Source organism: Helicoverpa armigera, chromosome 3 (genome assembly GCF_030705265.1).
Source record: "Helicoverpa armigera isolate CAAS_96S chromosome 3, ASM3070526v1, whole genome shotgun sequence".
Classification (NCBI taxonomy): Eukaryota; Metazoa; Arthropoda; class Insecta; order Lepidoptera; family Noctuidae; genus Helicoverpa; species Helicoverpa armigera.
The window spans coordinates 4,222,166-4,359,655 of record NC_087122.1 but is presented as its reverse complement, the minus strand read 5'-3'; the positions used below and the strand labels follow the sequence as shown (position 1 = coordinate 4,359,655).

The 137,490-nt window shown below is 36.1% G+C and overlaps 1 protein-coding gene and 6 non-coding genes across 8 annotated transcripts; 3 read left to right on the top strand and 4 right to left on the bottom strand.

Annotated features, from left to right (window-relative positions):
• Positions 1-33,695: 33,695 nt before the first annotated feature.
• Positions 33,696-102,961, bottom strand: LOC110383794 (homeobox protein dve-1). 2 transcript variants are annotated; one of them, XM_064043529.1, is made up of 6 exons: positions 102,714-102,961; positions 69,633-69,804; positions 40,662-40,850; positions 40,227-40,456; positions 35,823-36,644; positions 33,696-35,685 (listed from the first exon to the last, which is right to left on the bottom strand). In XM_064043529.1, exons 1-6 carry the CDS (start codon positions 102,801-102,803, stop codon positions 35,017-35,019), a joined length of 2,172 nt encoding a protein of 723 aa, XP_063899599.1. In that variant the 5' UTR covers positions 102,804-102,961; the 3' UTR covers positions 33,696-35,016. The 2 variants fall into 2 exon arrangements, with proteins under 2 accessions (XP_063899599.1, XP_021200374.3); XM_021344699.3 differs by having other exon boundaries at positions 69,624-69,804; positions 102,714-102,959.
• An 11,012-nt stretch (positions 102,962-113,973) lies between these two features.
• On the bottom strand, positions 113,974-114,045 carry Trnap-ugg (transfer RNA proline (anticodon UGG)). The gene has a single exon. It is a non-coding gene; the product is annotated as a tRNA-Pro (tRNA).
• Positions 114,046-114,177: 132 nt separating this feature from the next.
• Positions 114,178-114,249, top strand: Trnap-ugg (transfer RNA proline (anticodon UGG)). The gene has a single exon. It is a non-coding gene; the product is annotated as a tRNA-Pro (tRNA).
• A 2,428-nt stretch (positions 114,250-116,677) lies between these two features.
• Positions 116,678-116,749, top strand: Trnap-ugg (transfer RNA proline (anticodon UGG)). The gene has a single exon. It is a non-coding gene; the product is annotated as a tRNA-Pro (tRNA).
• A 1,598-nt stretch (positions 116,750-118,347) lies between these two features.
• Trnap-ugg (transfer RNA proline (anticodon UGG)) lies at positions 118,348-118,419 on the bottom strand. Its single transcript has one exon. It is a non-coding gene; the product is annotated as a tRNA-Pro (tRNA).
• Positions 118,420-118,539: 120 nt separating this feature from the next.
• On the top strand, positions 118,540-118,611 carry Trnap-ugg (transfer RNA proline (anticodon UGG)). Its single transcript has one exon. It is a non-coding gene; the product is annotated as a tRNA-Pro (tRNA).
• Positions 118,612-121,182: 2,571 nt separating this feature from the next.
• Trnap-ugg (transfer RNA proline (anticodon UGG)) lies at positions 121,183-121,254 on the bottom strand. Its single transcript has one exon. It is a non-coding gene; the product is annotated as a tRNA-Pro (tRNA).
• Positions 121,255-137,490: the final 16,236 nt, after the last annotated feature.

Below are 137,490 nucleotides of genomic sequence, written 5' to 3'. Positions count from 1 at the left end.
GCTAATTATTCTATTTTATTACAATTTTTAATTATACAGCTGATTTTTGAACACAGACTGTATCATCAACACCTCCATTGAACTTTTCCATTGAAAAGTAAACAGCATGTATCCGAATACCCTTATCGACGTTGTCTTATCACTGATTACTTATCGACTTATCGTCAACGCAAAGAAATATTCACCTCGAAATATATGTGAATCACTAAACGTACTTACTTTGCCTTTCCTTACAAGTGCAATTGTTCAAAATATTTAAAAAGAAAATGTATAAAATATTTTGAACACATTGTTGGTGGAGATATTTTTTAGATAATCTGTAGGTACTTTAGAACGTAGGCCCCGTGTAATTAAAGATAAGATAAAGTTAAAAGTAAGTCAGGTGTGATGTTTGCAGCGCATTGTCACTGTTCATGACGGCTGAATTAGTTCTGATAGAGATCTGTCAAAATTGAGAATATATTTTGTAACTAGAGGTTTTCCGCGGTTTTATATTCTGAGATAATTTACCACATATAATGTTTCCTTCCTACTTCTGGTAATATTAGGTAAGCTATGCATGCATATAGCTGGAATAGGTTGCTTGTGCATGTAGATAAAATTAGTGGAATTTTAATCAAACTCGATACTTTTTTATTTCTATGAAAATAAATTATATTATTTTAAGGTTAACCTACATTTGAGCGCAGCCAGTAGAATCAGCCAGTAACAAATTGTTGATTACTCTTATCTAAATAAGACAAACAATTCCTTTTAGGCTTGCCTACTGTTATGTACCTATTTGTTGCTATGCGGCTTTTTAATCTATATTACTGTAACTGTTACAGCCTTTTTATCGTCCCACTGCTGGGCACAGGCCTCCTCATACAAGGAGAAGGATGAGCGCTAATCACCACGCTCAAAGCGGGTTGGTGATTTCAGACTTTACAGTCCAGGTTTCCTCAAAATGTTTTCCTTCACATTTTTATCAATCATTGGCGTCCAATATATACTTAGAAAGTACATACAAACTTAAAAAAAATGCATTGGTACTTGCCTGACCTGGAATCGAACCCACACCCTCATACTCGAGAGGTTGGTTCTTTACCCACTAAGCCACCACGACTTTTTTTACCTACTAACAATGGAAATAAAAACTTACTTACTTTTAAAATATGACTGCAAACAATCTTAGCTCTGTATTACGGCAAAAGGAACTGACCTAGATTTTATAGCAGAAGAATAAGTTTCTTGGCGCATCACCTGAAGTAAAAATGTCAAAGGTTTCGTTAGGTTTTGGTATGAAAATCTCCTTGGCAATTAATTAATCGAATTAATCATAAATAATATTGAGTGAAATATTTTTCATGTACCTTTGTACCTTTACCGTAAGAATGTAGGTCATCTCACTGCATGCATATTAACGGCAATAGTTCGAACAATCCCGTAGCTTCCGAACCTAATCAAACAAAATCAAACCATAAATAAAATCAATCTTTACTTTATTTATTTACCTTTCCAATATTTTCATAAAACACCTTAAAATCCTAAGTGCTACGGATTAATAAATACAGGTGTCGGGTTCGAAAAACGCGACACGTACAACTCATCACGGTTGTCTGAGCTCGTTTGTTCCACGGATGTTTACCTCCCCCCCTCTCCGTGAAGTTAGCTCTCAATGGGGGAGGTCGAGATGCTCTGATAAGCCCCATCGATTAGAATGAATGTTCAAGCTGCATCGCTTGAGTTGAGATGAAGTTCTAAAGATCTTGAAGGTTTTAGAGTTCGATGTTTTAGACGATGATGGTGATGGAAATTAGAATTTTTATTGCCCAATATTTTTTTTATTTTGAAATCCTAGCTGTTTGTTTGTAATAAAAGTGGAATGGTTTTGCACTGACGTGATGCTGCATAGCTCATGTATTTTTTTATCCAACTTCTTTATAATCACTGTAAGTATTATTTATAATTTTAAACCTGATCTAGCATCTTCCTAGCTCATGCAAAAAGTCCATGTAAAATGTGTAATCAAAACTTTAAAGATATTTCGTAACGTTTCCGTTTCGGCGGCAAGTTCAATAAATAAGGATAAAGCCCATTAGAGACGGTCCAGCAAATCTTCGACCGCCGAACGCCACTTACTTAGACTTAAAGTGTTCCGGGGAGCTATTTTGTTAAAGATTTGGGATTGCTACGTCCATTTTGAGATATATTTCGCTACAACTAACCGACGTAATTTTGTCTGCCACCGGATTTGCCCAGGGAGAGATTGGTGGCCTTTTTGCCTCACTTTCCGGGTCAAGATATTTACAAAAATACGTCTAAGTTGTTCCTTTAATACTTTTTAGAGAGAAACGATTTCTTAAAAAAGCATTTTGGCTAGAAATATTGATTGGTTGATGTTTATGAGTAATTTGGGTGGGCAGAGATTAGGGATTTATCAGGCTTCTTGCCTTTTCGAAGTAATGGCTGAAACCGGATTATTTCAAATCTTAGCATCGATAATTCTGATTGAGATCACTTAATTAGAAAATTAAATCGAGTATTAATTAATATAACAAAAATAGAGGGCTAAGATTGAATAGGTAACGAAAGATTTTAATCAATGCGAGGTATCTACACACACATAAATTAAATAGAATTTAATCAACAGCGCATTCAGCAAAACATTCGAAATATAATCTGAAACAAATAAAAAACAATAAAACATCATTCACAATATCAATTGGGGATCAAAACGTAGTATTAGAAGGCGAGGTATTGCTGACCCTTCGAGTGGGGATCAGGGAAATATGATATGTGCGGTCCGTATTTATTTGTGCCCACTAAGGATTTGCCCTTCGTCCGCTAAGCCGGTTGACCCGAAACGAGATGCCAATTTGCTTTATTGACTTCTTGATCTGAATGTTTTGAGGTTTGTAAGTTATTGTCTTCTTTATGGTTCGCAGCTTTTTCTATAATTTCATAGATTCGATGAAAGTCTGGAGTATCGTTCATTTTCTTAGGATTTCTAAAGCTTATTTATCGTATCGTAAAGTTATCTTCGATGCTTACATTATTATTGGTAATGCTTTGACGTTCTTGCGTCACTTCCTGCAAAGTGGCCTTGATGACTGACAAATGATGCAAATCTTTAATATTTACAAAATGTTGATCGACGTTTGCACAAGGTAAACATAATATTTTTTAATCTTTTTTTACATCAGTCAGTATTAGCTAACGTGTGCCTACAGAGTTCAAGAACCATAATGCCTTGAGCTGCCTTTCAGACAATTGATACTCAAATGGGTTCAAAGATAGCTAAGACGAGTCCCCTTTCAGTATTCAAATAGATCTGACAAATAAGAAATTAGGAATATATTTGAATATCTGCTGAATATTTGCCATTATTAAAGGAGTACCCGTTCGGAGTCGACTTTGTCTCGGTCTGAATCCGCTACTTCGCCCGTCCTCCGCCTCAAATGTCAATCCTTTTATATTAGAGATGAGACATCGGTCGATAAAACGCTATCGACTTTTTGTTCCAGAGACTTTTAAAAAACACATTGGACTTATATTCATTTCGTCATGTGATTTTTTATTTACTGAACTGTACAGTAAAGCACAGTAAAATATCAAATCTACGGTTAATAAACACTAAATTTTAATACAGCGTATTTCGTACAATTAAATATCAATATGATTTTTAAAGCTAAGTTATTACTTAAATTGTCTTTAGTTGTGAGAGTAGCTGCTTCGAGCTAACAAAACTATGCACCTGTGAGCTTTTAGGAACATGACATAATGCGCTGCTCTCTAACTTACCTTAATTCATATAATCATAGTTACCAAAATAAATCTTGAATTATCCTCCTCTCATATACCTACTCCAAGATAAAACCTTAAAGCACTGTACGGTAATTGTACCTATATTAACTGACACAAAAACATCGATACCACCCACATCCCTAAACCGTTCACAACCGTTTTAAGTATTGATGGCAGCAGAATAAAACAGCATTGAGTCGATGTCGCATCCCTAAACCTTGGAGTCGGGAAACAGGCTTATTCGTCCGATGAGTGCTATCGCTCGTGGCCTTTCAGCCCCACCTCCCACGGGAGCTCAGCCTTTTACAGTGTGTACCTGGCTTTATGCGATCGACTTTCAATATGAATTTCAGATGGGTTATAAGATTGCACGCTTTGTACCGCAAAACGTATTTGATAAATGCTATTCGATGTTCGAATTTTTGATGTATCGATGTCTGAGTGTGTTGTCTTGAAGTTGTAGTTTTATTCATTGTTCTCGACTGTAATAAATAATACGGTATGCACGGAATTGAGTTTAGGTTATGGATGATAAGTCGCTCAAAATACTAGAAATGAAACTGGCAACTTTATGGAGTAAGTATCTAGTGATAACAATTTTGGAATTTTAATACGTGTCATCTAAACACGGCTAAGCAAGGCATGTTGGTATGAAAGTACTACAGACCTATGTGTACAAACTACAAACACATAAATATTAAAAACATCTTGTTGAATTTGTATGCAGTATCGACATTTACGCGACGCCTCGTACCACATCGGTTTCAATTTGTGTTCAGATGTAAACACACTGTTTATCGATGTTCAAACTCGTGTAATGAACACAATCGCGAACTTTCCTCACGTCATTTTTACCTTGCAGCCAACATTACCTACCGTTCCCCAATTTGTCCGTCGGGAAACTCGACAGAGAAGTCATAACGTAAATTAAATACGCTTTGATAAATTTTTGCTAGAAGCCACGTCTTAGTTCAGAGCTCGTGTATAAGTTTTCATAAAGTTATAGTTTCTCAAAGCCCGTCTCGAAACTGTGGAACATTCCAGAAAATGGAGAAGCAAAGCATCGGAGTGAAACGTAGACGCCGGCTGAGGCGGAATAAAGTTGACATTTTTGCAAAGCTACGTTAGAATTTCAACAAAATTAAATGTGGCACTACACGAAATGAAAATAGTGTGAGCGAGGCACCCCCTCCCCCCGCTCCCCGACACGCCTCGCGCCTCGCCTCGCTTCTCGCCTTCATTTTTGTTGAGAATTCTCAGACGAGAGTTTATTTTGTAGTTACTCTGCTTATGCAATGGTGATTATTAGCTCGCCAAATTGGCTTCTAACCTGGAGCAAAATGTATTTTTATATAAACAGTTCTTTGATACAAAGTAAGGTACAATACAAATACCACGACGAAGCCTATCGTGAGAAATCCTATTATTCAGTCTAAAATCCCCCCTTCCTGAGAAAGCATGATTGTTAAAGGTTTAAGATTCCTTCACAAGAGCTAACTTGTGGAAATTAAATAGGTCAATGACGATTTCCTGAAATTCAACTTCCATACAGTTATGACACCTTCCGTATAGCTAATCAGGTAACTTCTTCTTTATCAAGAGCACAAAATATATTTTCTAAGCGTAATTTTAATTTCGTCCACCAATACCACTGGCATCAGTTTTTGGCAAATTTTTGGCCCAGCATTGCGATGCAAATGCAAACGAGATGCAAGTGCACATTAGCGGAACGAATAACCTCTGTCGCGGCGACTATCGCGTTCCACATAAACTACCGCGCACATTACCGACCTGAGACACACTGCGAGAACCAGGGAACAACATGGATCTTCTTTCTATCGTGGTTTTTCTAGTTGATACACTAACGTACGTCTAGAGTTTGGTCTGCAGGATTGTTCAAAAGAGTTACTCTTACCTGATACTGGTTCATAAATAAAAGGAAACAGGGAACAAAGGAACAGGGTGGGTTTTAGTCAGTAGGAACCTAAGACTCCCTCACGTTGCACCTCCAGCGGGAGGGAGCCAATAATGAAAGTGAAGCTGGACTTTATTAGTAAGTACAAGATGGTATAATAAACGAATGTCGACTGATGATGATCATGACTATTGCAGATCCGAAGAAGTAACGTCGGACTTGTTAAGACTTTGATCACAGGTGATGAAACGGTTACTTTAGTTGCTTCAGTTACTTAATGGACAATACTACTACGGTTGGAGGTCTTTGATACTTCTTCCAGTCCGCAAAACAGTTCAAGAAGTTCTTGTACACACAGACGAACAGTGTGTCTTTCAATAGACCATCAAGAGCGCACTATCGTAAGGCTAATGTGCCCTGATCGTAGCTTACGAGTTTCATGGCTGTTTTACTATTACGACTGGCACTTACAGACGCTACTTTTATTACAACAATTACGAAGATATGTAAACTGGTACACTTATGTAATTATGTTGGCTTTGTGTTTGGGGATGCTACAATGTGAGCTCTAGATACATGAGTAATTATGTAGTACCTAGTGCAATGTCCTATGCAGTTACTATGTACAAAAAATGTGTTATAAGCCAGAAATATGGCTAATCAATTCTGCCCTTAATACCCATAAAATCACTAACATCATCACGATTAATCAATTCAAATTCAATCCAACTCCAATTATCAAATGTCGATCATTAGGTAAAAATCAAAACACCAAGATAACAAGTCCTGAACGTAGGCTTATGACGTCATTAGTCATTCAAGCTCCAACACTAAGTGAGTAAGGTATCTGTACCATTTATCGGCCCAGTTGAACTCCCAGCTAAATGTCGTCCGTAATTGGCGCCGGTCCATCTGCAGGCAATTAGGAGACGGCGCGTTTTAAAAGATCCATATTTATTCGCCAAGCCGTAGCTACCACTGTAAATGTTTTGCACTGCCCTGATTACACTGGTTACGCAATAAATTGGAGTATTTGCCTCATTTTGGTGTTTGGGTCTGTGTGAAAATGAGCCTGTGTATGTGTGTGTGAGGCTGTGCTTACTATGTGTATTAAAAATGAAATAAGATAAATATGTTGACAGAGCATAACAAATAATCAAGCTTTGTTTATATTTTTTTTCTCAAAGTCCATTGTTATATGTTATGTGTAAAAGAAAAATAAATAAACTTGCAATAAGTGATTAACGCTTACTTAACGCAAGTTGTGTGAGAGGAGGCCTGTGCCCAACAGTGGGACGATAAAAAGGCTGTAACTATAAGTAGATGGAGAGGCATATAACAAAGGTGTAAGTTACCATTAAATCATTCTTACCAATATCTAACTTTCAAAACTAAGGCGCACTTTAATTAACCATCACTCAAATATTACACAATGTACTTATGTACCCGATACATTACAGTTTGCATAGAACGTTAGCAAGTCTACCGGTCAAACCAAGGAGGCCTAATGCACAAGACGATGCCGCCATATTGAATTAATAAGCTCCCAACGTTCCAAATTCAAAAGCTTCCACGCCGCTTTCTGGATGATAATGACCTCTTGCATGCGGCCAGTAACTCAAGCAAACTTGTCTATGCCTTAACAAACTTACTTTTTCGTATGTCAAAAATGCCCTCTCCCGTATCACAGGCTTATAAGGTTCAATATACCATGTCAGTGGAAGTTATTGACTGAAGATGGCGGGTTGTCGTTTAGTATTGGACGTTAGAGGTACAATGCACTAATTATATCAGTATCTTAGAAAGCCCCTAACCAGCCCCTTAACAGTTTTCCACGGTATCGGAGAGGCATTAGTGCATTTCCCAGTAATGCTTCTAAAGACGGTTGGCGCACGATGACCGAGGAGTTCGGTGGATGGCACTAGAGTTTAACCGTTGATTAACTTAAGTATAGAATATTATGGATTTTTAATTATTATATTGGTAGTACTTTTTGCTATTTACAATAGTTTACTTGATGCATAGACCTGGAGATTACCATTAAAACACAAAACACTTTACCACTTATAGATTTCAGCACTAGCTTACACAAAAAAGACTTCTTTCTACTGGTTTTTGTAAAATATCTAAGCTATAAACAGCAATTAAAAAGCCCTAGAAAATATTTTTCACATAAAAGCCAGAAAGAGAATTAATACCACTTTTTATACATTGAATACCACTTTTCGGCCAGCAAACCCACACGGCCCAACTATTCTGGGTCACCACTCCGACCGTAATGTCAATAATATTATGTGTGATCTTACGATCAACCTTCTTAGTAGCAATTATTGCTGCCAGTATTCCGCGTTTAGGCAAGTCTGTGGAATGATTTGAAAATCGAAACGGATTTTTTAAATTCAATTTTGGAATTAATTTCTCTTATATTTAAATCAGCTTCTTTTCTGAGGCGTTTTTATTCGTACTCAGGTTATTATTAGCTGTCTAAATATATCTAGAGTCAAGCAGAGCCCACATAAATAACAATTTACGTTTTCTGTTAAAGTGTGTTGTGTGTCAAAGAACTGATTATGTACTATTATTATAGTTCGGCCGCTCAGAGAATGCGTTTCTGACACATCGCGATTGAACTGACGACGTAACTTTGTAATGGCGTTGCAGTACGATAAAAATATTTTTGCTGGTTGTTTATCGTTTTAACAATTGATGAGCATTAAAACAACATTATTATATCAATAATAATCAATGAATGTTGTAATTCTGTGCCAAATTGAGTGTCAAATAACTTGGTAAACAATATTTTTCTAAATCTATACTGCGCTATTACAAGGTTATGTCAGCGCTTTATATTTGTAGTGCTGTGCTAAAAATAACAGGCAAGTATCGTAATCTGTTCTGGTTGATGGTTCTTATACAGTTATACTTATAAAATAATACGTTTTGTTTTTCTTTTTAAGAATTTGAAAATAATGGACTATAAGATAACTTTTATGAAATATAAAAATAAAACTATGAACAAACTGAACGCGCGAAAGAAAGAAGCATTTTTATATTTCGGTTGAAAATGGTAACCCCAAATGGCATCATGGGCCGTCATTTTGTGACGCTAAATAGTCGTTTGTTATCGTTTCGTGCGCTAAGTAAGACTAAGTGCCCTGCCTCATTAGGACGCCAATGGCGACGTCGCCGGCTACGTATCATAGTATTGAAATGTATGGAACCTAACTCACTTGGCGACGGTTTGGCAACGTCGCCAAATTGGAGGCGTGGCCACGAGCTACAGTTCCCTGGCTTCTGGCTACCGGCATGCGGCATGTGGCTTCTGGCTACCGTGGCAACTTGGCGACGTGGCCACAGTAGCCACTATAACGTACACGGTAAAGCGCACCTCCCTCACACAGTCGCCAGTCAGCTTGCAATTTCTTGAGCGACGACGTAAACAATTGACTGTCGAGACGCCATGGCCACTCGACTTGGCGACATTTGGATGCCAGAAGTAGCCAGACCTGTGCCGCTGGCGACGTCGCCATGGCGTCCCAGTGAGGTAGAGCTCTAAAAACCTGATTTTGGAAGATTTTGACCGAGATATCAGGATTGATTCTGTTATTGATAATACCTAATATAATTAAACACGTAGGCGAAGATGATGATGAAGACACCACCTCCTCAAGCGAATCGGAGTCTGATTAATATTCTGTACGCACATTCAATTAAAATAAATGTACTTTATTGCATAGAAATACAGATTGTAACTTTGTAACAAAGAATAAATAAAACGATTTTATTATATGAATATTACCTTTTTTTGGTTTCCACTTAAATAACTAAAATATAAATTTTAAATGATTCCGCCAATTTAAAACGAAAATAATCTTAAAATAATGCGGCGGTTTATTTTGGGGGAACGGTAACGAACTCAGTGTTATGTTGTGCCCATCACTAGTCGTGACGAACTGATAGGTGTCAGGAACGCATTCTCTGAACGGCCGAACTATAGTGCCTCCTAATTCAAAGCCATTTATTCAGTCGCACTTTTTCCACAGATAGGTAGTAATTCGATAAATTCTACAAATTGGAAGGAAATAACTAATAGCTTAACAATCTTCATAAAGGCCCATTAATAAAAGTATATTATCCACTCAAGCGTCCGGGCGACTATAGTCGCCCAAAAATTTTTGGCGTTAAGCGTCCGGGCGACTATAGCAGCCTCTTTGACTTGTTCACTTTAAACGAATTTTTATCTATGACAAGTTTCAAAGAGCTTTACGAATGTTACACTAGATGGATCTGTATTAAATAACGCATCTATGGGTCGGTAAAACAGTATGCCAGGTACAGCAAAAATATAAAAAATAATTGTTTACAAACTGTGTGTCAAGTTTTGTGAAGTGTTTAGGAACTCTGCATTTAAAATTTAAGTATTCATTTATTTATCATCCTACTGTATTAGTGTTATATATTAAAATAATCCTCAAGATTCATTCTTTCAAAATATTAATAAGTGCTATCAATTCAAAATTTGATAGGTTGTCTTTACATTTAAATAAAGTCGACATGCGAAAACTGCCTTTGTGTGCCAGTTTTTCGTTAAGTTTTTGTGTGAAATATTCTATATTTTAATAAAATTCTTCTTGTAATTAAGAGAATAGGTCATAATTAACGTATAAAAAAATTATGCGGAAAAAAGAAACGGAAATAGTTAGGATTTAACGTTTTTATCGGCATTTCGTCATCCGAGGCGATAACAGATTGCTGCGGGAATGCCTTGTTTGTTTTGGTTTAATGTGCTACACTGTTCATTCCAAGTATATATAATATTGGTATCAAAAAAAAGCTTATTTAATCTAGTTTAATAATGAGTATAAATCAATGAAAAAAGTTAAATAACGTTTAGTTAAAACTTGTTAAAACAAATATTTTACTTGAATTTAGCCCATTCTGTTAAGTTCAACTTTTTTTTATGCATTTGTGATTGATTTCTGTACTTTAATTAGTACATATTTTGATTCCCTAATAATTCAGCTTTATACTGGTATATTTTACTTTGCTATAGCTGCAATAGTTTGCTAGAAAATACACTTTAAATCGGTAACGGCATGGCGCGCTCGACGCGGCTCAACACAGATCGAGCGCGTGAACGTACAAGGCGTTGACAGGTGTCGCACGCGAACGCTTGAGTGGTTATTATAAGAAATAATTTGTATAATTTAAAAGGGTTCCATAATCAGTTTTGCAGTTGCTGCGATAGTCAAATGTTTTCAATCAAGCATGAAATCAGTCGACACGTAAGAAGCACACTTACACAGAAACTCAATCAAACCTAAGAAACTAAACATCGCCAAAGACCGACAGAGGGCGCCTCAATCTAAAGCGGTGATATCCCTTAATTGCCAAATATCGTCTCGCAAAAGGGATTCGTCTTCACTAAACCATTAAAAGGATCCGTGCTAAGTGCAGGATCGGGGTTCGATTCCCCGGTTTGTAATTCGATTCGGTGCCAATTAGGAGTTTAGTTGTCGTCGGTGGGACGTCCTAAAGGTAAGACGAACTATTCGGATGTATCGTCCATTTGGCCCTTTGTGCGATTTAAAGGGTGTCTGCCCAGTGAGGGTTTGATGTCAATTATTTAATTAAGTGCTTCGGTTTCTTTGTTAGTTAATTAAGTGTATTGGCTAGTTAGTTCAAGGTATGTGGTATGAAAATATCAGAAACAATTAGTCTAGATTCAGCAAATTAAACTGGTTTATGAAGGTAGCACGTCGCACTTGCAACCTTGTCCAATAAAATATAAAAAACTGTAAAACTGAATACCTATCATTAAAAAGTACCCAGGCAAATGTTAACACTGCATTATATTTAGTTCTGCTAAAACTTATTCATGATGATATTTCTGGCCTACCTCATAACATTACGAAGTTAATTTTCTTGTAACTTTCTTATTCAGAAGAACATAAGACCCTCAGCTGAATGCCGAGGCTTCTTTCTAAGAAAATCCGTCAGTATACTTTCATTGAGGTAGGGCACTCTACTTATCTTACCTTTTTGCTTGACTCAGGGTTCGAAGAACTGGTCATTTTCTCCTTTTCAAAAGGTAAATGGGGCCGCAGAGGCCTTTAAAAAGATGCAACATGTACCTACCTAGCTATTTAAGGAAAACTGTCTGGTAGCAAGAAGCTGTTTTAAAAACTGATTGGTTGCCATAAATCAAAAAAATAATGGAATTTTAGCTCTCATGTTTAAAAAAGTTTGAGACTTGTTTTGTCTATATATTTCCTAATTGCTGCTTTATTAAATAACAATACTGTATTTGTTTAGTATTTAGAAAGAACTATATATATAAGTACACTTTTATAAAGATAGGCTTCAGCTGTTTTTCCGTATTACTGTGGTAATACCATACATAACCATAACAACATTCCATAGGCACATTTCTCAAGCAATCTCTTCATGACAAATCTAACCCGTTGGGCGGCGCTAGGCGTGGCGGCCACGGATTTCGCCGTATCCGTATATCCGCGCACACAGCTATATCCGCGCATATCCGGATGGGGGCGGATCAGCCGGATCAGCAACAGGTGGGGGATGAGCCGCGGATGTATCCGCCCACTCAAACCACGTGCTGCAGTTGTGTTTTTTTTCTTTTGAGTCGGTGTTTAGAATTTTCTTTGTGGACTGTTACTTTTATGGACTTTTTTCGAGTGTGCAGGTTGATTTAGACTTGATCGGCGAAGGGTTATATTATAATTCTGTAGTAAATAGGTAAGTAACCTAGTGTTGGCTATTAATTTTCCTTTTAGATAAATGTAGTTTTATTTCAAGTAAAATTGTTAGCTCGCAAATGGAAAGTTATGTAAGAAATTGTCCCTTTTTATCAAATTAAAATAAATAAATTGCGACTGAAATGTGAATTCGAAAGTGCAAAATTTTCATTGACTTTTATAATAATCCAATTACGCACGGTGATGCATTATTTATTTAATCACCGGTACTTACAACTTTTTCACAACGAAAATGAAATGCCCATCTCATACAATCATACCATTTGAGGGTTTGTATTTAATTGTAATAAGATTTTATAGAGGACGTACCTTAGGTACAAGAGTGAGTTATGGTCACATAATGATTGACTTTTAAGTTTAATATTAGGGAATATGCCATTGAAAAATATTAGTTTTTCTCCAAGTTCCGATAATGTTTATTTGATTGGCTTGCTTTAAAAAAACGCTCTCTAATATACCCACATATAATAACTAATTAATAATTATATACAAAATAATTAGTTTACAAATACAGTTTATCAGCCCACTTCAGCCATCAAACAACTTTAAACAGCCCAATAAATAAAAAAGGATTTGCTCTCCTAAAACAAAAACAATTAAAATAAATCTAAAAATGTTTTCATTTTACTAAGTTGTGAGCCGAAATAATCACTACAGCAAAATTTATTGTGCCACTTTCGCTTTTAATGCGTGTAAAATTGACGAAAGCAGTCGTTTCGAGTGCGAAAACTTTCGTCGAAAGTCATTATAGTCGAATCAATCAGGGCGTAATGGCGTACCCAATACGCTAGGGATGGGAAATGGTTGTTAGTGTGACGCTCTACTTATTTATGGTAATCACTAGTGTTGTGAGGGCTCTCGGCCTGCGAGGTCATTATTTTTAGGATGGATGGTTATGGGTGTAGAATTTGATAATATTTGCTGGTCGTAGATTTATTATGGTGGAGAGAATTAGCAGTATTTTTAGTCGTTATCATCAGTCTCTTTTACTGTCCCATAATAAGGTTCAAGCGTCTTCTCATACGGAGATGGAATAAGCATTTATTATCTGATTAGTTTGAGGTATTTTTGCTGTCCAATACAAACTATTATTACCTCTTATTAAGAAAAAATATGCCCAATTTAAACACTGTTGTTTACACACACTTAACAAACGCTACCAAAATTATAATTCCCCAACCCTTTATCATCACTTCTTTCATCTTTCGCAGCGAAATTAATGCGAACACACACACGTATCCATATTTGTCGGCGTCTAAGTCCCAAATTAATAGTCTAAACTTGGGTGTATCACGCGCACGGCGTCTTAGAGCCAATTAATTTATTGCGCCAACTTTACTTTCCATTCTTTACCTTACCACTTATACATCTGCGGCGGCGGGTTAGCGAGTTGCCAGCTTATTGTGATTTATTCGCACTCTTCTCTAGCGAATATTAACGGACTCCCCGTTTTATGGGAAACGAAGCGGGTTAATGTTTTCATTTTGTTTCTGTTTAAGGCTTTTGATTTTAAAGTTATATGAAGGTTTAAAATATTATTTTTGACATTTATTTTACAGTTTTTTCTTTTATAAAAAGCAGTGGAATTAACAGCTATCCAATTGATCGTAAATTATCTCTCATTACTCAAGATCCGTATATCATGAATATTATAAATAAATCCCTCACCTCCACGTACATTATTTATCCACCATGTACACTATAGCATCGTAATTAATTACCCTAAACCATTATATTGATAAATATCTGGCAACCCTGGCGAGGCGTCGCGCCTAGCTTCGATAACCGCGCGAAGGAGATTTATTTCACGAACTTGTTATAACTTCATAATTTCACCGTATTATCGGTGCGCAGTATGTGCCAGCCTTATCAGATGGCCCTGTGTTGTTCTTTTGTAACTTTTGTTAATTATAATATCATTGGTCGCAGGCTTCTGTGTGCGTCATGCCTCCGTTATTATGGTGATATGAATTAATAAAGTTTCCTTTTGCTGTGAGGGATTTATACCTCATTAATATTGAAAATTCAGCTATATTTATTTTAGTTTTATTTATTTTGAATTAAATTATTTCGATCTGCTGGATCAATTTTGCGTGGATGATGTACAATTATGCAAAATGCTAGTGAAGCATCTGCATCTGACACAGATTCCAGTCTCATCCCACATTATTGTAACAGCAGCTATTATTCACATAAACGACGAACACGGCCCAATAAATAGGGTTGTTTCCTACTATTCATTTAGTTAAAAATAAATGAATGCACCGAAAGTTCATAAAACTAGAAACACGATAAGCTATATTATATTATTTATAACTGACCATATATTTTTTAATTCATTTATGAAATTTTAATTTAGAGCCTATGACGTCACGCCATTAAAAACGACGAGAAGAGACCGATGACGTCATCCTTTCTATATTTGACAATGACAAGTATTTGACAGTGATAGATATAACGAAATAACCTCAGAATTAATGTTTTGTTTATTTGCTTCTGTGAAGTTCTGTGTGTTCATTGCATTTAAGTGATACAACTGCTAAAGAATTATGGAGAAAGGATTTATGAAAGCTAATAGTTCCAATCTGCCAAGAGTAGACTCTTTTACGGTCGCTCAATTCTTTGCCAATAACCAAGATTTTTATTCAGCGGAACGTGGATGAACAATTTATTTGGAGCACTAATGGTCGTATATCCACAGTCTCGCACAACACAAACCTCGTAGATATTCATTTAATTTAGTTTTTTGAAAAAGCATAAGTAAATGTTTTCGAACATGTTTCGAACGCTGACACAAACATAACCTCAATATAAATATACACAAACTTTACGTTTCTTTTGCACCGTTTCATTTTTCCGCGTACACAACTCACAACATTTGAGGTATTTTATTTTGTGTTAAATGTATAAAAATAATTTACATGTATAAAATATTTTAGTTTTTGTAGCTATTTTATTAAAATAAATTATTAAAATTAAGAAATTTGTTAGTTATGTTTTAGTTTTTTTCTCGTTAGATGTGCTTTAAAATGTAAAGGAATGACATTAGATAATGACGTCAAAGTCACGTGATCTAGCGTTTTCTGAGCAATATTTTAAGAAAAATAGAAAAAGATGAAATACATAAAAAATAAAAAGATTTGAGACGAAAAATGAAAGAGAGGGTAATCTTAAAATTATTTAGAAGCTATCTAAACAGATTTCCGAAAATTGGAAACAACCCTATTGTGTACCCGGCGTAAATTCAACACAATATTGAGCTAACTACGTTAACAAAATCTAAGTGTATTCCGTAGTCGTACAGCAATTCTAATTAGCCCTCCTTATTTATGATTCATAAGCCGAAGTACAATAAATTCTGGTGAATCTTTCCGTCCCACATGTGTTAGTAAGCCGAGGTATTAGCGAATGTTGAATGTAGGTTCTCGCCTAATAAGAGGCGGGATGTAAGGAATCGCACTGATTACTATATTATTTATTACGCTACGTGCCGCCCGTGTAAACGCTTCCTAATACTCCTATCTACGCTCGCGTCTTGCAACCTTTTCGTACCAAGCTGTAGGCTACTTTCGTACTGAGGTTATAGGCGGAGCGTTGTACAGTGTAGTGCGAAAAGGTTGTAATGCCGTGGGAGGTATAACACCATCTATCAAATGGGGTAACGATTAAGTGAGTTGCAGCGAGCGGCACCTATGAGATTTTTAATTATTGCCTGTATTAAATCGTGATTAATGTGAACCATGCTTTATGGCATGGTTTTAAGATGTTTATGGCTCTATTACTTATGAAGGTACACAGTTGTTTACAAGATTAATTCGCAATTTCATCACCGGACGTTTCAGAAGGATAGAAACATTATTGTAGGAATGTTTAGATATTATGAAGACACACGATAATGATCTTGGACATATGATTATGCCTCACTTGACATAACTAACCTAGTATGTAGATATATAGGAATGCATTTTTCATTACAATTTTTGATAATGATTTAATTTTTTTATTCCAAAATCAAGTTTTGACCACCTCATGAGATACCTACTTCAGCACAAGATTAACCGAAAACACATTACACATACCTTTACAAAATCTTACCAAAAACGCCATCTTGACTTCATTACGTAGATTGCTGACATTTTCCCCTCGAACACACAGGATACCGGCAAAAATGATTATGCCGTATAACCCAGGTAATATAAATTTATCAAACGCATGTTGACAAAGCACTGTTGAATAATGACTATCATATTTCTCCGTATCTTCTCTCATGATTGCCGAAGGGGATAAAGAATAGAATTTTGCTTTATAGCAGTGCTGAGCTAAGCGGGAAAAGCGCTTTATTCGATATAGCGATAATTTTAATGAATATTTATAACTTTATTACGCTTGCATTTCGCTTGAAAGTTTCTTCACAATTTATGGTGATATACAACACGTTTTATATGATATAAGTAAGTGCTTATACACATCAATATTATTGTTAACATTAAATTAGGTTCCGAAGAGCTTTTCCTTATTTGAATATTAGATACAACAGCAAAAACAGATTCAATAAAAAAATTAAATTGTCAATGTAGTCAAAATTACTCTCATTCTCTATCCATATTCTTAATTTAGAGACTGGTTACCAAAAGGTCAAAAAAGCGAGAAAATCGCCAATCCCAAAACGCCCTCATTCTTGAACAAACTTTGCTCTCAATCTCAGCCGTATGAATCATAACCTAACCATAATCTACGGCGCAAAAATGATTATTTATAAGGTAATTACAAAAACACTCGCACGATATCTTACCCACTAATGTTATTTATGTGGGGATAAACGAGTATGAAGGAATCTTTGCATATCGTCCCCCCTCGTTTGCTCAAATTGAATGATAGCGGGAGACACTGGCGGTATTTTTAGCACAAGATAGATGAAGAGTGAGGCATGGCTCGTGACTGGTTAAACACGTGGCTTGGGTATAAGTGGCTGAATGAACCACTTGTGTGCGATTGTTTATTGTTTATTTGCTGTTATATAAAGTTTAGATGTTCAATGAAGTAATGGATGCGGTGAGAACTATTGAACAGCTAGCTGCTAAGGAAACTAGCCAGTAAAAAAACAATTAACAACTTAATGCTCTCCTTATACCTCCTTGGTAGTATATTAGGTTATTATGGGAGTATCCCATATTATAAAAAACTGAGGTTAATTTGGCGACATACCATTTCGTCGCATAAACATCAATCATTCAATTAGGAACACCATAAAATATGGTGAACACGTAGCATCCGCAATCCCATAAAAGAATACCTAATGGTTTTCAAAATAAGCTTTTTAAAAACTAAGTTCTTTAATCACCTCATTGGATTTTACCCCATTTGCCACAAAATAACCCACGAAAGAGATGCATACCATCTTCAGCGTTACTTAATAGGAAAACACTCAATTTCATCAATATTTTAGCCCGTGACACCTAAGGCGTCGTCCACAAACTTTATTATCGGTCCCCGCTAACCGATGTATCCCAAACTTATTTTGCATGTTAGCCGAGATAGGGTGCACTTGTGAAAGAAACTTATGAATTATGTGACACCCTATAAGATCTCACATGTGCAAGAGGCAGGTAATGGGGGCTGTGATTATCTTGAAGAAAACTTAATAAGCCTCGCCTTAAAAGAAATTGATGTTTCTAATTATGAATTAAATTGCATAAATGCGATTGTTAACCAAGTAGGTCCCAAAAAGGAGGACGTTCTTAATAAATGTGGTCAGGTAATGCAGTTCTTTACTAAAGAAAATTGACGCAGCACACAAGTGGACTAATCAATTGAATGATGATGAGTCCGAAGGGTCTTTCAACGACCTTGACCCACATACACATTTGTTTAGGTCAAATTCAGCCTTTACTCAATATTAATAAAAAATTACGTTAATTTATATAAACCATAAATGATTTTGGAAAATGTCTTACAAAAGGTTTTCTTTTAAAAACAATCACAGATTATCCCTTACAGATATTCTGAACTCCGTGTGGAAATAAAATGCAGGATCCAACTCAATACACGCAATAACTCGTGTTATCATAATAGCGGTTTGACACTAAACGTCTCTCGGGGAACTGTATCCAGTCTTAAAGAAAATCATATTCATAGAGACGATAAATTCCCAGCCAACTCGCGCACCTCTTTAACCGTATCTGTATTATTTTAATATACGTAAACCAAGTAATACGGCCGTCTCACTCTGGCAAGCAACTATGTAGAATAGTTTTGTCTCTGTCTGTTTTCGGAGGATATCTTAATAAGATTCATGAAAGGACGCCATATTTTATATCCGAGTCTGTCCTCTATCTCCTTATATTATCCCGGCAGAAGAGAGCTCGTGAAATATGTGCCTGCTCGAGAATTTCCAATCTTTCAATTACACCTTTGTGGAAAGTTCGAGTGTTTTGGAAGTTGCCAGATAAAAGCTTTGTGCAGCTAAAGTTGACGTTTTAATTACGTGTTGCTTTAAGTAGTTAGTTTGGATATAGCTGCAACGTGCAGCGTGGGAGAATTTTAAGAAGTTCGTTTATCTTGATTGTGATTTGTTTCTGCTGTAGCTATGCTATCTCCTAAATAAGTTTGTTTTATTTTGCACCGCAGTTCTGTTGTCACTTGAACACTGCTTCATCATCATTCTCCTGTCCTTATTTAATTTTTGGTCGGCAAAGCATGTTTTCTTCTTCCATACTCTTCTATCTGCCGTCATCTCACAAGTACCATTTCTTTTTAACTACATCGAAACTTGAATGCTGCTTAATTATCAGAAATATATAGATGTACTATCTACCGAATTGATTTTGTGAAAGATTGATTGCCTTTTAATTCTATTCATTCTACCAAAAAATATATTGAATCGTAATTGAATTGATTGTAGGCATGGAGACTCGTTTCTACGAGTATAGTAACAATATAAAAGGTATTTCAACAGCTTACTGTCGTAGGTTGTAAGTAGATAGTTGATCTCATTCATTAAGCGTAACGTAAAGTTCACAAACAGGCGTGTATTTGTATAAAGATTTAACTGAAATCATTGATAAGTATCACATTTTCACATGAACCTACACTTATGTAGTATAATGAACTCAATAATAAATTCACACACAATTTACAGATTATTTCTAAGGGCATTAAAGTAGAGTACCTACTTCTACTTATTCATTTTCAAATTATATAGACAAAAAAGTTTTATTTCGATTTTTGAACGCCATACTACAAATGGATAAAACAACAAAAAATATATATCCAATATACCTACCTACGTTTTGTTTAGACAGCTTAAAAGTTTTCGTTAAGGGAAGGCATGCGGGGTTACACCGGGATATTAAATAAAGTTACACCCATAAATATTTCTTCAGTTAACTCAGTAACAAGGTAAAAAGCTGCTGCATCATTATAAAGCGGACGGATTTATTCAAAAGAGTTAGGTCAGCTTACATTTATCAATTTGACACTGGCCGAACACACTTTAAGCCGTTAGATTTTATATAAAAAAAACTAAATTTGAAAAAAGAAAGGCCTCGTTTTCGGCGCATAATAGATAAGTTAAATAAAATTACGTGCAAAATAAGTAAATTGATGAAGAAAAAAAAGACTTCTCAGGTTAAGGGTTTGATTTGATGTCATGGGTTATAAAGAAGTCCTAACGTTGACCTATTTGAATTCAACCTTGTGGGAGACGAGGATAGAGGGTCAGAGTCAAAGGTCATAATGCTAAACGTACAAATGATCCGCCCTCAATTTTACTAACCTTTTCGGACGTATTGTTGGGTGATTGCAAGAACTCAGGTCGTAAAAAAAATATTTACATAACCACTGATTTCACTTTCTTTAACAAAATTGGTAAGTAAATTAAGGAGTTTTTCTTTACTTTTTATAACCATACCGCGAACTAGAAAAGTAGCATGCAAACTTTTTTCATAGACACAAACGTAAGCTTATTTCTGGGGGGCGGCAATATAATACCTTTGGTCGTAAATCTTAACTTTAAGTGAAGCTGGGAGGGGGGATTAAAGATCAGTAATCTTAGGTACAGATGAGTTATGGCCGTACCGCGATCCTCTTTATTGTGACTTTAAGAAACTAAGAGGAGATTTTGTTAAACGTTTGAAATTAATTTAGATAATGATTAATGGTATCTTGCTGGAGCCTCCCTTGGGTATGTATTTGCATAATTGAACGGCGGGTAGTTACGTTAGTTTTGCGGTCTCTTGTGGTCGATGTTGTATTGTTATTTGTTTGTTTTATTGGCGGTTTTAGTTTTTAGTATGTTGAAGCGGTGATATAGTTTTGACGAGGAAATCATTACGGGATTATGGGTTTGACCGTGTTAGATATGAATGATAAATTGCCTACCTATTGTGGAATTTATGATTGATTTGACAAGTTGGAGAATATTTTTCATCACAATATAATGAAGATTTTGTTTTTACAAATCCAAACAACACAAAAAGAAAATCACACTTAAAAGAAAATTCACATTATTACAGCTTATCTCCCACAAACAATTCAACACTGTTGACACGAATTTCTTAATCTAAACGCGGCACGAAATTACGCGCCATCCCTTTATCAGCCAATCAGAGTAAAGACAAACGGGCTTATTCATAAATCTTAGTGGCGCTCGCGCATTCGCGGGAAGGTGAAACAACAAACATTGCGAACATAAATCTGAAACGCATCGCGGTTACGAGTTATAACTGTGCTATACGGTTCAGAAGGATGGCTGATTTGTGTGCTGATTTGTTAGATTAGGAAATAAAAGAAAGATCTCTAACAAGTTGTATGAAAACAGAATTGTCTTTGTTGGGATGGGTGCAGTAATTGTGCGCAAGCCGTACTCCGCGGCATATTTAAATCCTTCATATAGTATGAATGAAATTAATATAGTATGAATTCAAGATTTGCAGTTATAAGTAAAACAAGTTCAGTTAAAATAAAATTATAAAATTAATTTACGAAATCAGAAATATTTTTTGTTTATTTTAGTTGAAGAAAATAAACAAAATATATTATTCTTATGTAAAACATCCATCTTAAACTTGCTTTCAATAATCGCCTGTCGTTGTAACCTTTGCGAATCAAAACGTAACCAGACCTAACCAGTAGGTATTTCAGTTTTTTCTGGTTAGTACTTGGTTAGTATTCCTTTAAAACTCCACTACAAATAATACATTTCCAGCAAAATAACTACACAAACAAGACAGCAGTGTGTCCCCGCGTTATCTGAAACCGTCGCGCCATAAGACAATAGTAACGGTAATAATAAAAATGTTGAATAGCCCCCGTAATGATATTGTTACTGGCGGTAATGCATCGCGCGATAGCGGATAAACTGTACCCAGTAGACGAATATACTGGGCGGACTGTGAGTTATGACAGACTTACGGAGATATCTGGCTCTGTGGATTTTTGTATGAGCTTTAGTATAGGTATGGTAAGAAAATAGAGGTTATGAATCGTTTTTGATATTTAATATTAAATAAGTTCATTTCTCTACCAACTTTTCTCACCTGCCAATTTTCCTTTGAAACTTACCACAATATCCGCAAAACGAAACAATATAAAAAGCTCACAACAAACTTCTAACCATGCCGGCTTATTTATGACACAACATCAAGATTTTCTTTCAAATTTCCCCGAAGTAAACACGTATATTTTCTCCGTTTATTATCCAACGTCGACCTCCTTACTTATCTTACCGAGTATATTGTTAAAAAACATGATGACTTAGGAACTGAAAGTCCCATTAAGTAGCGTCTCTATTCATGTGGTAACACGGGCGCGGAAGGGGGTGTAAGCGGCGGGGCGGAGGGGGGATGTGGAATAAATACAAATAAAGAAGTGAGTTGTTTAAAAAGCGGGTATTCCGCGCAGATAAGGGTGCGTTTCCGTCGTCTCCCCCGGCGGCCGCGGCGGAATTATTTCAGCGGTTCGACGAAACCCGATGTCGTGTCGCTGTCGCATTCAACACTCTATCTTTAAAAATGTCTAGTGTTGTGCTCGGTGTTTAAATAACATCGATTTGAACCTTGATTATTTATTGCATTATTAGATAGATAATAGTTGATTGTCGAGATTAAACATAGCTTTTGAAATCATGTTTATAAAAAGTCACGAAACATTCAACCGTAAAAATAGCCTTCTAAGGAACGTTTAAAAGTGTTCTATCGGTTTTGGTCCAAATCACCCAAATGTATATCAATTGTCTGAAAAGCTGTAGACGAAATAGAAAAAAAAACATCAAATAAAGAAACCATAACTCGTTACCTCAAAAATCTGCGAAGAAAATGACTTTCTCATAACGAACTTTATCGATAGTTTTCTCATGTCGTCCCATCTCTAGTGACAGATCTGGAAAGAGCCACCGTGTCAGATGGCCGCTGTTTCTTAATTTCCTCTCGCCAAGATAAGATTGGCTTTTAGCTTTTTATTGAATTTCGCTATGTTAGGCGTAGCACTTTACAACTTGCTCCTATTTGAAAATAATAAAGAAGCTGATATCAATTTAATTACGGAGCCATCAACGGTAATACACTTTGTTTTATACCAATTGTTGAGCTGAAAACCGAGTTAGTTTTGTTTAGGAGTTATATTTTGTATTGTTTAGTACTCGAATTTTGAAGTGGATCATATTTTGCGAAAGTTTAATTCAATTTATTGAGACACGTATTAAGTTTGATTAATTATTTTTTCTTTGAGGTTTAAAAGAAAATAGTTTTTTTTTAGCGATGAGTCTCATTTTCAGGAGTATTTGGGTCCATACAACACGTTCAAACTAGTGTATAACACCAAGACCAATGTGACCTACTCACTACAATATTGTAAAAGAGAAACGTCCATTATTGACATATCGATAACAGTACACAAAACTAAAAATATAATTAAAAAATAATTCACTGTTCCTTTTACAACAAAAAAAAAAACAAATAATACAAAAAATAATAGGTACTCTCCAAACTCATCTTGATTCACAATTCATCTCAGAACGTTCCGTTTTACGTTCCCGCGATACTGCACACATTTGCGTGTGCAAGTCTTATCTGTCGCATAAACCGCGCATTAGCTGCCGCTGCACATTTCCGCTAACACATCTCAGTATTTTATTCCTCTGCTTTCCTTTCAAAGTACTCTCTAGATGTTATAAAAATGTTTCAAGGGAGATAAAGAAATGATTCCAGCCTCCACTCTTTGTAATGATGCAGTTAAAGATGGTTGATGAGAAAATTATGTTTAATCGCTTCTTGGAAGATGGATATTTATTTTTGGATAGTCTTTTCTAGTAAAATGAATTTTCTCTTAACGTCATAACAATTTTCTTCTTTTCAAAAGGATCTACTAGGTATTCAAATTATTGGTACTAAAATAGCATCAGTACGATGCTCCTATTTAATAAATATGTACATTTATTCACATTCATAAATCTTTAGCACATAATCAACACGTTTGAAACATAATCACGATAATAATATACACGAAAATACAATTTATTTTCAATACAACAAGTAATAAGAATTAATTCCATTTCCCCAATTCGTTATCATTAAAAAAACAAGGAATTAAAAACAAAGCAAGTGCAACGGAAACACCACTCCGTTGAGTTTAAACAAAACGTGTTACATTTGTGAAAAACTCGGAGAAAATATTACTTATCTGTGCAATTGTGTGACGGACGACAGATTCTTTAAATAAGTTGTTATAATCGTGAGGAAGCTTTACCTATTGTGTAAAAACAATTGAGAGTAACTTCCTTAAGGGGGGAATTCGAGGGTTTTATTTTTTCATTTGTTTCTATGATATCTATATAGTAGATAAAACTTGTTTTAGTCTTCCCTGTACAGATTTGTTCGATATTGTTTATGGCATTTGACTGACATAACGTCAATTTCTATATTTTCAATATTTTTATTTTTCTCACTCATCGTATTTTTAATAGGTATAATTTTGGACATCGAAAAAATACTTTTGAGCGTTTTCAGCAGCCATTTTCGAACACCATTTCCAAAAACAACCACGACAGTCATTTAAACACTCCACAGTCAAGTGTCACAAAGTTTGTATTTTTTAGTGCTAATTTCCTGATTTCTTAAGGGGTTCTTGAAACCATTTATTGTTGCAGTAAAGGTTGCTTACCGAAACGGTTGATTAGACCGTTTCACGGTTAGCTGTCCCTCAGGGATGTAATTAAACAATTTTGATGAGTGCTCGTTAAAAATTAACTTGTTTTTGTCTCAGTGTAAACGGAGGGCGGTTTATGATGATAGGTCTTGTTTTGAACGTTTTAGGAAGTAGAAGAGAATTGTTAATTGAAATGTTGGGATAAAGACTTTATTTCGGTGGTTATAGCTATAGTTAAATAATTGTTATGAACCTTTGTTTATAAAAATGTATAGAAAGATGAAACTAAACATTTCATTTCATATTTCATAGTATACATGTTATGGACCAAGTGATAAATTGGGCAGTATACATAATGCCCGGTCATTATGATAAATGCCCAATATGAGAGTGCAATTTGATAATAATTATTCAAATAATCAAATTGACCGGGCACTATACATATTGCCCGTGACCTTTTGGGCAAAGTAATACAAACATATTTAATTTCATTTTTTTTATTGTTATTGCCATTTAACTTAGAATTAACTAAATATTAAACCACTTTAATAATCAGCCTCATGATTTGGATTAATTATAATTACTTCTGCCTTAAAAATCCACTAGTTTTTGCAATTTAAAAGTTAAGGAAAGTTATAAATTAAAAATATAACATAAAAATAATTAAAACAAAAAATTTACAACATAACTTTGTTTTATAGAACTGCATTGGTAGTTCATTTATTTATTTGTCCACATATCATTTACATGTTTAAATATTAAATTATAAAAATAAAAAAAAAAACATTTAAAAATATAAAAAAATAGATGGCCACCGACATCGGGCACAGGGTCCAAGGTACCGGTGGTTAGGGTCCCAGAGACAGAAACCTCCTCACAATACGCGTCGTATCAAGGAGAACCTACTGCCTTCTGAATCAGTCCCTTGATCCAGCTGCCTAACGAGAGCCTCATGAGCCACATGGCGACAACCTCGTGCGCTAAGTCGAGATACTTTATTTGTGAATTTGGGAACTGACTTATTATTATAAAACAAAATAAACTAAAAGTTTAAGCAATCAGACTTAATATTTGTCATATTAACATTTTCTCTTAATAAAAGTCAAATGAAAATATAATTAAAATAGAACATAAAATTTAAAACAATAATCATAAAATATGTAGCAAGTCTATCAGGATTTATTTATTAGAACAACTGCCGCTGTGATGGTATTTTGAGGTACACAATTTAAAATATAGCGTTATTATCAAATGGCTCAACTGTCTTGTAGCAATATAATAATGCCCGTGCAATATGATAAATAATGAAGTTAAGATAGTTATTAATCACTTGGCCCGATAAAGCTAGACATTATTCATAATGCTCGGGCATTATTTATAATGCCCGAATTAATCACATGGTCCATAACATACACACTATACAACTTTCCACTTATATCGACAGTACCTACCTATGTATAGTTTTTAGATAAATATTATCAGATCTCAGCTACATACATCCGGTTAGACTGGAAGCCGACCCCAACATAGATGGGAAAAAGGCTCGGAAGATGAGGTTGATACACAAACTATTCTGAGTTAAATGATTTTTTTACACAACAAACTGAAATGCAGTTAAGTACTTTGTTTTTGGCCAGTTTAAAATAAAGCATTAACAGTACCTACCATTCCTTCACGTACATGAAAATAACACTAAGCTAACTCCTCCAATCATCTCTACAAGATTTGAAGTCTTCACCACAGAGGTTGTCACATAACCCTGGTCTATTGTTCGTATAATACCACGGCACAGGAGGCCGGCAAGTGTAAACATTTGAACCAAACGCAGACATAGCATGGGATCTTTTCACTTGAGAATATAATAGTATGTTGCTAGAATTACAAGTACCGATGATTTTTACACCACAAACTATTAAACAATAACTTCGATTTTTGACCAGCAGGTACTATAAGCTTATATAGAAGACACCACTAAGCTAGCTCATCCAATCATCTCCAATAGATTTGAAGTCTACACCACAGAGGTTGTCACATAACCCTGGTCTATTGTTCATATAATACCACGGTACAGGAGGCCGGCAAGTGTAAACATTTGAACCAGACGCTGACATAGCGTGGGATCTTTTCATCAGAGAATATAATAGTATATTACTAGAGTCACGAGTACCGATGATTTTTAAACCACAAACTATTAAACAATAACTTCGATTTTTGACCAGCAGGTACCATAAGCTCACAAAAAAGACATCACTAAGCTAACTTATCCAATCATCTCCAAAAGATTTGAAGTCTACACCACAGAGGTAGTCACATAACCCTGGTCTATTGTTCGTATAATACCACGGTACAGGAGGCCGGCAAGTGTAAACATTTGAACCAGACGCAGACATAGCGTGGGATCTTTTCACCTGAGGACGTGGTAAACGTGGCTCGGCTGAAATTAACTGTATGTTCATAGAGTTGGTGATACCGGTGGTTGTTTGGTGATTTTCCTGTGATCATTGCAGTTATGTAAGTACCTAACGAGGATTTTGGGTGATAGAATAAAATGGAGAATATTGTCAATTTTTTTTAGTAACGATATAAAAAAATAATTTTTCTAACTTGCTTTGGCATATTTTTTGAACATAAACAAATAAGTGACAATCACATAAACTACTTACAAACCTACTGTATTATACACTAGCTACACTAGTTTTCCCGCGATTTCACCCGCGTCCCGTGGGACCTACTGCCCACAATGGGATAAAATATAGCCTATGTTACTCGCAGATAATATAACTTTCTAATGGTGAAAGAATCTTTAAAATCGGTCCAGTAGTTTTTGAGTTCATCCATTACAACCAAACAAACAAACAAAGTTTTCCTCTTTATAATATTATTATAGATAAATCACCTTGCAATTAATATTTTGTAAGAATATGTAACATATACCTAAGGTCTATGTGAGTGAAAATAATCTTTGAATTTATATTATGCGACACGAAAAAAACTAAATGAAAAAAAAAAAATCTACCAAACGCAGCACACCGTTTCCGGTATCATCAGCTCTATAGAGTTTCGTAGTACAGCGCTGCATAAGTGCGATTTAGCTAGATGTCAGGGCGGGCGACGTTACTCATGCGTTAATTTTGCGCGACAAATTAATTCCAGCACAGATTTAGCGACAATAAAATGTTGCCAGCGTGTTTTGTGGCTCCACGTGGTACATTATGAAAATGCAATTTGTATTTTTAATGATATTAGGCATGTTTCGGCAATATATACTTTTCTATATAGATTATGTATGATGATGAATGATGTAGTCCGGTGACGGTATATTTTTTCATTCTAATATAAAAAATGCGATTTCTTTTACTTTCTTATAACTTCCATTTATAAAAATGTTCATGTTTATAATATAATAAATTCATGAATGATGATATTTTTTCCAAAATTCATTCACAAAAGCTAATTTGATTGCTTGGCAAACTGTATGGTACGTAACAATGTGGCTTCGCGTAGTAGTCTACGGCGTAGGCGGCGTAGCTGCGTAGGCGTCTTTGTACAATGCTCAGTAGTTTTCGCGAGTTGTAGACGGGAAAAAAATATTATAATAAGTCAGAGAAATTTTCATTGATGAAGTGTATGAAAGAGAGGCCTAACTTCGGTCTTATTTTTATTTTTGTACAAATAGTGGTCCCATATCTATGTATATGTTGTAGGTCGAATAATGTAACCATTGAGCATGGGTTTTCTTTTTAATTCAGCTAAGCATTTTCTTAATCAAAATAAGCACTACGCAAACGGTGGTGTGTTATATTTTAGTGACGTGGCTAATTACTGTAATATTTCATTAAAGAAATTAAACAAAAATCTATATTTCAGTAACAACTTGATACACGCAAAATAATTAAAAACAAACATTTTGATTGAAATCATTCTCAATACTAACCGAATTTCACAAAGCAACTGTCAACGTGATTACACCTCAATCTAAGTCAACAGCGGATGAATCGAGATGAATATCCACCCCAATGAATAAAAAATAAGCCGAGGCTCATCACAAAAAAAGTGGGGGAGTAAAAAAATAATATTATCCTGTGGAAATGAATTAAGCAACTCACAGATACTGTGGCTTCGGATACTGACTCGAGCGGATTGTGGACTAGTGCGGAGATGGATCTTTTTAGCTAATGAAAGTGACGCAAAATGTAGCAACATAATAAAAAAATATTTTTATTATTTTAGTTACCTACTGTTTAGGAATAAATCATATGACTGACTGCTAGTCACACAGCCACGTGTTAGTGGTATTAAAACGAAAAGTGTTTTATTCTACCGTATGAAGGTATTGTAGTTTGTAAGGTACTGTCAAACCCGTTTTTATACTTACATTTAGAGTGAATATCACCAAACCAAACTGTTAAATTAATGACTAATGAAATATTATGTAAAGAATATACTTACATATAAGTATATATTTACTGAAATGTTTCAGAGTTCCTATCGGAGACTGACCCAATATTCCCGTTGTATCAAAATAAATCCGCAAAAAATCCTTTTCCATACCACACAGCGTTTGTCTCCGATCCATGGCGGGGTAAGTAGGGAATAAAATTAACCGAGGATGATCGCTAATGAAAATAAATTGGCGGCGGGAGATTCCAGATTACACCGACCGCGACGCTAGTCCTGCGGAAAAAACGGGCCTTGTACTGACTACGACCACCTTTCGGGTAGTGGACTATTGTTTTAGAAGCCGTGTAAGAGGTTCAATGATTTTAAAGTAGCTTACTGTATTCTTATTGTATGTAGTCTTTTTGGATTAGGGAAATAGGAACTCTGGGTCTATTAGGTATTTATATTGTCGAAGTTTCGTTAACTATTCGTGTTCCCGAGAGTCAAGACATAGGTATAGTAATTAAAGGGACAAAACAGAACAGTATAATTTGTAATAAAAATTATATCTATGAAAATCCTCTTCATTTAGATTTTTTAATACTTAAACTAATCTCATATACGCTTAAAACTTAAAAGTAATCAAAAAATAACCCCAATTGTAAAAACCCCAAATATAAATTACCCAAATGGCATACAGTATATTATTATTTTTTCACGTTCCAAATATGGACGCACAGATATAACATAGAGTGGTGGGAGCGAAAATGAGCGGAACATATCCGGGGTGGTTCATCTTCTTAAGACGATGTAAGATCAGCTCTGAGTTATAGCTCCAAGGAATAGGGCAGTTATTACAGAAAGTAAGATTAGGGTTTTTTTCTTAATAAGGAGATTAACGTTGATGATGATTTAGGTACCGGATTTAGTTTGTTTGATTAATTTTCTGGCAATTAGCAATATTTTAATCAAACTTGTACATAATCTACTAGCCGTTTACTCGTACTCTGATAAAATATAGCCAATGGTCACAAGGGATTAATGTAGCTTCCCAACAATGAATTTTCAAATCGGTCAAGAAGCTTCAGAGCCTATTCGTTTAAAGAAAATATATCAAAAACTTCTCTTTATAAAACTAGTAAAGACAAATAGGCATAACTCAACTGTAAAAAATAGTTAGGATAGTTTACTTTTTAAGGAACTAGTTACTTTCAAAAGTTCCCAATTTACTACTTCTTACCAACATCAGTTATCTTCCCCAAGTCCTCCCATCCGTGGTCACCGCGGCGTACAAAAATGTCATGTCAATTAATAAAATCTGCCGTAGGTAAGCTCGAGCTTAGCCGGCTCCTTGTTATATCATAACTAAACCCGGAGATAGGCGGGGGTTGTGGCCAGAGTGGCTAGACTGTGTTTAACCTATTATGTAGTTTTATTTTTGTATAATATTTGGGAAGAATTGTGAACTTGTCAGGTGTCGTGGTAGCCTAGTGGTTATAGCACCAGCCTCTCGGATACTCGTGTCAGGTCAGGCACGTATCAATAACTTCAAATTTTCCAGAGGATAATAATTTTATCGTTTCCTGTTGATGGTATGTGGATTATACTTGTTGGAATGAAAGTAATATCTAAGTAATGTCACTCGTAGGATAAACTGTCATTCTCATCAATTGATAAAATAATTACTAGAAAGATATATTTTTTTACTGAAGGTTTACGGTTATATGTTTTACCTATGTGTATGTAATACGCATTTTTTCTGTATTACCAACAATATCAAAAACAAAAAATAAATAATAAAAACCTATTTGTTATTAATCTCAGCTGTAAGGCAGAGGACAGACAGCGATATTGCTCCGTATTAAGTTCCTCTAGTAAATCTTTCCGCTGCGAGGGCTTAGGAGTTTTACTGTCTTGTACCGGGGGATGTCAGGCGGTATGCACTCGGCTTAATAACTCTCTATAAGTGCCCCAACAATAATAAACTTGTAATTAGTTTGTATAGATTGGTTTGATGGCACTTCTTGTGTTGTAACCATCTAGGCCTATTGATAAACACCTAATGAAGCTTGGATAATTATTTTTTCAATTATTTAAAATTTAGAAAGGGATTAATATATTATAAAGTTACATGGGGATTAAAAACGTCGAAACAGTGTTGTTAACTTTGTATGTAACTACATGTATCACTAAGTATGTATACTGACACGTAATCAATTGAAAAATGGTATTTCAGAAGAGAACACAAAATTAGTCTATGCTAAGACATCACAAAACGGAAGGGCTTTCATAACAATCTATCTATTTTTATAGCTTTTACTAAATATTTCTTAGTTTACCTTAGAGTACCTTACTTTACTGTTGTACCTAACGTACCACCATACTACTGCCTAGTACAGAATATAATAAATAGCGTTATTACAAGGCGTCATAATCCACGGTTAACTAACATAAATGCGCGGCTCCGGCCGCTGGCAGGCAGTTTGTTTAGATTAAAACTTAATGCTTCGCTGATATTAACATGACAACAATGTTATTTTTTATTTTTTCTAAACTCTTGTCTTGGGAAGAAAAAGGTTCCTAGAGAAAGGTTCAGGGGATTGGTGTGTGAGACTTGTGAAAGGTGTATGCAGTCGAAAATCAACAATAGTAAAACTGAAGTACCTACAAGTTTAAAAAATAATCAAGGAATTTGGTTTTAAAAATTGTAGATTTTATCTACTCTTTGTTTTACTTTTAGTCCAGATACCTAGTTTTATTATAGCAAAGCTTAGACCAAGTATCATGCCTTTGTACCCAATGATAACCTAAATTTCCATTTTTCTTCCCTAAAAAAAATACAAATTTTTGAGTCACTAGGTTAAACTATTATTTCACATGGAGTAGATGCGGGTATCTTTTTCATACAAAAGAATGAGACTCATTGCACAGACATTTTCATCCGTTTTTAATTAATTAATTATTAATGTCGGCTACTGATTGATCCGTGCATAATGCCACTGCAAGATATCATTGCCATGAAAACTGAATAAAGTGGATTAATTTTCAAAATGCTTTTGTATCAGTACGTATTGTGCTTTATTAAAATGAGTTTCATTGCTGAAATTATTAACTGCGACCTACGTAAGTTTGCTGTGTATTTTCAAGTAGCTACTTGCCCTTATTTTACCTTCAGTATTATACAATATAATAAACTTCATTTATACAGATATAAAAGTAATCTTTGTTTAATCTGTTGTACTATGAATTCAAAAATCATTAACTTTATAAGTGCCTACAATTTTTATCATAGCAAGCGCAACCTTTAGTGAAACTTTGCAAAACATTTATTTTACACCAGGAGTGATCATTAAAAATATAAAGTAACTTCAAGTAAATAGGTGCTCCTGGTAAATACTGATCATTATAGCGTACTTTGCAAACTCGAAAATTTTCTTAATGAGTTCCAAATAATTAAGATGGTACTCAAAAGCAAATACGTTAAAGAATGGATAAGGATCTTGGAGGAGTGCGCACGATCAAAGAATGATTCTGCGAACGAACTTTAAATCTCTCTAATTGGTATAATCCGTTTCGCCTTATGTTGGAGTTTCCTATCGTACGGCACTCTTGCACTCAAGACGTTCATATCAGCACAAGAAATGTGTTTGTGTTTTGTTTGTATGATTTTTTTCTCTGAGTCTCTAATACGATAATACAATTTTACACAGGACCTAAATCCGTAGAAGAATCCTTTTAAGAAATCAAATCTAGACAAGTTGCATTTTAGAAATTGACACCGAAAACTTTAATTAGGGTTCCCTTTATCTTGCCTAATGGCTAATAAATAATTTTCATTCTGCTTTCAGTCAAAATCAAGTACAAATACTTACCACCACTAAACTACAAAACTTACTCGTCTCGGTGTCAAAGTTTGGAACTCGCCCGTCTAAGACTAACATTAGTAGGTATAGTACAGCCTAATATTGTAGCAACCCGAAACAGGCGGTCATTCACCACGAAGATCGAACTGTTGACAAAGATGTCTGCAGATACAGGCGATTACAGCAAGACTTGGAAGTTTGACAGGTGATTTGGGTCCCGACGACCGCTTCCGTCGAAGCTTCGCAGATAACTATTGACACATGTTTAGTTGCACAATGGTTTAGAGATGCCCAGTGTATCTTGGCACTTCATGGTGGCGCTTCTTGCAGTGGCGAATGTCACATCCAGTACATTTGGCTTTAGTTTTGTGTTCCTTCGCCTGCCGGAATGTACTGAGCAATGAGCGAACTAACGACAGTGTGTGATTATACTGTGTGGCGCTCGATTGGAGATAAGTTTAGGTATATCTACTATTGCTGCTATTTAGATTTAGTATATAAGTAAGTAGTAGTAATAATGGTGTTTTGAACAGTAGAAAAAACTGCTCATTTAAATAAAGCAATCCAATCAGTTATCGATAGGTAGTTGTATTCATGTTTTGCACTTGTTTGTTGAAGGATAAATTAATTGCAATTAACTTTTATATTTGCAGAGATTGCTAGTTTATTTGCCGGCATTTACAGTTTTTCCATAAATCTCATCAAAGGCATGAACATTTTATTTTAATACCAACTTAGCCATAAGTATAGCTATCACTATGCTTAGGTGGATATTTGGGTGATTATTGTGTTTCTATTTTTTAAGGAAGAATAAATAAAATAACAACAGACTTGTTTTCATATTATATTCAATTAAATTTTCGTTTATATAATTGAATCGAATAAACATTTAGCCAATATCTTGGTTACCTAAGCGGTAATGCTTTAATTGTTCGTGTGAGCCAAGTGACGTAGTTTTACAATAAAACTTATGTTTAACATTAATAAAATATTTACAATATTTGGAAATTTCATCACAGCTTCACGAAAACAAGCATAACATGGGAACAACAAAACAAACTGTAGTATTACAACTATGATGCGTCTAAAACTATAAAACAAGTGTGTGACGATACAGCCTCAATCGATAAATGCGTGAATACTGTAACATAAACTGTTTGCTGTAAACCTATTTACCAGGCAAAGCGGTATTATGGAACTATGACCCCTCCCCTCCTCCCCCCACAAAACCCTCACTAAACGAGCCGTCATCACCGCTTACTATCTACTTAATATTCGGAATCGAGTAATCAGCACGACTCGATTTAATATTGCAACCATTTCTATTCTAAACTGCAACCCCAGCGCTTTGCCTAGTAAAACGGGTGGCTAATTTATCATCAGTTAATTACGTGACCACTACACACTAACTGATCTTTGGATTGAGGAAGCATTAACATCTATAACAAAAGAGTACATAATACGGAATGTGCGTAACCATTCGGCCGCCGAACTTCGACCGATAATATCAGAAATATCGATTCCAGTATACTATGTGCAATATAATATCATTATTACTATGACTCAATACTAATTATACAAATAATGTACATAATTAGAATAACATTGAATACCATTCTATACTTCGACCTCGCTATTATAATTTAAGTGGAACTTTTAATGAGAATATCCATTAATTATATTCTAACAACAGATTTATACAACTACTGTAAAATTTAATAAATAAAAACCGAGATTGAGTTTCTTATGTACATACATATTAATAGAAATATTGAGATTCCTTCACAAAACAACTGTGACATGTCCTAGGATAGCAATTTTGTACCTACAAATATGTACACAATAAACAATACGATGTGATCGCTCTATCAGATAACTTGATACTACTACTTTAAACTTATAATGATATCGCTTTGAAATATGCTAGTCTACCTTAAGCAAAACTATGATCATTAATAATCTAAACAGTTACTAATAAAGTCCTCTGAATAATACGAACTGTTTAAAGTTAGGATGACGCGCGAGGCGCCGTTTTAATACTAACATGGCACTGCACACCATTAAACGATTCGATATCAGTCTTTCGTGTATATGCTGCGACGCCACAAACACAAAAATCCCTCACAATTTACTAACATTGAGCGCAGTTTGCTCACACCAGTTTCCTTTCAGCCATAGCGTGGGGATGCCCGGGGTGGGAGTAGTGGCCGGGAGACGCCGGCTCGTACAAAGACATCTTCAGTCTCTTGCACTTCGCTCTTCGGTTCTTGAACCAAAACTGCACGTTCTTCGACTCAAGGCGAGGAAACTTCTGCCTGTAAGGCATCCTGTTCAACTCTTCAGTGTATTTAAGTATCAGGTTGTGCGAGGGGTGCGTGTTCATTGAGAACCATTGCTCTAGTACAGGAACCTCGGAGACGGGGTCGATGAATGTGCGGTTGCGTTTGCGTCGCTCATCTGAAGCACCGGCGAGTGCCAGGTTGAGGCCACTGGCGCCCTCACCGGGGACTGCGCCGACGCCAGGAAAGCCGCTCATGTATTGGCTCATATACATGATGCCATGGCCGAACATGGGGTGATTAGGCACCATGGGGAAAGGTAGGCGGTCGAGATGAGGGGAGGATGGCCTGTAGTGTCGCTCCTGGATAACATCTTCATCAGATCCATCATGTTCGTCCCCAACACCGTTCTCGTCCTCATTGTTGTTGTTGTTGCTATTGTTGTTGTGCGAACTGTCGCTGTTTTTAGCTGGAGAACGTTGTGGAGAGACCGCGTTGTCGGGCTTGCTCAAATCCCTTGGCTCCTGTTTGATGTCATGTACCTGTGATAAAGAAAAATAAATATTAGCTTATTGTTCAATGTAAATATTACGTTAAACTCTTTTTTTACAGACAAAATATATTATTAGTTTAGTATTGTTAAATAAATTAACCATAAATGTGTGCACTTAAATCTCACCTTAATTATGTCTGGAGGTTTTGGCGACTCCTCGGGCCTGTCATCTGTCTCTTGGTCAACATTCTTCTTAGTTGTGATCAAAGAGAGAGGCGCGTCTGGACTTTCAGGCCTATCATCTGGGTGTAAGTCACCACCTTCATCTTCCAAATCCGAACCTCCATTAGACAAATTATCTTCAGACATTACCGACATCGGGTATCTTCCTGGGCTGCCAGATAAAATAGGACTCTTCATCGAGTTGTGATCTTGGGAACCATAAGTATCACTGCCAGCCATCAGTGAACCATTTGTAGGACTGTGACTCCTGCTATTGAAACCGTTCACTCCAAGGTGACAGCTCAAGCCACCGATATTCCGAAGCTCAGCGCGTTTCTGCGCAGCACGCGCGTTCTTGAACCAGTAAACAACGTTGTTGACATCGAGGGGCTTTCGTCCTCGCCTCGATTCTAGGTTATTTAGCTCTCGTACATACTGTTGTATTTGCTGTCTGCTTGGATGTTGATTTTCAGAAAACCAACGCTGAAGTTTAGGCAATTCTAATTCAGGATCAAAACTTGTTCGCATTCTTGTCTTTTGAGTTGGATATTGACTCTGCACAGTCTGTAATGCCGGGTGTAAGTGATCTGGTATTGTGTTCAGAGTAGGAGAACGATTTTTGGGACCAGGCGATGGATATCTACGAGGGCTGAAGGGCGGTGGTCGAGGTGACACTTGAGCACTCCACCAAGATTCAAACTTACGACGCATTTCTTCAGATGGCTCATGAAAGTTATGCGGCCCCGGTGTTCGGTCTTGGCCACGACAAATCTGAGCAAGAGTTACCTGTAACAAGACAAAACACTTTAAAATGAAGGTCACCAAACGTAACTCGGAGAGTAAATAAAACAACAAGATACCGCAAACAATTTTAGACGATTTTAAAGAGGTCAGTCTAACCAGCAACAGATACAGAGATAATTGTTTGAATAAACACGAAGCATTGTTTCACAGAACATCGCCATTAGATTATGAAAATATTAGGTCGGCTGTTAATGCATGTGTCATGCGCGAGCGGTCGGCCGGCTTCTGACGCGGCTCCGCGTGAGGTGTTTACTCGGTGGTTAGTGCGCATCACTCCCGCGCGCCGACGAAACTTCAATCATGGTCTGCTCTAAAACAATGAGCGGGAAGGGCGTCTTGACAATTAGCATCCACCCACTACGCCCTCAACTAGGCGCCGCGGACTAAGTGCTCGCTGCATCATTACCGCCCCGGCTCCGCTAAACAAAGCTCCCGAATGCCCCGAGCCGATCTCGCGCCGCTGTTTGAGCAACAAATCAACCGTGTGACTCGGAATCATTCCAATGCGATGTTTAAATTTCACAACTATTTACTCAATGTGATAACAGGAGTGCATGTTTAGAGAGGTATTAATCGCGCAGCAAGTAGTCAATCATAAAGAACTTGTCAGATTATAGCTCCGTCGCGGAGTTTACCCAGCTTGACAGTTATGCAAGTGAGATCTGCTCGTATCGCTAGATTACATAGAACAATGCCAGTGATTACGTCGTCAACCGAGTTGTCAGGCTGGCCCGCTTGCTCCGCACTGTTGCTAAATCAGACGTTAAATTAACTGTAAGTATTACACATCGAGATTGTGCCTATAAATCATGTCAGAGGTATTAGCGCAGCGCTCGAGTGATACGTTAATCCGCTTCTTTGTTTTATATTTTTAAATAGTGAGGCCATATTTGCTTTCAGATATTGTCTGTTTCAGCTTCATGGAAGATTTACGAGAGCTGGCGCCTGCGCGTGATAACTCGCGTCACGTGTAATCCGACTAAGTACGTAATTCGGTGTGTGATTGCGAACATTTCTTGATATACTCGTAGTTAAAAGGACAACTTTGAACACAATAGGCTTAGCGTTATCTTATATTATTTTCGTTGTGTGTACATACGCTACTTACGCACGCTTGAAGGAATGATTAAATTGTAACCCGTTTCAAAGAACCTTGAAATTTCAAAGAGATTTCCAAATTAAGTAAGAAAGTAGTCTTAAAGAAGATTTATGGTTTAAAATTGATCCTACATCGAGGTGGCACGGGAAACCCCTTCGATAAAATATTCCTCGAGCGTCTAAAAGTTTGCTCCGAGTTAAAATCGAAGTGGCGCAAATTGGCGTGAGATAAATTACCATAATATCATAGAGCCGAGTTCATCTGGCGTTTAGCTAACTTGAAGTCGGAGGTGTTTGATTATCTTGCCGGGCGGCAGTTCCTTTGCTTCATTTGCGCCAACTTTGACTCCACTTTACAACTTCAATTTGTTTCTTGCTGTCTAATAGACCGTTCAATGTTCATATATCATCTTCATTACATTTAGCGATTAAAAATGTACGGGACATAACCATCAGAATGCCGATGTCAAGCACCAAAATTGAAATATAGATCCTTGAGCCGGTTATGGTTGGCGAGGGCGCGCATGGAGCGCTAACCTCGCGTTTAATAAGATTATAAAGCATTATTTTATGGTATTAATAAGATCAAAAGCGTTCGTACATCTAAAACTCCTTTTAACCCTCTTTCGGTGTGGCTCAAGTTGGCAAGACGAGGGCAACCCCCGCCCGCCGCCCTAACCCGGTCGCTACAAGGTGGATATTTAGAAAATATAATAAGGCCTCGCGAGGCGCGGATGAGACGAAGATTCAATTAAATTTATTATGTATGGAGATCTCGCGTATGAGACAGGTGCTCATCGCGTCGACAAATTGTTCTCTATCGCGTAAGAGCTTTAAATCTCTTTGGAAGTTGTTGAAAATGTTACGCTAATGTTTTTGTAATGAACTCGTATGGAGTTAGTTGTAATTACCGGATTCGACGATAGACTTTTGTTGTTATGGAAGAAAATTGCAAAATTTTTTATTCTTACATTTTTTTTATTTTCTTCATCATCATCATCATCAGCCTATCGCAGTCCACTGCTGGACATAGGCCTCTCCAAGTGCACTTATTTTCTTTATTATTATTATTTTTTTTAACATAGTTACCTCTTCTGAGAAGCATAGAGACACTGTACATAATAACTTCACAACACACAACTATACACCGGAGTTCATCGTAAAGTTCTACCTACATTAAGACATGAACATCATTAACGCAACAAAACAAAACATGACATGAAAATTTCGTCAAAGCCACTCATTGTTAAAACTGGAGCCGCGAACATGAAAACAAATGCTTCCTTAATTCTTCCCCCAAACGATGATCCCTATTAGCAAGGTCTTAGCAGGCACCTCGCAATTATAAAGACCAAATTGTAGAACGCTCGCGTACTTAGCGAAGAGTTTTGGTAATCTGTCTTTCCGTCTTTATCTCGAGCACTCGTTAATTTTGTCGATATATAATATCGAGTGGTTTTTTATGTGTTCTAGCAAATGAAAGCTGTTTGGCAAGCTACTGTGGAGATAGGGACCTTCGTGTAAATATTGGTGGAAGTTAGTTTTTAACATGACCTTTTGCCAATAGCTTTAAAACTTTACTAGAATACTCGTTCAGTATTGAAACTGCATAGTCAAAATTCATAGTTGCGAAGTAAGTTGACGAAAATATCAAGCCACAGTTATGAAAATCAGAGTTTAAGTAAATAAAAACTTATGTGAACGAAAAAAAAAGAATATCCCTATTTGATAAAATTATTTTGTATACGTAATTGTTTTATGAATATTAAAAAGTTGTTATTATATAAGTACTTCAGGCGCTAACAATACAGAGCGGTCTACAATAGCAAAATCGCGAATCTAAAGCACTCGATCTTTAATTAAATCATTACAACAAACAATAATAACCACTAGGATAAATGTTTTCGATTGAAAGCGCGCCTTACAAAGCGAGCTTAAAATATGGAAAACAATGAGTTTCCACGTTAATAAGGGGTAACGGGGGTAAGGGGTAAAGGTTTAGTTGGGGGTATTGTTCCCCGGGTAAACCAGGGACATGGCGTTTTGTTGTGAATGTTGGTTTAGCGCGGTGTACCGTGTACCCATTGTCACCCATCAGATCGGTTCATGTAATTTGATTTGACAAATGTTTTTGGAAGCTTCGCCGAGTGTGCGAAGAGATAGATTATTACGACTGTATTGACGGCTTAATCTTTTATGTGTAGGGTCGTGCGGTAAAAACGGTAGGTAAATAGGTGTTACGTAAGGCAGTATCTATTCGATTTAAACATACCGTTCTCCCGTTTCGGGTGTGTAAATGTAGATAGTTACATCTTACCAGGTGATAGGTATACATATCAACATAACTACTCTAAATGAAATTTGAGCAACCCTCTAAAGAAGGACAATGTATTGGAAACCTCTGTTGCTGTTTAGACTGACAATGATCGTCAACTACAGTTAAAAAATTGTACCAAAAAATCTTACCTCATCCAATGGACATCCAGTAGACATGAGCAATGGTCTGCTCTGTACAAGAAGAAGTCGCAGTAGCTTATCCTTGATGTCTTGCAGTGGCGTTGGCCTGGGTCTTAGGAGCTGGATCCTGAGGGTCGCGACGGTGGTCAGCTCCCCTAGAACTTCTCCCACGGTGGCTAGAGGACCATCAGAGATTCTCTCGAAAGGCAACGGCTTCCAGTTGTTTATTACTACGGAGCCTGGTGACAAAGAAATAAAGAATGTTAAAAATGCATTAAGTTGTGTTAATTTGAAAAGTTTCCAAATGTAATTAATAAAAAAATGCAGTCCATGTGTTACTAGAAAGAATCTTCGTTCTTTAAGTTCTCTATTTTGCAGATTATTCTTCAATTCGGAAAACTAGGTACAAAAAACACTTGTACTGTACTAAAATATTATTCGTACCTTTAGCAGAAGCAGCTAACTCATGAGGATATCCGAGACGCATCATGGCGGCTGGCACGAGCTCGTGGAAGGCGGTGGCAGCAGGGATGATGACGTAGCTGTCAGTTTCCACCACCGCGCGGCGCCTCCATGCACCTTCTTCCAAGGAAGCTACTGCTTCCACCACGCAGTGGACTGGCAGGGTTTTACCTGTGACAAGAGAGAAAGGAGTTTTAGAATAGTCGGCTACGCAGCAAGAATGGATCTCATCTTGAATTCAGGGTCTTGCAATAGGTGTAAGTATGTTAGCTCAAAATCAGTCATATTTACAGGAACCTAAACTTAACAATCTTGTAGGCTATACAAATAGCTTCATTTTCTTCGTCTTCATAAAAATATAATTACAAACATAATCTGACTGAACGTACCAAACTGGCGCAAAAAACGAACTTAATGGAAAAATCTTTTCCGAGACTTGCTTCCTCTGAAAAATCACCTACTTAGTATCGTGGACGTCGAAACGCTGTCGCTAAGAAGGCGTCTTAATTATTTAGCAACTTTTCAAGCGAGAACGCAATGCTTTTGACTTGCTCGCGGACGCGGCAAAAAACCTACTGAAATGTTAAAATAATAATTAATCCTTGTGGAAGGAACGGCCGGCGGGCGCCCAACGCTTTGTACCGCTGCTTTGTTGCGATATTAAATAGTTTTTGCTGCTTCGATGCGCTTTTTTATAGCCGTTTAATAGCTTGGCGCGTTTAATGGAAATCTGTCGCGCTTTTCTTTTATGAGAAAATATTTTCGTCCGAAGAAAATCGGTGAAAGGAATTATTATAAGTCGCAGCGAGTTTTCAAACTGATACTGTGATTTAGAACCTAAAGGTAAATAACATCAAAATATTCCCATATTCAATATTATGGGGCACTGATCTAGAGTATCAGTGGAAAACAATAGACGTCTTTGAGCGCGCAGTTATTGAATTTACATAATACTATTCCGGGATTCGGTTGACAAAACATAGTGGGTAGTTACTATGAAATTATAAATTTTGCGCCACAATAATCTTTTAATAACCGGGTGGAGGTGCGTTAAGCTGTGTTAGCCTTGGGTTATGTACTTTTGAATAGGTGTTTCAGTTTCGGTAATCGTTCTAACTAACTTTCGATAGTTTTCGTGCGGTGAGTTCTTAGGGTTACGCGTTTTAGGGATTACGACTTATAAGTTGGGTTAGAGTATGCGTTTTAGTTAATTGAAAATATATATCCACGCGTTAGATGCTAAATTACAAATAATAGGCATCTCAAAGTGCAAATAAAGATTTGATTTAAGTTTAAAAAAAAAATGATTCAAATCCTTCATCTAATCTTGCCCGACAGACTGTGGCCCATGAAAGTATTTCTTATGTTGATAAAGCAATTAAAATTATACTCTCTATCAAATACATAGATTCCTTACTTAACAATATACCAGTCAAAAACAAAGTTCTACCAACCCTACAACTTATAAAGGTAGTTGCAGGTTAGCACCTCAGCGATTTAATACGAAGCTTGGATTAGTTTAGGTTGCGGCCCGCCCGCTGCCCGAGACGGTCCTTTGGTCACTCTAAACCCTTGCTTTATGAAACTATACACGTGGAATTGAATATTAATTAAACGCGATAGGTACGACCATATTTCGGGACTAAAGGATTGTTTATCGTCTATGCAGGTTGTTTGAGATATTCTGTTGTTATGAAGCGAGACATTTAAATAAGAATAAATTATTCTAGCTAAGGAATTTAAAATTATAAGGAAAGAAACACATTATAAGTTAAAATCAACACTAAAACAAATGAATACAGATACCATCTCATTACCAACATTGAAAAAAAGAACACAGTTTAATTCTTTTAAAATAAAAACCGTTGAAAGTTGTGTCACCGAATACTAATGACTTATGACGTCATAATACGGTCGCCGCAAACCTCGGACACGTGCTATCTCGGACACAGATTAAAAATTAAATCATATTAGTGGAGCTGACAAAAAACGTGGTAGTGTTAAATACGACGCCTCATTTGTAGTAGAGTGGATGTATGTAGGTTTTATATCAAACGTTATACAGTCGATGAGAAAAGTAAGACTGAAATTGAAAGCTCGGGATTTTTAAAATTTGGATAAGGGTTGAGAAAAGAAAAATATTTGCTTGTATTAAAAGAATCATCAAACCCTTATTTAAAATAGCTGAAAAAGCTTAATGAGAAGAGTAAAAATATAGTATCCCATAATGTAGAAATGGTTTCACAATAACAGCGTTTTCAATATATTTCCCGAACTTCCTTCCTTATCCAACGATGCACTAATCTAAGTACTATTAGCACAAATCAGTGCAAGTTTAGACGGGGCGTTCATTAGCTCAGTACATAAAACAGCAATTAGACAGACGCACAGCGGGCTCTTAGAATTAGCTAACAACCGACTCGACTTTGTCGCGAACATTCGAGAAGTGCTACATGATTAAACGACAAGGAACTTTAAACTACAGAACATATATAAAGATTATTAGGTAAAAAGAATTGAGTAAAGAAATACTATTTAACGACATGAATGACATTTATATTTGTATGTATATATATATATATATATATATATATTTTATATGTATTATGTATTTGTTTATGTATTGTGTAGTTTTACTACATATATATGTTTAGTATATTGTTATTTGATATTTTTGCTTAGTTTTCAATGTTTGTTGTGCACTTTTTAATCTACCCTACCACTATCAAATCTCTCCATGGCTTTAAGGTTGGCTGTAATAGAACCCAATTCTGGGTTAAGCTCGCCATTGTACATAAACTGTCTTTATTATTTTTATTATGTATTGTTAAGTGTGCAATAAAGAATAAGAATAAGAATATAAACTTTTTTTTACACTGTTAGTAATATCCTTTCAAAATAATAAATAAATAATGTGGCTTTACTCATAAATGGTGGAGACACATTATACACACCTTTCACGTTAATGAAGAGTGCATTTGCAAAAACGATGTTTTACAAATAACTTGTAATATCTATAGCATAGTTTACATTATTCATTAGTTTATAACAAAGAGTATCTAATCTAAAATATCCTCTTGAATTTGTTTCTCAATCTATATCTTTATTCTTTGTTTTGTTTTCACACAAAATTAACATCATCGGATCTAAATAATCTGTTGTTATAGCAGTACGCAAATTGATACATCATGTTTGTTATAGGAATCTTTATATTAAAGTACTAACAAGACTATTGTTTTTGTAAGATTTTTCCTCTAACTAAAGAACAAAAAACCTTAGCTTCCTAATGTTTATGATTGAGTATGGTTAGTGACAAATGTCGTAAGCCTGCTAAAAATATTATGATACCACGAAAGATTATACTTTCGGTTATTTGTCTTACGAATTAAACAAGGTCTACGTTTATCACTTTTTGCAAAAAATTGGATATAATGCCCAAGATACTTGAATATCGGAAAATACATATAGATAAGTAAACTTTCAAGAGATATCAATATTACCTACTAAAAATTTAAAAATACAATAAAGATTTATATTTAAGGACATAGCTAGATTGTAGAGGTACGAATTTTGCTTAAATAACAATATCAACCTTTTCTATAAAGGTAGAACTTGAGAAGAAGACGACGTACCTACTAATTTAAGTATAACAAGAATCTACAAAGACGTTTAAAATCTTCAATGCAACAATAATACATGTAGCACACTACATGCTACTCGGTGCAAAGCTAAGCCGAGCCAAGACCACTTGAAAAGAGTAGTACACAAGAACGGAATGTCGGCTTGTGTAAGTACTGAATTAAAACTTTGTACTAACAGGAATTAGCCCATGTTTTGCAGTGGAGTCTCGCCTTAATAACACTACAGAGATATCGGAGAAACATGTGAAGAGCTCGATCTTATTTTGTTTTTAGTCTTGATGTTACATAAGTGTTTGTTTCATGAGCTTTTGTGAGAAATAAGACTTATCATAGGTAGGTAATTATTATTTTCGTATTAGGTATATATTTTTATCGACTTTTTTTACACAAAGTCAATGACGCATCATGAAAAAACTACGCACTGAAAGCTCTTAAATATGTCAAGGTAAATACAAAATGAAACGCCATAATCCTAGAATAAGGTTCGTGCATTTATCAAAATACCAAAATAAACTGCAATTTCCTACATTTCTGAGCACATTTTCACAAATAATGTTTGCAAACACACGACATAGTGCATATCGTCACCTGTCTCAATGAATGTAGGGGCTTAAACAGATATGGCGCGAATCAAATACTGTGAGTATAGGAACACGCACGCCCCTAAGTTGACACCGATGTAGAGCTAATGGATAACGAGAGCGTAGTTTTGTTAGACTACGAAGCGCGGTTGAAAAACATGGGTTTTTTTTTTGTTTAAAAGTATGATGTTCAAAATATGTATATCTTTGTTATTTTTTATTCACGTTAGGTTTTTTTGACTAGTTAGGTTTTTATTCTTTAGGAGTATAAGATCGAATAAGGAAGTATGGTTCTGCTTTGGTAATACAGTTGATATTAATAATGTCCAATATTACAGAAAAACCTAACTTCACACAGCCATTTCATTTTTTTAATAATTACTTAAATACTCAACTATAGTCTTGCCGAAGTCGAGATATACGCAATAACTCGAAATAAAACAACGGTAGGGTAATATTCTCACAGAAATCGTGGCTCATCTAGTGACTACAAGATCTGAAAGCATTAACAATGAACCGTGAGCGACGTGTGTACTTACCCCGGAGTTAACATTAAGTACTTCGCTAAAAGACTCATCCTGAGCCCCCAAGGAAAGCTTCTTGAAATTTGTTAGAAGTAGGTACGCTTGGTACAGTACCTTATTTCTGCATATTAGGTACTTATAACATGATAGCTGATTATCATTTTACAGTTTAAGAATGCGTTATCTGCCAAACCTTTTTCCATTTAGTGGTAAGTACATCGTAGTTAATTTAATAATAGTATATATATAGATATACCTACATAAAAGTATACCACCAAAAACATTAAATGTAAAAAAAAGCCAATCCTCTACGCAATTCCTCCACCGTAAAAAGTTTTGAGATCGCATAGAAGCCAAGTCCTGTTCAACTTTATTTGTAATAATAAATTAATATTTTGTGACTATATCAATAGTTTCGTTCACTTTACAATAATATTGACTTGGCCATGAGCACAATAAACTACAAATATAATACAGCATATCTTGGAGAGGTGAAAGTCAATCATGAAGTTTAATATCACAGAATTAAATACTTTGAGTTTTTTCAATTGTTACTAAATGACCGACAGTCAGTATCATCCAAAATCGTGAACTGCACATTTACTATGGCGCATGTTTGGTCCATGGTGATCTCAAATTCCAATCAGTCCAATCGTAAAATCATGTCCATATAGAATGTATCAATTCAATGGTATTTACACATTATTTCAGGGAGCGACTATTAACTTGTGCTCATGGCCAAGACAATATTATTGTAATGTGAACAAAACTATTGATATAGTCACAAAATATTAATTTATTATTACAAATAAAGTTGAACAGGACTTGGCTTCTATGCGATCTCAAAACTTTTTACGGTGGAGGAATTGCGTAGAGGATTGGCTTTTTTTACATTTAATGTTTTTGGTGGGATCTAATTTATTTTTGTAGGTCTCCTTCTTCTAAGTATATAACAAATTAAATTAACTTACATGCAACTAACTAAATATATAACAAACTAAATATGTAGACCTAAACTAGCACGTAAACAACATTTTTTTTAAATAAATTAAACAATTTCGAAATTGTCGAATTTTTTAATCGAATATATAATAAAAAATAAATCTCTTTTAGAATAAAATTCAGAGGTAGATGGCGCTATCACATGAAATTGTTTTTTTTTAACTAAAAACCGTAGCGCGATTTAGACCAGGACAACGCCATCTATCGAGCGAGCATGCAGTATTTATCGCACTGCATTAATATGAAAGATTTTATCATTATTCAATTTATTTTAACCTAGCTTTTTTATTCATATGTATGTATATTAAATACATAATAACAATATACCACACTACGTAACAATAAAACAAATAGTAACATTTTGTACATAAATAAATAACAAAGTTATCAATGCAGTCAAAATTCATACACAATGTTCTTGAAAAACCGCAAATATAAATTTGTTTCCTATTTTTTTATTAAGTTTTAAGGTTTTTATAATTTTCCCTTTATATGTAGCTAATAACCTATCTTGGTGCCAAATTTGAAGGTTCTAAGTTTGCTAGAAGTACCTTAGACTTTTGATGATCGGTCAGTGAGTGAGTCAGTGACAAAATGGTGTAACTTTGATCGCTCATAACTCGTAAACTATTTATTCAAATTTCTTGTAATTTTGGGACTGAGCTTGTTCTAATACTTACTCTTGGTCATCGAAAACCTAAACTCCTAGCTTTGTCCACATGGAAGACACAGGGGGCTGAAATAGCCGCGAAACGCTTCGAGAAAAGATGGTACGGCCGTGCCCGCTTTGCTCGAGTCTTGGCTGGGGCACTGCCGTGCCCTCAGATACAGATAAAGCCGTTTCTATATACTTATAAGCCTTATATAGCATAGTCCCGGACAACTACAGTTCTATTTCTTTTACATTACAAGAGTGCAAAGCAGCACCATACCAAAAAGTTTGTATTAGGCAGTCCGTCAGTTACTAGACCAGATTTTCGCATTTATGGAGAAAGTATCTAAAAAAGTCTTTGATTGTCGGGATTGCGGGATTGTCGAAACAGTTTCCTCAGCCCTACTACGCAGAGTTTCAAAAACACAGGTTGATTTTAGTCATTCCTTCTGTGAGTGTTATGGGAGCATCTGACGATTCCCCATCACAAAATAATGAGCAAACAATTGAAGTAGGTAACTAATGAAGTAGTGACGTAATTACATGTCCCTACACAACATTATAACTAATTATACTCCGTACTATTGGATTTGCGTGTTGATCGAAGGCCCATTCGTGAGCGATGATCTATTTAGATAGGATAATTCCTAGCGTGCCGGATGCTGAAACCTAGCAAATACTGTGACATGCCATCAGGCTGCCTTTGTCTGAATTATATTTACAACGTATTTGTTGTGTTATGGAGGGAAAGCACGGATGTATAGAGTAGGCCTATATAATTTGTACCTAATTGTATTTTATTTATAAATACAATCTTCTGCCAGAGGTTTCCAAAGGAACTACTTTGCGCACCAGTATACAAATTGCCTTAAAGGCTTTCTCAATAAATAGGCTATCTAAAACTGAAAGATTTTTAACTGAGCAAAAGATCCTGAGATAAGCTTGTTCAAGCAATATCTAATTTCTGTTTAGCCTATGGAAACTTTCACTATCTATTAACCTCACCAGATTTATACTTTATTCTTTTTCTTACAAATGAGGCATATGAATATCAATTTACCTATGTGTGTTTGTCAGTTTACTTTAGTCATTTATTAAATTAACTACATCCCCAAAAACTCTAACATCTAAATTGAATGAAACAGCAACTGTAACTCAAAAATGAAGTTTAACAGTTTAATGTAGCGGAGGTCTGGAAGTGGACTAACACTCGGGTCGTCTGATAATCCCCTTACAGTGGCCCTCTAAACTTTCACCTGACCGCGGCAGACGGTCTAATGCTAGTCTAAACAATGCAAATACATCTATCTACCTGCAGGCTTTAAAAATACTGGATTCTGTGTTTTAGAGAATTGGCTGTTTGGAAGATTTTATTGCGAGTCACTTTTCTTGTGAAAATATGATTTTAGTAAAAGGCTGCAATACGTAATTATATGTCATAGAGTTCCGATTAGCAAGGCTAAGTATTCTAAATATCGCAAGACATCACGCTACGCTTGTAATATTTATCATATAACAAGTGTTGATGCAAAGAATAGGTACCATCAGAATAAAATCAGTCCAATATACTTGCATGAAGCATTTATTCACACCGATTATTCAAAAAATATTCCTCATTTCATCGTCAAATGCCCAGTGACCGACAACGCAAACGACCATTTTCTCCACTCATTCACGAAAAATTGATACTTATACTGTCGTGAAAAATGGGTCTAAAAATCTGTACGACAAAACCGCATATCCTAAGTACGTAAGTTCTTAAGTAAGTTAAGCCGTGCATAGGTATCAACTGACCGTCGTGTCTACGATGGTAACATGACCTAGGTCTCAGACGCTAGGGCTTACGTCTAAGCCTCGCAACCTTTATTATGCTCTACTTTAATACCTAGATTTAAGTTTACTACAAGTTCCTGTTAACTGTGCTGGTGGTGTTATGTTTTGTGTGGTTTAAGCAGTTGTTAAGAAGTTGATTATAATTTTGGGGTTGCATTGTTAAGTAGATATAAGTTGAAAATAAGAGAAGACAAGACACAGTTATAAGTTTAAAATAAAAGAAGACAAGAGATGAATTCATAAAGTGGCAAAAAAGTTAAAATGACAAGGATACTTCTTTTGTCACAATAATATATTTGTGGGAACGTCAGAAGGAGCCTCGCGGCGGTCATGGCTGTCACGTTGCATCTCGGGCGTTGTAACGACCGGAATTCAAAAATAAAGGCACGCTTGTGTAGTCCACCGTTCCATTATTTGGTTTCCTCACCATTTTATTCACAATCACACCCAATCAGTAAGATGGAATGAGATTTCGAGCCAATAGGTTAGTATGTGCACAATTCAGTTGGCACCTGTCACCAGAATGACTGCTGCCATCACTCATCGTGACACTTACTACTCTATTCAGGGTTACCCGCTCATAACTTTAATGTTATCAACGCGCCGACACGGCCGTCCTGCATTATCACACGTCCTCGTGTGCACCGTTTCACCTTACAGTCTACTCCGTTCGGTCACCCTGACCCCTCAAATAACTCCCTTTGCTCATGTTATACAACAACTTACAGTGGTTACAAGTTTGAAGTCCAAACGAAACAAAATGTTTCCCTAAAGTCACACATTTCCGTAAGTCAATGCCACACGGGCCATTTGCTGCCACACAGGTTAGTCATTGCCACAGAGGCGAATCATTTCCATGCAAGATACTCATTGCCACGCAGGCTAGTCATTTCCACACAGGCTACTTATTGCCACACAGGCTAGTCGTTGCCACACAGGATAGTCGTTGCCACACAGGCTAGTTATTGCCACACAGGCTAGTCATTGCCACACAGGCCAGTTATTGCCACACAGGCTAGTCATTGCCACACAGGCCAGTTATTGCCACACAGGCTAGTCATTGCCACACAGGCCAGTTATTGCCACAAAGGCTAGTCATTGCCACACAGGCTAGTCATTGCCATACAGGCTAGTCGTTGCCACACAGGCTAGTCATGACACAACAGGCTAGTAGCTGTCACACAGGTTTCCTTAGCTGCTATCAGACACATGTTACCAATTGTACCACCGATGTATACGGGTCTCTTCCTGGTCACCCTGATGCCGTCACACAGGCCAACGAGTCTCTTCCAAGTCACCCCGATACCCATCATAGGTACAGCTTAACACAATAAAAACAACAGTACCGCAGACTTTACACGGGTCTCTTCCTGGTGACCCCAATGCCATCACGAGGCCAACGGGTCTTTTTCAAGTCACCCCGGTATCCGTCATTGGTACAACTTAGCGCCAAATGTTACCAAAAATCTATAGTCTGATGCAGATTTAATCAATCAATGACGCAAAAACTGAAATATTGTAACTTGGGGTTTTAATTTTTAACGCGATTGGAACTGCCTCTCAAGTTTATAAATGTCGTATGACAAAATAACCTCAACATACAGCAAAAATGGATCGGTCTCACCGGGTTTCCACTCAAAGTGCGTGACGATGCGCACACCGCTATGGCGCGCAGTACAGCGGCTTCACGTTCGCAGGCACCACGGAGATGCACGAGCACCGACACTCTAAAATCACGGTGACACGTCAAGCTCCGCAGGCAGCTGGGATGCTCCATTCACGACCGTAATTTTGTCGCCATATTGCACAATAATCACCATCATTGTTGAAACATGAAAATTAGATAAATTCGGTTAATTTTCTAGCATACCTTCGATAACAAGCTTGACTTAAAAAAAAAAAAATGTAAACCGATACCATAACCATAACCGTGGTTACCATACTTGTACCTTCGCTGAAATTCTTTATAAATCTGCTTCTAAAAACACCATTTTAAATAATCGACGTTCCATTTTTTTTGAGTGGTTATTTAGCACTATAAGGATTGCAATCTTCATGTGGTAAATTCTCCCGAAACCCGTTCACAAAATTCTTGTTCTACATAGACAGCTCCATGAACATTATGTTGCAGTACGAGATGTTTCCACCCAGGATTCTTCCTTGTGATAGCAGTGTCGTATCAGACATAATTTTTTTTTTTGCTACTAGCGTTTTCATTTTTTTTTTGAATACGTAGCAGGGCAATCTTTAACACATGTGGGCATTCGGATTACATCCCACTTCTGATGTGGGAACGTCAGAAGGAGCCTCGCGGCGGTCATGGCTGTCACGTTGCATCTCGGGCGTTGTAACGACCGGAATTCAAAAATAAAGGCACGCTTGTGTAGTCCACCGTTCCATTATTTGGTTTCCTCACCATTTTATTCACAATCACACCCAATCAGTAAGATGGAATGAGATTTCGAGCCAATAGGTTAGTATGTGCACAATTCAGTTGGCACCTGTCACCAGAATGACTGCTGCCATCACTCATCGTGACACTTACTACTCTATTCAGGGTTACCCGCTCATAACTTTAATGTTATCAACGCGCCGACATATTATTCTTACAAGTATAATATATTAGCTCTCTTAAGTTTTGCTGTTGATAAAGTCGACAGGCATTAGTCCATCGTAAAATTAACTAAACTATCGATTACAAAGAATGACATCCATTTTTTTACAAAATCCAGTTGAAAACAAGTCTACACACGGCACACAAATTAAACCAACCAAAAAATACTCATAAATTCTAATATTTTCAACCGCCTTATTAGACTTACTTAAACAGTTACCCTCTATATCTTCCATCCGATACTAAACATATTCAAGATCACAACACAATATGACCAAGTGAAGTCAGTTTGTAATTCAAGACGTATCGCGTACGACATTGTTTGAAGATAACACTACATATTCATTGTATATAAGTGCTTATTATGACAATTATGTAGGCGTTACCTGTCATCCCTGTAGGTTTAATTAAGATACTCATCCCCTAGTTCATCCCCTCACGTTTGACGCCGTTTTATTAATTCATTGGATTTTGTATGGTGTTGAATGTTTGGTAAGATAATGTTTTTTGGAGTGTCTTTTAGTGGAGGTGTGTATGTACATGTGCAAAGGCACTTTTCTAAAATTGTATGGGTATGTTTCTTGAGAAAATTCTATGTTACTTCTAGTCAGCCAGAGAAGGGTTTATTTGCAGTAGGACTTGTTGTTTAAAAAATACTGTGTTTGGTTTTGATCAGACCATTACAACTTGGTATATAAAAAAAATACTTATTTACCTACAGACTTATAGAATGTGTATAAAAATCATTCGATCCATCCGATGGATTTCATCCATCGAAAGTGAAAAAATGTAGGTATAAGAAAAAAATATGTAGCAACAAATAAAAATAATACCTAATGTATGTTACGAAATTCATTTCCATTTGTGTTTATTTAAATCAGCAAACACGTATCGCTTGTCAAACAAAACCCGTGAATTCTATAACACCGATACGATTTAACGAACCCCCACAGGGTAATTAATTCAATCGCATATAAGGGCGGCGCCCAGAGAAACGTCATCATTATCTTAGTCGTTGTTGCGGCAACGCGCTGTGAATGAGTGTCGTGTGTCTCTCAACCTTTTGTCCCACCCCTCGTCAATCGGTAACACATTTACCCACTTACGACTGGGTGAAAACTTGCAAAACGAACACCATTGTTAAGAACGCTACAGACACAATGCCCTGTCGCTGCGGCGCGCTTATCGACTGCGCGTCAAAGAAGTTCAAAAGCTCGGTTTAGACGTTTGCTATCGCGGCGTCTCGTTTGTCAGTTTACGCCGGGAGCTATGATTGTTTCTGCGTTACAAATGGCCTTTTTGAGAACGACGTTTGTTACCGTTTTAATTGACACCGAGAAATATCTGAGCGTTGAGAAATTCTTGTATCGCACGACGTCGTCGCGTGTGTGAAGACGCCCCTGATTTCGACTTTCATTTGTCTTTGTTCTGTACTGCGCGCGTTCAATTACTACGTTGGTGGAGATGGTGCTTATATTATGTAAAATGTTTGCAATTTTCATAAAGACTACTTGAAATAATCTCATCTCTACATCTCAATAAATGTTTACGCGAAACAGACAAGCGCGATACTCCGCTAGTCTCGCTACGCCACTCAACAGATTTATTTTCCTGAGCGCTACGATAGCACGTAGCAGTTAACAACGTCTACGGCTTTACGTAACAATGTGCGTTTGAGTATTAATCTCATTTGTGTAATAAAATCTGTGCCTTAGCCGAGCCGATGGCAAGGCGTGATCCGGCCGTGAAATGCTTGCCTCCGCACGATAATCCTGTTAGGTTAAGAAGGTTTCTACATATTACGTGCTTTGCTACGCCTTAAGGATTAAAACGACGTGTACGCATAACTCGATACGTATTGTTAGGGAAGACGTACCCTCCTTATATCGATTTTCCATCGCCTGTATCATAATAATGTAGCCATTGTGAAACGATGAACTCGTCTACGAATTTATAGGTATTCATTTAGCGGCGACTAGTCCAGCCGGGCTTAAGCGATTACGCCACGGCAAAGATGCAACGTAGATTTACAGCAAAGCTTGCCATGACAAGGTGGTCATCGCAAGCCCCCAGATCTTTATGCCGGACAATGAAGACAAAGGACCTTTAAATTATTCAGGCAAAGCAAAAGCGACCTTAATGCTTGAAGCGTAAATACCATTTGTAAATATTTAAGTTTGCGCGTCAATTTTGCGTTAAGACGAATAGTTTGCATGAGAGAGGAATCGGAGAGCGTCTGGGAGCTAAACCTACCCTCGGGCAGTAGGGGGCCGTCCATAAATAATTAATCTGCAGCGATGTGCGTCCGACGGTTAACTAAATCCTGCGGTGGTTTAGGAAACTGGCCGTCGGGGATACCTCAAGAACTGAACATTGTTTCTTGTTTCAATCCTATTGTCAGATGTAGGTACTAGATGTTTCTATTTAGGTAAACAACTCGTCTGTAGTTTACACTATCTTCTGTTCACTTTCGACTACAAGGTTCTAAGACAATATATACCTACATTCAAAAATACAAAATGTTTAAAGAATACATAAAGGTACCTGTGATAAAGGTCTAATGGAGCACAAGAAAGTACCTACTGTAACTACACTGATACAAAAGCATTATTCTCTTTTTATTTGAAAACCCCTATTACATATTGTTATTTCAGTATATATTTTAATGAATATAATAATGCATAATTGCTCATATTATATTTATCGTGTATAAGTGTGTCCGGGCGGGAAGCCCCACTAAGCAAGCAACAAGCGGCGTCTTGGTGTACGGATGGGCCGCGGATTACGACCGCCAACCCCTAAGGCTGTGTCTTTAGTAGGCAAACTGTTAGCAGCCAACAGAAACTCAAACTCATTTTATTTTTATTTTAAATAGGCCTATAAAAACTTTTTCGATAGTCAAGCTAGTTGCACGGTTCCAAGGTCTTAGAACCGACAAGAAACTCCATAGATACTCCTTTCCATAAACTCTGAGAAAGTTATACAGCTGACATGGAGTGTCCAGTTTCCTATTTTGGGCTCACTTTATGCAGTTTTTGGCGTTACGTGTGCCGACTGTCTCAGTTAGTAAAAATCGACAAGAAAATTGAACTGAGATTGCAGCTAATTCACAGTTTGCCACTGCGGCTCATTCAGTCGGCTGCTAAGAGTAAGCTAAGAGTTTGCCTACTGTGAACACAGCCTAATAAGTAAGACATATAGGCAGGTACCTAAGTATAGCCGGCTCATATCATTGTACTTCAATTGTTTACTTGGACGGATTTATTTCAAGTAAAAACTTAAGACTCATTACTAATGTTTCAGTGGTAATCTTTGGCTGATGACAGGCTTCGGGCTAATTTTTGCGTATTTTTCCATACGTTTTACAGACTTATCTACAGTATTGTAAATAATTTTTATTTGAATTTTTGAATTTTAATAAATACTTATAGCTAAATTACAAACTCACTGTCTCAGCAGTTTGTCTTTAGTTGGTCTCTTGAATTAGCTACCTGCCTACAGTGCCTAGAATATAATTTAACCGACTTTCCAAAAAGGCGGAAGTTCTCATATTTTTTAATATACGTTAAATCCTTTTTTGTAAAGCCAGTCTACCAATATAATATTAAAATATCAATATTATGAAAGCATATTTTTACGCTAAATAGAGCAAAGTAAAGTCAAAATAGAGAAAAGAGTAAAACAAAAGTCGCAATACATTAAACGATCCTGAAACCCCATCACAAACATGTACACGAAGTTATAAGCTTAATTTAATTGCGAGCAAAAAGTTAGGTTTAAACTAATCGAGCCTCAGTTACAAACTCGTTTGTCTAAAACTCTGCGATAGGATATTGGATTATGTACCTACCATTTTGTTACTAACCCTTCCCATATAAACTTACCATGAGCGAACCTATACCTACAAGTAAAAGTTTTTTTTTAAAGGAGAACCATCTTGGTGTCAATATTAAAACATTTTTTAAGAATTTTTTCCTAGAAGATGTACTATCAATTCTTCCTTAATCTCAGGCATAAATGAGACCACGTTACTTGGGCTACAAATCTATAAATCATAGCAGCAACTATGATCAAGAAAGTCCGCGTAAAACCGTCCAGTAAACGTTCACTGCAACTATTACAAACTACTTATTTCAAAATTATACCTAACAAATAAAAGAGTTAATACCTAATACTGCACACAGTAAAACAAATCAAAATCAATCAAATCCTCTTAAAACAAACCAGCAAATAACATCTAAATACAAATTGGAAACAACAAAACTAACATATTCCGCTAAACGACAATAACACATTATCACCATTTAAATAAATTAATCGGCTAAACTGTATTAACTGAGTCACTAATGCGTCCATTCTCAATCAATGGCGGTGCAAATAGCGACCAAATAATCGCAGTGCAGTTAATGAAACATTTGAAAAGTTAAAAGCCTGTTTAGGCTGCACGGCCGGCCCGCTAATTAGCGTCGCGCAGTCGCCAGCTAGTGTGAACGAGGACTTAGCGGCATTATCGCCTAAATTGTACTAATGTTTAGTTGTGGCCGTGCTCGTTATGATTTGAGACGCAAATTGGTTATATTTTGTTTATATTGTATTGTTAAGTAATTTATTGTTGGAGCTTTGTTGAATGTTGTGTGGTATCTAAATGTTAACGAAATTATTTATAATAATTTCGCCTCGTGTTCGTATTCTCAAAATCATCAATCAACATGATGTAAATTGACTAGTAGTCAATTTACAAACTTCTTCGTACATCACACATAAGCTCAACGATATACAAGTCCAATACTGGATTCTCAAAAACTTTCTTAAGAGTGGCCAAGATCACAATATGTAGACGTTGGCTACAAACGCCGCAAAGACACAAAAGTACAATCTACAAAAGGAAATAACGTAGCCATTAAATAAACATGACCACTGAGCACAATTATGATAACTAACATGCATAATACGAGTACATCCCCACACTGCAATAGAGTCGTGTTATTAGAGCTAGATAACTTTAACCGCCAGTCAAAAGGTGGGATTACTCAAATTGTATGCGCGGTAGGCTTTGAAACGAATCGTACCTATTTAGAGCACGCAGACAGACTCGATTTAGTAATTAATTTTACCGCGCGAAGTGCACTAAATGCACTAGAAACTATAATCCTTATTAAAATGGGAAATAGTCGACTATTCACTTTACCATCAAATATAATTTTGGCTTCTAAACGCGAAATATAATTATGTATTTTGGCAAATCCGTGTGTGCAGACGCAAATGTACCAGTTTAATAACATCATCTTTCAATGGTACATTAGTATAATGATTTATGCAAATATCGTCAAAGTACATTAGAATCGGTAACGGGAAAACGTAAGTTCAATTCTATTCACTGTAAACAAAGCGAAATTGCATCAATGATTCAATAATAGACTTTTCAGTCAGGGTTGGTAAGTAGTGCACTTTGTGAACTACAACCCATCGAGAATAAAATAATATGAGGCGATCATTTTCATTTGCTTCCCGACCGCTCAATTTTTCGCATAACGCACCACCCAATGAAAACACAAATTAATCTGCTCATTTTTTTGCATGAAATTTTATATCATTGAGTCCAAATATCTGAAAGCGATACATTTCGCGCTGCATAATCCCATGTCAGGGAGATAGTTATGGATTACTTTTGTCTCGATTGAATTATTTCATCATAATAAAAATATATTATTAATTTGTTATTATATCGGCGTGCGCGTCGAGGTAATCCCCAAAAGGTCCGCACTCGCTTTGTTTACGCGTGCTTTTATGCGAGTTCAATGAAGGTGCGCCGCGAAATCCGAAATCAATATAGGACAGTATAGAAACAAGAGTACGGGTGAGGCCTGTGTCGACGCGATATCCAACACGGGTTCGGATTAAGCGACGTCAAATCCTGGATTAAGCGGGGCCGGGATAAAACGGAAGCCGGGATCGGCTCGAGCTCGGGTCAGCGGGATTTCGCCGGGCAATAAAAGTGTCTGCAGCCGATTTAGACTGAGCCCGCTGGCAATTCGGCGCGGCTACCAATTGCTAGGTAATTTCGGCGTGCGAGCGCGATCTGTCCGCACAAAGCCGTTCTAATGCCCGCCAATGGGATTAGCCGAGTGTCGTGCGGCCTTTACAATTTATTGGACGGAATCAGACATCTGAATTAAGACATATGTAGTTCCTTGATGCGTCTCGATGAGAAATCGGTTTCAAGGGAATTATGTCTATTATTCCTTTGGCACATGGAACAAAACAAATGAGCCAGTGTTACGCCACTGTTATATATTAATCGGTTCCCGGTATTCAGACCGACGCGCACTAGACTAATCAAAGTTTTTTCTAAACTAAATCCCACTCGTTTGCAATGGCCGTCGCTCGTCTATTATAGGGGCCCCTCGGTAATCCGGATTGGAGATTCATTAGGGCGAGATTATACTCTATTGAAATCTGGCTTAAGCGGGCACGGGCGGATCGGATCGCGGACCGCGGAGCGAGAGCCGGGAACCGCCATTCATACAATGATAGCTCCGCTCATATGAGTGATGCGGAATTCATCTATTTTAAGTAGGTTTAATATTGACTGCCATTGAATATTGATTTTGGGAATGAAAGCACATATTAAACAATACTGTAGAACTCTGCTCTATAAGGCACTTTAATTTACGTTTATGGAAAAATTACCGTAACCAGAAGAAAAATCAAAAACAAATGAGGCCTTCCATTCAATATTGATATGAGGTTCAGATCATACGTGTACTCATACGCATACGCATCGTAGAAACGTCAATAGCAGCACTACCATCACGTACAGGAAGTTTTTTTTCTATGCCTAGCCCAGACCGCAAGCCGGCGCATTTCCACGTATCGGCTATTATAAAACTGATTCATGTACGAAGCCCACATAATCCTGGTCTACATGTGACGTCACGCCTTTGTTACCTGGATTCGAAGACCACCATTATGATAATCGTAACCTTAATACAGAAGTCGTAAAAGCTATCAGAGAACCCGACAGGAACCGTGCACGAAAACACGGTGATGAATCATTGTATTTGTGTTATTACATTAAGCTAATCAATTGATATTCGTATCGTGCTAAAGGAAACTGCCGGTACCATATAGGCACCTTGAGCATTAACGTTATTGGATAAGTCGTCAACATCAAACGACGGTAAACAAAAACCGTACATTTGCCGGATGGCCGTATTGTTCGTAATTACCGTGATATTTCATGTTTATTTTTCTTTGATGATTTATTTGGGGAGAATATGTTGAGGATACAGGGGATACCAAGTAATAGAAGAAGGAAATGTTGTAGGAAGCGGTAAGTCGCGTCCAACATTTTAGAATGAGACGGGCCGTAGGTACGGCATGCGGTAAGAGACGATTTGCGTTCAGTGTGCTCTTGCCTTTAGAAAAGTGACACATGCGGCTAGGAAAACTGTTTCATTTTCTTACGAGAGATGCCATTTTACAATGAAATAAGATTGCTTTTTATATTTATATTTTTTTCAAAATTTTATCTCGTATCTGTCTTGTATAAGAGCAAAAAATTAAGCATGTACTTAGCAGCTTATCGACTCATGTATCTATCGCGTTAATTATGTAGGTATAGTGGAAAAAAACGACACTATTTTGACGTAATTATACGCACTTATCTCGTTTACAACTCAAAACAAATTATACACGTGGTGGATAATACATTGTATTGGTCAAAAACTTATTCGGCGAAGGTTTATCCGTGAACCATTTTTTATTAGTAACCTTTAAACTTCTATCTGGTCGCTACCATCTGGTTTGCGATAATAAGTCGATGTAGGCGACCTTATAATAAAATGTAAATGTAACAAAAACGTACATTTAATCGTACTAGTGGCTTATCTCTTTTTGTTCTGGTCCGGGCGGGATTATACCGGGTCCAGCTTTATCCGGGAATAAAATATTTATATCCAACATAACGAGGTCCCGGACAAACGTGGCCGCAGCATCGTTGCTTTCCGATAATGTTATATTAAATATATTATCATAATATTTGTGAACAAATATTAAAAGCGTGTTCGGAAATTATAATTATTTTTTGTGACTGTTGTTTTTTTTTGTTTTATGAATTAATATTTATAAATATGGAACTTCCAAGTGCATATTATACCATATTGTTCATTCTAATTAGCAATCATGAATCTCGAAATATTAACTTGACAATACATTATCTTCCAACGTATGAAAAAATTAGAGGAGGTCAGATCAGTCCTACAAATATACGACAAAATTAATATATTTTCTCCATGTAGATACTTAAATATTACTTCCCATTGCAAGAGTAAAGCCGTCCAGATAATCCAGTTTTCAAAGAGCACCCCACTTAAAAGATTTAAAATTAATCGATTGTGACCCACGCGTCCGTGAAGACACACAACATGCATATTTATATAGATAATCCTGTTGAATTAAAAAATCCGCACTCAATAGTAAAGAGGGATATCTAATGAGATAAAAAACGAGTTCTTAGTATCAAGGATTTATTAATTATTCACTATACTTATTTTTAAAAGAATATTCTATGATGCATTTTCCCAACCATCTTGTACTGATATTTCATCATCTGTTTTACGTCCTATCAAAATACATATCGGTTTTGAATTTATTAAAGAACCACAAACCACGCGTTACTTAAAAGATAAACTCCAAAATCTTAGAGCAATAAAAACTGACGTAAGCAATGGAACATTGAATGTAGAAACATTCGACAACTCTGCAACCCCTACGGTAGGTCGTGGTTCCGTCCTACGAGGTTCATTGACTACCGAAGAACCCCTAATAACATCCCTCCACACAACTACCAACTCTAACCCCATATTCTTAAAGCTCATTTCACGATGGCCAGCTTTATCTGGTAACTTTCTACTGCAAGCTGAAGATAAGCCGACGGATTAGTTCAGCGGAACGAAAAAAGAGAATAAAAAAGTATAAACTTCAGCCCTGATTGAGTTCAATTCTTTTTAATGTATGGGGTTTGACAACCCTGCTGTATATCCCTAGATAAACATGAATAAAGAATTCGTATTATGGGATTAAAATCGATGTAGGTAAAAATCTTTTGTGTAAAATTATTGGTGGTTTCTATAAAAAAATTTGACTTAATGTAGCAAAAATGTTAAAATAATATAAATACGAATAAAGTTATATTAGGTACTTATATTTAATTACGCAACAAAATGCCTGCACTTTAGTTTTCCGATTATAATATAATTCCATGATAAGGCAGGAACACACGACCTTGTTCCTTGTACACACACAAACAACTGTCACCTGACTCGTGTAGGCTGTATTGTAAATAAAAAGTGATTGTAAAAGGGACTGGGGCGAGAAAATCCTGAAAAAGGCCCGCACGTGGCAATCCCGGATACTGGGATTTCGCCTATCCCGCCTTACCTTAATCCTGCGTTCCGGGAAAACATAAAAATATGTGTGGGTATATTTGCCCTACACGTGCCGTTAACAAATAAAGAGTTGTGATGTATTATTTTTGAGCTAATAAACGCCACCTGCGGGTATTGCGGATTTGGAATACGCTTTTGTTAAATAAAGAGCACCTAAATTATCAAGAGGTGTATAAAACTGTTTAGGATAACTACACCTTAACATGATGTGAAGCATCAAATTCCATACAAGGACTATCAGACCCAACAACTCCGATTCATGAATAAAAACTTCGAACCTCCAACGGCCATTACACCAGCCTTGCACACTTAATACCTTAATTTCGCATTCTTTCAAATCCAGAGCTAAATCTTCATACTTAGCGCAACTGCGTCACATATTACGTAGGAACACTTGGCGCGGTCCGTCGAGGATAATCCCGTGCTCTGGTCCCGTCGCACCCGCGCGTGAGTCGTGCGAATCCTCACTTCGTCCCTCTCTAATCCCTTATTTGAATCTTATCAGATCTCAGGAGATACACCGGTAGTGGTAGCCATGTGTGTGTACTCGGGTTTATCCTGTAGGGCTGTCGCAACTATGATTTGGGAGCTTAATCTTCTTAAGAAAAGCTTTAAATCTTTTGGATTTAATGTCCCATGCATTAGTTTGTTTTTGAATACGTTCTTTCTATGTTTTTGTTGGCTATAAATTTAGTATGTAGATATATTTTTGGAAGCATTGGGGGCAATTTTTTATTTGTGTATTCTTTTGTGTTAAAATATAAATATAGTAAAGTTTCTGTAACATAAGATTATTTAGTGCTAAATTTACATATACATATTTTTTTGGCTTTGTCATACAACGATATTAATCAATCAATTCCGATTAAAAGTTTAATTAATTCCTACAGTCTTACAAAGAAGAATAATAACAGAATGAGTACATCCCTGAAGTCGGCGCATGCATTAAAGGTGCGTCCACACTGAATCCGCGATTAATGGGCTTTGAATGTGCGATTGAAGCCAAATTTATGTATCTGCAACCCGTCACCAGATTACCGCGACACCAGAATGGAGATATGAGCAGCTGCTTTGATCTGTCTCCAAATGAGCCTAGTAATGGCTGGACAGGGCTTTTGATAATATAGATATCCTGTATTAATGTTATGCTAGTACTCATATTAGAATATGTCAACGACATTACTGCGGAATTAATTTTACAACTAGCTTATAAGCAGATGAAATATTTTTATACGTATATCCAATGCTCTTTGTCAATATCAATCACTATTGACCGGGAATTTCATGTGTAAATTTAAATTAATATTATTCTCGGGCACATAAATTTAACAACGTCCATATTTTAAAGGAAGCTCCAGAATTAAAGGTTTATTTCTTGCGACTGTAATAAGATAATATTACTAACCCTTTGTAGGGATTAAGATTGTTGTCCCTAAGCCCGCCAGACGGGGTCCCGCGATTAGGGTGAACGAGGCCTTTGCCGCTCACTTCTATGGTTTTTACGATGCCCTAAACAATGAGAGGAATTGTCTCAAAAACGTATTTAGATTTAGTGATGCTAATGAAATTATTATGCTCCGGATTATGTGGTAGTCGTTTATTTTAATTTATAATGTTGGTGTTTACACTAATTCAATGTATAGTAGTGAAATAAAGCGGTTGCAAACACCGATTGTTGCGCTCGTATCATGTGGGATGACAAAAAGCTCCCGCTTGACCGTTCGGGCAGCAGGGCGGGCTGTAGAACCGGAGTGACAATCCGCGCCTCGGCCTCGCCTCGCCGTAAGCCTAATCTTGACAAATGGTCCGGATCATCCGTTACCAGAGCCTACAGCTCACGCTTATTTGTCCACACAACTCCACCGCCACGATTTTTTATCGATTGATCAGAGGCTCAGCTGATTGCCTCTCTCTGTTGTTGCCGCCGGATTAATTCACACACGGAAACGGGCCCGTGTTGATACGTGTGTACACGACTGTACGTATGTAGTAGTGGGTTTAAAACCAAATTAAAGTCAGACACAAAAGAATAATCGTAAAGGATTTGCATTATGATACGCACACATTGAAATGTTGAAATGTGTATTGTAATCACGAGCCGTTTATCGTTTGATTTCGAATTGTGTTTGACAAACGACTGCCGTGCACCTTGGGGAAATAAGCTTGATAAACATTAAACGATAGTTTTGCTAACCCTGAACTAGTTTTCAGTACAGTTTTTTTACACGTATTCTCGTATGTTAAAACCTAAATAATGGATGTTGAGGAAACATTACTTGCATCCCTAAAGAGGCAAAGTATCTACGTGCACATAAAGTACAAGAGCACGAATTTCAAACACAATCTAAAAAAAAGCTACGACAAAAAAGAACTTCAGACCCCACAAAAAAAGTTTAATCACAATCTTTTTACGATTATCATTTGCGGACTTCCAAAGCCCGTGTAGTAGCTAGCTCATCGTGAAACCGGTTGTTTGTATGTGTGCGTTAAGCCGAGTGCATGCCTCAAATTGGGCTGAAGTACAGCAGATTATCTCAAGATGATTGATGGAGGAGGCACCCCCCCCCCTTCCCCTCCTCACCTTCCTGCCGCCCGCGCCCCACGCACGTGGTAACCAGTCCATTGCATTGATATGATTGGGTAATGTAATCCCCCGTGTAATTAGGTAAAAGTTAATCGGTTGGAGATTATCGATGTAGTCATTTGTTTTTTGTATGTTAAGCTATGTTAGCAAAGCAGAACCTATCGATCCAATAAAAAGCTTTCCGCACATAAAGTACATACTTTTCTCAAAAGAACCAAACTTTAGAATTGCACAGCGAATTTCACTACAAACCGTTATTTTAATTGATAGCCAACAAGAAAAACACGCGAAATTCTAACAAACACAGGTCCGACTTTTTGTCCGTCCATTCAGAGTAATAAAAATAGACGGATTTAACAAGTAAAATCGGGTCTGAACCGGTCTGAACTAGTATTCAGTGGAAAATCCTAGTTTCTAACAAAGACCTGAGGAGCTCCGACACGTAGAAAGCTAGCTAAGTAGAACATACATATAGAGCTAAGTATTCGTGATCCGGATCAGGGAGATTAGGCGGCAGCGGCCGGCCACCGTCCAGGATACATCTCCTACCGGATTACTGGAATCCGGATTTCGTTGAATAACTTGCCGGGGATTTGTGACGTAATTTATATAGTATAATGGACTTTTCTTATGTGTTCTTTGATAATCAGAGTTTTTGTAAACGTTTGCGTTTATTAGCAAGGCAGAAATAAAATTAGGGAACTCTCATTTATTGAGTGTACTTTAGCTTTATCTCGTCTGTGTCATCTCGTCCAAAGATCGTAAAATGATTTCTTTTTCAAATAAAATTAAATATCGATAATCTAAATACAACATTAATATTGAAGATTATTAAGTTTATTAAAGCTACGAAATGTAAATAATAGTTTATAGTGGAATAGACCATAAATTCCAAGGTGATGACCACCGCGAGATTATCGATACTCGCTATTATATCGATCGTTTACATAATTGTGTGGCCACCGGTGTTTACGATTATCATAAATGCGACTGAGATAGACCAGTTGTGGAAGAGATTCAGATGCGACAGATAACACGTTTTAGAGTGGACCTTCTTTGCCGTTTGTGTGGTGTAGTGTCCTTTCTGCAAACTTACTCTTTGATAACTTTTGAGATGGTCCACTATTTCAATTTTATTCTATGAATTAATGTCATTATTGATTGTGGTTTTTACTGAAATATATAGTTAATGGTCTGGATGATGTTTCGTGCAAGTAATACATGTTACTGAATAAAGGTTAAAAGTTTTAAATACTACTCTTATAAGTTCGACATGTGGTGTATGTAGTTGATGTCGGTCGTAGGACATCACACTTTCAGTCTAAGAATATGTTCAGAAAAAAAAATACATTTCTAGTACGTATATCGTAAATGCACAGATTCATTGATTTAGGCACATTTAACGCGTGCGTCAAAACATTTTATTTTTCAGTTCCTAAACTATTTTTGTTTCTGACCATACCCGTAGTACTAAGCTTTTAAAAGTACGAATGGATAAAAGAGGCATACATAGCTACGCGTGGATTTGAGCAAGGATTTTTTAACCCGAACATTTTTGAAGCCTTGCAAATGTGACTGTAGTTCTTAAAGTACTATTAGAACCGACAAAAATAGGTGTAGAAGTTGTAGTTTTTTTCTAAATTCAAGAAAAATATCGCCTGCAACAACAAGCAAGACTCACACTGCTCACTACGAAACAATATAACCGTAGGGTGTTCACATACACAAGTATACGCGGATCAGTCCTAAGCCGGATTACGCGACCGCCGGATCGGGATGTACGAGGTACCTACCTAGCTACCGAGGTCGACAATATTATGGATTTTGAATATGGAAAATGTATTCTGGGAATCTTTTGAATTTATCGTTTTGTGGTCGCACTAGTGGGACAGATTGAACTTTAGTACCTACTGCAGTTCATCTTTCGACATTTTTTGGTTTTAAATTTTATCGTAGGTGTTATTAGTTCTGGTGTGAAAATACAGAGGGATATTTTTTTTTTAAGTTTTACCAATAAAGACATGTTTTAGTGTAACAAAAACTAAGTATTGCACTATGCAAGTTATGTATGTTTTGTTACTATTGTGCAAAGACTAATAAATGCTTATCATTTACTTTCCCACGTTCATTAGACATTTATTATTAATAAATTAAACGACTTAGTGAGAAAATCTCTTTTTAACGCGGTATAGGAAAATATGCATAAATCTTTTACGTAACGATAATCTGGTTTTATGGTTTATCACATCGCATAACTATGCACACCAAAAAAGTTAAGCATTTCTATTAGTTACTGCGAGAATACACGTTTTAAATACATACTTATAAAATACGTAAGTAATATCAATTTTAATTTATATGTGTTTCTAAAATGTTATCGCAAAATGAAATGGCATTTCTAATTTTCATAACTCATAATCACTTCGTAACAGTTTATCATAACCCCGGATTTTAAAACAATAAGTATCAGATATTCCGCGGATTTCGTAAAAATCGCGATTGTATCTTATCATATATATACGTCACAGTACATATATCGATATCATTAGTGTGAGAAAACGTATCGATTATATTTAGAATTTTAAGTCATAACATGGCATTGACTTAATTACATTCAGATTCGGCGAAGATAAAAATATCATGAAAGCGTCATAAATGCGTATTTTTTATCAATCAATATTCATTCATCATCAAATCAAGGTGAATGCAGTTTTTAACGAAGAACATGAAATTAAATCCATGACACATATTTTAATTATAGACAAATCATTTTTTTAAGATATACAGGAGCTAACACATAGGTCATCTTTAAAAAAAATGTCCGAAACTGCAAACTTACCCAAAAAAAAACACAACCCCTAAAGGTCACAACACACACATGCAAAAAAAAAACAACAAGTAAGTCGTACATTAAATCGATAACTCGTACACACACACGCTCGCGGATCCCGTTGATCCGGATCATCCGGGCCGGATCAGCCTCATGTCGCCCAGAGATAAAGCTCCGCCCGTGTGTACCGGCCCTAATAATAATATGTGTCACGTCATACGATGACAGTTATGAATTTGATGTGTTTTCGGATTTCTTTTGTTTTTTACTTCTTCATTTACGTAGAAACGTATAATTCATTGGGAAATTCTACCGATAAGGATTTTTCTACGAATCTGTTGGCGTAAAAGTCAAGAGCAATTAGAATGTTATGTTTCTAGTTTAAGGATGGTAATTGTGATAATAGGATACTACTTATGAGCCCATTTTTCTAGATTTTTTTTTTTTGGTTTACCTATTTAAATATTTTTAGTATGATTTTTTTTTTGTGAAGTCACGGAACAGTATAAGTAGGGACTAATTACTTAATTTTTTAATTTTAATTATCAATGGTAATGCAATACTGACACTTGTGTGGTTACCCACAATCATTATTATTATAATTATCAATACATATAACCTACTCATTATGTTTTCTTTGGAGTTCACATCGTTGCGTGTTGGGTCTGTGGTCGGTGACTATCTATAAACCTTATCATAGTCTGTACTTATAGGTACCTAAATTGACAATAGTACCCTACTTTGTCATGACCAATTTTGTTCTCAAGATAGGCAACAAAAAGTCCGTCACACGCATTGATTAAGATTGAAATATTTTAGTTATTAATTAGTATACATAAGGAAAAATTAATACTTGAATGCTTAGTGTCAATAAAAAGATACTTATTTATTGATTTCCCATTTATATTTTAAAATCAATATTGGTTTTAATCTTGATACGACTCTTATTAAAAAACCCTTCTCTAATCTGGGATTATAAAATATGCTATCTATTAAATATAAAATTAAATATTTATTCACGATAACGTGTATTAGATAAACAGTTCAGAAAGATGCCCAAACATTATTATTACTTAATAGCCAATATTCCGCGATAAACTAAGTCGTAAGAAGATATAAAATTAGCATTTAAATTTTAGAAACATACCGTTCATTTTGGCCATAAAACCATGCTTAGGTACATACGTTAGTCTTACATATAAAATAAAAGATTATAATAAGGTATAATAAAAAAAATATAAATCGGCTTATCTATATAAAACTGGCTTATTCGTGTAAAGTAGGGTTGACAACAGAATTTTAAAATAAAGAATTTTCATTTTACATTTTTTTTCCTGTTTTACGCAAAATGATATGTGGGAAGACCAAAGCCGTTTATTGAAAATAGAGGAAATATTGGAAATAAGTACACCTAGGTAAAAAACTTATTTTCCCTGAAATAGTAGGATATCGTAGGAGTAGAGTTATAGTTTTAGTCAATTTTTTATTTTGTTCAGTGGGTTTCTGAAACTCACTGAAACTAAAAGTGCAAAGATTATGCAGTACATGAAGTACAGTGCCAAATTGCCAACTAAGTACCTATTTAGTAGAAAGAAACCAAATAAAAGAGAACTACAATTAAAATCAAAGTATTTCCGTCCAGATATAATCTACTGACGGTACTCAGGTACGATTTGACAAAAAGATATATCTTCAACGTCGAGCGTAATCCGTCGGCCATTGTGCAATCGCTAATCGGCACGGATCGGCGCGGGCGGCGCGACCGATTCGAAATTAATAATGATTTATAACGCCCGATTAGTGGCATTAGGCATTAACTCACTGCCGATTGGCGGGACAACACTACTTCTACTAACGCTACTTATAGTCTTCTTGTTAATACTTTTCATTCGGCTTGCGCAACCGACAATAAAGTTTTATTCTATCTATGCGCTTATTCACATTCTATGTGGCAAGTTGCAATTTATGCTAATACAGTTAAGACTAATGTTTTCAGTGAACACAAGGTTAAGTGAAGTAAAAAATCTAATGTCTTTGAAAAAATAGATAATTCCAAAATTGATGTTAAGTTTCCAAAACTTCAAGGATAAAGTAATTTTCAAATATTTGAAAATTATTCAAAATAAATCTTTTACATAATTCTAATGCTACCCATTAGGTGTTTAATTTATCTTGAGACCTACGTAATAATAAAAATATTTTTAAAGCATGGAGCACACTGTATGTGTGTTAATGTGCGTCCTGCGTGTGCACTTGGGCTTATGCTTTGAGCGCGCCTTACAGACGGGATGTGCCGGATTAGATTTAAGGGGTAAAAGAACTAGAAAGGGATGGGACAAAAGGGATTTATATTAAAAAGACGAGGACAGAAGACGGTAGATTTGGAGATTATGATTTATAAAGAGGCGAATGAATGAGGAATTATTAGGTAGGGTATGGAGCGGTATTACGATGTATGGGAAGTGGATGGAGCCGGTTCGGCTTACAAGCGCGATGCAGCGCCAAACTGCTCGTGAAATTAGCTGCACGGATTTGGGGGTTGTGCTCATTAGCCGGTGAGTGGGCCTACTAAGACTAAACGTGGTTTATCCTAAGCGTGATTTGTACTAATGTTTTCAACACATACGTTACTTTGTGTCATATAGAAACACATGATCAGTATTATCGGTCACTGAAACATTTGTGTCATTGCGTCAATTAATCACTTTACTTCCATTGATAAGATTTCTTGTACACATAACTTATTGTATTTTTTAAATTTCTCTAGCTTGATAAACAAACTGACGTGCTTGCCGCAATCACAATAAAAACATAAACGGTACAGAATAACTAATACCAAAGAGGTGACTCCTTAGAAACTATTCAATAAACATTGCCAGATTTTATAGACGCATATATAAATATTGTAATAACTGGCGCATACATATACTGCGAACGTTTGATTTAACGACCGAAAGATATCAGAGAATCAATAATGCCATCAGATTAACTAGAACTGTACAGATGAACCGTATTTATACAAAGGGGGCCGAAGAATAGTGCGTGACTACGAATAATGCACTCTTACTTGTCTTACAAGACATTTGAGGGGCGTTTGGACTTTCTCAAGCTGATCAAAATGGATAAGACAATTTCGACGTTGATTTGGTAGCGTTGAATGAAGCTTAACTTTCCATATTACCATCATCAGCAAAAGATTTATAATTTTAAACTCATTTAAAATGGTGTACTCACCAGTAATACCTTTGTTCAGTAGGTTGTTGAAGGCCTCCTTCTTGGGCGACAGGTGGGGGGTATGCGGGGTGTGCTGGATGCGCTCGTGGTGCACCGGCGCGGAGGGGGGGCGAGGCACCGTGCGCTCCTCCGGCGACCGCCGGGGGGGCGTCTTGCTGCGCCTGAGTTCCGCCGACAAATTCTACGAAAGAAAACCGTAGCTTAGACAACATTGCATGCTATAGGTAAACAAATCACTTAAACTAGGTGAAAGGTGCATTGACGCAGAAAGAAACATTTATAAAACATTAAGATTAAGATCTTGATCGCGCTTAAAATTAATTCAATGTTAACGCCTTATTACTCTCATTAAGGAAATCTTAATCGCAAATATAAATTCATATGACGCATGTTACCATTTAAAAAACAAGCTACGAAATGTCTAATTTGTTCTGTAACTTTAATTAAATTAAAAATCAAAACATGTTTAAAACTAATCGCTAATTAATCTAATATAGTAATCAGTAATATTTTTGTGATATCACAAGTCTATCAGAGATAGTGACTTCTTAGTGAGAGATGTAGAATATGATAACGATTAAACAATTTAATCTCGAGTTAATCTCGAGGCCTCGGCTTTAATCCCGTGATTATCCAATGTAAAATTACGGATGTGACATTTTTGTATTAATTATATTATCATATTATTCATTTATAATTACGTAAATTTAATATTTGTTTTGTGGGTTTTGCCTTCATTGCAAAAATAATCTGAATTAAATAAGTCTACTAAAACGGATACATAAAGTTCCAATCGCGGCTAATTGTTTCAAGCCATATTAACGAAATATTAATATTAAATTTGCGTACGCCCAATTAATATAACGGTGTGGATAATTTCAATACGCAAACACGAGCTTATCCATGCGAGCTTCCATTAAGGTCGAATAATAATGAATAATTCTACAATTTGCGCTGGTACACTTGCATGCATTGGTGCAATATGGTTGCGTATGCGCACAGTGTCCGTCAAAGACAGACGTGAGGGACATTTGAAACGTATCGACGGACGAAGGGAACCGTTGCCTTACATTATATTGTGTATTATGTAACTGTATTTTTTCATGTAATTGTACCGTATTAAATTCGTGAACTAATTTTAATGAAGCCTGAAGTGTCGTATAAGGTTCTGTGGTTAGCGGTATTCCTAAATTGGCGAGTAACGAATAACAGGGAAGATATCATCGAACTATGTATATTGAAGTGAGAAATTATTAGTCAGGCTTATATTCGAATATTGACGAGTACTGACGAATAATTGATGTTGATAGTTCAGTATGCTAACACACATCACTGAACACACTGCTTAACAGAGATCGGAATATCCCTTTACTCCGTTACACTGATTCTGCTGCACTGCCTATTATATTGTTTGGAAAACCGTTATACAAAGTACAGATTCGCTGCGTAAAAATAGACCTTTTCACGCATAGCAATATGTGACGTGAAAAATTTAATTAACACCAAAAACAATGACGAATAACATCTTAAACGGTTAAAACCACAAAAATAACCATTTAACACGTTTCTTGACGTGGCACGGTACAAATTCGTGTCTTCTCGTCATCGGATTACAAACTTGGTCACAGCCATCGTGATTAGCACCATGTCACAGTCAAATATGTACTGAAAATAGAAGACGTCGCTATTTTTACCTTCGTTCTAATAAGACAAAGGAGTCACGATGTAAGGTGACAATTTTATAATTTACAGCCAATTGGTGGACTTCAATGAAGTTCTACGTCATACAGAGTTGATGTTGAGAACAACTGGACTACAGTTTGCAATGTAGATAAGGATCTAATCTGGAAATTCCCGCGGTCCAGTCTATATTGTGTGCAATAATGTCTGGCCCTTGAATCCAAGGATTGACATTTAAATGATTGATTCTAGTTCGGTTTAATGAGTTCGATATTTTGTCAGCCACTCCTTTAAACTTGATGGTCGCTTTAGATAAACTTGCAACTTGAAAAATTTTAACGAAATCTTTAACATTGATGACCAATTCCGCACTACCTTTTATTGTATGTGAGCTAGTTCAACTGAGGTTTTGAGTTCCAATATTCAAACAATTCATTCAATCATCCATATTTTAAAATTGAAGTGAGAATAAAATTGCAAGTGAGTGAACGCAGATGAAAAATAAAGTACACATCTTTAAGTATTCTAATCTAAGAAAAGTCGAACCACTTAAGGCGAATCGAGATACAAATTGGACACTTGGCCATTGCGTCAGTCGATACAAAACGTTCATGAGCCGCACTGATTACACTCATTGAATATTGTTACTGAACGAGGTTTGACCACATAACGGCAAACTCACAACGAATGATAGTGTTTTAATAAGGTTAATGATGTGCAAACACGACATATCTCATCGCAAATGTTAAAGTTGACACAAAAAACATCACAGCAGAAAAACAAAATGAGGACGAAGCTTCTAATTGAAATTAAGGAATCATAACACCATACCCGAAACACCATGACAAATGATCGCATTACTTGATTCAATAGCAGAACCATTAAACTTAAGAGCGTGCTGGAGGAGAGATGAAGAGCGAAATGATCTAGTTGCAGAGGTACACTCGGCTGAACAATAAATTAACCCTTAGCAATTCTGAGCAATTTGACGTGCACAATCAAAGTGCATGTGCAAAATGTGCCGCATGAAGCGAACAAGGCAGGGGCGTGTTGGCCAATAGCACGCACAGTTTGTCCGTCCATAGAATCGTTGATTCGCGCCACAGATACGTCTAATATCGTATTGGAATTTGTGATGTCGTTTGACCCCTGTTAACCCAGATTACGCGCGTCGCCGCCTGATTCGTCCTCGGCGGAGCCTGATTGTGTTGTGACATAAACTGTAATGTATTATGTGTTAACTCTTGCTGCAATCACGGCTAGCACGTACCACAATTACAATGGATATGTTCGCCGAACTTTACAATTTATTTGGAACGATTTGTGTGAGTTGGGACTTGTTGAGCTTTGTTGGACTTTTGTACTGGGAAAGTGTTGGGTTCGGTTTTAGTGGGTGTTGGATTAAATTGATGTTCTGTTAGTCTTAATTGTGTGGAATACGTGGATTTGTTAATCTGATTCAGAGATTTTCAATTTTCAGCCATACTTATAACGTTAGGTTAGACTTTAAGGATGTCACTAAAAATGGTTAAAATTTATGCATTCGATTCGTACCTATACAGATAAAACACCCCTTCATACATAATTACATGGAAATTACGTTCTTCTATTACACAATAATTAGGAAGTAAACACCTAGTATTACCTTTAGCACTTCAGCTTTAAGCTCTATGCTTGTAGTATAGGGTACAATTTTATCTTTTTCATTTTAAAGACTTAATAGGTAGGAGTCGTACCAAATTTCTTGTTTTCCTAATAATCGCTGATAATCCTATTTGTGTTCCCACACTCTTGTATCTCTTGCTAATATTGACAAACAATGCATTAACTCGTAATAGTGATATGGTTCAACTTGAACCCCTTATTATGTTTGTTTTGTCTCTTCATCCTACTAAATTATTCTCCAGAAATAACTCCTCAAAGGCAATATTCTAGAACGATATTTAAATAAAGATATGTCACAGCTTTGATTTAAAGCTATTTGATTTGTTCAATCGATTTATTGTACCCGATGCACTTATGAGTATCGTTTCTAGAATCATCATCGGCCTAGCCTTTACAAACAATGTTAGGGTCAGCTTCCAGTCTAACCGGATCCACCGCAGTATGAGTGTTTTACAGGGGGCGAATGCCTATTAGATCTCCTCAAAACAGTAACCCATGCAACCCGATACAGTCTGCTAAGATTTGTTGACAGACTTTCTGGCTTCAGACTGCTCGTAACGACTGCCAAAGATGTTCAAACGACGAAAAACTCTTGGCAGCACTAACCATGTATTTTGGATAATTATGTAACAGATTTTGATATTCAATTAAAGAATCTAACCCATTACAAAAACACAACATCCATATTCACCTAAAATAAATCTATTTTACCATTACCAACCTAAAATAAAACCTAAACCTTACCAACTTCAGTTTCAGAGTTCTGACGTACAACTATTGACTCACATGATGCAAGCCAGCATATCGCTGACACTATCACACATAACACATCAGATTACAAGATCGGCAAATATGTAAATCATAATTGTAACAATTGCTATGTAAACGAAGCTCAAGAGATGTCAGCTACTATTTTCATAGATATCCGAGACTCAGTCTTTGTTTGCTTGGAAGATACCTAGAAGTTTAGCAAGGTAAAGATAGATGGAGATTGAAAAAGTCTTATGACTTCTTGTACGTACCTATCTATTGCTATTTTTAATTATGTCGTTTTGGTTTTTATTACTGATTCGTACGAGGAAAGAACTAGGGATCTCTTTGCACTATTCAAATCTTTACAAGCGCGAGATTTATTTAAGGAAAAAGTTCTACGAAATTGTTATGTAGGTACTAATCTCTATTATTATGATCTCTGTCTTCGTTTTGCGTCTAAAATAAGCTCAGCGTCATTGTCATAGAGATAATGTTGATAAAATAATCATCTCATCATCTGCCTAGCCTTTTCCCAACTATGTTGGGGTCGGCTTCCAGTCTAACCGGATGCAGCTGAGTACCAGGGTTTTACAAGGAGCGACTGCCTATCTGACCTCCTCAACCCAGTTACCTAGGCAACCCAATACCCCTTGGTAAGACTGGTTGTCAGACTTTCTGGCTTCTGACTACCCGTAACGACTACCAAAGATGTTTAAATGGTAGCCGGGACCTACAGTTTATCGTGCCATCCGAAACACGGAAGAACTCGTTATGACAAGATGGTCACCCATCCACGGACCGACCGCGCCAAGCGTTGCTTAACCTTATGATCGATCGATCCGCGCGGCTTTGACTTAGCCACGAGCTCTTCAATGTTGATAAAATAATGACATCATTGAATCTGATTTAAATGATTACTTGCAAAATTTTGAGGATCATTGTGAACTTCAGCTAATTTTCCTATGTGAAATGGCTGCTACTGAAAATCGCTGGTAGCAACACAACACACAATTGAGAATCTATATCTAAATTAAATTATATTCAAGAAACAAAACAATATTTTTGCGTCCTCATTCACAAATACGAGAAATGCCGCATTAGAGTGACGCGCCAAAATCTTGTGATGCAAACGCGATAACTAGCATCTAATCTGACGAGTACTGAGGCAAGTGACACACAAACACACACAGCGACGAACACGATAGTAACATTTACCGTGGCATTACCCGTGTTGTCTATAACGCACAGCTCTCATTAATTTATGCTCCACTTATTTAAACAAGATAGCGTTTAGAAACCTCTTATATTTGTTTAAAACGCGAGTTTATCTTTTAATACTTGAGCTGTCAACGCGCTGAAAACAACGACGTGGTTTTTCCTAAATACTTGTACTTAATTTTTTCAAATATATTTCCATAACCTTCAGGAAGCGTTAGGTCGTTTGAAATCGCCTTTCAAATATTTGTTAAGACTTAACATTTATTTATTTCGTCATAATTCTAATGATTTAGATACTCGGCGACTGAAAAATGTTTTAACTTTTTTTTGCTTTGACATTACGTGTAATCGTTTAGATATGCGCAATGTAAATAGGTATTGTACGTAATGTATGTACATAAATAAAATTTCCACTGTAACTCCTAACCGACAAAACATTGGAATAGGTATCGAATAAAAATAGATAATTGAGACGTACAATTTGTTTAGATAAGGCCTCTAATTGTTGAATTATGTTTGCTACACACTAATACATAGATCAGCCAACCTAAACATTGCCAAATTGTTGTCTTGCTTAGAAAAATAAAGAAAACAATTTTCTTGCCACTAAACAAAACAGATAGTTTTCTTTTCCTTCCTTTTTTGTCACTTGCTGTCTTTTGTAATATTCGCAAGGAAACTTTACTACAGCTGAGAAAAAAGAAAATTGTGGGTCCTAACAAAATCTAGCTAGGTACTTACAGTTCAGGAAAGTGAGTAGAGGAATAGAGATTACAAACCCATATACAAGAACAGAAACATCTTTTGACTTATTGATATCGCAATTCGCCGAACAGGCTCGCCAAACGTACCATCCGTGTGTATCAACCTAATCGGGATTTGTGTTTATTATACGTCGCAGATTTTTATACTTTACGCCGAAGTTATCTCAGCTTTTCGAACCAATTTCGTCAGTGCCAGTCACTGATGCCAGGGACATGATCTGACCCCTAACCTTCCATGGAGGATCACCCGATATTTTGATTAGCTTTGTAACTACGAACTTAGCTTAATGGATGTAGAATCGCGTGTACAAAATGTTGCGCAATTCGCGTATGAAGTTGTATCTTTGTATTTGGGTTTTTGTTTTGGATTAAACAAATTCTTGGTAATACAATATCTCTGTTTTAAAAGTGTGTTATTAAAAACAAGTTTTAAGTGTTACTTCGGTAAGTTTTTTTGCAATCACCTAAGAAATTAAATCTTATAAACATCTTTGGCATTTGATACAGATTTCGTTTAAGAATTCTAATTTGGTGTCACAACATCCTATACTTTTACTTTTATCGAAATTATAACGACTTAAAGAAACCTGTTAATTCACTCCAGTCCAAAAAACAACATTTATCGTATGTACGTCGCGTCGTATCATAGAGCGGCGCCCTTAGGCTATGTTGACAGTGACTACCGCACGGCTGCCGGGTGTAAGCGCACCTCTAATCCACGCGGCGCGGGTTTGTTCCCATATCCCGGGTTTGTTTAACCATGTCGATTTAAGGCTTTGTCGGATAGCTCGTGTGTTACGTCAAGGCTCACCAACAACGTAAACGTCAGTTTTCATAAAACGATTGTTTACTTGGAAACTGATTCGTGAAAGATCGTAGCAAATAGTTGTTTGGGCCTAAGGTCCAAGTTTATCGACAACATAAGCGTCTTCTTGGAACAAATTTTGACTATTAATTTTCACGTTCAATTTTCAAAATAAACAGTGGTTTTATGAAAACGGGTGTTTATGTAGTCGGTGTGTTAGGCCTAAGCTATGGAAATGTTAGAAAACGTCATTCACACATACGTCGAGTTCGGTGTTTTTACACGCTCGGTTCATTGTTCTAGTTGTGTAAGATCAGTTGGTTAGTTTCGCGGTGTATTTACTTAGGCGAATTAAATGTTTTATAGTTTTATTTGTAAAAATTATCAAATGGTGACTAGGGAATGAGTCGATTTTGAAAAATGCTGATATTAAGAGACTGATATTTTTCTGCTATTTTTAATATTACAAAGTTTAAAAATTTTATTGGTTTGTTCCAAAAAAAAGTGGTCCTAAATGACATCTAAATGCTGTCTATATTATGAGCTGTTACATGGAATGACTGTAATAATCACTGATATCATTAATCGCCTCTTATCAACGGATATCAACGAAAAGTTTATATTCTCAGATTTATTTTCAAGATAAAGCTTATCCAATAGATAGTGGGAGTTCTGAATAATGTGATTGATTGGTATTCACGTGGTTGACACGTCATTGTCAATAGTTTTTATATGAAGACTAGCTCCGTGTCAAAGTTCACTGATTTAAGGGTACTGCAATAATTGCAGGCTATTGTCAAACTTTATATACATACCTACCAACAGAATGACAGTACGGTAGACTGCACATCAGTGGTAACTGTCATGCACCTTAACTCAATAGTAATAAGTACGATTTTCCTATAAAACTTTCACCACTGACCTGAAGTTGACTGTAAAAAACAACGGTATTATCCCTTATAGAATGACAGATGTCACCTGGGCAGGAGATGCGGTGACATTATACATATAAATTAAAGGATAACATACTTAATTGACCGCTAATTACATGTATAGATAAGTACTCTAAAATTCGATTCATTCATAGTTTAAACGTGACGTTACACTGATAGGATCCCGTAGAAAATGTGTGACCAATGAGTACTCCAATTTCTTTGTCTCAAATAAAAGTCCACAAATATTGATATCAATGAAATTGTTCAAATAATGATTCTTAATTAATAAATTTCCTGATTCCCACAGTCTATATAATAAAACAAATATTGGACAACGGAAGTTGATTTTATCTTTAATTCAATAGTTTTGATATTAAACGTACGGTTATAATATATACCTATATACGTCCATATCACTTTATGATTATGTCAATTTATAATTAAAAATAAATGTTAATAATGCATTATCATATACCTAGACAGAGCAACAAAAATGCTTAAAATTATTCTTAATCTCGTTCAACCGAAGAAATTATTAATCTGCCGAGATAATTTAATATAAATATTGTTATATACCAATATCATTTAATATATTTATCCCCGAAAATATAATAATAATCTCACCTATATCATGATGAAATTGTGACCCCTATTTCATCAAATACACGTACAAATAGATAAGAAATTCGCTTGACTCTTTTCAAGAATTCTTAAAAAAAATAACCTTGTTTAATGTTTTAATCTGTGCTAATCTTGTAATTTATACAATGAAGGATATACGAGTATTTTTATTATGTGTCACATTACCAGTATTATCTGTGGGTTGTCATAAAATCAGATTTATTGTGTTATTTACTTTTATAATAATCCTCATTTCCGAGGCTGTGATTATTGTTATTGCGGCGGTAAATGAATAAAGTATTTTTATATGAATTAATGTATGTTGGTTTTACCTAAAAAGTAATATTTAAACGGGTAGTTTTCCCCTTCACTCAAAAAAAATGAATTTAAATCCCAAGTTATTGCAACTTTTGGGTGTAACATCCGCGTTAAACTAGACGAGAGTCGATATACAATCAGGGCTTATCAATTTTTTTAGTTAACAGTTGTTTTAAGAAAAACTGACGTTTATGTTGTCGGTGAATTTCGGCCTAATTTTTGTTGTCAGATTTGTATTATTACATTTTCCTCGCTCACATATTTCTACAAACAAGGATGATATCTGCAGTGTTGGCAATGACACATAATATTATCATGATGAGTAGCCAATTGAGCTCTACCGACAAGCATTTAATCCCAAAAATATATACTGATAAAATCCAATACAATATGTTATACTAGGTACATCGGTCGTAGGTAAGTTGTAGGTACTAAATTATAAATCACATCATAGGTTGTAGCTGTCGTAGCCCAAATGTTATAACATTTAAAGACTTTTTGATCTAATTTGTCTACCACGACACGGCCGTAACCAATAGGAATTTTACACTAGGTACTTGTATGGGGCTAATGTATTTTTTTTTTCTAAAAAGCAATTCGGTAAATAGAAAAATAGGAACAATCGAAAAACTGTATCAAATTTAGATGGATCGCCAAGCAAAAGGTCTATCCAATTACTGCACTTGCTACATTGTTTCAGTCCAAACTCCAAATAGTGACGTAACCCACAAACAGGACTGACACATAAAGCAAAAGGTTCAACTTGTAGTTCACGATAGAATTAGTGACGTATCTATCGACAACGTCAGTCGGTCGATACTCGATCGATGCTCTAATAAGTATTGTACTTGTTTTGATATGAATCTATTTGGGCATTTCACATCTCCAAAATGTGGTTGGATTTTACAATGAGAAGATTTCTATTTATCTATATTTCTATATTCTATCTATATATTCTATTTATCTCTTCTTCTTCTCTTTAATGATTGCAAAGTGATATTTTGGATTCAATTACTTAATGATCTACATTATATTGGGATTTTCCATGTGCTATTTCTCGCGGGCATCCCGAATTGTGTTAAACAAGGATAAACTTACTGTGAGTTCTTCTGAACAACCAAAGTTCACAATAATCTAGGCCTAACTTGTACGAAAGATTTGTTCAAAATCCGTGAAAGTGTAGTAACAGTTTCATCATGCCCAAACCGTATGGTTTAATGGAATTCGGAGCGGTATGAGCAATCTATTAACACGGCTCCGCTACAATGGCATAATTAGTGTCATTTGCACTGTTTTTGGACGGGATAAACACATAGGGGTATATTGTCGAGCGGCCCACAAATTGGAAACAAATGGTTTTTGAGGAAGTGCTAAGTTAATTTGTTGGGCTTTCGCTAACGTGTGAGCAATCAGTTGGATCACAGAGCTTTTGTTATTGCTTCACGTACAAACGTGTGATTTGGTTCACTATCATTCACCGTTACGCACCATTGGCGTGCCTCCAAATTGGACGACTTACAGTTAAGTAGATGGTCAAGATTTGGACTTTGTTAAAAAAAGGATTATTGAACTGTGATTTGTTTGGTAGGTAATTTTATTATTTCATTAATAAATGGAACATCTGTTTGGTTTTTCATAAGTATGGCAAATATTTTATCTAAATTCCAGATTAAAAAATATTAAACACATGTGTTCGTAAATGGTAGGTAATTACCATATTATCATCTTTGGGAATTCCTGAAGCCTATCGTAAAATAGGTACATGGAAAAAAAATATCACAGTCATTGAATAGTGCCGATTAATATGACACATGAAATCCGTCCCATGTGTCATATAACCCCATTTTTGTACGACAGATAATACATATTATAACTAGAAAATTGTAAGAAATTTACTTGAAAATTTAAGCAAACGGACAATTCTTAACACTTACATGCTCATAAGTCTGCAATCCCACCATTATCCGTCACAATTTAAACCTAAACAATTTAATCACAAAATAAATAATGCGATAAAAACAAAATCCGATGACGTTGTCACTCCAAAACAACACACAATCGTGTCGCGATCTCTTTGTGAATTCCGACCGACTGCGATAAAACAAATAAATCAGAGCCTAATCCACGACTTACTGCGATAATGCACGTATATATCGATATAACATGTACGTCTGTACGTACCTCTACGTACACTCGCGGCCGTCATATCGCGGATTAACCACACGTGCTCTATCTTACAAACTTGTTTGAACTAAGAACACGAATACATTTCAAACGGAAATATTCTGTGTTTGACTGTACCGCGGCATTTTATTTTTTTATCTAATAGACAATCTTTTTTTTTATGATATGGATTTTCGCTGTGTATGGTTAAACTGTCTTTGGTAGCCGTTATCGATACTTTTTTTTAATGTCAAAAATATTATATTAATAACAAAGTTGTAGATGTGGCCATGAGATAAGAAAAGTAATAAGTTTATAATATTTTGATTTTTAGCAATATTAAAGTCAAATTCACACTCGTGCAAGAATGAACATTGATATTTCCGGAGGCTACAGATATCACTTGGTCTATCTATTACTTAGATACCAAAATACAATACAGCTAACCAATTCATTCAGACAAGATAGAGTTTTCAAAAATGATAGCGAAGAGAGCTAAAAATAGACTGTCATAAAAGAGTTTCGAGATATCTCTATGATCTTCTTTATCTAACTCCTTATATCTGAGATAAAGGTACTGCCTAAAATAAAACAGGAAAGATATAAAAAAAATCTTCAAGACCCTTTTAAATAAATTCAAAGTGATTTTCCAAATAAACAACTCAAGTTAATTTTTCACCACGTGTGTTCTCCCCTTAACTTGTAATTTTATTTATAGATACTTGGCAACACAATTATTTAAACACTTAATACACTTACTTATAAATGTTATTACGATTGCTTTGATAACAATATTCAAAGAATTTTTGTATATTGTGTTTATCAAGGAAACGATATAAAGCACTCGAGATATTTCCACTTAAGAATAAACCTGTCAGTACCTAATCGAAGCGAAGATTATTTGCCGCCATGATTATCGCTAATTAATACTCAAGTACTGAACGATTTAAATGGAATAACCCAGTTAAACCACTTGCCGGCGAATAGAGATATTGTAGAGCACCGTCTATCGTCAACAATCGCACCGATTGTCTTCAATAAGATTTATGTGTGTGTCATACATTATGCAATATTGCAGTATTTCATATGGCGCCGTCTATAAAAGTACTTTGGAAATGAATCTATATGAAACAAAAAAGCTATCAATGGCACCGCGGCCAGTTCGCGGAGCACATTAGATATTGTTGACAAAACTTCCTCCTCCATTAATATGCATCGGCAGGTAATATGAGTACGTGCCCGTGCGCCGCCGACGTGCGCCCGAACACAGTTTCGCATGCGCGACGCATCCATGCAAAATTTTAGGCGGGATGCGTTTGCTAACGTAATAAACGTCCAGTAAAAGTAGTCATACTTTCCACCGTGAGTTCTTTGTCTGCGACGTTCCTCGCTGACGAGTTAGACAAGGAAGGCGCGGGTAGCCGCGATGCGTTTGGAGAGCGCATAACGCATTCGGTAAAAGCTGGTTTTGACGACCGCCGCGCACATTCCCATGCAAGGTATGCCCGGAGGAGCTATGTCGGCAATTTAAATATTACGGCTACTCAAAAACGTGAGATGTTGGTAGCAAGAAAGCCCGTGTGGGCTCCGACTCGCCGAAATTCGGATACACTGAATCCGACTGAAAAAAATAATGAAGCGGCGACATTTTTTCGTAATTAAATTGTAGCTTTTTCAAGTGGTCTCCGCTACAAACGTAATTAATAATATGCGCCTTAATTTCGACAAGGAACATCTGAATGTAATATGGAGGTATAATGTCAACGAAAAAATTCGGGACGTCTCATAAAGCTGCTACATGCTGAGATTATGCGCTATAAAAATTCTTTGTTTTGTATCAAAACGTTTGTTAACGTTAAGTCGAGCGCTGAACAGTATTGCGAACATTGTGTGCGATGCCCATGGCGGGAGGTAGCCATTCCCATGTCGGCACCCAAAAAATATTCAAATTGATTCACGCGCGCGCGCCTCCGTCCGAATTTTGCAGCGCGTTTGATGCGCCCGCGCCGATTCCGGCAAATCCGTCGCGTCGGAAGTGCGCGCGCGCCCTGCCGCCGCTGTCGATGTGTCGATATGCTCACATGGAGTCACTGACCTCGATCAGGACCTTCGATAATGGACATCTGATAAACTCTTATTGGTTAGATTAAGAGGCCGAAAGAGATATTTTCGTTCTTGAAAGTCATTGCAACTAGGTAAGTAGATGGAATGTACAAATTACTCTGTTACACGATTGAAATGCCTGAACAGAAAAAACTATCATAAAGACTTAATTAGATAAGAAATAAAATAAATTCCTGCAACGATAAAAATACCGTCACCTGTCGGTGGGTCGCTTCACTGGGTGTGCAAATTATCGACGTTACGTATTCCCCTCACTAATCCGAGTGATACGTATACGGTCACACAATGCACTTATTATTCGACAGTTCAGTTTCTAAGTAAAGTGCATACGGGTTGAATACAGCGTTCATATGACGTGTGCGTCTGCCCTTTCAATGACTTGAATAATATAAAATTTTACACGATGAATATAATATTAGCGGACCTAATACGGACTTTAATTGCAATAACCAAAGCTAAAGACAAATGAAGGAAAAGGACAGGAAGGAGATACATTGTAAATATGTATTTAAATGATATACTTATGTAGTAGCAGTGTGCACATTCGACATAATTAAGTGAACATCGGTAATACCAGAGTACATTCACTCGTAACAATCCGATGAGACTATAATTATAACAGCTGCGTCTTTCTATACAAATTCAGCTCAAAAATCAAACGTGGCCGTTCTTACGGATTTGTGAAACTTAAAGCAATTAAGACGTTCTTACAAGTGAGGTAGCCTTTACCTGGGCTTTATGACTTCTAAACAATAGCGGAGATATCCTTCACCGGCTATCGGCCACCATTGTTTATCCCATTACGTCAGTTAAGAAGTTATAAACAATATTGTTACAAACAGGATCATCAGTTTAACGGTAACGTTACAAAGATACAGCTTTCAAAGAAATACTTACCTGTGATCAATGACGGTGCGCTTTTGTACACCCAAACTACGGAATAGGCTTAAAGTAATAAAATTGTAAATCAGAACTGTTTTATTTGACCGACAGTTAAGGTGTTAACTCTGTATTATCTTTAGTGACTGTGCCGAAAATAATGTCCGTGTTTCATTTCAAATATTTTTTAGAACTCCATTTTTGTGCAGTCATTTTACGTCAAACTGAATTTTATCTAGATCAAATCACAGAAAAGATTAGGTTTATTTTTTAATCTGATTTACTAATTATTCGATTACTCATGTACCGATTACGCATCACTCGTATCGGATTACTGTACAAAACTCGGATCAACAAACGCAATGAGACAGCCGATTGAAACAGAGCGTATAGCTAGCCATCTATCAGTGCGTACACACGTTTACATCTCGCCGGAGTCTGGAAGCACAAAACAGAGATTAGAGTTCGTTCACACAGGATTTTATTCCTCTGCATCGGTATCGATGCGTGCGCGCATATCGGTGCACGACTCTTACTCATTTGTTGTTGTAATTGTAAAAGGGATGGACGGACGAGATAAGTGGGTCGATGACATTTGGCTCCGACTGATTACTACGATTATGCACTTTGTGCGTTGAACTTTAACTACGAGCTTTGATATACACAGCTTTGATATGAGTCTACCGATTTGACGCCTATCGGAACAAAGCGCACGATAAGCTTTTGTTTGTCGACGACTGACTATAACTGTCACTCGTGTTCTCTTGTCACATCTCGTAAAATACGCGATGTGGAAGTTGCCATCATTAATAAATAATTGCGACTGAAATGCAATAAAGGAATTTAAACAAAACTTAAAAGAGAAACATTGTAAATAAAATGATATATCGCAAACATTTCCACTTTATTATTACAGTTTAATCTCCGAAACATGTTGCTGACAGGGATCATAAAGCCATGGCTTCTTATCTCAAACTATGGTACATTTCGTGTAACGAAACAACTATATTACGTACACATACACACGAGTATAAATTCCCATGTAGGGCCGATAGCAGCCGAATCTATCTGCTCGATAGTAACCGCTATTACCACTATCGCATCCGCCGGTCGCTACAGATAACTGGACGATTGTACAACGTCGCCCAGTAATCTATTGTTCTAACTCTAAACCGCAAATAGGGATATTTGTAGGCAGCGCGGCGTGCGTTACGCGTAACGCTCGCTCCCGACGCCCAGACTTTTCCCAGACAGGCGATCTCGCAGCAATTCCTATGTCGACCATGTCATCAAACAGTTATTTGACACTACAAACTAAGTCCTGCCTCCTTCCAAGTTTCTCAGTAAACTGAATAACGAATGATGCGTACATAATCTACCTCGGCAAAATTGAGTTCTAGAATGGCATTCGATGTAATTATTTAGGTACGTGAGTATATTGTTCATTATTTTAACGCGATAATGTCGTCTAAGCTATTTCTACGCAATCTTAGATCTTAATTAAATCTCGATATCAGTGCAGTTACTTAAAGCTATATAGGTTTAATGAAAAATGCGCACAAATTATGTAGTCGATCAGTAAGTCAGTAAAACAATGTAAATTTTGCATGTGGTACAAATAAAAAGTGGAATTTTATCTCACGAACTAACGTGTAGCCTTATTAATTTGAATAATGTATTCAATAGGGCATTTGATATTGGTAAATATAGTAAAAATGGCTCGTAAACTATTAACTAAACTCATGCGCCTAACATGTTTAGCGCGTCGTCCGTGCGATGCATAGTAATTGCAGATAAAGCGCGTGGTACAAATATGGAGTGACAAGCGATTACTTTGCCTTTAAGTATTAATTTACTTGTTTAATCTTCTATCCCTGATGCATACTAATCAAGAATTTTCAATGTGCCGTACCATTTTCAACATAGCCTCATCTTTAATTAATAATTTACTTTTATTACGATCTCGCCGATATCGGTATATCAACTACCTACTTACTTTCTTCTTGACAGGTTCCTGTCACGTTTATTAGCTTAACTTTAGCATTTATTAGCTTTACAGTAGACTTTAGTTCATATTTTGAATAAATCTTAAAAGAAATAGGGCATGTTTATAAAATACCCCGCGGGCTTTAATACAAGTAATGTGCACCATGACCATATTTTTAATGGTGGCGTTGCATTCAGTGCAAGCAAACCACAAAAAGGAATAGCAAAAAAACAACAAATAATATGAATACAACTTAAAACAGTTAAACTGTTCAAACTATGTAAGTACTGAATAGTTCGCATTAGTCTATGAATGCTTGAAGAATTATTGAAATTCTTGTTCTAACTAGCTAATTGCTGCCTGTGAAATCCCTTGTATTATCAAACATGTAAATACATACACAGAGCACTTTGATTTATAATAGTACTGTTTATAAATTTATAATGAATTCAACCTAAATATGTACAGTTTAACTGCCTTTATTGACTGATTATTCATCCTGAAAATATTAATATTATGACAATTTGTGTGCTTCTCGCTTTAAAGTGTGCGGATACAATTCTAAGCAAGTAATGCAATATTTTAAGCACCAAGTTAATTAAAGGAAAATACAAGATTACCTAGCAAACCTAAGATAAAACACCTAGATTAATAATTCCTAGTAAAATTTAAATTCTGAAAACAGTAGCTCCGCTACCTCCCGTCACTTGCGACTAATGTAGATTTTGCATATTAATAAAATAAAAAAATTGAATTGTCATTTCTTTATTCATCTGTGCGTTTCAACCGCCTTGCTACTGCCTAATTATGCATGTTGGTTATGACGAACATGATATATGATGACTTTGTGCTAAGAATTCGATATCGACTAAGGAATTCAATTCAAGTACCGATATGGTAAATGATTTATAGGCTTATGACATGGTGGTAATTTTATGAGAGTCTTGAAAGTGGGGTACTTTTTACCAGACTAAATTATTCTTAATTAGAATTTGACTGTTTAAATAAAATAGGTCTTAGGAATTAAAAAGGCTAATTATAGTATTAATTAGCCAACTCAAATATAGGCACAAAAAAATGTCTTATTAAACGCTACGTTAAATATTCGATAAGCAAATGAGCCTCTAACCACGCATCACCCAAATATAAATCATGACGATTGATTCCTATATTTCGTAGACAATTGCTAAATTGGTGGTGATGAAAGATAGTCTTAAAGCCTGGGGTTACGGTGTCAATTGTCGACGTGAGATGACTTAGCCATAACCGCCTCACGCCCCACTAAAACGTCCATTAATCAGTAGCACAGATTCTAAATATAGCCACTTATGCTATCGGCAATCCGAGCTTCTGATGTCAGCACATGAGGAATTGTGTCGCAGAAGGGACGCCAAGGACTCGCTGCTTCGAGAAGGTTACCAAGTTCAAGCAAACCTTTTTTATCGAATAGAACTGTCTACTAAGGAAATGCTATATATAGAAGGAACTAATTATAATAAACTCATAATAAATGCGATCACTTTTATAACTATTAAGATAGCCACATTGAACTGCCTTCTGTGTTTTCTTACACCTGTTGATACTAAATAATTTCCCGTAACAAACGCGATACATTCCATACAAACAAACAAAAACCGTGAAGAAAAAACCGACATTTGAAATTGTAAACAAACGTATATCGTTTGACTACATGTCGAACAAAAACCCGCTCTAATCCTACGCCTCTCGTATTAATTAGAAGGCACACTCACAACTCATTTGTCTCGCACTAACACTGTGTTGGTGACATCACAAGATAAATCTTCTATTTGACATCTCAAGAGGATAATCTGTATAAATATTCAAATTACCTAACTAATGTGCATAAATAGCTAAAAGTTTGGGCTTAACAATTTTTCACAATGAAGAAAAATAACGTCGTTTATAACTAAAGAATCTAACGCTTGGGTGTGGATACGATGCTCAAGTATTACAATAAAACGGACAAAGAGAAAGTCGTGATCGATCGTCTCTTTACTAGAGGTGTGTCAAATGTACAAAAATGTGACAAAACCGAAGAAAATTTAATCCCTTTTATACTTAATAGCTTGGAATATTTTGCAAATACGATTTTAGATGCAGGGGCTTGAACTGTTTTGACTTTTGACTTCGAAACGCATTCGTTATTTTTAAAAACTGTGGGCGTATCTAAAAGACCGGCTTCGTGTTTGATAGTGAGACTAAGTATGGTGATTGGTGGTCTAATAGAAATATGAGGTGGAACTGTGTTGTGGTAATTATATAGATATTGCAAGCGATACCCGACTAATTGTAGGCACCTAGGAGGCGACGCGCGACCAGTTTTTGTTGGTGTTAACAATGTAAGCGGTATAGTGATGTCGAAGATAAATAGACAGGAATAATAAAGTAAACATATCGTTTTGGTATTTGAAAAAAAGGAATGTGTTTACAGCTAAAAGCTTCATAATTTTAACTAATTCCATGTCCTTAAAAATATACTGTTATCGCAAAGCCTGAAATGTGCATTTGAGATTGTGTCTAAGATTGTAACGATAACCTAAGCCCTATAAAGTATACCACACGCTATAAACCGATCTAAGACGAAGCGATTAAAGGCACAAGTACACCTACAACATAAACATTAGTTTTCTGAAAACTACAGTTTACTATGAATTTTCACGTTCTTTCAAATTAAACAGTTGTTTTAAGAAAACTGACGCTTATGATCGCGGTGGACTTCAGCCTGTATCGGAACGCAGCGAAAATAGTAATACATATTTAGTTGCGTTCACATTTTATTGTTCGGCGGGTGGGTAGCGGCCTGTGTCGCCCCGGATCCACGGATATGGGCACAGGTCCCGATTAGACGCTACTTTTATATCTATTGTTCAAGGATTTGAGTAGCTTTTTATATATTTTTTTACTCTGGACAACAAATTAAAAATTAGTGATCTGATAAGCAAGGGATGTCGCAAAAAGGAAAGCGGAAAGCTTAATCTAGAAGACAGCATTGCAATATTCGATTGAAGATAAAGTATGAAGTTTAGTTTAGGCTCAATTCGTTAACTGGAAAATTACTCCCAACATAATATGTATAGGTACCTCGTCGACACATGAAAAACCACTGAAATTATCACCAAACATTCATCACCAAGCAAAACTTTAGAAAAACAAACGAATTCCCAAAAATTCCCAACTCCAGAAGACTTCGCGCCAAAATTTTATTTAAGTATTATAATATCAATAAAAAGCTCATCGTATAATCCGTCCCATCGCGAACACAAGGACATTGCATAAACAAGCGTGTGTATGTGTGCGTGTGCGTGTACGCATGTGGGTAGCTTAATGATAGCGGGCTTCCGTCGCGTCACACCTGAGGGATTGTAACCGCCATCGGGTTATAGATACCTACACCCCTCACCCCTTAACGCGACGCATTGTGCGTGGAATTGCTTGAGTGGATAAAAGAACTAGCGATTTTTTGTTTCATACTTTAAATATGGTTTATTTAGTTAGACGATTGATCGATTTAGACACACTATATTGCAAACTTAAAATTGCTTTCTATTGCTAAAAGTCTACAAACCAAAATAAAAAGAATAAAATGTATATAATTACTATAGTCTGTTTTTTAATTTCGTAGACTAAACTGACATTACGAGTGTGGTCAGTTTATTGCAATTTTTTAGTGATGTGGCACAACCGAAACGTACCGTTAATAAAATCAAGTATCGTTTTTTATAATACGTTATCCTAAAATAATGTGTTTATATAAGCCTTTTCACTATCACTAGCGAATTTGTTTGTTTATTTATTGCTAGGAAGGTATTATATGCTCTTTGATGCAGTTTATGCAGCTCTTTGAACAATGACAGACATAAAAATCATAATTGGCCCATTCATTTTATTATTAAGAATTCAATATAACTGTGTCTATAGATAAACCAACTTTTCATCTTCATCTATAGCAGAGCCCCATCGTGGTTTTTCTAAAGAAAAACTGTTGTTAGTCTTTCTTAGAAACTAGGTATTGACAATTACTTGGACATTTAATATTGTTGTTTTACACACGATTCGTGACAATATAAACGTTAACTTCACAACAAATGAACTGCTCAAATATAACTCAATGACTTAATAACGGTTCAGTCTTGAACTCGAAACAATGCAATCCTAACAACTTTCCTATTGCAACAAGAATGAGGTATGTGATTAAAAATACTCATTACAAACGATTGTCTATGAATGTTGATGACTTGCTAAACCAGTAGCAAAATAAGCGTTAATTGCTATCATTATCTAATCTAATGATTATTACTTTTAGAGTGGAACCATGCACTCTAGTCACGTTTAATCTATGACACAAATAACTTCGCTTAGATATAAACGATCCTTCAGAAACCTTTTCAAATCTAAAGCTGAAAACATCGGTTATGTGATTACATTATCCACTCTATATATTTCCTTGAGTGACACGTTGAACGAATTACGCACGAACACAAAGACGCTCACAGCTAAAAGGAAAAAGTTCAATTAATCCTAATTTGCTCGCTGAGATTAAGTACGCGATAACCGGCATTCTATACGAACCCTTTACTTACTTCCCGGCCCTCTATTCACATTTAAGCCGCTTTAAAAAGCCGTAGACTTCGACAAACAAGGGACTTATAAAGCGTAACGGACTAAGAATTGTTCCCAAGAAATGCATCAATTCAGATTAAATCGCGCAACTCGGTAATTTAGGGATCGATATAAAATAAATATCGATAAACATCTACGGAGTGCGCCGATACATATACGAATGGGGTCGATACGATCAATGACCGGTCATCGATACATTTGCTATTACAATAGATCAGTCAACTCTAGCCAGCTAATTAAGTATGCCAGTGACAATGATCGGGTCGGTACCCCATCAAGAACTGCATAGTTTTTTCCATCGTTCAACAACATGCAAACTACATTGAAAATTATTTCCCTCTTAATTAGTAAATACATTTGCATAAACAAGCGCTGGCCATCCCATACTAGGACGATCATTATTATAATTATTGTACTTTTTTTCTCGCGAAAAACTTACGCTGTGTAACGGTCAGTCCTGTCGATGTTAATCGCCAACGCATCCGCCGATAAATCGATAAACAAGTCGCGCGACTGTGACGAGTTTCCCAACTACCCGCAAATTATAATCGTGCCGCTACTGTTTTCACAGTAGACAACGGAGCTTTGATTGTTGTACGTTCGATGAGAGCGTTTTGCGAGATCGTCGGCCGATAGGGCGAGGCGGGCGGCGAATTAATTACTTAATACCGATGCGTGAGTAAATGTATGCAATTTCTAACGCAACTCCCTGTAATTACAATTTTTTTCGTTTACTCCATGATAATAATTTTTTGAAAGCTTATCTATCGTCGGTGCTCATGAATCGTAACGCTATTTACACTTTCGCATGAAATAACATTAGCGTCCGAGTGAGCTAGATCGGAATCACCGGCCTTATTAAACCACATACTTACGCTGCACTTTAAAATGTAATATCAATTGCGTGCGGTCAAAAACTTCGTTATTACTTTCCGTTTGTATCCGCAACTTCCTCCACCAAAACAATTATTACAATCGAAAAAACCGTGCTCCGTAATGGTGTGCGTGGGAGTGCACGACAAGTGGCGCGTACGCACACATGATAACGTTTTCATTGCACGCATGTCTTTGTTACAGTTGCAGATGTTATCAGAAGCGTTAAATTCATTACCCGAACTTATCTGCATAGATAGTTATACTTAATACCCCATTAACGATATTATGCATTACCATGAAGTAAAAATACAGTTTATGGTGTTGTGTTGTTGCCCCGTATTCTCGCAAAAATACAATAAAAACTGTGGAAAACAGAGTTGCATACATAACGTGTCTGGTGTATTAATATTTATTTGCATAGACAATGGATTACTAATATAACGTTTACATAGGGTTGGGTGTGCGTGTGTGCTGTCAGTGAGTGATGCGTTTGGGTGTGTGGGTGCTTCCGTCATTTCCCTGCGCGGGAGTCGATCGCAATGATTGCTCACGCGTTTCGCATCACTCACCCCCACCGGAGGGATAACTCGTTCACATACAATTTACATGCGCCTTATTATGCAGTTGTTTTTTGTGTGACATAAAATCGATAATCTAATAGGCTCGCAACCGGAACATTCGTGTTAATATTACATGAGCAGATTATAGTGATAAAGATTAATGGTGGCTATTGTTCTATGCGAATAGATTTAAAACGGAACATAGTTACTGCGCACACATTATAACTAGAGTAGCTAATTCAAATGCGTCGGATCAATAAGTAGCAATGAAATGAAAATAACTAGCTATTCATTGTATCCCTATACGCCAAAAATGTATACATCCATAAAGCAACATTGCAGTAAAATAAAATAAAAGTTTAATGAGTCACAAAGCCATAATTATGATCGTGTAACGAGCCCTTGACGACACTCATCTATTCTATGAAAAAGGACTATAGGAACAAACCGCGGCCGGTGCGTTCGGAACAGTTGAGCCGCACATGTGCTGGGCGTGTCTCCACGCACCACTGCACCCTCCCCATTGTTTATCCCACGATTAAAACCAATTCAAATACTAACTCTCACTTCAAAATTAAACTCTAGTAGTGTAGAGTCTCTACAGACCCTTTGTTTTAAACACAATACACGCACTTAGCCCGGCATAGCGTAAACCACGGACCTTTATAATGATGCCACAAATATGCAGTGACGCGATTCAAGAAATCGTAATTTTAACTGCAAAATAACGATCGGATAATTAGGTACGAAGTTATAGGAATTTCCGGCGACAACTTTCTGTTGTTTTATCTTTCGCATATATCGCGATCGTAAATGTATGCGACTGTTTTCCATATTCAGCCACATAAAGCGTTTCGAGATTCGTATCAGCCACGATGAGAATTTTCCGAAATTCAAAATGGGAAATTAAAAAAAAGCTAATTGAAGTTAGTGCTCACAAAGAAAATTTTTGAAGTTCACAGTCACAGTAGTCGCGTAGTTTTGCTAAGCATGGATTAAAAGTGGGGCGTTGGGGCTCTTCAGGCTGCGCCGGCGCAAGCGACAGCTGACGTCGCGTTGTGTGACCAAAAGAGCTTTAAAATAATTAAACAAGCTATTGTACACAATAACACGGTGGCTAATATCAGTGAATAGCAATCTTTGAGTTATTTTCGGTTGAGGACCACTTCAATTTTCTTTGTTATCACATTAATTGCTCTATACATATTTTAGTACTGAAATTGAAAGGATAAAAAACAATTTGAATTTCTGATTCGCAAATTGAAGTCTGTATAATTGAAGATTCTTCGAAAGTATGCAACATCGTAAAGGGGTAAAGGAAGTTAAAACTATAATTTTCGTGATAAACCAGTTGCTATCAAATTTCATCGATACAAGCAATGAAAAAAGTCAGATTATAAACATATCGTGCAGACATTATTTACGCATACTTTATCGTCAATCAATAATTAATATCTCGAGGCTCGACGGGTGAGACGCTCCCGAATTTCGCGGAGAATGATGAGGAGATCGCGTTCGCGTAATCGAACCGGCAAAAAATAAAAAATGAAGCAAATACGAAATACTCCATTACTGGAGTCGCTACAGCCGGCCGTCGAGACGATTTCATGCAAATAAAATTGTTACGAAAATAAGACGTCATTGTCGATAACACTCTCATCAAGTCCAATCTATAGAATCTAGACAAGGCGCTTTTTGTTCGTATTTGATTTCAGATGAGTATTTCTTATAGATTATTCCGTCTAGACACGTATTGTTGTCCGAGCGATTGACGAACGGTCGATTTTGACGTATCTCACACCGTCATTGTTCCGTTGGACTAGTAATAATAGAAAACCGTTGTGCTCGCCTGTTACAGATCTGGATAAACAATCAATCTTGATCATCAGCTGGGTTAGATCGCCAATAATGTTAAAGCTTTCGCGGATAAAAGGTGGTCGCTCCAAAAAGTGTAGCGTCGGTCGTGTCCACTGCACTTGTGTCTCAGTGCTCGCACATTGTGTATGCAGGGCGCGGCGGCGCGGGCCACGTCAGCTATTTGCTCGTGTCCAGAGGGCTAAACCATTCAAGGCTAAGGCGGGGGCCAGTTTTGGCTGTTTTCGACTTGATCCGCCACTCGGACACCCATCCGACGGCCCGCAACTCCGACCACTTGCCATTCCTTCGGCAATCCTTAAATAACGAGACAATACCTTCAATTAAATTTCTCGTCATATTTTATGGATTTCTTATTGCCACTATCAGAATTTTATGCGATAATATTCTCAATTATATTTTCTCTCAAATTCCAAAATCACAAACATTAATTGCTGCCAATTGAACAACGAATAAAAAATTCATTCTAATAACAAGTTTTATTCATTGAAATAACAATTATTGTTTTAGAAACAATAATTGGTTTCCATGCTACTTATCTACTACATACACTAAGTACATAAATTACACTGCCTCATTGCATTAGTAATTGAGTGATTACCGAATTAATTCTCCACCGTAGCGCGAGTGAGTAGTAATCTTTAGTAGAGTTTGCACAGATCCCACGAGAGGTAAGCTCTCCCCGCCCATTATTAATTGCACTCCTCAGGTGCGGAGATTATCCTTATTAGGCCGCAGACACACATGCATTTCCATACGCGTCTTTACACTTCTACTTGGAAATTCCACTTTAAATCTACTCCATCTCACATTCAGTCGCCATAAAAGACTTTATTTCGTAACCCAGAAACGTACCTATTACCGAGAAAATGTTTGTTAAGATACAATCTCATTTACGTTGTTAATCATGCAACATAAGTAAATAAAAGGTATCAATCCATTGTAGTAGAACAACCGTATCATTTCAATTACGGTAAGCGAATAATCAAATGCAATACACCTTTCATTTTGACGGATTAGGCAACTAAAGCTTGCCTTACAATAACTTGTAAACGGTAGCATATTAGAAATTGTGAAACTGAAATTAAAAACGTAGTGTATTGTGTGGCAGCGTAGCCTGCGCGGGCGACTGCGGGCCGACTGTAATTGTGCGCGCGCGCAGATTATCAGAAGCAAGTGCGTTCGATAACGCATGCGCACGAACGCGTGTTATTAAATTTATTCCTTTTTCGCCAGAATCTGCATAATGAGGGGGGCAAAAAAAACACGTAATCGCTAGAGTGAGCGTCGCCTTACCTTGGAGAAAGGCGGGCAGCGGCCACTCTTTGTCTGATATGTTCAGTATAATGAATATTTAAGGAGTAGCCGAGCACCCGCATTGCTATTTTATTTTTGTATTATTATGGAAACACCAGACGATTACAGACGATTATTTCTTGTCAAAGCGTGGCATCGTTTTCGAAGGGACTCCGGTTGAGTATTAACGCTGGTTTGTGGCTACTTATGTATTATTATTAAATACCGATATCATGATCGCCTACAGCAGCGGGGATCCTCTCACGTCAACATACTTATGCACGTAGGCGTTGGCCACGATTTGCACGCACCCTTAACTCAACCCAGGGGCGGATTTAAGCGCGGACATTCGAGTACTGCTCTGAAAAGTTCTGTTATGCGTATTTTTTGTATTTACACACTGGTTGTTAGCCTACGAGCTGTAATTTAATGAAAAAAAAATACATTATTCATTTATAAACCTTCAAAATTATGAGTAAGTACTTGCTATAAGGATAATAAGTTAAAATTGAAAGCTTCCACCAAAATAATCAAAAACATCTTATTGCCACTTAAGGATACGTTATGTCGGTAAACTGCATTTGCAAGCTCCTAATTCGACCCTGTCAGCCCTGGGCTACCGAAATTCCACATTTAAGCGTCCGTACTCGTCTTTATTCAGTTTCTTTTCATAAAAGGATAGTAGTTAGGTATTAATAAGAAAATGAGAGCCCAAAGAACAGTAACATGTAATTTTAGGAAACGCATTGAACAAAAACTGGCTTTGACATAATTCCAGTCACGATTAAGATGACAATGTCTTAATACGAAATTTCTCATGAAATACGACACAAGCAGTAACTCATAATTCTCGAACGTCATTACTCAGAGCAATTTCTTAAAGATATGCCTATAATGATCTGATGTCCGTGAGAAGTTTACGTTGTAACAGGATCGAAGGAGCAGCAAAAAAGTGCAGCGCGTGTCGTAGTCAGCGGTCCAGCAAGTAGCCAGTAATTTATGGTTAGTTTTTGGCTGCGCCAACGCAATGCGGCCTCGCGGCTTTTCGCAGCGCCCCGCGCCCCTCGCCCCCGCCCTCACCCGGTCACAGACCTCGCGTCATTCCGTCAATCTCAACTACTTATCCGTCCGCGTCGATCCCTTATATTAATCATTTTTTTCTCTCAAAAAACGAGCGTAATAAAGATCCTATCGAGTCCCCTGCAGCTCGGCACGTCGTGCGCCCGCTTTCGAAACTTCAGAATTGACAAACTGACAAATAAATATCGCAACTGATACTTATTAAAGCATGTATTATTGACTATAAACTGGTTCATTGTGCTGCCAAAATTAATCTCGGAGCTTAGCTACGTCACAAAGGCAGCGTGCCGGCGTGTACGGTGGCTATTACAGACACCACATTATAATTACCTTTTTAAATAGTTTTTTCAGCCGGTGTCGATATTAAAACGTCAATGTAAATAACTTGTTAGCCGCAATCTCATTTCTGAGCGATTGGATATTACAATAGTGTACGTGATTTGAGAAAGGTAACGGTGTCGCTGCTTTATCCGCGAGATGGAGCCTATTACCGGCGACGTAAACGGCGCGAGCGCAGCGCGTGCCGCCCGCGCCTCATAGCCCAGCATACACTTAGATTATTTTATGAGGCGGCGAAAAAATATCCAATCAATTGTGCTAGCGGCTGCGCATCGGTAAGTAATGTTCATTTCACGGAACTCATGATCAATGACCTTTCTCACGCTGCGACAAAATGTATGGAAAATGAACTTAGCTTTATCAAATTTTGATATGATATGAAAAAAAATTGTCGGCTGTCAAATAATGGGGAGGTGTCGGTGTAACAGGCTCCAAAAAGAGAACGTTAGCGCGTGGTGCTGTAATTAGGTTTAGTCCGGCGCATTGTGTCGACTCCAGCGCAAATTGAACCACGGAATATTTCACCTGACACACCGTACGTGTCTAATTGCACGGATTATTTATCTTCTAAAACCTCTCAGCAGTTTTTGTTGCGTAGTGGCACGCGCCCACTTTCTATGTAGCCGACTATAGACGTAATTGTGCTTATACCCTTTTTTATTTCGTTTTCGAAACATCTAAGTCATCATCTGGAATCAGTAACGGTCTACCAAAATGTTTTCTTATACATTCCCAGTACTTATTAGATGTTCGTACACGTATCGGCAAACAATGGGGACGCTGCATGTTAATTGAACTAGATGTAGCGGAAAACGAGATATAGGTAAGTAATTGTGTGAAATTCTTTGCTACGAATATACTTACAAAAAAAACGGAATGCAGGTGCAGTTCTTATTTCAGTATCTATTTTCAAAATATTGGACAGTTACTTTCAGACGCACAATTTTTAATGACTTAAAAATAACCATTAAGCTATTATTGCTTTTAAAATAAAAGCTGAATAGAATAGGCAACACAACTATTCTATGAACAGTAAGTATTAACAATAGAACTAGAATAAACGAACTACCGACTTAACCCATAACAACCAAATCAACTCTATCGATCTATCTATTCATCGCTACACTTTACAAGCTTACTAAATCATATTTTTTTTCACTTCGATAAAAAACCACAACAATAGTACGACCGCGGTGAAATTCTTTAGTTTTTTAACGCACATTGCCTATAGCTATACACATTATGGTAATCACTTTCACCCATTAATTGCAATAAGAGCTGACTTTTTACTGATATAATCAACTGTATGATCGGAATCGATTTTAAAAATCAATCATAGCACACATTATTATCAAAGTTGGCCAGAACGGAGGCGTAATGCGCGATAACACCAATACGTGGCGAGCGTAAGCTAGTTATCGCTTCAAACAATAATCCGCGATAATGGATTAGCGCACTCGGCGAATATTTATAAACATCACTATCGTTTTATTCGGTAAAAGTCGTATCCGAGTTACATTTCATCGATTATAACTGACACGCTTTAATAACTACGGACATTACGTTTTCAATGATAAAGAAACTGTTCCTTTATATTCTTTTTTTTTCTATTTGATTTGTGGTTTTACCCAACCATGTTACGCGTTTGTTTGATCTATCGATATAATGACTAGAGCTTATTGTGTTGTAATCTAGTTTCACTTACCCCGTTCGAAGTGTAATACATCATTTTCAAGTTATTGTTGACTTCAAATTATATTCTGCAACTGTAGATTAAAATATTGCTTAACATTTCATGACAGCTCAGTTAAACGGTATTGACACAAACACTTGAAAATACTAACATAATAGAAGTGATAAAAGAATATTGAATGAAAAACTGATTACTAAAATCGTATCGTGGTCTTAGGCACGTGTTTTCACAACAAAGCCTCACATTGGAATAGCCTTAATGTGCAGTGACCACGGCTAACGATAGATTTCAAATTACTAATAAATAGATCAAGATTCTTTATAGTTAAAAATGTATATAGTTCGTAGAGTCTAATTTGATTCGCGTAACATAACGCTGACCGCAGAAAACCAGTTCACCAATGACTTTCGTAGTTAAATTGTTATTTAAGTAAACCATAATCAGTATAGATTGCAAGATAATGATAGAATATTGATAACAGTAGGAACGTTACTTAGGTACATTTTATCCATCGTTACAGTGATGCAATTTATAACTTGCTGACTAAACTATTGCAATGTGGATGACGCGAATTTGCAAATGGGATTTTTGGATGAGAATAATACGGATTTAAGTAGGATTAAAAATCTTAAAATCTAATGAGGATCAGCGTTCGCGATCAGATTTCTCCCGTCTCCTGTGGAAATTATTTTGCGCAACCAGATAAGAAGTAGTTTAGTAGTTATAGCCTTCCTTGATAGATAAGCTCTCTAACTGAGTTGCTGGAAATTTTGAAATATTTTTTCAAATTGGTCCAGCAATTCCTGAGATTACTTAATTACTTTTAAGTTCAAACCTACACATTCTTCAGCTTTGTAATATCAAGTGCAGATGAAAAGACATGAAATAATTCAATCACAAAAGAACATCAGATAAACATTTTTAAATTATAATGTAAGTGTAGTCCCCGTTTTTGGTCTTTTTCTAACGGGAACTTAAACACCGATTAGTAAATCAGGGTCGAAGGCCTTCTCAATAGAATTTAGCTTCGCATCTGACTGCAATAAACAACAGTCACAGTTTAAAAGCCGTAGATAATTTAATCATTGTGAATTTGAATTGTACAAAGCAGTATTAGCATCTATCTGGGCCCTTAACACAAAAACTAGTGCACAAGTAATAAGTCGTTATTCTCGTTTTAAACACTGCATTCTTTTGTCCCCTGTGATTGGGTAAAAAATAACCCATTCTCCTTTTCCTGTAAATAAACGGTAATCATACCGGATTTCTTCAGATGTAGGTACCTATGTGGCAATACGTCGTGAGTTTCCCTGTGGGCATTTTTTTCTGCAATGCAGTGTATTATGATTGCGCTGTGTCTGTATGGATGGATTTTGGCAATCTCATTAATCTAAAACTTGGGGTTAAAGTAACTTAATTACCAATAAAAATAATACATGAAAAATTAAGTTTGGTCTAGAGAAAAGGAAATTGGCCGTATAAATATTTGCACTGAATCATCTTCAAGTGCAAAACTTGAAAATTCAATAGGGTAGTTTCCAGGGTCGAAATAATGAAATAATATTTAGTCCGCTTTTTAGATAATCAAAAAATATTGGATACGTATTTTTTCTTTTTTTAATTAAACATAAAATGACAAAGATAATACACTTCAAAAATTAGGAGTGGGGGCCTTTTACGTCACAGTGTCCTGAAAATTGTAGCAACTTGTGACGTCACACTCAACTTTAACACGCTATATCTTAACAAGTTCTGATCCAATTTAAAAAAGAAAAAATACGTATCGCTTAATTTTGGACAATCTACAAGACGGACTAATTATTATTTTTTAGGAAACTAGCCTATTATACTTGAAACAGACAAAGTCCAAGTCGGAGGTATTTTCCCAGTCTTAGAAACTTCCTTCTGTGTAGGAATTAGTTCCTCTCCTTCTCTCAGTCAGATAAAAATTCCCACTGCACGTGAACAAAAATAATCATTTACAAACAAAACCTACGATTACTTTTCTAACTACGGCAGAAAACTAATCAATTGATTAAAGAGTCAATAGAATGTATTAGATTATCGTTTATTAAGTTTCACTGTAATTGCTGATATGCGGAGAAAAACCTGATTTTAATTATAAAGGTAGTAGCTATGATTTAGAATATTGAGTATCGATAAATGAAACTAGGAAATAATCGATATGATTTACAAGAAAAACTTCGTGTGTAAGTTATAACTTTTTTTCTACATTTTATTGAAAAATATTTAGCGTTCTTTATGGCCAGCGTACCTAATAAATTTAACAGATAAAATCGATGTCATTTTATTGCCTTATGCAAAACATCAGTAATTGCTCATTGTTTAAGTAAATTGTGCATAATTGACAAAGTTTTACAAAAATTCAAATTTCTTTTGCAATTCCCGACTTTGCGATTAAGAATAAGTTTGAGTTTAACAATAATGATAACCGAATAATTTTCAGTTGTCAAATCGCTATTTGACCAATGTGGGGCAAGTATACGGCTGGTTATGGTTTGTTTAATGGTGTAAGTCACCCAAAGTATTCTCCTATCAACTCGAGTCTTTTGAAACAAATGGAAAATTATAGAATATTGATAATAAGTAATAACATTGCGCACGCGAACACTTGTTAGTTTTTTACGTTATATTATTTCCTAATACTTGTAAGTTTACGGATTATTAATTGATTTCCCCGTGACCAGAAGCGAAGTAATGAGTTTTAAATGAGCTAATGTTGACTTGTTTCAATTTCTTCATCCAATAAAAATTGACGATAATTTGTCAAACAACTACTGCTGATTTGAATACCAGTAATAGACGCGATTAGAAAAAGATCTCAGAGATGATTGTTGGTTTTAATTACTATCGAGGTAATTAAATGTTATTAGAGAGGCCTTCAGTTGTATTAGTGTACAGTAGCTGCATTATGGCATATAATTACTCAGTTAACCATTCCAAAGATTACTAACGCAGTTTAAGGACTTGTTTACTTATCCCATCGTTTGAACTAACCTATGGACCTATTATGCCTTCTTAAGCTTTCCTGTAAATCATTATCTGGCATTAAGCTCACTCATAATTACGTACGCGAAATAAAGGCACTAATTAAGTATATAACACGCGTCATTTGTATGGATTTCACATATAAGCCAGACGAAATTCCGATAAACTGTAAATCAATGGGTCCCTTCAAAAGGAACCGTGGCTTTAGTCCGGATAACGTTACATCCGACACGACCGCTGCTTATTCATATGAAAGTCATTCAAAAATCTCCCTTGTCACCAAGGAATAAAGTCTATGACATCATCATCGAAGCTTATGTAAGTTGCTTATCAGTTAACAAACTAATATTAAAAACAAAAAAGTTAATGACGTTTTAGCGTCGTCAACAACGCGTCAAATATTATCTGTAATCTATAAAAAAAGAAAAAGGAGGACGTGGTTTTATCACATAAGGGGCGGAGGGTTAATTATGATAATCAAATTTTTATGATAATTGATAAAAATACATATTTCCGTATGTAGGTGTGATCAGTTACGTTTGCATTTTTCCAAAACTATGTAGGTATTTTTCTGACACGAATGTGTCAAATCAAATATTTGTACTGTATTTTTTTTTTCAGTCCGATCCTTGTAAATGAATGCGAACAAACTTCATTGATCCTTTCATAAAAGGATCAATGAAGTTGTATTTGTCCGTCTATTCATAAATAGACGGACAAATACAACTATTTTGACTTTGAACAGTATGAAAAACTGCAATATTAGCCAGTTTCTTAATGTTGAATTAAGTTTGTAGGTTCTGATTTCTTCTAACGCCAACGCTACTTATTTTTTCTTATCTTTAATGTCATCTGGCGTTCTCATTTTATTGTATTCTTTTTACTTCTCTATTTAATAAATAGCTTTTACTTCTTCATTTCTACATTATCTTACTTCTTCAGGTTCTCCGTCTCAAATATTACACAAATATTTAGCAGTGTAGTCAATTGTTTTATCTATTATATCATAATAGGTTTGTTCTGCGACCTTGCTGAAATATCGATAGAGTACCTATTGTCTTACCTCCTATATACGCTAGTATATAGTGCGTTCATTTTCAATGCTAATGAATATTTGTTATCTAGATAAACTTGGGTTATTGTCTGTCGATTAGGAATGCTAGAAACTGCTTCAAGTTACTCAAGTGCTCACGTTTTCATAATCATGCGAGTTGACAAAATTTTCATTTAATTAACATGTCGGTTAGGGTTAAAGCTATATTTGTGATAAGAGCGGGGAAAAACAATATCGTTTTAAATACAGTCCGAAAGCTTATTAACATTACTTCATTAAGGCTTCTATTTTAGGTACATGTCATTCTAATACAATTTAAAACCAATATAAACTAGGTATATAGTAATCGAAACCGCTAAAAGTCTTTTCAAGACAATAATAATCACGAAGGAACAATGTGTTGCTTTTAAAAATTAACTAGGTAGGTAATAGTCGATATGGTTACTTTTATTAGAAGTCGATACACCTACCTAGCTACCTAATAAGTTTAGTTTTTTGTTTGCATGTGCAGTTCCCCGAAAAGACCTGACTAAGCATTTTTATTCATATGCGAAACTTTATTAAATGTTTTAAATTCAATTTAGTTCATATCGCTGCATTTAATGGCAGCGGAAAATTTGTTAGCACTTAAATTAAAATCATTCCTTCGGTTGTACAGCTGGCAAAAAAAATATAAACAAGTACATGTATTTTTAATGCACATGTCCAAAGTACTTTAAAATATTACTTGTAATAAAAACTAAAGTTAAACTAACCTGCGCTAAATCGCTTTGGGCTTCCGACTTGACAGTGTTGGCCGCAGCCCACGCCTCAGCAAACGTCTCCATTGCACTCTGAAAGTCCATCTTGTCAATTCACGACGACATCAACATGCCGAAAATTCACACAACATGTGCACGGTGCGGGACAGTCGGACAATGAGGCGACGACACGTTCGAACGGGCCGGCCGGCGGCGCGCGACTGCCGCTGGAGCCCGCCCAGCGAACCGCCCGCGTCGAGAAAACCGATACCACCCGAGCCTTCCCGTTTCAGCGCTTTTCTTTTAAGCCGCTATTTTAACGAGTTTTTAGCCAAGCCCGGCCCACGGTGGTGGTTGGGCGTCCTCTGGATTATTTACACTTGTAATTCACAGATTGCGCCGTGTGACGGCTAATTTGTTGGTGAGGGGTGTCGGCGCTATCTCGATTAGATTACGTGTTATTGAGAGCTACTCGTGTTATTTGTTTGAGCATCGTTTGTTCTGCTTTATGTTCAGATATCGTTCGTCGTATGTTATCTCTTCCTCTATGATTTCTCTAGTACCTAGTTATAAGAGATACGGCATATTACTTCAGCATAGAAGTAGTTTGAGGTAGAGCTACTAAAAATTAAATAAGAATTTCAAATTAGAGGGTGCAAATTATGAAGTCATCAATATAATAACGTGGTAATTTGAAAAGCTATCAGTGCGGTTAATTGCAGTATCCTTGTAAAATGGCGGTGTTCTCTAGGAAGCATTTTTATTCATTATATAAATCACTGTGGCTTCCCGCGCTCTCGGATGTAAGGAAAAAAATTGTCACGGCTTCACATAATTTTGTACGTGGCCATTATTACCTTCCGGGGAAGTTAATTTTTCTTAATTTCAGATGTTTAACGAGATGGCTTTAAATGTTTAATGTTGATAAGTAGAGATGATCATTTGCTGTGTGTGAATTATTGGGGCTTTTTTAATAATGGTTAATGGTTAGATAATGTCATTTGTTTTCTTGCACCAATCGAGGAATCTTAATTTTTATAGACGTTACTGAAACGACTTCTTAAATCAACATACATACAAATAACAATAAATAAATGAATAACAGATCTAAATAACCAGCTTACCAGAGATAATCGTACATCCAAAATACAATAGTCATTATCCAAGTCACATTGTTTATATATTTACAGACTTTGTTTATTGGTGCTTAAAAAACAAAACACTACATTCTTTAAAGTTCGCCGTCGTGTTTTGTTTTGTGAGATAATCTATAGAAAGTATGTAAAGGAATAAATGAGTCCGTTAGAAGTGGGCCAGAGGTAAGTCTTTGTATCGACCGACGGGATGGTTTTGTATGGCGGAGATAAAACAATGAAATCTGTGTACTTTAGTTTCCGTGTTTTGTAGAATATAGGTACCTAAGTAAGTATTCTTTATTAATGAGGCAGTGGTTATTTTAAGATTGATGTGTTTTTATTTTACCAACTTTTTGTATGTAATGAAATACTTATATGGCATACATTTTTAATAGATTAGGTACATTGATAAGTATTTAATTGTCATTTTTATTTAAAGTTAAGCTGACCTTTTTAAGTAGTTTTATCTAAGCAACTAGGTACTTGAAAGTTATCTGCATTAGGTACCTTATTTGACCGGCGCCGGCGTCGACATTTCGGAAAGTTGTAATATAGATCTGCAGATATATTGAACAATATTCAATTGATTAATAAGCATAAGTAAACTCACTCCCCTACTTATATACCTCCTTATCAAATATTAAATATAAATTCGCTAAGTATATGAGCATCGACTGGATATATCTAAGTTAATTTAATGCTTAATACCCTTAACTTAAGTTGAACAATAAGTAGGTACATCTGAAGGTGGGTGTGTTGATAAAAAACTTAATTTAAACACTGTAATAATTTATCATCTCACATACTTAGAAGTATTTAGTAAGAGATTACCTATTATTAATGTTACATTATAGTATTTATAGTCGGATAGGTAGCCGATTGTTATGAGTTATTGTTAAACATTTATCACTAAAATATTTCAACAAACGGCTTAAAACAGAATAGACTAAAAAAATATACACTAGGTACCTAGTTTATTCTCGACTCCATAAAATTAATGGAGATTCCCACTGAAGTATACCTAGTTCTAATATTTAAAGGCATAAACAGCTGATATCAAAGCTTCCATACTTTTAATACTTGAACACTGACTCACACACCCTAACTCACAGTCTCGTTCACACACACACACTCACTCACACACGCAGACCAAAATATCTTCATAAAACAGATATCGACAAGGTCGTATAACGCTATTTCTTCACACGAAAATCTCTAACCAGCCTGTACCGCGTTCGTTCCAAAAAGGTTTGAAACAAAAACAGAAACGCTACATAATTGTACCGTGATTTACTGAGTCATGCGAACTGGACCTTGGAACACAAATGTCGTGTCATGTCGACAAACAGTGACAATAGTCAATAACCTGCCGTCAATCAGCACTTTAGTTGAACTCTTCCATCTTTTTAGCAGTTCCTAGCTTCCAGTTAAGATAACCACTTCATAAATTACAGCTCTAAAACTAAAAGACATGCTAATTTCCACCTTATTTCTATAGCAATAAAAGTCCGCAGTCATTTTTAGAAGTGTTACGACTCCAGATAAGACAACCACTTAATTAGTTACAGCTCTAAAACGAAAAGCCACGCTAATATGTACCTTAGTGTTATGGTAATAGATGTCAGCATTCATTTTTGGAAGTGTCACCGTGTGTTTTCAAAACGTCACTCCACACGTGATCTTTCTTTTACCATTGTTGTGTACAAATCCAATATTACAAAGCTATAGTAATGGTTTTAAATGTAACACAAATATTTATAGTCATTTTTATTCGCTAGAAACAAATGATTATGCTAATAAAAGTTACTAATTAGATTTTTCCTTTCACAATGTCTGACGCCATTTTCAAAGAAACGCGACCTTTTATACGCAAATTGACACAAAATATTGAAAATTGTACATCTGTCTATGTCCTTATCAAGGATAAATTGTTGGATACCGATAATATACTTAAGTTATTAAGGTAATCCTATATAAGCTGATAATCTGATCGTATTACTTTAATCCTAAACAAACGCATTAAAATTAATCTTTATCTACTGCTTATCCCTGATACTAGTGATAATACGCCCTTATCAGTTACTGATTAAGTAATACTTTTATATACGGTCATTCTTTTAGTTGTTTTGATTATATACTGAAAATATACACGTAAAGGGTATAGATGAGATTATTCTTAATAACTGAAATTTAATTGAACGCAACACAGAAATCGTTTAGAAGTCTGAAGTAAGCACTAGGCACCAGACGTATTTTCAGCAGCGGAATGTGAGTTTGACATTTTTCATAAGTAACTTATTTTTTTATTAACATGCATTTTTAATGGCCCTTCTAAAATATGCTATCTCCTCAAGCTTGGTGATCTTAGTTCTCTCCCAGCCCTGAAATATATACTATCTCATTTCTAGTGGTTGCGTCCGTGGCTTCAGATTGAAGCATATTTATCCCTACTTGACTTACCAGCTTTCTTAATTACTTATAACTTTTATCCAAATAGATTTAACTTAAACATAGCTATTTTGTTATGATGAAATAGATAAACTCGGCAGCTGTAAATTATATAGGATTACTATATTATTACTAATCAGTAGTTTCAGTATTTACCCTAAACAAATGAATGGTTATACAAATAACAAAAGACGTAAGTACTTTATCACATCAAAGTCACAATAATCTTTAGTCGTATGATGTTATTCTTTGTTTGGTTTAATATCATAGTTATTTTAGAATCATATGTGTACTTAGTTAGCACATCATACGTACCAAAACCAAGACTTTTTAAACGTTATGTGACCTTTAAGTCGCGTCTCTACATAAGTTAAAAAGTAAACGAAATGTTTTGGCAATGGTAAGAGTCCGGTTATGGTAAGTGGCAGGAGTGCGGTAATGTAAAATGGTAGGAATCCGAAAATATCTAGTAGGTTTTAAATACACTGGTGATATTTAACATTTTCCATAGTCACTCATTTTCCTATCTTCATAAGAATTTTACATAAACGTTCGAGAACTATGGATTATGCTGTGCTGATAAGTACTTACCCATTGAATTTTTGGATTGTGGTGTCATCAGTGATCACGTATCGCAAATAAAAAATATCACGTAGTAGCTAGTTGTCTAAACCTAGATAAAATCACGTCAGCTAACTGCAGATTTCAATAACCTACTTACTTATCTATGTATACATATGTTGATTGCCTAGTAAGTAGAGAAATAATTCAATTTATCTAATATCAATTTGCACAAAAAATATATGAAAGTTAATTAAAACATCTGAAAATATAATTATGTATATTTAATTTCTGGTGAAAATAACAAATTCAAATACCAATATGAAAGTAATAAATCGAAAGAAAAATATCATAATTTTCTCACCTAACTACAAATGGTATAAAAATAACTCAGTAACAGTGTCCCGTCACATTACAAACTCATTCACATGTATTTATTAGTATGTAAATGGCCTAGGGAAGGACACACAGTTGTAACATAACGGTTGTCAATCCGTTGACGTGACCCGTCGATTGACGAGTGTATACCTGTCCTTAGAAACTGATTAAATGGTCGTGATTTACTTTAAAATTGGGTTGTTATGTTCTTTACAAATTATTGGGCTAGGATATTAACTACTTACTAAAATACGATGGAGCTTCATAACATATGGTTCTAAGAATGATTTAGCTTAAGAATTATAATATAACTAAGCCTCTGAAGAAGCCTAATTCGTGGTTCCTAAAGATGATTGGGAAGAAAAATATTAAAATACGAATAAGGTACTTCACGCACCCAAATAGAAAGTAGCCCATAGCCACCCTCAATAAATGGGCTATCTAAGACCGTACTTAACAATTTTTCAAATCAGTCCAGTTGTGCCTGAGATTAGCACGTTCAAAACCTTCAGTAAAAAACGTTAACGTAAAAATATCTTCAGCTTCATTACATCAGTACCTACCTAAGTATCTATAGAATATATCACCGAGCCCACTAGAATCCCCATACAATACACACCCATTCCATGATTAATGAACTATCTATCTAATTCTTCTAATAACCACGAAAGGAATACCAAACAGTTCTTACATAAGTAAATGTATGTATGCATGTATGTATCTATCTATGTATGAATGTATGTTCGTATGCATGTTTGTATGTATGCACGTATGAATGTATGCATGTAAGCATGTATGTATGTATGTATGATACCGGTCGGAATGCGAGCTTTCTCAACAGCTGTGTGAACGAACAGTTTACACGCACTCACTAAACGCCTGTGTGTTTGAAAACTAATGGTAAATGGGATACTTGCTTGGAAAATTACTTATTGAAACTCTGGGAAGATTTTTAAGGTATGTTACTGGTTTGGGATAGACGCTGGTTGCAGATAAGTTCTTCGTTAGTTTTTTTTAATAGGTTTATTTGATGTATTAATTTAACTAGAATTTAATTAACCAAATGTTATGTGTAACACAGGCTACTATAGGATTACTATCTATTAAATATACATTACTTAATTTTGTGAATTACCCCTTGACCAAAAAGCTGCAACAAATATTCACCAGTTTTAAGTTCCATAAGGCTAATAACGAGTGCTAAATCAGCTAAATGCTAAAGATCTACGAAGCACGAATTGAAATAAACCTGCCACTACAACGTATTTTCCAATTTGAACAAAAGAATAGATAGGAGGAGATGAAACTAGAAGGACACGCACGAGACATGTCACCTTTAAGACTATTTCAGCTATGGATAAGCTATTTAAAATAGCCTATCCAATAATTCTATTTACCTTACTTAGGTACAGTAGAATTTTTTTTAGTAAATTGATAGATTCTTTTCAAAACTATCAACTTTTAAATAACCCATAAAGAGCGTTTCATCTAAGTAGTCATAATTAAGTAAACTAGAACATAAACTTATCTAGCAAGTTTATACGGTAATTAATAACTATAATTAATTTATAATTAACATCTCAACCTGACAGTTACATGTAAACCATCTGATTTAGCTATCTTCACTCTATAGTATCATATCTTGCCACAGAATAAAAATTAACAAAAGACTGTTTAGCTTCGAACCTCAGTGGTACAAAATGTTTCAAGTGATCTTATTTAGACTGTGACTCTCGGTCTAAAACAGTGTTTTATAATAATTATAAATAGACTGTTATATGCGTGGGATCATAGATAAGGAACGAGTATTTCCTTTTGCGCGATTTCTTTACTAATGAATGGGGAAAGATATAATAAGACGAAGAAAAACTATTCATAGTGAATGGGTACTCTAAATTGGGGCGTAATTAATGCTTACGTGTGTGTTAAGGGTTTTTTGGGAGTAGAAGATGGGATTAAGTATTTTAAGGACCTGAAAAAACCGCAGCGTCCCCCTCCCCCGTCCCTGACACAAGCTAGGCGCCTGAAACGTAACTTAGGTAAAGTTTTCCTATACATATCCTAATCCGCCTATATCCGAGATACCAATAGCGTTCGCTAGGCGTTGACATTCGCTAAAACCTCCTCCAATACGGGTGTGTCCGGGTTAGGTTTATCCGTTATCCGTGAGATTAGGCGCTCTCTGTCTGGCGGGGCGGGTCGCGCCACGCCCACCGGTCGATGCGGCCCACCGGCGCTCGCCTCATTGTTCCGTTATCTATCCGAGACGCAGCACGCTCATCCGCCACTCGTCACAGATAAGCGCCGGTGGCTACGATGACGTCACGGCTACCTGCGCCACTGCTTCGCTTCTATGACGTCACTAACTTGAACGTTGCGACACTACTATCTATTTTACCTGTCAAATGTCTGCTAAGCCATTGTTGGTCTTGCACCTCTAGTCTTAGCGGCTGTTATTGCATAGCCGTGGATGATGAGTTTAAAAACAAGATTTTCCTCGTGATGCCGTAATGAGACTGGGTAGTACTTAGCGGAGTAGCTGCTTTAGTAATACGTTTTGTAATCGCGTTGTAATTATATCTACGGTGTATCTTCACGGTTTGTCTACGGGGACTGGGTAGGAGCAGAGGCATAAGATGATAACTTTTCATTTGAAACAATACTTAAAGACGTGTTGGCACCAATAAGTAACATAATGAGATTTGAATGTGTTGTACGGTACTTAGATTTAAATAGTTAGCATATTAACAGATTCCAAAATGCAAAATTAAATTAATTATTTATTTTAAATTTTTGTACACACACATAATAAAGAAAGAAGACAGGAGAGAAAGAATTTACAAAGGTAATGCTTATTCTAAAGAAATCTCTTCCAGCATACCTGCGAAAGAAAAATGAGAATAAAAGAGATGTAGATAGTGTGTAAAGACCAATGGAGACAGAAATTAAAATGAAATAATCTTCCTATTAATACTCCTAAAACAAAAAAAACCATCACAATTTCACTATCCAGTTTATTCCAAATAGCGGTACTCAATTTTGTAGGCCGGACTTAGACCTAACTAAACTATAAACAGTGCCGCTTTAAACCATTGAAATTCTTAATTATTCCTACACCGCATTAAGAGCCAACATGCTATAATATTCTAAGTCTGCTACTACAAAATTAAATATCGTAACAAGAACGATTGATATCGCTCCGTGTAAGGAAGGCAGACCGCTCAGAATGATAATAAGGTAGAACAATCATGAATTATTAGTTATATGATAGTAGATATATTATGATATAGGTATATGATAGTTAGAATTATTAGTTCTATGATAGACATGTGGCGTTTCCATTGACTTTGATCATTGTGTTCACGGCCGACAGGTTTGTTGATTTGCAGTACTTAATGCTTATACTGAAGATATTGTAAACTAACTTTCAACTGCTGTTTTGTGTGTATCCCCGATGAAACTATTCTCATATCGTCTTCTTTCTAGCCTTTTGGAACTGTGTTGGGGTGGACTTCTAAGTAGTCGTAACCGGATGCAGCTGAGTACCAGTGTTTTACAAGGAGCGACTGCCTACCTGACTTCCCAACCCAGTTACCCGAGCAACTCAATTTGTCTATTTATTCAATACTTAACTTCTGAAAAGGCTGTTTTCTCCAATAGCTAAAGAAATTCATTAAGAATGTTCAATCAATAATTTACACCAATCGAAAACGTTACTAAATAGTTGGTAATCCTGATCTATTTTACCATCACATACAAAAATTTTCAATACCCATTCTCCAATGTACATCAGAGCCTGATCTCATCGAGTTCACGATAAAGCGGGTGAGAAGGAGGCGCCCCCACGTCACTGTCTCACGATATGAGCGCGGGTAGATTAACACTCCTGTCCTACTTACGTAACGAGGTTATACTGTATAGACAATGTGTTGAAGTGTCAGATAGAAGGGATTGATTTGAATGTGATTTCGGGAGATAAGTCAAAGGGATATCTAATTTGGTTTAGGTGTCCTTTCTATTGCTGTTTGTGTATCTACGTGAGATTTTCTGTCCGAAATTGGATAGTAAAGTTTCATAATTCGGTCTATTAATAAGTGCATTTTTTTTTGCCATCAGAGCAGCATGTGTTCAGGTATGCTTTTAACATACTTCTCTCTCTGTCTTCTCACTAGTTAGTAACTATATTTTTATATTCTTAAAAATAAATATCTCAATAAGATTTCCTATAAACATTTTAAATTGAGCACAAAATACAACAGAACGAGCAATATTAGAAAGCCTTACAATTTAGATCTACACGGTCAAACACGAGGCTGGCAGATTGCATCTCAACCCCAACATAACGCCAAGTAATCGCATAATCATCAATAATCCTTAACTCACACAAAAAGTATCGCAAGAAACGGATTTCGATCACGATACAATGACCAATTCTTTAACACCACCCCAAAACAAAAATCAACTTTATAACAAATATACTAAAGTCCATATTACCTCAGCAATGCCAGAAGAAATGTTGCAACCCGCTGCGAATCAGGGATCAGTGGGCAGTTAAAAAAAATAAACAGATTTTAGGATTATAATTAATGAAATGTCACTCGATTTCTGACTTTTACTTACCTGAGTTTATGAGATGGATTTTGGATGACTTCAGAAGAGCACACAGAAATTCTTTGGGTAAATTGCACAGATGAAATTTTTAATGGCATCCATAAGTTAGTACTGTCATAGTTGTTGAAATAAGAAAAGACTGACTTTGAAGAGATATGGCTCTATGGTTTCGAAGTCCTTTGTGACAGAACAGGTGATGAATTTACATGATTCCCACTGTCTTCTAACAAAACCGAGTTCTGCCTTAAAATATTTATTAGAAGAATCTCTGAAAAACTCTCATACGGTACTAAACCGATGCAATTATTAAGATACCTATCCGATATCGTTGTCATAATGCACTCTTATTGCCAATTGGCCATTCATATAGAATACCAGGAAACAATCACTGTTATAGAATCAATTGATTCCGACATCTAATACACGAACGAAGTTCCTTGAGGAAGCAAATCTACTTCGTTAGTCATTACTACTGCATTCTAGTGGCCTTGAAACAATCAGACGTGAGAATAAACCCAATGTAAAGTTATAGGAAATCTTAAAACTTAGTAATGCAAAATCTATTCAAAATTTAGACAATCATAGGAACTATGACAATGCATCAAAGAAAATTACGTGATCGAAATATTTGTAACTCATTTTATACAGTTTTAAGACTGCAATGCCAAATCAAAAGAGCTGCTACGGTAACTAGTATTGTGTAAGAATACATTTTAAAAGAAAAAAATCGCTGTAATACTACCTAAGTTTCACTGAGTAAGACAAATCACTTTTTTGGATTGACTATAAATTCAAGGATAGCAGCATAAATGAGACCAAAATCAGAAAATTCAGCTGCTTAAATCAGTTGTAAAGGTCGAATGGCAAAAAAATATTCAGCGTCGGAGGTCAACGTCGGTCTTATAGAGAAGAGCACTAAGAATTACCTAAAATCAAAGATTGTAATAAACCCTGGCCTACAGGTCTTAATTCAAAAAGCAAAGCAAAGGATTCCCAAATAAATGAAACGTTACAAAATCCATCGGATGTTAAACATCCAAGACCAATCCGAAGATCGACGGCCGATTCAAAAACCAAGAATAGAATGCGACGAATTTGACAAGTCACCGATTTTTTATCTCCAGAACAGATTATCTGGTCTCCTTACCCCACTCGATCAATCTTATCGAGGCAACTATGACATGCTGTTATTAAAAACGTCACAAGTGAGAACATCACACCCTCTCAAATTTAAACCTTATGATGGTGCTTCAAGGTTGCTTTTTGGATTATAGGTTTTGAATGGAGATGCAACCGCTAAGGTCGAAGTCGGTGGATCATCGCTGGATTCCAGGAAATTCGGCTCGCGTGAATACCTGCCCGTACAGGTAAGACTAAACACTTCATATCTATAGACAGGGCAAAATTAAATTATTTATTTCTAAGATTTTACCTAATATTGAATTTAATCATAAACGTACATATTTAGAAATTATTAATTTTAAAAGTTTTAATTAGCTACTTAAATTCTTTGTCATAAGTTGTATAAAAGACTTATAGGTTCTTAATTATTCAACTTATCTGCTAATGATGTTTCTTAATGATATACTGAATAACGCATCATTTTGTGAAAATAACAAAGAAAGGAATAAGGCACTTTCTTACGTACAGGATTTGACTACAGCAATAAGTTGTTTTAGCTTAAGGCACACCGTATATAGTTTGGTTTATAAGTATCATCTCGCAACAATGCAAAAAATGAAACGCTTGCCACTTCTAAACGATCATAGGTCTACAACGATATGACTTGCTATTTGTCCACTGGCTTGTTATTGTTGACCCTACTTCTTGCCTTTAAACAAATAATCTAGTAACGTGCGAAAATAACAAAATTATTACCTACCTGCCTTATTTTATCGGTCAAGGGTTCTTGGAAGATGGGCTTTCAAAAACATCCATCGATTAAAAATGACGAATCTGCAATCGATTGATCGCTCAGATAAATCGATTGAAAAACACCGATATTTTAATTTGTTTCTTCATAAAAGTAATGGTGAAACTTATATAGAGTTTGTAGATATATGAATCAGAGTCAATTAAACCCAGACTGCTGCTTAGTAACTATTTAACAGAAGCAATTAATGACTGCAACATTCAAAAGAGGGCTCGTCCGGGATTTGAACCCGGGACCTCTCGCACCCAAAGCGAGAATCATACCCCTAGACCAACGAGCCGCTTGACAATCAGTCTAAACTAAGTGTCAACGTCAATGCATTGTTCGATCGATCGATAGTTACACTTGAGTAAACTATGAAGTGACGTCACAATGTCATTAGTTATTGCTAGAAAAATAGCATATATCAAGCGGCTCGTTGGTCTAGGGGTATGATTCTCGCTTTGGGTGCGAGAGGTCCCGGGTTCAAATCCCGGACGAGCCCTCTTTTACCCCTTCATTTACCACTACACTGAAAAAAAAATATATATAAACAATCCAAAAAATATCGGTATATTTTACCATAGGTACATGTATTTTTTCCTATTTGCAATACATTTCTCCTAATTCAGTTTATTACGCCTCATTCGTCGTATCTCACATACGAATTGTGTTTAAACGGAACTTTATTATTTTCCAAAGCGGAACGGGCCACAGATGTTCCGTCTCAAATAATTTCCAGATAGCACGTTATGAGTACACCGATACGCTCGCAATAAGAATGTACGTACTGTGTTTTACTTACTCGGAGAGAGATGGGGAGCACGCGACACGTTTGTGAGGACTTTTAGAGTGCGCGATCTTTTTTATTTTTGTGGTGTTTTATTTGTTATGCATTGGTAAGGATGACAGGGATGATGTGACAAGGATACAAGCATAAGCGTATTTAACTGTCCTTATGGTAAGTAATAAGCATTAGTATAAGTCCAGCTATAATTTTAACAAAAATATGTAGATTGAGACTTAAATTGTTGGCCATAACGAGATCATAGTACCTATATCTGTCTAAGTCAGCAGTTCAGTAGTTACTAAAAACACTGAATTTCTATTTGCGCACTGGTTGGTTCAGAGCGTTCTTGTTTGAAAGAGTCACCATCTAATAAGAAGACGAGAGAGTATAGATAGTTCAACTCAGATTTGCGCGCGGCCCTATGTGTGCGTCGGCTTGTAAATATACAACTTTCATTCGTGTGACAGTGACGTCGTCCGAGGATGACGTGTTCTTATCGCTTTTTGTTATGGGTACAGTCGTTTACGAAAATGTCTAGTTCTTCACGGAGAAAATGTTTCAAAGGAGTCGGGTAGCGTTTCAAAAAATGAAACATTCAAAGCTTTTTATTATAACATTTTACAGTTTTTCATTATTTTCTCATACGTCTTTTCAAATTGACATTGACAGTGTCTAAGAAATAAATGACGTGAAATATCTAAGATGAATTAAATACTCCTTACATATTTTCTAGCTCGGGGTACGCGGACAATAAATAAGAGTGTGGACTAAGAATGTAAAAAAAAAACGTAATCGTATATAATAATGTAAACAAAATGTGTGGGGAATTTAAAAAAATTATATTGCTTCGCATAATGTCGACCAAAATAAGACGGAAATAATGAAACTCATAAATGAACGTTTAAATCAAATTGATTAAGGGATGTGGGGTAATACTTGTCGACATGTACAAAAGAATAAAGAAGAATACTATAGACATTTTGACATGGAGTCAGAATTTATAATTCACCTTGGAAAGTAGCGAATCCAAAAACTCATCATTTGATTTTTCAAGTAGCGATTTAGAATCGTTATAAAAGATTAACACTAAATTACGTTATAACTATTTTTCTTAAACACCTGTATACAAACCCGAAATAACTGTATTTGTACCTGACTGTACCTCTTGTCACGCACACAAAGTCACTGTATATGTACAAGGATTACCCACACAAAAGGCCGCGCGCACGACTGAGTTGAACTTACTATAATAGGAAATCTCGTTTACAGAATCATTTTACTTTATTGATATGCAAGAAAAGAACGAATCATCTATTATTTAGAAGTATCGTACTTTAATTTCATTACACTACTAGACGTATATTATGGTAATTTAAAAGGTCTATATTATAGACCTTTTAAACCTTTATATGCTAGGGAAGATAAATGGAAATATAAAATAAAGTACCTACTTACCTATTGAATTATTTTCCGAATCGGATCGTCGAGTGTAACGGACGTTCGCATCCATACGTTTTATACACAAATGAATTGAATAGATACTTTTCCAACGTTTATGCTGATATTTTTCTGCAATATTTATACTTGGTAGGATAATACTTAAATGAAACAACTCGGTACCGTTATATCTGTGCAACCCTTATAATTTGAGTACCTGCGTAAATACAGCAGTAAAAGAAAATTACTTTCTGTAATATGGTATGAGAACAGTCTTAAATGATTCTCAGATAAATGATTGAAGTTTTCTACAATTATCAGTTGTAGATTTTGATTGATCACATTTTTTACAGTTTTTTTTTTTGAGTATATCATTGGGATGCTGCATCTGTCTATATTATATCTGGATAGTCAAAAAGGAAAGAAAAGGAATTTAATGAAATCACAAAGTTGTCGATAAGTGACCATTGATATAAATGCACCATGACTATTCTAAATTAGGTGCAGAATAATTATCATCTATCTCATTCATTGTAATCCTCCTCATGTAAGAGTAAAGAGAAGCAAGAAATATTAATGCAATAGTTGGCTGTACAACATTATAATCGGTCTACAAGAACCGTGCCTAATTGCTTTTCAAAACATTACATTAATAGGTACCAATAGTTTTAATGGTGCTATTAATCTATTCGTATTTGTGCACATCGGCTCGTTGGTCTAGTGGTATGATTCTCGCTTTGGGTGCGAGAGGCCCCGGGTTCGAATCCCAGACGAGCCCTGTTTTGTAAAAAACCTACCATACTGCAAATCCAATCTCAGTGACAGACTTGATATTGTTTAAGTATTCGATTAAACTGTTGCTATCTGTATTAGCATCGAGATTTACTTTGCTTTATTTAATACAATCTTTTTGTACCTGTTTTAAGTAGGAACTCATCAGATATCTCCATCAGATCAGATCTGAGGTGCCATCGCATGAACTCTCCTTCGTTCCTTCTAGAGGTAACTCGCGGTAACTCTTTCGATAAATCCTAATTCTTTATACTTCTAGTTCCTTATGTTTCACTCTGTTACTTCTCCTTATAAAAACACAGCTAAGTAAATTCTTAATACGTCAAAATACACTCAAAAACGTCTCAAATAAGACCAAGGATGACAGGGCTCAATTAACATCGCTCCAAGATCTTTCGTCGATTGATCAGCAAACGTCGTCAAAGGAAATAATCTGTGTTGGGGGTGCATTAAAATATAAATATCGTCGTTAGCAAATCATTAGCCGGTACATTTTTCCTCTGAAAGATCGCTCCGTTTCCTATCAATCGGAGCAAATAGAGGACGCTAAGATGCTGCTTTGCGATCTACTCGTAGTAATGCGTAGTTCTTTCTTTGTTTGTAGGCTTTGTAGCATTATTTATTTACGCAAGTAAAAGGAGCCTTGGTCCTATTTTCTAATTGGATTTTAGATTTTTCTTTCAATTGGAAATTACTAGTTACTTGTACAATTGCGCTTTACAGTTACTTGTAAATATTTGTAATAGTTATTTTATTTTGTAGCATTGCATAGCATGCGCCATTTTAGCGCTCGCCTTATAACGATCAAATCTTAGGGGTGATAGCTCCTCTAATACAAGACGCGTTTACGAAATGATTATAATATTCTTAGATATTAAGTTTATTTCGTAAAGATAAGAAGCAACGATACATACTAAAACTACTTACCTATAACGTTTAATTCGCTTCAAATGAGCCCAAGCCAATTGGCTAATTTCAAAGAAAATAATTATTAGAAATTGCTAATTTGCATTTTTCTTAATATGAGCAAATTTCTGTCAACCCATGATGTAAATGAAAATATAGGTTAGTACATAAACTATGCAATTCTTATTAGTGAGAAGAAATATGGAATCGACATCAATCCTTCACATTCCATTAAGTTTTTCTGATATAAACTACACACACACATGCAAACGTATTAAAAATAAAACCTCTTTATATCATATAGTAACAATATTAGAAGGTATCAACCCTGGACGTGTTGTTCATTTAATCATCTACAAGTCCCTAAGCAGTTATATTGCGATTAATATACCGATACACAGCGTAGGGACACAGATAATTTTAATAATATACGCACTTCGCTCAATGGGACTGCGATCCCTTAGTGTTGTTGATCATAAGCTGTTCATTTAGGAAAATACAAAAGTTTCTATATAGATTTATATTAGAAAAATGTAATTGGATTAAAAACTAATTGCAGCGGTTACTCTTAATCGAATGCCATACTACTATATTATTGCAAATGATATCGTAACATACAGGCTTCGCAGCTCGATAAATCTTGCATAATAGAGTATAGGACAGAAGTGGCGCAAAACAGGGCTCGTCCGGGATTTGAACTCGGGACCTCTCGCACCCAAAGCGAGAATCATACCCCTAGACCAACGAGCCGCTTGTTGCTGACACTTATTTCTAAGTTATTCTATAGTCTATAGCTCAATTAGTGACACTGTGACGTCACAAATAGTTGAGTTTGCACAAGTGTTAAGAAACGACGTACTTAACACAAGCGGCTCGTTGGTCTAGTGGTATGATTCTCGCTTTGGGTGTGAGAGGTCCCGGGTTCAAATCCCGGACGAGCCCTGTTTTGTGGGGGCCAATCTATTTACTTTGCACAATTGTAATCCCCACCAGTCCGAAAATTTATAACCGCAAGTTTAAAACGTTTCGCAAAGTCGTCGGACATTTGAATGTTTTAACATTAACTTAGGGGGTACTTCGTTTTGTTCGAGGGAACTGGAATCATCTTAATGCCGGTAATTATACGGATTCAGCGAATTACTCGGTCATAAGTAAACAAACGGAATGCCCTATTTACAATCGTAAATTTTGGAGACAACTCCGAGCAAGGAACAAAAACAAGCGAAGATGAAGATACTACACCTCCGCTTTGAAGAGAATTGTTGTATTTGTTTTGTTTTTCTGGCAAAATTACAAAAGAAGTGTTTTCATTAACAAAGTCAAGAAAATTAGCCTGCGCATACATGTCTTAACATATTGTGGTTTATACTACCTACTACAGTTTATATACCAAAAATATGTGCCTACCAATATCAAGTAAGAAGCAATGTTTTCAAACAATCGAAATGAAACCGCTCCTCATTTCAATATATTTCAATAAAAACTGACTAACAAAAGAAAATTTCGTTATGAATATTTCATTACGTTTCTAAGCACTAAGATTTATAGATTGTTGACATTAAAAATTGTAATTAAAAATAACATCAATCAGGGGATGACGGGTGCGTACTCTCACAATGGTATCTAAGCCTCGTCATTTTGGTGGCTTTTGGAAGAAAAGCGCTGGGAAAAAAGTTTCTGGCTGCTAAGAATAATGGAATAATGACGACTAGGCGGCTAGGCATTGTTTGGTACAGTAATAAAAACAAGTGAGATATACCTGACTAGGATGGAGTTCTGACCTCCAGATTTTCATTTTCCTCCACTGAATATTGCAATATTGCCATTTTATCATCCTTCCATTTAAAGACTTTTCGACGTAAAAATATGCCATTAGTTAATCGCACCAATACTAGACAAGACACAGGAATATGCTTACACATTGAATAAATATATGTCAGAGTAAAACCAGCAGGGCGTCAGTTTTGGCTACCGCAGAAGTAAATTTTATAACTAGACAATTAGCCCATATTACCCCAATATCGTTATTGCAAGTATCGAGTTAGAAAATTATGTACCAACTAGAACCAGCTACAATAATAGTATGTACCTATTGAAGGCTCAAGAGCCTAAAATAATGTTATAAACACATAACTTGTGTGGGACGCTAATATCATACTAAGCCATTTGTTTTCCTTCTACGAAAAAATACTACACAAAATTGGCTGAAAAATTAGATAAGTGTGTACTTCGATTTATTTATCAAGTCTTTAGTTGGAAACACAAATAATAACTCATACTTCAGATTAATAGAAAAACATATGTATACAAACTATAAGAAGTTTTTGGAATATATTTCAAGATTTTTTTATAGAAAATTCTTATAACTGCTTGGAATTTAACAATTCCTTATAAGTATGAAGTCACTCCTACTAGCATATCCAACTCTATCATAACACAAATTTAAGTACATAAACGCCATTTACTCTCAAAAATCCTAGCACTTTATACGAAGTCACAATACATAGTATTACAAGACAACATCGCGATTTTGTCGCATTTAATTAATAAGAGGAACAAGGCAACTTAAACATAAACAGATCAAGTATCTAGCGTGAGCTGTACAATTTCGTCGTATTTACAGGAGCAGCAGTGACGTAGGCCTCGGGACTGAGAAACGAAGATAGGGAATAGCGATTTCAGACTGATTTTGCAAACTTAGGACCATTTGATCCTGTCCTCATAATGAATGTTTATAGACGTCGTGCTTGATGGATCGCGTGAATCAGATATCTCGAATTCTGTCTCTATTCCTTTTTCAATAATACACTAATCTCCAAACCGCGTTGCGATCGCAATGAGAGTCTCAGTATGTCGAATGCAGTTTCCTAATTAATCATGGATTATGAAGATATTAGGATAAAGCAGTTGCCTTGCCTGACACTCGTTGAACCTTTGATAGGCGTCATATCAAAGTTTGATTATAAGCTGTCTTCTTCCAACTCCCTCACAATACACTTTCCACTCGAATCCCTGAAAAAATTACATCCCATCCCAGGTTTTCAATCCGCTTTTCTCTCCACCAAGTGTTCACCACAACGGCTGTGTAGCTTGCGAGCTAAATGGCTGGCGCTCCGTCTCGAGGCCGGCTAATGAAATAAGATCCCGGCTCCGAGCTAAGGAATGGTGGAATTAAAACTACATAAATGAGCGGCCGAGACTTCAAATGGGAAATTTTACAGCGCCACAGTAAATTGTATACTTTGATACAATTGTTGTGACGTTTACATTTTTGTAGTCGCCTGATAAATAATGAGGATTTTCTTGAAATGTCTTTCGAAATGAAATTCGAGAATTCATTTCAATTCAACCATTAGTAGTATCTCCATATAAATAGTTGAAACTTAGCGGTATCTGGTTATGTCGAAAGTCAAGCCAAAATACCTATAAAGGAAGTGGGGTAAAGCTAGACAGAGGCATTATAACTTCCCCTTCTTTATTGGCTTTAAAGTATTGACCAACTGTAGTAAGACAGGGCTCGTCCGGGATTTGAACCTGGGACCTCTCACACCCAAAGCGAGAATCATACCCCTAGACCAACGAGCCGCTTGTTGCTGTAACTTATCGATTTCTTAGTTTTCTAGTAGCAATAATGACATCGTATGGTCACGAAATAGTTTAGTTTGCACAAGTGTAAACTGTTAATTAGTGACGTATTATTTTAACATTCAGACCAGAAATTTCTGTTACTGTACTACAAATGCAAAGAAAACTTGGAATCGCACAAGTTCAAACATATTTTTTTTAGAAAAAAACCTAATAATTGAGACCGAATAGCTTCATTACATTCAGCACCAAATAAAGACGATACACAAAAATGTTATATTACCAAAAAAATCACACTGAACTTCAAACATTTTTGGTAATAACTATAAAAAGGTACCACAAACGAATATTGATATCTTTGAGCGATACCTTAGGTGCCTACAATAAAAAGAAATAATTATCATTGTGGAGTTTCCTTCCTGGAACTTCAGATGAAAGTGAGGGCTTAAGAAGCCTTTGAAAGAAGTCATCTGCCTCTTGATTGATGGCAGTGCGCAGATTTATTATGTTAATTCAACGCCATTACGAAAAACTCCCTAATGAAGCGATCATTTTCGTAGGTATATTTTGAGAAATAAAGTTGTAGTTTTTTTTTTTTGTAGGTATATGTATTAAGTACATAGAATAAATAGTTGGCAATATTTTTTGGATTCGTAGAAATAATATACCTATGTGTAATATCGCTGTCGATATTACCTCTGTAAAGAACACTTTTTGGCATTTCATTTATTTCATATTTGCGATGCTTGAATTAAAACACATGTAATGCCACCAACTATTCACAAATTCACCATTTGTAACCTCTTCTAGATTACCATATGTCAGATCAGATTCCCAAATAACATTGCCTTTTGAAGACCGAATTTGTTCTCTACCTCTGTAGTCAGGGTTCAGAAAACAGATAAAAATTAAAATATTTGACACAGACTCTTGCCTTTCAGCCATACTTGATCCTTAGTCACAAACCTCTTAAGTATCTTCAATATCTTTTTTCCCTTTCTTTAAGTACCCAAACTGAACATGTATCAAGTACCCGGTTATAACAGATTTCTATCCACATAGGTCGTATATCTACGCCAATCCTCCACAATATGGCAGGCAGCGGGCAAGTTCACAATGGCCTGTCACGCGTGTAACTGTCAATACAGCTTTGTGTTCCACTACATAGATTGTACTACGAAGAGATATGGCTAACTGCCATATCTCCACGTAGTGGTTAGTGAATGGGGATATTTGTGTCTAGTCAAAAACCTGTCGAAAAAGACATTACTAGAAGGCGCGCGTGAAATGAATCAATTTTACTTTTACTAGGTAGTTACTACTTCCACAGATTACTATAATAGTTACTACGTACTTAACTACTACTACACTTTTTCAAAAAACAAAACTAAAGAAAACATGAATTCTCAGTAGGTTTTAGGTACTTTATTTACTTATTTGCTTATGGTGTACAACACAAAGTTGCATTCTCACTATCCCTTTGGATTTCGGAGGCAAATCACATTAGTGAAAAAGGACGACTATTGCCACTGTGGCAAAGCAAATCAATATTGAGCTGATTCAGTATATCTGTTCTAAATTATAAGTTCAGTACAAGTAAACAAACGATCCTCCGAAGCGAAACATTGTCAGCCAAATTACATCAAGGAACCTAATGAACAGGTAGACGATACACGTTACTACTCCAGGCATCCGTCGCAAAAACTCCATAAATAACATTATTAGCGGTACAGTCGCGTATTATTGAATCAACATCACCCCTCGCCCACCTAACAATTACTTGGTGCCTTGCCTTCAAATCATTTTAACCCTTGCCCGGCCGAGATAAGTTTATTTTGAGCCGGTTGAGTGCCGTTGTTCGTCATTCGTTTAAGTGCTTCTTTTGTGACGACATTCCAGTGCGCTTCTCTCAATTAACCCGGTGGAAGCTCAAAAATTAAGTTAAATACTCCGACTTTGCTGGCGGTGTTTACTTATTGGCAATCGACGTGGTAGCAATAACTTCGTAAATTAAAACTCTGCTGGGACTAATGTGCTCTCCAAGTTTTAAAGTAAGCGGCGCGACGCGGAACATCTGCATTAGCTATAGGCTACACACGAAAAATCAATATGCTTTTTTATGTCTATCACTTTACTTAAACATTAAAAAACAATGTTGATTCGGTTTCTCAAGATGAAAAGCAAATTTTTGATAAAAAAATATGTGGTTGAAAAAATCGAAAAATACATCAGCAGCAAATCAAACAAACAACACAATTTTCATTTCACAACCTCATACAAGTATAAACACATTTTCCAACAACAAATTCGCATCATACCTACATGTCAAACGTGCTTACACCTCGTATGTTGTAACACCGTGTCTAAGTTGTAAAACTAATGCTGCCGAGTAAACTTGGCTTACCGACACTATAAGTAGCCACATATTTCATACAGGCTCAGCTACCTGCGCCTAAAACAATCAAACAGCCACTTAAACAACGTGAACAAACAACTACGAGTTACAAACACGCTTAGCTTTAACTAAATACCAAGTTCGGCTTAAGTAAGATAAGTTGGCGTGGATATGTCGTGTTTGTCGTGCTTAAGCGTACGTGGAATGTACGCAGTGATTATTTTTATAAGTTTTTCGGGTTTGTAATTATAGTGTCCTTTACTTTCAAGTTTCTTTTTCTCTCCTTGGCTTTTTCTCACCATCTTTCACTGCAAGGAACATGTCGATTTGAATCACATAAAGTAAATATTATTAAAGCATTAGAGTATGAGTTTAAAATTATCCCCCTTACTTATAAAATCTCTAATCACCTTCTAAGCAACATTTTAACTAATCACTACTTAAAGTGGTAAGTAGTGATTAAATGTTAGTTAAGATATGCTTAAGCAACGTTTATAAGTAAGAATTTTCTTAAACAGCCCTTAAGTATTACTTATATTTAATTCACGTTTATAAGTAAGGCTGTATATGTTTGGAAAAGCCTTGGAAAAGCATGTTTCTATTTTGATAATTAAGAAGAGTCCCTTTAAGATTACTTTGTGTAAACAAGCACGTAACTGTAGGTAATCTGCGTGAACCATGCAATTTGACGGTTGGTGTATTCACAGTTGTAGCGTAACAAACATCTTCGTCGGTAAATTATGCGATGGCACTCGACTAATCCGCGGAATAAATTAATAGTACATTAAGCATCAATCCGGAATTCGCATTAATAAGTTTATACAGAACACCGGGCGATTCGTGTTCAGCGGAGCCACCCCAGCCGCCCGCAATTTATTTAAGAATGTTATGTAAATTTGAACACAAGTCTTTGATCGTCCGCATCAAAAGTCCAAGCAAAAAACTTCCACTAGAGCGGAGAAAAAACGAGAGGAGCTTAAGAAAAATAATGATTTAATCTTACTTTTCGCTGTCTCGCATATAAAAGCGGCGTGGCGGGGTGGCGTGGGCGGAGGGCGCGAGAATCGGTTTTAATCTTTGCTTTGTAAAGGTGATTATGAAGGATTATAGGTTTGCAAGTATGGCTGAAATTTCGCGGCTGAAGATGCGGCCCCTTCGACTCATTTATGGCATATTTTTTGGGCCGCAGGTGGGGTTGCGGTCGCCCCCCCCTGGATACTTTACAACTTTTCCTTATTCTAGAGCCGTTCAAAGGAAAGGCTTTATTACATTTTGTTTTGTCTTCGCCGATTGACGTTTGTAGTGTTTCTTTTGGATGAGCTGTGGTCTCGATTTACGTAGCCACAATTTCGGAAAACTGTGTTAGAGGTTTTCAGGATAAAAGCTAAATGCGCATTATTTAGGTACCAACATTTTCAAAACAATAGGTATGTTTATCAAACTAGACAGTAAACTGTAAAAGTTGTTAAAGTTGTCAAATATTTTTTTACAATAATTCCGATGTCACTTTGATTTTTATATGTACTTACTACTACAAATTGGTAAATGCCTTCTATAAATAAAGTAATTTTATTTCGTTTTGCTTGCTTTTTGAACCAACAAAACGTTAAAAATAATAAGTAGGTATATACAGACACACTTGAGAGCGTTTCCATTCGTTAGATCCGAGGCAGCCAACCGCGACAGCGTGCAGTTTTGTCATTTTTCATTACGTGACCAGATCAGGTTTGTCATTTGAAGCGACGGCGATCTCCACCGGTATAGCCTTTAGCCATCGCTTAATAAACCATCACAACTTTCAACTCCTCCTCCAACGCAATGTAAGTCTAATTACGAAAGAGATAGAGCGTAAATTTCCCTTTGTACAACTACAGTTAAGATCTTTCCATTCGGAGCGAATGATTGAGTAAAGCTTCTCTTGTTAGATGAAGAGTGGTGCCTGTGTAAGACTTGGACTGTTACTATGAATACGTAAACGTTGGATGAAGCCACGTCTAGATGCAAAGTCTTTTAATTTACAGTATTTTCTACTGAGCAACATTTCATGCGAACTTCGTAACGCTACGCCGCTACGAGTGTTCACTGGGTTCGTAGCAACGTATCGCGAATCGAGTTTTTAAATATTTTCATGTTTGTATTGAAAATACTTTTGTGTTACGTTTTCTGATAAATAGAGATAAATGTGTTCTTCTCTTTTCGCAGATGACACGATGAAATTAATACAATTACCCTAAAGAAATATGGCATAAGTAGACGGATACTTATGTAACGGCTGACTTAATTATATTGCTTGATCTCGGCGGGGCGGGGGCGGGGGGCGTCTCATCTCAATCGCAAATCGGCCATCTTGCGCCCCTGAGATCGCCGCCCGCACCCCCGCCACCCCCTCGTCCATTATACTTTTTAAGCTCCAATCTCGTTCATTTAAACGGTTGGCTTTAGATGGCAATCGCATTTTTCCACTGCAGGTCACGTCTCGACCCGTCTCCCGACTCGAGGGCTTAAATCAACAAAAGAAAATAATAAGATTCGTTCAAATTAAAAGTGTAATGTCGCGAAAGTGCGCGGCGCGGGCGGCGCCTAATCCCACCACTGCTCTTCATTAGACGGGCGCCGCTAAGGCCTCGGGAAACGCTTAAAAACGTCGCCAAGAATTTTTCTTTATTCATAACGGAGATTAAGAGAAATGCAAATGAAGCGAGGCGTCGGGGGCTACTTAGCTGTGTCAACAACGTTTCGAGAACTCCGCGGTGTGTCGGGATATTTTTTTCCGATTCAACGGCCGTGGCACGTGCCTGTGTTGTTGTCTTTAGATGCATGTTCACAACATTATTAAATAAGCCGTATATTTGAGGGAGAGATAATTGAATAAAGTTTATAATCATCATCAAATTAAATAATCCATATCGTAGTACCCACATTTCAACCTGGTCCGAATCAAATAATGACTATCGATCATTTCAGTCCACTACACCAATAAATCTTGAAATCTAAACCATTGAGAAAAATACAACTTAAAGCGGAGCATCTTATTGAAACAAAAGACATCGATTATAATAGCTTGAAGTAAGTGGCTATTGTAAGGAATCGAGTAATTTCGTCGATGGCGGGTGGTATCGATCGGGTGGCTCATTTATTTGTTCATCCGGCCTCAACGTTTATGCTGGTCGCAACTCTTTCGCGGCCGCGGACTTAGTGCTCTAGTGATGGGAAGAAACAACGTTTGTAATTTTATCGATGTTTTTTTAAGTAGTCAATTTGGAACTTTACATACATACATATTTATTTATTAGGTATATAGCAGTTGCACAATTAGGCAATTGTCACCCTAGCATCAATACCGATACATATTTTAACTTAAAAGTAAAAAAAGTCATCTATTTATGAAAGTAATAAAAAGTGATTAAAAATAACATTTTACTCACCGCTTAGGTGATTCATGATACCATAGGCTTATACTAATAACACGTAAGGAAATAATGTCTACTAGACATGAACTTAACTTTATATATTGTATAAGGCAGATGTCTGAAACATTTTCCGGCACTGACCTTTAAACTTGCGTGGGTTCATAAATAAGCTAAGTCAAGTTTCCTTTGAGTTGCGTGGCGGAAGATACACAATATTGAGTCACTGTTTACCTAAAGCTTAAAACGAATACGTTCTTTATTATAGTGTGGTAGTTTTAGACTGGGATCTAAGAACGACGATCATGAAAATATTTTTTTAGTTTCAATCAAAGCTACATTTTTTCAAAATAATATTTTTTCTCCATACTGTTTGTACCTAGAAATATAAGTTTTATTTTAAAAGTGTGTTAAGTTCTTTTCGTTAGCTGGTTTATATTTACTTTCATCTGCTCACATAGACACATAATGAGGTTAGCAAATACATCGATAAACACCGGCACATCCCTATAACCCGCTCACCATCTCCGTGTATTTTTATTCGGAATTTATATCTCGCTTCGAATCCCACATTATTGTCTCCCAGCATTTATTTTGTGATGGGCATTAAAACAAACCCCTTTTTCTTGGAGACGATTTCATTTTAGCTGGGTTTAGGAAATTTAGAGCCTGTCTTTAGAGGTCCGATATTACGAACAGCGGTGGGTGGAATAATTAATTTAGTCTATTATTATTCCCTTTTCTCCAAAGATAACGTTGGATATAAAACGCTGCGATCTAAAATTAATAGGTTGGTTTATTTTTGAGTTTTATAGGTCAGGCTTTGGCTTATAGTTGAGATGCGTAGGTGAGTACTTTCTTTTTAAAGACTTGTGACAAAATTAAATGTGTATGCTGTTTGTATAATTTTATTAAGAATACGGTAAATGTTTGCTATAAGAGTGTAACAAAGGGTGAGCAAAGGATTCAGGACATAGAAAAAATATCAAAAAGTTCATAGAAATCCTCAAAGCTTTTTCACCTAGTAAAATACTAAGTACCTAACATTCGAACATTGGGGTGCAGTGGATATGAAATCCCATCAAAACAAAATGTGAAAGACTGCCAAGTTCGATAATATGGGAATGCTTCGCCTATAAAAGAAGTGAGATCTAAATAAGTACCAAGTTCCATACACATACCTCAGTTAAAAATAGTTACTTTTTAATGATGTTACTTGGCAAGTTTTCAAACACCTTGTTAAAAAACCTACTAAACGCAAGGAATCAAGTATTTAATTTTCTATTAAAACTTGCCAAGTAACATCATTAAAAAGTAACTATTTTTAACTGAGGTATGTGTATGGAACTTGGTACTTATTTAGATCTCACTTCTTTTATAGGCGAAGCATTCCCATATTATCGAACTTGGCAGTCTTTCACATTTTTGTTTTGGATGGGATTTCATTTATTTTTGCAAGGTTGTTTATTTTATTTTTTTCTTATGATGAAGTTAGTTAAAGAAATGTCTCATTTATACTATTTTTTAGATTTTTTAATATGCACTATGTTTCTTACAAAGAAATGAACTAGGTTAACTAAATGGACTAGATTTACCAACTGACTGACATGACATGTTATCATATATTATGTTCGTGGATCAAAGTTACACATTCGTTATTTTCGAAAGTGACTCACACTTGGCCGTTTTCAGATTTTTACTTTACTTTGACTAAATACAAACCTTTGTAACGAATTTCAGATCGGTACGACCATTCGAAGATATATAATATAGATAAATTTAGTTCGTTTTAGTTCCTTAGGGATATAAATTTACACCTTCATTATTTTGAAACCGACTCACACTTGGCCATTTTCAGATTTTTCCCTTTACCTTGACATAAAGACCTACCTCCATGCCAAATTTCAAGTCAATACGACCATTGGAAGTGGTCTAGGTTTTTGATGAGTGAGTGAGTCAGTCAGTGAGTGTATAGTAAAAATAGCGATTTTCTGACGTCAATATCTCAAGACCTACAATAGGTATATTAATGAAATTTTGTATTTTAGATAAGTGAGGGGGTCTCGACAGATACTAGAAATTTGATATGCGTAAACAAAATAGATTTTGAGTTACAGGGGGGTCGAATTTGGCCCGAAATGGTTCGTGTAATATAACCCACGGCCGGTGTGTCGCTTTTTTTGCTCGAACTTGGCGGACACACTGCCGTGTGTCTAGATTGGCTCATTAAGCTCATCGGTCAAGGGTAAGATTGCACAAGAGGCTGTCTCTAGAGGGATTTTGCGGTGGCGGGGGACAAATACTAGCCCCTATTGACCAGTACTGCTATGGATATGTGTCTGTACCTATGATAATCACGACAGACCATTCAAAAAATTAAGGCTACCTACTGTTGCTTTATCGTCCATCTTAAAGTGGAATGCAATTGGTGCTCTTTATTTTACTGCGTTTCTAGAACGAAAAAGTCCGGAAGAAAATCGCTATATATCTTCCCGCTGAAAAGTTAAGCTTTTTACATTTACTTCACTCTAACGCATCGCGATATCTAAGTAAGTGCAAGAAAACAATAAGTATGTACACATGGTATGTACATATGGTTTAATAGCCAAGAGCCTCGACGAACACCTCAGGAGGCTCTCGTTGGGCGGCTGGATCAAGGGACTGATTCAGAAGGCAGTACTCCTTGATACGGCACGTATTGTGAGGAAGTTTCTGTCTCTGGGACCCTAACCACCGGTACCTTGGACCCTGTGCCCGATATCGGTGGCAACCTATTTTTTATATTTTTAAATGTTTTTTATTTTTATATTTAATATTTAAAAATGTAAATTATATGTTCTAAATAAATAAATGACTTCATAGTATGTACACTATGACGTAGCGTACATCATGTCGTTGTAAATTCATCATTTTTATGAGGCCACTCTGCTTACTATTGCTGATTTACAATTTAAATAATATCTATAGGTAACACAATTCATACCATAAAGGGCCAACAGCAGATAGTAATTAAGCTAAAACACGTAATAATTTTTGTGTGTGAAGCTCTCGTGAAATCAAAGCGGCGTCCAGTTTTGTTTGCACACTCGTTCATATCCCGACCACTGAAATCGCTTGCATATCCCTCGCATATGATACTGTGGAGACAACTTTTATAATTTATATCTGTTAAATATTTTTTTATAAAATTACCAAGCTGTTTTATTTACCCCGTAAAGATAGTACGCTTGGGGCCTGGGTACACCTTCTTACTTAGATATTATTTTTTCAAATATCTGCATGAAGTGCTTTAGTAGTTTTATCAGTCTGCGATAAATATAAAAAGAAAAAAAATACAGTTCCATTTAATAAGTATGGGGAAAAGGAACAGGATAGGCGGATGATTTTCATTTATGAAGCCGCTAAAGATTATAGGAACAGATTGAACTAAAGAAAAAAGTACTTTCAGTAGGAACACTACAGAAAAGAGTCCATTATTTTCGCCTTATTGACAGCATTTATGAAAAAAAAGCAATAACTTTATGGCAAGTTAAAATCAAAAGCTCTCCCAAAAATATGTAGTTTGGTACTTTTTTTACTTTTAAAGAATATTCTATACCACATCTACGATAATTATAATTCTCAAAGCCGTCTCTACACTCCCAAACCGATAGTATCCGAAGCTTAATTTGATTAGCGGGCACAAGCCACAGAGTGCGCTCAATGGGGACTGCAAACTTTGCCCGAATTTGTATCAAGTGTTACTCGTATTTACATAGTGGACCTGTTCATTTCAGTTAAGTAGCTTTCAATGGGTTTTAATCATGGATTTTATTTGATATTTTTATTTTGATAGTAAAAAAAAATATTGTTTTTTGAGCCTAGAAACTTGAGAGCCGTTTCATTCAGGCGTTTGTTTTGGTGATTCTATAGTCTGTTGTAATCAGAAAATGGATAGTAAGCCCTATTTGTAACTGGGCTAAGAAACACATATTTAATTGTAACTTATGCCTAAAACTCTTAATACCCGGTTGTCTTTGCGTTATGCATTATATACGCTTGGAACTAAAAACTAGGCACCTAGGTAGGTATTTTAAATTGCTTGGGAGTCAGTTTTTGTGCAATACAAAAAAGCACAATTTTTACGATCAAATCTTTTTTTTCCAGTGCAAAAAGATAAGTATTTTTTCACCTGAATTAAATTCGTCATGGAAATGGTCATCCTCCCTCGTTAAGAACATATTGTATGGACAATCGTTTAGATAAAAAGTTAGAAGCTTTTTCTTTCGGGCAAGACACATAGAGCCATCTATGCTCATACTTAGTAAACCAAAACAGTAAAACAAAACAGCGCCATCTATAAAAAACGTAGACAACACGTCCTAAACCACCCGACACGACTTAGTAACTAGAGACCCGATTGGAAATGTAGTGAGCTTCGTAGTACATGTATATTCCGATAGATGGCAGGCACTGTCCCACACTTCACCTGCTCTAAAAATAATGGCTATTTTATTTTGTTTTTGCTAATTTCTAACATAGATTTTTAACAAGCTTTTATTCAACTAGAATATTTTTTTATTTTTCCTCAAATATAGCTGTCCAAAAACGTGATACCTAATTAAAAAAAAAAATCTTGGTAAATCCCTACTTTATAGGAAAGGACCTTACGTGGCATACCTTAATACTTATTCATGCACTTACATTCTTCAAGTCACGTTGCCCATCCAACAGTTGGCCGTGGCTACGATCACTTAACCTCGCACATAGACCTTCTGTCGGCAGTGACGAGCCCCCGGTTTGCTTACATTTTATTATTGCAAAATATATGACCTTTGAAGCAGATATATTTCAAGGGAATCCTGCTAATCACCTGGTTGTTTTAATTTAAACCTGATACGTTTATTTATGTAATGATCTTCATCTGGAAATAATAAATAAAATAGAAAGTCAGATTAGTGTCAATTTGATAGGTTTTGTTAAGAAAAATTAGTCTCAAATAATAAGTAAGTAGTAGGTAAGTATACAAAATTATACAGCATCAGTGTCATTTTATTATTTCCACCCTACATTATCTACATTAAAACAACAACAGAAGATCAGCATTTTTCTATTTAACAAAAAAAACTGTGTATTTACTTGCGCTAATTTCTTTACCTAAACCCATAAAAATGTAAATTAATTACACAATAATAGGTTTCAAAATTACACAATAATTTGCATATTTTATAACTGCAGTATGTTGTTCATACAGAACAACAAATTCGACCTTAACCTTAAACATATCGGAACAAAAAAGTACAGTGTGCAAAAACCGCTCCTTACCGGTAAAACAGACATGCCTTGTTCATAATTATGACAATATAAATTAGCACCGATAATTACGTACCAGTTAATACCGGTTTCAGTTTTTAGAGATAGCAGTAACCGGTTTTTGTAGCCTATTTACTAACTGTTCGATCCATGACCTGCGCGTGATTGACCACTGACCATTCGGAACGTGCTATGATTTTCTGGTTCAATCCGAATTTTGTTGTTCACTTTCGGGAGATAGCACAGAATAGCACTATGTGACTTTTGGTTACGAAATATTATAAATATATGCTTAGGTTAGTTGCTTTGCTTGAGGTTTTTCTGATTGCCATAACTACAATCATTGTCGAATGCATTGTGCAGATAATTCATGCTAAATGTTTGCTACATACCTACTTACTTAGTTTCTTACTTTTTGAGCACGTAAATGTCCTGCGCTTGATCTCTCTCCGATCTTGTCGGATTGTCGTCCCATCGGGCTATGGGAGTGAAGGAATAGTGAGTGCACCTGTGTCTTCGCAAATGCTTGTGCACTATAATATGTCCTGCGCAGTTGGCTAATCTCCTTACATGAGAACAGCCGCCGTAGTCACATACTTAGTTCAAACTCAAACTCTTTGGAAATGTCGAGCTAGTTGCAACTATCCAAGGAGTGGGTCTCGTGAAGAATGACCTTCAAGAAACTCCATAATTGAAATTATTACATGTCAAATTACCTATGCAATGAGCGGAAACCAGCATGTAGGTACATTTCTCGATAATGTTACAATCGATGTTCATACACTACCCCAACACTTGGCACAGATCGTGCACAACATTATTCCTTATAAACAGTGTAGCTGTGTATATCCACTGCACTATCATTATCTAGGAAGCCGTATCGATACAAATCAATCAGTATCGATACAGATCGTAGTCGCTCACCTTGTCTGTGTCATCGACTTTTAATTCCGAGCCTACATTCCGATTAATAGTCGCATTACTACCTATTTTATTTGTTCGCTGACATTAAGTATTTCACGTCATGCACTTATCTCATCTTCGTTTTTGTTAATGCTTTAGAGTGTCAGACTCTTACTGACTAAAAACCGTCGTGTTCCGTCGTAGGCCTTTTATGTACCAGGGCCGCGGTAACTCTTTCGAACAATCCCGCAGCCATGTATAAGTATAGGTCTAGGTACGTTAATGTTGCGTGAAGATAATAAACTTATTAGTAAATCATTCTTTTCATTCGTGATCTTTCTCATTATCCATAATGACCTTAAAGCTGCATTTATAATCGATTTTATACAAATCCACAATGATGCATAAATTGATGCGGGTTAAAACTAGTAATTTAAATGATAAGTTCAATCTGTTACAGGTAAGGAACAGATTAAGTTCATAATTAATCACTTGGGTAGACTTAAACGTTTCCTTTTTCATGTTAGAACAGTTAGTCAAAAATCGTTATTCAATAGATGTTCTAACCGTAAATATGCGATCCGCCGACGTTACTACAATGGCTTGGCGGGCAGCTTCAAGGAAACCAAAGATTTTGGACTCTCTTTTGGGAGTACCTATAGCTGCTTACTGGAGTATAGCTAGCAAAAACGGGCTTTTATTAGAAATGAGCCTACGTGACAAATCTACTGCTAGAAATTAAGTCTACCTATAGTTAAGTCCTCAAATAACATTATTGTGTCCGAGATAACATTATATATTATCGGATAACAATGAGTGCCCACTCGTTTTATTGGATACAATTGACACAATCCCCTATTAAGTAATATCTTAATATCTACATACTTACATATACCTACATAGTTGCCAGCAATTAGCTGTAAGTACCTACCTACCTTATTATTTTGATAAAGAGGTTCACTTTGAAGACAGTAGATATAGGTACTTTCCTACATAGACGGCAAAGTCCAGCGATCGACCTCTTTTCAATATTATTGCTGAGGACATATGGGTAATAAAAAGTCTATTAAGTGCGAAAGACAGGCTTCAAAACAGTATTGAGTAGGTAATACCCATCTGAAGGTTCTCGTCAGGCTGCGGGATTGCTCGAAAGAGATACCGTGGACCTGGTACGGGAGGAGGGGTCATTCGATGATTTTTCATCATCATCATCATCAGCCTATCGCAGTCCACTGCTGGACATAGGCCTCTCCAAATGCACGCCACTGAGATCGATTTTCGGCTTCTCGCATCACGGATGATTTTTGCCATCGATAAAAAAAAGGATCTCGTCTACTATCGTGAATTTGATTGCATGTGAAAACTCATAAAACAGATGCATAAATAAATACTTATTGCGCAGATTATAGTGTTAGGGCATGCTAATAAGAATCCAGACTCGAGATAGCGGTTCAAACATTTTGTTGGCAACTCGTTCAACTGAGGTGCGCGTGCGCTGTTTCATACAACTGCACGTGTCAGAAGAATTTTATACACATGCGTGCATTTATATGATGAAGCAAAAAGAAGACAATACGATAAAAAAGTCTTCCTAATTTGTTCAGCAATTATTAGGCACCTAATTTGATGGCGGCTGATCTAAAAAATTAGAAACAAAGGTAAGGAGATTATAATAAAAGAAAATATATATGCTACGGCTAAATTTAACCGGATAAACTTAGTTATATCCTCTTTTTTTCGGTTAGAACTTCATACCTAGATAAAGCAAGCTTACTTTCATCATAGCTCATCGTATTCAAGCTAGACCTAGGTGCAGCCGTTTCTAAGGTGAGATGTAACCAATTTCTTATCAATTGGATTACATTCTAGTTCTGACCGAATGTAAGAGGATCCAACTCAGTAGCTATAGCCGCATATGGCTGGTTACACCCAGCTGTAGCCGATTAAACCTAGGTGTAATCGGGCTTTAACCGTAACATGTACAAATATTTGAAACCTTTGTTTACTTCAGTTAACTTTTGGAGGCTATTAAAATACCTTATTGCTAGGCCATTAAGTACATTTAAATATATTAATGAATTCTAGCAACTTACGTCTGTGGCTAATTTGTGAAGTCAATGTGTTGTTTGTTGTTTTATGACGTTATTAGGATTTATTTGGAAAACGGTCACCGCTCTCAATATTAATTAAGTAATTTGGCAAATACGTAGGTGCTTTCTTCATTCCAAATACTATGAGTGTTTGGGCAAACTCATTCCCAGAAAATAGAGAGGTATAGATATCAGAAGGATACAACGGAAACCTTATTTTTTAACGTTATTCCAAAAAAAAAATAACTGCTTCAAACTTAAATATCACAGTTTAAGTACACAAGCTTTACAATTAGTAAAACCACGTAAGTTAAACATCAAGTGATTTAGTATAAATAACATTGTATTACTTACTGAAAAAGTAAATTAAGGAAAATTTGCACTGTCCACAACTTTGTGTGGTCAGATGCATTTGATTGCTCTCATCGTTTACTTATCTTGTAAGTACCACTACAGAGCAAATATTATCGACATACATAAAGATTTAAATCAGACATACTCAGGTAAGTACCTAACGATGCATTTTTTTCTAAGTATGTAGGTTTGTAGTTCTACAAAGTTCAATGACACCCAGACTCAATAAATCTATCTCATATTAGTTGATGATGCAGAATCGAAACCTGACATTGTGCCAAGGCAACAGTAAAATACTCTCGCTTAAGAAATCGTCATAATTCTATTGGCCTTCTGGGAGCTGTATGAGCTACATAGTCAGTAAGCCCTCTGCAATATTCCCATGGGATAGAAAAAACTCATACAGAGTTACAATCACAAGTCAAATACTATGATCTACATCTACAATGTTACCCAATCCTGCATGATTTAATTTAACAGTGGATACCCCTTGAAAAAATAAAACTAGTAGAGCACAGCTTCTAAGTTCTTTTTCTTTTCCATCAAGACTCCTTCATGCAGATACAAAGTAGCTGCAACGTGCTAAGTACGATAATTCAATCTCTTTTACCTACAAACATATAGAACTTCAGTAACAGACCGAACATTGGCCACAGATACAAAATTACATTAACAAACAATACTCGGGATCAATAACACACGTAAGAAAGTAAATCAATTGACATCACTGCATTAATCATTACGCATTAATTCTAAAATTATCCGTTCCATTCAACTCACTATAGAAGATCATCCCACTGACCCGTGTAGCCATGTAAATAGAAACTGCGTGATTAAAACTTCATGGCATAAGACGCATGATTAGATAGCTGCCAGAGAGCCAACTAGATCATTTTGTGACGTAGCTCGTGTGACGAGATGCGTTCACGGAAAGGAGTGATGCTTTGGCAAATGGTGCCGCGTGGTGTGACTGCGAACGCGCGAGCCAAAAATTGTATGGCATGTCTACCATAATAAATAATAACACTCTTTATACCGAAAATCCTTTTAAAACTCAATTCCAGAACGCCCTGATTAGTCTACATCTTATATTAAACCGTCCGCCTGGATGGAACTACACGTCAATTGCCATAGTATTACACAAACGTGAAGGCAGTCAAAGTTATAACTATCGACAAAATCGATGAAGTTAAGTCTCTGTTGCATAAGCATCCGTCATCATCGCGAACACAGTTCTAGTACTTCTACTTATCTAAGAACGTTCATACATGACGCATTCAGAGGGTGTGTCACCCATGCGATCAGAACGTGACAAGTTATACTGATAAACTGATGATAACCCTGACAACCTGACCCCCAGCGAATTGACAACATGTTGAGTTGACAACAACCAGCCCAGATACTCTTCAAAGCAACACAAATATTTTCTTGCATAAGCAATTGAATATGTCTCAATCTGTACCAGATATAAATAGAGTTTATTAACACACATTGGATGTAGAAGTCATTGTTTCAGAAACTGAGGTGTAGAAATAAGGAAATTGTTGAAGGGAGGTACCTACATTGTAATACAATGATCAACAAAACTTTTGATGACGCAGGCTTTGCTTAGCGAACTGTCTGGTGTTGGGTATAAACCGCAGAAAATTATCATAACATGAAAACGCTATAGCGGTGCAGGCATTTATATCTAACGGTAAACTAATACGAATGTAGTAGTTCCTAGCTATCCTACATCAACACAACTGAAAATAGATACAGGATTTACAAGCCAGCAAAAAAAAACCCCAGTTTC

Excerpts from the sequence above, each read along its gene's own strand:
- LOC110383794 (XM_021344699.3), bottom strand. The coding sequence starts at position 102,803 with ATGGACTTTCAGAGTGCAATGGAGACGTTTGCTGAGGCGTGGGCTGCG. Across the intron at positions 69,805-102,713 it reads CCCAAAGCGATTTAGCGCAG|AATTTGTCGGCGGAACTCAG; the intron begins GTTAGTTTAACT and ends TTTCTTTCGTAG. Across the intron at positions 40,457-40,661 it reads GTTAGCTGCTTCTGCTAAAG|GCTCCGTAGTAATAAACAAC; the intron begins GTACGAATAATA and ends CTTTGTCACCAG.